The sequence below is a fragment of the Sturnira hondurensis genome, unplaced genomic scaffold, assembly GCF_014824575.4.
Source record: "Sturnira hondurensis isolate 20B ecotype Veracruz unplaced genomic scaffold, ASM1482457v3 Scaffold0015262, whole genome shotgun sequence".
Classification (NCBI taxonomy): domain Eukaryota; kingdom Metazoa; phylum Chordata; class Mammalia; order Chiroptera; family Phyllostomidae; genus Sturnira; species Sturnira hondurensis.
Window position 1 is genome coordinate 767,458 of NW_028087893.1, and position 139,544 is coordinate 907,001.

Consider the following 139,544-nt stretch of genomic DNA (forward strand, 5'->3'; position numbering starts at 1 on the left):
GCCGAGTCAAGAATGCACCTGTGCAGAAGATGCTGCATGACCCCTACTTCGTTATAATAAATTCACATTGTGCGACCCCCCTTCTCCAATGGCCAATCAAGGAAAATCACGGGAGACCACATGCCCAGCAGCTTTAAAGTAGTAACAACCACTTGTACCTGCACAACAAAAGCCCACCAAAACTACCCGGGAAGGATCCGCCCTGTAAGAATAGAATCCCTCCAGCCTCGGAGGTCAGTCTCAGCTTGGAGTCTGCCTGCTCCCATGTTCTGTGGATGCACTGCCGCTTAGTAAGTCTGCTCTCTCTCTCTCTCTCTCTGCTATAAATTCTCCAGGTGTTCAGTTCAACTCTTTGTCTGCAATCACTAAGAACCTGGTTGCCTGTGCCCACCTATGACGCTTGTGTGAGTAGTGAAAAAGAAATCTTCAGAATGTCCTAGAAAGGCACATCCACTATGTACAGTATCCATACGTGTCAACTGAGTACTTGATACGTGGTTAGTCCAAATAGAGATGTGGCGTAAGTGTAAAACACACAGCAGATTTTGAAGACTTATAAGTAGCTAGCAAGTGAAGGTCATTGTCAGTGCGAGTTCAACACCAATTTGAGTTGTTAATTGGGGCACAGTGAAGGGGGAGACTCTCCATTCAGTGAAAACAGCTCCGCTCTTTTCTAGTGTTATGGGCTCCAGGTGCTATGGCTCTGGCAACTAGGATTGGCTGGAGACTGGGGTCAGACCGCTTGGGGCAGAGGGGAAGCTGGCTTACACACAGAAGAGCACGTGCCCTGGCTGGCATGGCTCCGAGGGTTGGGTGCCGGCCTGCGAAACAGAAGGTCCCCAACTGGGAGCATGCTAGAGGCAACCAACTGACATATCTCTCCCTCTCTGTCCCCTCCCTTCTCCTCTCTCTAAAAATAAATAAGTACAATCTTTAAAAAATAAAAAAAAAAGGACAGCGCCCAACCCCAGGCCTTGGTTCCTGGGAACACAGTCCCTGAGATTGGGTGATAAACATGCAAATGAAGCTCTAGCTGCCCAGCCTGGATTGCTGGGGCGGGTCTCCAGCCTGCTGGCTGATTACAAGCCCCAAATCTTTACTGTTTCTCCCAGGATTGTTTCCTGCTGTCTGTTCCAGGCAGCAGGAAACAATCCAGGGGGCAGGTGGCTCCATGGAGAGAGCATGAGAGATTTAGCAAAGGCTCCTAGACTCTGGAAACTTGAGCCCAGTGAGCCACTAGGAGTCCTTTTAAACTGGTGTGTTCATTTTGGAGCTCAACAGCACACAAAATTTTTTTTGGATGTAATATATTACTAAAATTAATTTCCCCTGTGTTGAATGCAGCTACTTGAGTAATTTACAATTACTTGTGGCTCACATTCTAGTTTGGTTGGATAGTGCCAATCTAAAAGGCAAAATAAAAGTCAGGGGAAAAAACTGAAAGAAGAGGGCAAGCCAAGAACTGATGACATTTTCTACACGCTTCATTTTGAATTTATCAAATATATCTTAGGTTTCTTCCAGGACTGGCTTCTTCCATGACACAGGAGGCCATGGGGACTCTGCCTAGCCTAGAGGGGCAGACTGGCAGCTGCTCTAGGGGCTGAAAAGTGGCTTGGAGCAATGGCCGAATGACAGAGGAGTTCTCCTAAAAACGTAAGTGGTCACTCTTTTAAAATGGGGAGATTTCACATGCAGATCCAGATTTGTAGGGGCTCTCTAAAGATGAGAAGTTCTGACAATACCGGTCTTCCTCAGCAACCATTGGTTGCAGCTAAAAGCAGAAACCATCTTTCCACAGGAAAGGGACTTTCAAGTTTGCCATTATGTACGCCTCGCAGTGAGGAAAATTCCTATGGCGGAGTGGAAAAAAGTAAAATATTTCTTGGAATTATGTCTGTACTCAAAGAAGAAAACAGAAATGTAGACCAAGAAAGCTCATCTTTGCAGACGTGAAGAACATCCAGTGGTGTTCGCCATCACAAGGTAGGTCTGTTGAAGGAGCACACCTTACATCAGCCTTAGGCAACCTCTCCGGAGGGCATCTGATGGTCATGCCTCACCAAGTTTGTCCGAATCTGCGTTATTGGAGATGTTGGACAGTACCACATCTCCCCTGAACTTTGAGTTGATGTAATAAGGTTTTTTAAAAAGATTTTAATTTATTTTTTAGAGACAGGGAAAGGAAGGGAGAAAGAGGGAGAGAAACATCAATGTGTGGTTGCCTGCGCCCCCTACTGGGGACCTGGTTTGTAACCCAGGCATTGCCCTGACTGGGAATCAAACTGGTGACCCTTTGGTTTTAAGGCTGGCACTCAATCCACTGAGCCACAACAGCCCGGGCTGATATAATAAATTCTTCGAAGTCATAGTTATTTACTTCCAATTTTACCTTAAATGTGTAAGAACAATTCTGAGACATTGTGAAGTTTGTGCAGACCCGGTAAGACCTGATCCAGGCCTGAAAGGAAGAAGTAGGCCAAATGGAGGTCCTTCCCTCCCTTAACGTGCTTATCCCAGGATATGGTCTTTCACAGCACCTTGTCCTGTCTCACCTGGTCAACCCTGTTACGTGGGCAGTGGTGGGGCAGAACACGGGGGTCTGCGGAAAAGTGTGCACCCAGTCCCAATCCCTCTGCCTCGCCAAGGCCTTCTGGACAGTGGCCAGAGGAGACAGATGGCAGAAGGGAAGACGTGGAAACGCAAAAAAGGGAGTTCTAAAGAGAGGTGGCAGGTTGGAAGGCACAAGGGCAGTGCAGCGGAAGGTCTGCATTGAAGGGCGGGTTAGGGCCTTGCAAAGGGTGAGGGTCTGCACTGAGGCGGCCTGTCAGGGCTACTGGGGAACCTGAGTCCACCAACGGCAAAACGCAGCCCAGAGAGAAGATGGTTTGCCCAGAGATGTCCACTTTGCAGGGTGGACACTAGCCCTGAACCCAAGTCTCTTGATCTCAGTCCAGAGACCTTCCTTCGGTCCGTCACAGGAAAGCCCCACTCATGGGCCATTGGGACGAGAGGCAGCAGTAGGAGCAGAGTCTCACGGCGTTGGACGGAAAGCTTTGCCAAAGGCTGGTAGCACCATTAAACATCAAAGATCCTGGCAGCCAAACCCAAACAGTCCTAGCGAGCGACCTCAAAGCTGAGATTTTCCCGCGATCACGGCCTCCGGCCGCTTCGGGCTGGAAGGCGGTGTCGGAAATGCCCGACTAGTATACGGATACTTCCGGAACCTCCTGAGAGGTGGCTGGAACTTTCGGAACTGTCAGAGCAGGAATCAAACCTCAAACCGCCAATATGTCGTAAATGCCACCATTTCCTAAGAAACATTCAGGAATATCGGAGCTCACCGGCGTACGGTTAGAGAACAGCGGAAAACAGCGGGGAGGCTTTCGGGGATTTCCGGAGCTTCTCGATGGAATTCGGGACTGCTCGGCTCTTGGCGATCTCTTCAGTAGTCTTCGCTCCCTAGCGATCCAGTCTTCGCCAAATTCTCAAGGCGACTGGTACCGACAGACCTTCGGCAATTTCCGACCGAGTTCGCGATCTTCCCGAGAGAGGCGCCCCCTGGCGGCGCAAGTAACCACCACCGCTACTCTAACCAACCGCCCCCGGCAGGGTCAGCACGCGCAGACGCAGTCGCGCGCCGGCGGCCGCTCCGCGACCGGACGTGGTTGCCGCTGAGATCAGTTCCGGCGGGTGACGGTGCGGACGGGTCAGAAGCGTAGAGGCGGCGGCAAAATGGCGGCGCCGGAGGAACGGGATCTAACCCAGGAGCAGACAGAGAAGCTGCTGCAGTTTCAGGTAGCAGCGAGTGGTCGGTTCAGCAAGGGCCGCCGTGGGCTGGGGAGTGGACGGTTCGGCAAGGGCAGTCCACTTGAGGACCCCCGAACTCTTCTGAGAGTGGGCCCGGGGTTCTTCTCAGACCATCCGGCGGCCCCTCCCCCCCAGACGCCAACTGCCCTGCTGCCCCGGAGTCTGTCTGTCCCCTGCTTTTCGGCGGTGGCTGCTGCCAGAGCCACCTCCCTCTCTTCCCTCGGCGGTTCGGCTTCTCTGGTGTCCCCATGGCGCCGGTCTTCAGCCATGCTTCCCAGGTTGGACCCTCTCCGCCCAGCGACTCTGGATGCTTAATCCCAACCATGGAGTGGGCTCGTTTCAGGTCTCTGGAAAACCTACCGACTTCCCTTGCCATTTCCATAAACATTTACTCGGGGCATCTTGGATGCAAGGGGATCTGCGCGGGGGGGTGGGGGGCGGCGGGGCAGGCCCGGCTCCCGCCCTAAAGGTGTGGGAGGACACTACGTGAGGAAACAGATGCAACATAAAAGTCATCAGTGGCTTCTGGCACGGTTTATGACCCTGGGCTCATTCCAGGACTCACGTGCTTGACCGTGCTTGTGGGCGGTAACTTGCAGGAATCTCCAAGTGTGGTTAAAAACTTTAGTGATAATTAGGTGGAGGCGTCCACTAGGGTGGGTAACCTCATTGACTTTGTTGCCCTGATGGGTACCAATTTCCTTGTTTTTAAAATACGTATTTTTAAAATGTTTACCCGCCCCCGTAAAGATATTGTGGAGATCAAGTGTGTTTATGAATGCCCGAAGGGTTTTGTGATGTGTAAAATGCTCCCAAACAGCGTTGTTGCTTATTAATTGTTATTTAACTTAGGAATTAAAGTTAGTGATACTTATTTCCTAATATAACGTGGTAAATGTTCATTAATGTCAGCAATTATTTACTAAGAATCTTAGTGCTCAGGCACTCCGAGTTAGAATACCATTTTTTATTGAGTATAATGTGAGTACTTTGCTAAATAGCATACATGATCACATTTAATACGACGTTGTGAAATTCATGTTAACAATCCCTATGTTACAGATAATGGTTATGAGGCTTAAGAAGGAAGGTGCGCAAGTCGCACAGTAAGTGGTGGTGTCCCTTTTGTCTGTCTTTTCAGAACCTTCCCAGAGCCCTTGACTTGTGTGCTGTGCAGCCCGAGTATGACTGAGTGGGATGGAGATACTGTGATGTGTGCCTTTTTTATTTAGCAAGTTCTCACTTTTCTGTAATTGCCTTGGTTAGATTTCAGTGTAATTAATTTTGGAGGTTTTTTTCCCCTATTAAATTGAGCAGTGGCACCTGAAATTAATAGGATCTTTTTTTTTTAAAGATTTTATTTGTTTTTCAGAGCGGGGGAAGAGAAGGAGAAAGAGGGAAAGAAACATGCGTAGTTGCGCATGTTGCCTCTAGCCCGCCCGTCCCCTACTGGGGACCTGACCTGTGACCCAAGCTCGTGCCCTGACTGGGAATCAAACTGGCAACGCTTTGGTTTGCAGCCCATGGTCAAATCACTGAGCTACACCAGCCAGGGCAAGATCTTCCGTGTTAATTATACAGCAACGTGAAAAATGGAGTGGTGGGTTAGAAGTGTATAAAATGGAAAAACGCTATTATAGAAGTTAGTTGACCTTGGGAGTTTTTGAGTAGAGAGTTTGAGGTTAACAGCAAATCAGAATCAGAATGAATCAACAGCTTCCACTGGTAGATCACTAATTTCAGAGTTTTATTTAAGACCATTGTACCCCCACAACTCTTCAGGGTTGTCCCCTGTCGTTTAATGTGAGGTGCAATGAGGTGGTGTGGATTGTGCGTCATGATGAACTCAGTCTGGCCCTGGAAGAGCATGAATATGTTACATTTCTTGAGTCAAATGCTAGGAACCTCCATTCTTGTCTTCATCAGACAGCTGTATCTGTAAGAGGGGAGTGACAGATTGAAGTTATAGTAAGATCACTTTATGAAATTGGATCTAATAAGGCAGGTGAGTTTTACATTTTTGTGTTCTTTTTAAAAATATATTTATTTATTTTTAGATAGAGGGGAAGGGAAGGAGAAAGAGTAGGAGAGAAACATCAATATGTGGTTGCCTCTCATGTGTCCCCTACTGGGGACCTGACATACAACCCAGGCATGTGCCCTGACTGGGAATCGAACCAGAGACCCTTTGCCCCACAGGCCTGTGCTCAGTCCACTGAGCCACACCAGCCAGGGCACATTTTTGTGTTCTTTAAGCAGTTTCTGGGTCAGGTTCATCATCTAGATGGTCATTACACATTCTTCGAAACTTACTAGGTGCCAGGCAGTGTGCCAGGGATTTGATGTACGTGAACTCTTTTAAACCTCTTAATTATACTGTGAGGTGCTTATCTCCATTTAATTTATTGATGGAGAAACAGGTTCTGAGAGGTCAAGGAAGTTGCACAAGTTAGTGGCCGAGATTTAGAAAGCCACACCTGTATCCATCTTGTCTACAATCTAATGGAGAGGCCAGATACACATCTGAATGAGTGTCCTGAAGTTTTGTTAGTGCTCACAGTGTGCCGTGGTATAAACTAAGTGCTGTGGGAATTCAGGGAAGAGGCAGGGGGTGAGGAAGGATGGTTCAGTAGTTACCATGGAGTATCTGGTGTGCCTTCAGTGTGATGCTAGACAGGTCACAGCCATTTTGCTTAAGCCACAGCAGTAGCCTTACAGGGAGCCCTAGGCAGTGTGCATGCTCCAAGGTGAACAAACAGACATGTTGAAGTGTTTGCTTAAGTTCTTAAGCTAGTAAGGAGTGGAGTTAGAGTTAGAAATCTAGTTGGTCGGCATCTGGATGTCCAGGCCGGGCTCTTTCCACTGTACTTTGCTACGTTCAAGGAGGAATAGGACTTTTAACAGGTGGTGGAAGCCCAGGAGACAGCTCAAGCAAGAGATGGAGGGCGGAGTGTGTTTGTTGTGGCAGCCTTAGGGAATTGGAAATGGAAGACAAGACTGGAGAGATACATTGGATCTGGGGCCTCCCAAAGCCTTCGAAAGCTGTGCACAGCATTTTAAATTTTGGTCTGTAGGTGCAGGAAGCCGTCAAAATTTTTCTCAGGTGGGGGGTGATATAAACACTAGGTTTCAGGTTTGCTTCACTAACAAACAGCTCGGAGCATATGCTTGGAACCTCCACAGGGGTCAGGACAGAATAGGGAGCTAGTATTGCTGGAGCTAGTTTTTTGTGTTTTTGTGTTTTTTTCCCATCTTAGGTTTATCTGTACAAATAGAACAGGAGGACACCAGCTCCATGCAGACAGCAGCCCAGGGGTCACACCAGTCCTTATGTCTTCACTTGGGCAGACAGAGGCCTCGATCGTGGAGCTTTTGTGGGGGCCTGGGCACCTCTGGGAGGCTGAGGCTGAGCCTGAGCTGCAGCCACAACTGCAGCCTGAAACTTGGTTTGAGCCTTGGCCTCGGACTTTGGCCAGCAGAGCCTGAGATCCTTGGTGATGAAGGCCAGAGAGAGGAGAGTGTTTCCCAAGCTTGGGGAGAGCGATGCAGGCAAGTTGATTGGGATCTGCAGCTGCCGCCCTTTGGGGTCTGGGGCTTTATGAGGGCCTGAGAGCCTCAGCACGTGCACTCGTGGCTTGGTGTGGTCGGCCCGCATCTCCTGCAGGCTCTTGTGCTTCTTGGCAAAGCACGTGTTCTTAGGGGCATGGGGTCTACCCCCTAAGAGATTCATGTCTTTGTGATTGGGGTTTCTGGATGCCATTTCTGTTCCATTTTTGCCACTCGTTGGTGTGTGTTGTGGTTCTTAGACGTGGCCATATCTGCACCAAGGCCCGATGCTCCCAAGGAGCCTGGGACTGGAGGAGAAAATGAGTGGGAGCATTTGCTGTGTTGAAATCAGCAAAAGTAAAATATTTTAGAATTTCTTCTACTTTGTGACATGTGATTTGATTAGAATTCCCTAGGGTATATTTATCATGCTTAGTCTGTTCCTTGCCTTTTATGATTTTTGTAGTTACCCTTTTCTCCTATTTATTTTGGAACTGATTCAGTTTTGAATAACTAATGCATACATTTGTTTTAAGCTGTTTCAAATGAGTTAGAATAGGTTGTGGGTTTTTAAAAAGATTTATTTATTTATTGTTAGAGGGGAAGAGAAGGAGAAAGGGAAATGTCAATGTATGGTTGCCTCTTGTGTGTCCCCTGCTGGGAACTAGCCTGCAACCCAGGCATGTGCCCTGACTGGGAATCAAAACTCAGTCCTCTGGTTTGCAGGCCTGCGCTCAATCCACTGAGCTACACCAGCCAGGGCTAGAATAGGTTTTAAGGAGAGCTGATGAGGGTGTGGGGGGAGGTTTCTTTTCTTGAAGTCCATTTCCCAAATTTCCAAGTACAGCGGGCTGCTCTGGGGCCTTGGTTCGCTGCCTTCAGGTTGCTGTTTAAACAGCTGGAGACGGGTGGCATGACAGAGAGAAGGGATGAAGGAGCTCTGTGCGTGGCCAGGGGAGGCTTATACAGGAGTAAGGAATTTCTTTCCTCTTTTTAAAATATTTTATTTATTTTCAGAGAGAGGGGAAGGGAGGGAGAAAGAGGTAGAGAAACATCAATGTGTGGTTGCCTCTTCTGCAGCCCCTACTGGGGACCTGGCCTGGCAACCCCGGCATGTGCCCTGACTGGGAATCGAACAGGTGACCCTTTGGTTCTCAGACCCATGCTCAATCCACTGAGCTACACCAGCCAGGGCACATTTCTTTCCTCTTGAATGGATATTAGGGTCTGACCTTTGGTCTCTTAAATTATAGAAAATTAAGCCTCAATTCCAGGCTGTATAATCAAACTCATTTTGAAGATCTTCCCTCTTGGTTTCATCAGTTTTTATTACCTAGAGGAGAAAATATATGATGCTTTCTGTTCATGTGTTTTAAAAAATATTTTTTTTTATTTATTTTTAGAGAGGAGGGAAAGGAAGGAGAAAGAGAGGAAGAGAAACATTGATGCACAAGAGATACATCAGTTGGGTTGCCTGTTGCACGCCTCTGACTGGGGACCTGGCCCACAACCCAGGCATGTTCCCTGATCAGGAATCGAACTGGCAACCTTTCAGTTCACAGACCAGCACTCAGTCCACTGAGCCACACCAGCCAGAGAGAGCTGTTCATGTATTTTTTTCCTTTTTTAAAAAAAATTAAAAAAATTATATTTTAGTGATTATGCTATTACATTTGTCCTAATTTTTCCCCCCTTAACCCCTCACTCTCCCCAGCATGCCCACTCCCTCAGGCTATATGCACACCATGGTTCATGTCCACGGGTCATGCATAATGCTAACTTGGCTACTGCATTTGCTATCCTGCACTTCACATCCCCATGCCCATTGTTTGTACTTCTTAATTCCCTCACCTGTTCACCCGTTCTCTCCCTCCATCCTCCCATATGGTAACCCTCAGAACGCTCTCCACATCCACGATTCTGTCTCTGTTCTTGTTTGCTTAGCTTGTTTTTTAGATTCAATTGTTGATAACGTATTTATTGCTATTGTTCATAGTTTTGATCTTCTTTTTCTTAAATAAGTCCTTCTAACATTTCATATAAAATGGTTTGGTGATCTTATTATGTGAAATGTTAAAGGGACTTATCTAAGAAAAAGAAGATAAAAAATATGAACAGTGAAAGGACAGCAAACTCACAGTTATTAACAACCACACCTAAAACAAAAGCAAACTAAGAGGACAGCTAGACCAGGAGTGGAACCATAGAAATGGAGATCACATGGAGGGTTAGCAACAGGGGAGTGGGAGGAGGAGAAGTGGGGGGGAAGGTACAGAGAATAAGTAGCATAGACGGTAGGTAGAAAATAGACGGGGGAGGGCAAGAATAGTATGGGAAATACAGAATCTAAAGAACTTGAGACACCGACCTAAACTAAAGGGGAAGAATGGTGGGGGAGGGGTGTGCAAGGTGGAGGAGAATGAAGGGGGGAATTAGAACAACTGTAATGGCATAATCAATAAAGCATATTAAATAAAATGGTTTGGTGATGATGAATTCCTTTAGGTTTTTTCTTGTCTGGGAGGCTCTTTACTGGTCATTCAATTTTAAATGAAAGCTTTGCTGGATAGAATGATCTTGGCTATAGGTCCTTGTCTTTTATGACTTTGCTTTATTCTCCTCATATGTATGTACATACATATGTGTGTATGTATGTATGTATGTGTTTAATTATTCAGGCACAGTTGTTTCCACTCTCTCCCTACCACTCCCAGCCGACTCCAGCCACCTCTACTTTCATGACTTTGAATATTTCTTGTCAGTCCCTTCTAGCTGGCAAAGTTTCTTTTGAGAAATCAGCTGGCAGTTTTCTGGGAACTCCCCTGTAGGTAACTAACTGCTTCTCTGTTGCTGCTTTTAAGAGTCTCTCTTTTATCTTTAACCTTTGGCATATTAATTATGACGTGTCTTGGAGAGGGAGTCTTTGCATCTGTCTTGTGCCAGACTCTCTGTGCTTCCTGACTTGCATGTCTGTTCCCTTCAACACATTAGGTTAAGTTTTCTTTCATTATTTTTTCAAATAGATTTCCAGTTTCTTGCTGTCTTCTCCTTCTGGCGCCCCTATGTTTTGAATGTTGGAATGGTTGAAGTTGTCCCAGAGACTGCTTACACTACTCTCAGGGGTTTTTTGGATTCTTTTTTCTTCTGCTTGTTCTGATTGGTTGTTTTTTGCTTTGTTATGTTCCAAATCATTGCTTTGATTCTCAGCTTCATCTACTCTACTGTTATTTCCCTGTAAATTGTTCTTTATTTTACCTAGTGTCTCCTTCATTTCTGACTGCATCTTTTCTATGCTGCTGAGGTCCTCACTAAGTTCCTTGAGCATCCTTATAACCAGTGTTTTGAACTCTGCATCTAATAGATTGTTTATCTCCATTTTGTTCCTCTTCTGGAGTTTTGAGCTTTCATTTGAGCCGTGTTTGTCTCCTCATTTTGGCAGCCTCCCTGGGTTTGTTTCTATGTCTTTGGTAGAACTGCTCTGACTCCATGTCTTGGACGCATGGCCTAATGTAGTAGGTGTCCTGTAGGGTCCAGTGGCACAGCCTCCTCTATCACCCAAGCTGGGTACTCGAGATGCACCTTTTGTGTGGGCTGAGCACTCCCTCCTCTTGTAGTAGTTGAGCCTTGGTTGCTGTTGACAGATCAATGGGAGGGATTTACCCAAACCAGTTATCTGTAAGGACTGGCTCTGACCACTGGCCACACCAGCTTCCACCCTCCATGGAGGATCAGCTGTGCAGGGGCAGGGTAGAGGTGCTCCAACATGGCCTGTAGCTGTCCACTGGGTGGGCAGGCTCTGGAGTTTGCTGGGTGGTGCAGGCCAAGGTCAGCCCCACCTGTGTTCTGTCTGAGGCCACCCTGGATGAGCTATAAAGCAATCTGCAGGTAACTGCTACTTGTGCTGGGCTTGGAGATTCCCAGGTGAAGCCAAGCTGTGAATCTAGGCTGGTTGCTGCTAGTGCCAGGCCTGGGACCACTTAGCAAGAGGTATTGGAGCTGGGAGCTTACTGAGGTCAGCTGTTGCTTGTTTGACAGGATTTAGGAACTTGTGAAACAAGAGCTAAGACCAGCCCTTCATACGGAAAAGTCATAGGTAACAGTTTGGGGTGGGCCACGCAAGTCGGGTGGGATGGAGTTTCTAATAACCAATGAATCCACAGTTAGTGGGACAGCAAATTGATGTGTCTGTCTCTCTCTGTCCCCTCCCTCCGCCTCTCTCCTGTCCCACTCCTCCTCCCTCTCTCTCTCTCTCTCCGTAAATTCAAAAAATAAAGGTTTTTTAAAAAGATATCTTTGGGGAAAATTATTGAGATGAGGGTTGTGCACTTAGTGCTCAGCAAGTGTTTGCGGTTGCACTCCACTTTAAGAAATCAGATCTTGTCTTAGGGGTGTGATTTGTGCTAGAAGACTTTGAAGAATGTCAGTGGACCAATTTACATGGGTGTGGGTATTATTGGTGACCTTGACCAGAAGTTTTGTTGGAATGTTAGGGAGCTGAAGGCTTGATTGAAGTGAGTTAAAGAGAGAATAGCATGAGAAATTGGAGATTTCTGCCAGTTTTGCTCTATAAAGAGGAAAGAGATTGCTTTTTTCTTTTAATTTGGAGGAATTATCAGCATGTTTGTATGCTGATGAGGAGCACACATAAGCAAGAGAAAATCCGACGCAGAGGAAGGAGAATTGCTATTGAGGTATCCTTAAGTCAGTGAGAGGGGACAGGACCGGGTGTACCGGACAAGAGGAGGAGCTAGCCTATGCCAGGAGCACAGATGAGTTTGTCCGTAGTGAAAGAAAAGGTGAGTGGATGGCACAGATGCAGGTAGATCGGTTGATGTGAGGGTTGGAACTTTAGATCATTTTTTTCTGTGAAATAAGAAACAAGATCATGACCTAAGAAGAGTGTGAGAGCCCTGGCTGGTGTAGCTTAGTGGATTGAGCGCGGTTCTGTGAACCAAACAACCATGGTTTGATTCCTAGTCAGGGCACACGCCTGAGTTGCAGGCCAGTTCCCAGCAGGGGAGACAACGAGAGACAACCACACATTGTTTTTCTCCCTCCTTCCCTTCCCCTCTAAAGATAAATAAGTAAAATCTTAAAAAAAAAAAGGTAGTGCGAGGATGGAGGAGGTGTTGGAAGTTTGAGGAAGGAGAAGGTATGGTCATCTAGGAGAGCAGGAGCGAATGGACTTGGCATCTAGTGTGAAGGCCAGGCAGTGTTACACATCCACCTGAGGTTGGTGATCATACATTATATGAAGGAAGACCAAGCCTCCTTCGGCTGCGAGAGTGCAGATGCACAGTAGGCAGAGATTTGGAATTCTCAAAGATTGTGGTTCAGCCAGTGGGATATGATTATGATAGAGTGGCAAAAGAATTGAGGATGTGTGCAAGGAGTGGTGCTGATCTTTGTGGAATTGATGATGAGTCAGATGGGGGTGAGGACAGGAGGAGAGCTTAGGCTCGGTGGAAAGGCGGCAGGGTCGGTGGGTTGTAGGACCTGGCAGCGCTGAAGAATTGAGAGACAGGGCGTTAGACGGAGGATGTTGAAAAGAGAAGGGTGTTGAGGGCGAGTGTGCAGGGGCAGTTACTAACAGTGAGGTCCAGGGTTTGACCCTCAGAGTGAATGGGGGAGCAGTAGATAGGGAATTGAGAGACCAAAGTATCGGAACACCTGGAAATAGTGAGGTCACCAGGACACTAACAGTCGGAGAGAATGACAGGAGTCCCGGAGCCACACTCGAGTGTGGAAGGCAGAGAGGTTCGAAGTGAGCAGATGATCCCATCAAGGAAAGGTGCTGATGAGATTTTGAGATTTGAGGGTGCTTTTGGTTTTGATGTCATTTAAACATTTATTGGGCATTTACTTTTTTTGAAAATGCTCTAGATACACTGTATTGATTCCTCCCAATAAACAAATGGTGTAGGTCTCATATTGGTGAGTAAACTAGGATCAGTTAGGTAATTTACCCATGGTTAATAGTGATGAGCTTTGATTTGAACACAGAACTCAGGTTCATTCCCGCCACCTTCTGACTCTTAAGTGTTGATTTGCTTTCAACTACAGATCAGTGAGTGGGGCCAACAGCAAAGCTATGTGGCAGGGTTTGCTTGTTTGTTTGTTTGTTGATTTTTAGAGAGGAAAAGGGACTGGTGAGAAAGAAACATTGATTTTTTTTGTTCCATTTATTCATGCATTTATTGGTTAATCCTTGTATGTGCTCTCACCAGGGATTGAACCTGCAACTTTGGCATATCAGGAAGATGCTCTAACCAACTGAGTTACCTGGCCAGCATCAGCAGGTTTTTTTTTTTGTCTGTTTTTGGTTTTTAATCATTTTCTAATTACTGTTGACATACACTGTTATGTGACTAGACATTATATAACTTTCGAAGGGATCACTCTGATAAATCTAGTACCCGTCTGATACCATACATGGTTGTTACAATGTTCCATGGCAGTTTTAAGGAAGAGAACACAGCACAGGAAGCCCAGAGGTGTGATTCTACTTCTGGACATCATCTCTCGTGGTACTTCTCCTTACTCTCGCTACGGAAGGTCGACTTCTTGAAGGAAGGTCTTCATCTGAGATGAAGACCCAGAAGTGGGAATGATCAGGGAGGGCAGTTCTCTCACTCCAAACCCACAGATGAGAAAGAGGAGGATGGAGAGCGAGGCCTTGGGGGAGAAGCGTCTTCAGGGAGAAGCTAGGTTTCGGTTAGAACTGGACGGCGAGGGTGTTCAGAGAATCCGAGGACACAGCCGGGTTTGTTTCTGTCCAACAGAGTCCCTAAAGCGCAGTGTAACTGGGTCAAAGAACATGTACTTGTGCATTTTTGTAGCTACTGCTAGACTACCTTCCAGGGACTTTTGGCAGCTCTCAAGGGGATGTTTCCCCACTCTCTTTCAGTGCTGGATGGTGTCCTTTTCAGTTTTTGTCAATCTGATTAAATTTTAGAAGTTCTCATTTTGATTTGCATCTCCACTGGCAGTGGCAGTTTTTGGCTTTGGTTTGCAGTCAGTTGAATTCAAACAGCTAATGCAAACACTCATTTTAAGCTATTCCAGATAGGAAAGATTACAGACATAAGAGTGAGAGGGTTGGCTTATCAGTCTCTATTTTTAAAAAAATAATGCAAGTATTCCATGGTGTATGGAAAGTTTGCTTTCTGGCCAGGTTGGTTGTAGAGTCAATGCTGATTTTGTTCCATACACTGGTTACAGAGGAGATGGAGCTTTTGTCTAAGGTATTGTATAAATTACGTACCATTTTTTGTTTTCTGTTGGATTATTTGACATCTTATCAAATTTTAGGAGTTCTTTATATGTTTATATGTAAAAAATAAATGTTTATTGATTTTTAAAGAGAGAAAGGTGAGGGTCGGGGAGAGACATTGATTGGTTGACTCCCAAGGGCTCCCAACTGGAACTCGAACCCCCAACCTGTTGGTGTACGATGATGCTGTTACCAACTGAGCCAGTCACACTGGCCAGGGTGTATTTATATATTTTTTAAGAGAATTTTTAAATTTTTATTTATTGACAAAAGAGGGGGGAAAAGGTCAATTTATTTATTCCATTTATTTTTGCATTCATTGGTTGATTCTCGTATGTGTCCTGACCATGGATCCAACTTAAAATCTTGGTGTATTGAGACAGTGCTCTAACTGATTGAGCTACCCAGCCAGGACCCTATATATTTTTTACATGTTTTAGAAAGAAGTATTGGTAATGTATAGCAGATATATCAATTTCATTAATTGTTATCTGTCTGTTCAGAGTCTCTGATTCTTCCTGATTCCGTTTTTGGAAGATTGTATACTTCTAGGAATTTAACCATTTTGTCCAAATTTTCCAGTTTTTTCGCATGTATTTGTTCATGTTTTCTTAACAATCCTTTGTATTTCTTTGATGTCATTTGTTAATTGTCCTGTCTCCATTGATCTTTTTTTGAGATTCTATTTCATTTATTTCTGCTCTGATCTTACTTCCTTTCTTCTCACTTTTGTCTTTGTTGTCCCTTTTCAAGTTCCTTTAAATGTAAAGTTATATTGTTTCAGATTTTTTGTACTTTTTGACATGGGCCTATCATGCTATGAATTTCCCTCCTAGGACTGCTTCCTCTGTGTCCCACAGATTTTGGATTGTTGTGTGCTCATTTTCATTTGTGTCAAAGTATCTTTTGATTTCTTCTTTGATCTCATTGTTGACCCATTCATTGTTTAAAACCATGTCATTTAGCTTCCATGTCTTTGTGTATTTTTCGGTTTTCTTCTTGTGATTGATTTCTAGTTTCATACCATTTTGATCAGAGAAGATGCTTGATATGATTTCAGCCTTCTTAAATTTATTGAGACTTGTTTTGTGTCCCAACAAGTGGTCTGTCCTAGCAAATATTCCATGTGCACTTGAAAAGAATGCATATACTGCTACTTTGGGTTGGAATGCTCTGTAGGTACCAATTAAATCCGTGTGATACAGTCTATCATTTAAGGCCTCTATCTCCTTGTTGGTTTGTCTGGGCGATCTATCCGTTGACGTCTTTGGGGCATTAAAATCCCCTACTGTGCCTGTATTTTGTCAGTCTTTCCCTTTATGTCCATGAAGAGTTGCTTTACGTATTTAGGTTCTCCTGCCTGGGTGCAAAAGTCTTTACTCAGTTTACATTCTCTTGTTGGATTGTTCCCTTCATCATCATGTCGTGTCTGTCTTGGTCTCTTACTATATAGCCTTGGTTGTAAAGTCTATTTTGTCAGATACAAGTATTGCCACCCCAGCTTTAGTTTTTCTTTCCATTTGCATGAAATCTTTTTCTATCCCTTTACTTTAGTCTGTGTGTATCTTTTCATTCTGAGGTGGGTCTCTTTGAAGACAGCATATATCAGGTCTTGTTTTCTTATCTATTTAGCTACCCTGTGTCTTTTGACTGGAGCATTTAAGCCATTTACATTTTAAGTGGTTATTAATAGATATGTATTAATTGCCATTTTATTTTTTAACTATGTTCCTAATTGTTGTCTCCTTCCTTCCTTCCTCCCTCCCTACCACCTCCCTCCCTTCCTCCTCCTCTGCCATCCCATTATCAGCCACTCCCCATTCTTTCATTCTAACCACTGGCAACCACTACTTTTTATTCTGTGTTTTGGCATTATAAAAGGAATCATATACTATAGCCTTTTGTGTTTTGCTTCTTTCACTTAGCACAGTGTTTTCAATGTTCATCTGTGTTGTAGCCTATATTAGTACTTCATTCCTGTTTGTGGTTGAATAATATTCTGTCATGTGTATAAAACCACAATTCTGTCTATGCATTCATCAACTAATGGCCATTTGGATTGTTTCCATGTTTTGGCTTTAATTAATTTGGCTATAAATGATTTTTTAAGATTTCATTTGTTTTTAGAAAGAGGAGAAGGGAGGAGAGAGAGAGAGAGAAACATCCATCAGTTGCCTCTCACATGCCCCCAGCTGGGGACCTGGCCCGCAGCCTAGGCGTGTGCCCAGAGAATTGAACCAGTGACCTTTTGGTTCATAGGCTGGCACTCAGTCCACTGACCCAGACCAGTATGGGCACATTTTCCCAGTAACATCTATTGAAAAGATTATTTCCTATCGAATGACCTTGGAACCATTGTTACAAGTTGACTCGCTCTAACTGAGGGTTTCTGTCTGCACCCGCACTGCTCCACATCGGTCTGTGGCTATCCTCGTACTAGCCCCACGCTCTCTGACAGTTGCAGCTGTGGAGTAATTGCAAAGTCAGGAAGCACAGAGTCCTCCAGCTTTGTGCTTCTACAGAATAGTTTTGGCTGTTCTGCGTCCTTTGGATTTCCAAGTGAATTTCAGGGTCCCCTTGTAAATTTTCGTAGGAAGACAGCTGGGATATTGCTAGGGACTGTTGTTTATTCTGGGTCACCACAGGGTGTGTGGTCATCTTTTTTTAAAAATATATTTTATTGATTATACCATTATAGTTGTTCTAATTCCCCCCTTCATTCCCCTCTACCCACACACTCCCTCCCCCACCATTCTCCCCCCCTTAGTTTATAACCACGTGTCTCAAGTTCTTTAGATTCTATATTTCCCCCACTATTCTCGCCCTCCCCCTATCTATTTTCTACCTACTGTCTATGCTATTTTGTGTACCTTCTCCCCCCTTCTCCTCCTCCCACTCCCCTGTTGCTAACCCTCCATGTGTTCTTCATTTCTATGGTTCCACTCCTGATCTAGCTGTCCTCTTAGTTTGCTTTTGTTTTAGGTGTGGTTGTTAATAACTGTGAGTTTGCTGTCCTTTCACTGTTCATATTTTTTATCTTCTTTTTCTTTTATAAGTCCTTATAACATTTCATGTAATAAGGGCTTGGTGATGATGAACTCCTTGAATATGACCTTATCTAAGAAGGACTTTATCTGCCCTTCCATTCTAAATGAAAGTTTTGCTGGATAAAGTAATCTGGGCTGTAGGTCTTTGGATTTCATGACTTGGAATACTTATTTCCAGCCCCTTCTTGCCTGTAAAGTCTCTTTTGAGAAATCCGCTGACAGTCTGATGGGTACTCCGTTGTAGGTGACTATCCCCTTATCTCTTGCTGTTTCTAGGATTCTCTCCTTCATTTTAATCTTGGCTAATGTAATTCTGATGTGCCTTGGTGTGTTCCTTCTTGGGTCCAACTTCTTTGGAACTCTCTGAGCTTCCTGGATTTCCTGGAAGTCTATTGCCTTTGCCAGACTGGGGAAGTTCTCCTTTATTAGTTGTTCAAATGAGTTTTCCACTTGTTGCTCTTCCTCTTCAGGTACCCCTATAATCCAGATGTTGACACGTTTAAGGATGTCCTGGAGGTTCCTAAGCCTCTCCTCATTTTTTTGAATTCTCATTTCTTCATTCCTTTCTGGTTGGATGTTTCGTTCTTCCTTCTGGTCCATTCCATTGATTTGAGTCCCAGTTTCCTTTCCATCCCTATCGGTTTCCTGTGCATCTTCTTTCATTTCGATTAGTTTAGCCTTCATATGTTCCTCTAATTTGTGACTATAATCAACCAGTTCTGTGAGCATCCTGATAAACAGTGTCTTGAATTGTGCATCTGAGGGGCTGGCAATCTCTTGGTCGCTGAGAGTTATCGGCTCTGGGACTTTGAGTTCTTCTTGCGCCATCTTTTGGGCTGTTCGTGCCTGTTAGGTAGCAGGATCGGAGCCCTAGGTGTTCAGAGCAGGGCAACTCAGTGGCTAGGTTGTGACGCTGTACGTGGGGGCGGGGTCAAAGAGGAGCAATGGTGTCCCGTCTGCCGCCTCCCGCCGTGGCCCCCACAGGTGCCGCAGCTGCCACCGTCACCAGGGCCCGCACGTTTAGTCCCAGTGCTCGGGACTAAACCCACTGCATGGGTCAGCCCTCCACCACTGGGTTTGCCCCCCTGGGGCCTGCGTGGTCCGTCTCACTGTGTGAGAATGTGCAACTGAGGCCAGTCTGCCCCGCCCCCTGACTGGGTCCGGGCTACTTGCACGCATAGGTCTGGGGATCTTTCCTGCCGGACCCTGCTCCGCTGCTGGCTCCGCCCCTCTTACCGTCCTGGTTGAACAGTTAGTTGTTGTTGGACTTCCATATAATTCAATTTTCTGTTCTTTGGCCGTGTCTTTGTTCTCCAGATCTTTGTTGTATTCAAACTTGGTTGTGGGAGAAGGCACAGTGTTTCCACCTATGCCTCCATCTTGGCGGAAGTCCATGTGTGGTCATCTTAATACTAAATGTTCTGATCCATGAACATAGGAAGTTTTTCCATTTTTGTAAGTCGTCTTTCATTTCTCTCAGTGTTTTGTATTTTGTAGTTTTTGTATACAAGTCTCTCACATTTCTTTTGTTAAACTTATTCCTGAATATTTTCTTTTGGATGATAATGTAAAGGAAATGTTTTTTAATTTAGATTCAGATTGTTCATTGTTAGTGTGTAGATATGTAACTGACTTTTGTATATTGACCCTGTTATTCTGCAACCTTGTTCAACTCATTCAGGGTTTTTTGTAGATTTTTAAGTATTTTTTCTCTGTGCAAGATCATATCATCTGATCATGTCATCAGATTATTTTTAATCTGATTTCCCTTTTCTTTTTTGCATAAATGTTCTATTATTATGCGAGGTAGAAGTGGCAAGAACAAACACCCTTATCTTTTCCTGATCTTATGGGGAAAACATTCAGTTTTTCTCCATTATTATGTTAGCTCTGTTTTAGATGCCCTTTTTCAGGGTGGAGAAGGTCCCTTGTGTTCCTAGTTTAAATATTTATTATGAAAGAGTATCTTGGGTTTTTAAGAGGATTAAATGAGGCAATGCATGTAAAATGCTTTATACATACTACCACTCTACCAGTTCACATATCCCCTTGTATTTCTCTTTATTTTCCTGGGGAACATTTAATAAAGTTGGAATTGAGATTTTTGTAAAAATGTTGCTGTCTTTTTTTTTTTAATTGGAGGTTAGCAGATAAGAAATACCAAGTGTTCTAAAATATACTTGAAGAATTGTGAGTTCTTTTCAAAAAGGATATAGAAAAGATTTTACATGCAGAGAACTTGTCTGATATTATTCAGATGTACAGAATTAAACCTGTGGTTTGGTAATTAAAAGTGTTGACAATTAAAATTTATAGTTTTCTTACTTAAAAATTCAAATTTAGCTTGCAGGTTCAGTAGTGTCCTTAAACATGCTTTCCACCAGCTTAGTATAATACATTATGTTTCGTTAGCCTTTTCCTAGCGTTTTCACATATAAAATGATGGCTTTCTTTCTCTTTTAGTTTGTCTTTTTCTTTTTTAAACATTTCCTCTTTTAAAAAAGATTGTATTTATTTATTTTTTAAGATTTTACTTATATATTTTTAGAGGGGGGGGAGGGAGAGAAACATCAATGGGCAGTTGCCTCTTGCACAGCCCCAACCGGGGAGCTGGTCCGCAACCCAGGCATATGCCCTGACTAGGAAGCAAGCCAGCGACCCTTTGGTTCGTAGGCTGGCACTCAGTCTACCGAGCCACACCAGCAAGGGCTCTTTATTTACTAATACAGATTCCTTTATAAAGATATATGTTCCCTCACCTGTTAAGTTACACTGAATTATAGTTTGTGTAGTAAAGGCAGGATAAACATTTGATACTTTCAATGACTAGTTTTTTAAACAGTGAGTTGGTTTCCTAGAGTCCTCCATAACTAACCAGTTAAGTTCTTAAAATCTCAAGTATTGCTGTGATCGCATGAACTTGCACACCTTTCATGGGTGTGTTGGAATTCGTTGCTGTGGTTCTCACTGAGCCTCAGACCGACAGTCTGGTTCTCTCTAGGTCGGTTCCCCATGACCTTGTTCATTCCTTTGTTTTCAGACACCCTAATAGTTACACAGTTTATTCTTCCTGATACGAAAGATTTGTCTTTCGAATCTGTAAGAGCCTCGTATCACCTCTCCCAGGGGTTTTGCCTGTGTTCATGGCGCCAGCAGACTCGCACAGTGCTTTTGCTTCTGGCGTGATATCAGACTCGTCCTGTGCATTTTCCCCTGAGCTCTGGAGTCAGCGTGGCTCCATGAAGCCTCACTTCTTTTTTATGAGAAATGGTATTTATTGACTTAATTAAAAATTACAGTTTTTAATTAAGTTTCTTGGGGTAACACTGGTTACTAAGATCATACAGGTTTCAAGTGTACATTTCTGCAGTACATGATCTGTATCATTGCATTGTGTGCCCACCACAATTTGTTTGTTTGTTTGTTTGTTGAGAGAGGGGAAGCGGTGGGGGGGAGAGAAACATTGATGTGCCAGACATAGATCAGTGGGCTGCCTCTTCCATGCCCCCTACTGGGGGACCTGGTCTGCAACCCGGGCATGTGCCCTGACTGGGATTCGAACAGGCAACCCTTTGGTTCGCAGCCCATGCTCAACCCACTGAACCACACCAGCCAGGGTGTCACAACTCTTTATGAGTTATTTGAGCTAAACTGATTTGTTTGGTATATGGAGAAGTTGCTGTGACTGATAGAACATGTCCAAAGTGATTTGTGAAGTTTCTATTGACATTTTGACTGAATAATTCTTTGTTGTAGGGCAATGTATAGGTCTTATACATTGGAAGATGTTTAGCAGCATCCCTGGCTCTACTCACTAGACGCCAATGGCAGGAAATAGCCAACGTACTCAAAATATTCAAATCAGTAAAGTTATTGGTGAAAATGAAAAATGTGTCTTCTATTTCATGGAAAATAAAACTAAATGGACTTTTTGGCCAACCCAGTAAATAGTGTTCTTTCTTAAAAGACCTCCTTCTGTGTGAAGTTGTGAACTTGAATTAACTTTTGTTTTTAGCTGAAGCCAGGACCTTTCCAAAGGTCCAAACATTAAAACAGCAATTTTTAAACCAGTGCGCCACAAGAATTTTTAAATTGTGCAACACCTGACTTGTTCAGTCAGGGGCACAGCCTGCTTTCCTTTAGATTGTCCAGTTGAAAAACAGCCATTGCCAGCACAACAGTAGCCATCTAGTGTGAGTGATTCAAAGTTACACATTTTTTTTCTCAGATCAGTCAAAATAAATTTTTTGGTATTCCCAGAATTTTAGTAATTCTGTGCTTCTTAGACTTACATGTGTATTTCCTTAACCAAATTGGGAAAGTTTTCTTTCATTATTTTAAAAAATAGATTTCTAATTTCTTGTTCTCTCTCTCCTCCTTCTGGCACCCCTACGATGTGAATGTTGGAGTGCTGGAAGTTCTTCAGAGGCTCCTTACACTACCCTTGTTTTTTCAAATTTTTTTCCTGTTGTTCTGATTGGTTGTTTTTTATGTTCCACATCATTGCTTTGATTCTCAGCTTCATCCACTCTACTGTTATTTCTCTGTAAATTCTTCTTTATTTTACTTAGTGTCTCCTTCATTTCTGACTGCATCTTTTCTATGCTGCTGAGGTCCTCATTAAGTTCCTTGAGCATCCTTATAACAAGTGTTTTGAACTCTGCATTTGATAGATTGCTTATCTCCATTTTGTCTAGTTCTTTTTCTGGAGTTTTGATCGTTCATTTGAACCATGTTTCTTTGTCTCCTCATTTTGGCAGCCTCCCTGCGTTTGTTTCTATGTCTTTGGTAGAACTGCTCTGACTCCATGTCTTGGACGCATGACCTAATGTAGTAGGTGTCCTGTAGGGTCCAGTGGCACAGCCTCCTCTATCACCCAGGCTGGGTACTCAAGATGCACCTTTTGTGTGGGCTGAGTACTCCCTCCTCTACTAGTACTTGAACCTTGGTTTCTGTTGGCAAATCAATGGGGTGGATTTGCCCAGGCCAGTCAGCTGCAAGGACTGATTGTGACTACTGACCACCAACCCCCATTCTCCATGGAGGATCAGCTGTGCAGGGGCAGGGTAGAGGTGCTCCAACATGGCCTGTAGCTGTCCACTGAGTGGGCAGGCTCTGGAGTTTGCTGGGTGGTGCAGGCCAAGGTCAGCCCCCACCTGTGTTCTGTCTGAGGCCACCCTGGGTGAGCTATAAAGCAATCTGCAGGTAGCTGCTACTTGTGCTGGGCTTGGAGGTTCTCAGCAAAAGCCAAGCTGTGCATCTAGGATGGCTGCTGCTAGTGCCGGTCCTGGGGCTCCCTGAGGCCAGCTGTTGCTTGTTTGAAAGGATTTAGGAAGTTATGAAGCAAGAGTCCAGACCAGCCATTCATTTGGAAAAGGCACTCAGGTGGGCCTGTAAGTTGGGTGGGGCAGAGTCTCTGGGGCTCTCCAGGGTGGTTCAAACAGTGTTAGCCAGGTTGATGGAGTCTCAGATGCGGCACCTGTCTACTGGCTCTGTGTGGGGAGGGTTTAGAAAAGGGACAGTGGCTTCTGCTTCCCCTGATACACTTCAATTTCTTCCTCTATACCCACTGGTGCCTTTCATGCTGTTACCCCAGTGCTGGAGCTCAGAGGGAGTGAGTCTGAGTAGGGGAGTCTGTGTGGGTTATTTAGGAGGAACTGCTTTGGGCTCTAGCAGTTTTCTTCCACAGACTGAATCCCCCCTGGTTTTTGCAGCCAGAAGTTGTGGGGGCTTGTCTTCCTGGCACTGGAACCCGCAGCTGGGGGTCCTGATGTGGGGCTGGGACCCCTCGCTCCCGACATCCTTCCTGAATTTTTACCCATCACACCTGGGTGTGGGACCAGCCTGGTCCATGTCTGCACCCCTCCAACAGTCTGAATAGATGTAGTTTCTTTAATTGTGTAGTTGTCAGACCTATGTTCAACTCGATTTCTGACGGTTCTGAGTGATAATTCTATATTTTAGTTGTAATTTTGATGTGGTGAGCCCTGTCTTCCTTTGCCACCATCTTGACCAAGAGTCCTTTGAAATTTTCTTTATTGAAAATCTATTGAAAACTTTCTGTTTTCTAATGTGAACTAACCAAATAATAACATAAAGCAGTGTGGCAGTGGAGACAGCCTGGACTTTAGAGGTGGTTGTTGGAGGTTTCGGTCTCCATTCTACCACTTACTATTCTGGACAGAGATATTCTTATACAAGGCGCAAAACATCCCGAATCCTTGGCTTTCTAAGTTGTGGGCATAAAGGCTGTATTATTTACTGTGTCTGTTACATAGTGATGGGTACTTAATGAATGGGAGCTGTTAGTATTTGATTTGGTAAATCAGTAATTAAATGTGAATAGTAAAGATCTGAGTGTAAGAGTTTTAATTACAGATCAGAGCCCAGGTGTGATTACTTTCCTTCTTGAAGGGACATCAGCTTTCATTCCTCTGGCACTACCAGAGAGGGCGCGCCACTTACTGCATTAGGCAAAACTGTGTGGCAGGAAGGAGAGAACAGAGATCCCTGACTTTGCCAGCTGTCCCTCTGGGAGTGACTGAAAACAGGTGAAAATGGGCGTTCTCAACAGGCTGGAGTCCACAGAGCAACCAAATGTAGGGAGTGCTCAGACCTCAGCCGAGACCTCACACCGGACTCCTGCAGTGCTGGTGTGAACCAGTGAGGCCTGGGAAGGCAAGCACTCCTAGGGAAGCAGTCTGGTGATCCCTCTGCTCACCCATCCCTGTCCCAAGAGTCAACTGAGACATCCGGTTACAGCACCGTAGCATCTGTGATGCCGTCCGTGGACCATACGCTAGCAAAGGAGATTAATGGTGAGTGGCCGCGTGGTTTGACGTCCTCATCTCTAAGTTGGGAGAGGAGGAAAGGAGACCAAGGCTGGAGGAAGAGAAGGGCATGGAGACATTCACGCACTTCCTCTAGTCCCCTCCGTGTGCATCTCACCCGTTCAAGGTCGATTGGGGTTCGGGGTACTTTTTCCCTAAAGATAAGTACTGCCCACTACTAATGCTGGCAGTTGCCCTTTGTGTAAATTGCTGTAACTGAGGCCGTATTACCTGATCCCCTGGGAGAGAAGTTCAGGGGAGAGGAGAGGTCGGGTCATTGTGAAGCAGGCGATATTTCTCAGTGAGACCGTGCTGGACACACCCGCCTGGAAGGAGGCCAACACCGCTGTTTTGCCTGGTACCATCTCAGAGGACCTCAGTGTGGCAGCCCCGCCTGTAAGGAGAGCTTCGGATCAACTAGCCGCCATTGAATACTCGCCGTGTATGCCTGAGTGGGCGTGGGCGCTCCCACAGAACCCCTGTTCAGAGTGGCAGTACTCTGAACTGATAACGGGCATGTTGGCCCATCTCAGCGTCGTTGAGGAGCATCCTCCCTGGCGATGAGCAGCATCGTCCCTGACACCAAACAGGAGGGCTTGAGCGATGGTGAGAGCAATGTTGAGGAACTAGAGAGTTAAACACACTGGCGGTTGGTGTGAGGCAGGGCGGACTCATCTATTGAGAAATCTTTGTGCTGTGTGCTGAGGCACTGCGCTGGGTCCTGGGGGTATGGGGTGAACTGGCCCTGTCAGAAGAGATGCCCTTTTAGAAGAGGCTGACGGCCTCTTGTGTCCTGGAGAAATGCATTTGGGAGGAGCTTGAAACCAGCACTGGGGCGCCAGAGGGAACATCTCATCTTGCCTGTTCTGTGCTCTTCCCTCGTGCAGTGTGTGACTACTGAGGACAGTGGGCAGCGACTCGAGGCAGCGTCTCCAGCCAGCAGAGTGCTGTGTCCTTTCCGAACAGAGCCAGCATCGCAAAACCCGTTGACACTGATGTGGGGCAGAGTATTGAGACGTGTAGCTTCTGACTCCCATCCAAACCAGCCCTGTCCCGTGTAAAATGGAATAGGCTTCTGAAGTACATTTTGTCAATATGTATCAAGAACTTTAAAAATATGTATATTCCTTGGCCCATAGTTTTAACTGAATCCTGAGGAGGATAATCCTAAATGTAGAGAAACTATAAACAGAAATGTTCATCAAAGTGTAATTTTAATATGGGAAAATCAGAAGCAGTGGCAACATTTATATATACACACATTGTTTTAGCCGACTGGAATGTTATAGAGCCAGCAGATGCTTATAAAAACCAGTGCATAAAGGAGCACTTGATATACTAAGTGCTCGAAACTGTACGCATCCAGGAGAGGGGAGCCTCCTGGAGGAAATGAAGCTCCCCACCCCTTCCTTCACTGTGTGGTGGTGTGGAGCCAGGCCAGAGAACACGGGAGGTCCCACGGAGAGCGAAAAGCAGAGGCGAATGGAATCTTACAGTCTAGAAAGGAGAAGCTTACAGTCTAGAAAGGAGAAGCTGAGACTAATATCCAGTTCCCCTTATAATTAAAAAAGAAAAAGAAAGGTTTGGAGCCCTGACCAGTGTTGCTCAGTGGGTTTGGCATCGCCCCACAGACCTTTGCAAACCAACAGGTCCCAGGTTCCATTCCCTGTCAGGGCATGTGCCTAGTAGGTCCCCAGTGCGGGGCATGTGAGAGGCAATGGATGGATGTTTCTCTCCCTCTCTTCTCTCTCTAAAAGTAAATAACATGTTTCCTAAAAAATCAAAGATAAAAATGTTGAGAGGAAAAAAAAATGTTGCAAAGGAGGTTGAATCAACAACCTAAATCCCTTTCTTGGACTTCCCTTGGAGTGCGGGGGGCCAGAAAGAGACACACTGAGGTGTGAACTAGTTGTCCTGGGCTGGCCAGAAAGTCTGTCTGGTGTTTTCTGTGAAATAGAAGACACAGTCTTCATTTTCACTGGTAATATTGATTTGGGTCTTCTGCACGTGGCGGCGTCTTCCCCATAGTGCAGCGTGAGTTGTCCTCAGTGTCTCGGTCTGATCGCCCTCTGCAGCTGGTCTGCCCGACTGGAGCACCGTCTGGCAAGAACTCTCCAGCAGGACCCTCGCAGTCCACTCCCACACGCTTGAGGAGTCCCAGCACCTCCACACACTGCACAGATCTTTTTGCATTTTTACCTTTCTTGAAATAAGAAAGCATAATGTGCCAAAAATGTTGCTTATTTTCTTCCATTAGTATTAAAATAGCTGCACAAAAATTGCCCGATTTTGGTAAGTTTTTTGATGCACACGGATATGACGGCGATCAGAGCACCATCTAACAAAGTTGTTTTGGGTGAAGCTGAAGCCAGCTAAGCGCTGGCAGAGCCGTCGGTGGGAGAAAACAGATGGAATCTTAGCCGACCCTGTTTGAGATTGCAAGGAAACCTCCCCCTTCTCTGCTCTTTCTCTGTATTCGAACTTTCTTTACCTATTTTACACTAGGTTTTTAAAAAACACAAAAATTAAAGAAAACCTGGGTAGCCAACCCTATCAGAGTTAAGACTACATCTGTTTTGGATGTGAGGGCGATCAGGCTGCAAAATCTGTCACCCCACTGATTGCCAGGCTGATCCGGCCGGCTAGGTGGATGTCCCCTTCCTCACACATTCATGTGCGCCCCTCTCGAAGGTGCGCTCGGTCGAAGAGGACAGCCTTCGGTTAGGGGTACAGAGCAACTGCGCTCCCCTGCTAGGACCTCCGAACAAGTTCTCAAGAGTACAGCTGTTTGAGACAGTGCGGGATGGGCCGCATATTTTCCATTTGACCATTTGGATGGATCACTGGCCATCCTGCTGGCCAGCATTGAGGTTAGGCCACTCATTCCCGCTCGGTGCATTCAGCATTGTGACATAATAAATAAGCATGCACTCATCTCACCCCCACTTTTTACAGTACTTTACCAGAAACAAAGTTTTCCCACAGAGATAAGCAAAGTTATTTCAGTGGGTTTTCTCATTCCATTTGCTCAAGCCAATGAATCCATCTTCATTATTTCTCTTCCACCCCTGTGTGTTTAAATTGCCGTCTGATCCTGTTGGCCCTGCCTTCAGAGTGCACCCCAGATCTACGCTGGTCGTCCCTGCTTCACTGCTCCCATCCTGTTCCCAACCACCACTCTTTTCCCCTTGCTCTTTCCCACACTCTCCTTGCTGATGTCTTGGTCTTTTTCATGCTAATTCCTCACAAAGGAACCAGACTGACTTAAAAAAAAAAAAAAAGAAAGAAAACCTCATGGTCATGCCCTGGCTGGTGTAGCTCAGTGGGTTGAGCGCGGGCCTGCGAACCAGAGGATCGAGGTTCGATTCCCAGTCAGGGCACATGCCTGGGTTGCAGGCTGGTTCCTTGCAGGCCAACTACCAGCAGGGGACGCACGAAAGGCAACCATACATTGATGTTTCTCTCCCTCTCTCCTTCCCCTCTAAATATAAATAAATAAATAAAATCTTGAAAAAAATAAATAAANGGCCAGCATTGAGGTTAGGCCACTCGTTCCCGCTCGGTGCATTCAGCATTGTGACATAATAAATAAGCATGCACTCATCTCACCCCCACTTTTTATAGTACTTTACCAGAAACAAAGTTTTCCCACAGAGATAAGCAGAGTTATTTCAGTGGGTTTTCTCATTCCATTTGCTCAAGCCAATGAATCCATCTTCATTATTTCTCTTCCACCCCTGTGTATTTAAATTGCCGTCTGATCCTGTTGGCCCTGCCTTCAGAGTGCACCCCAGATCTACGCTGGTCTTCCCTGCTTCACTGCTCCCATCCTGTTCCCAACCACCACTCTTTTCCCCTTGCTCTTTCCCATACTCTCCTTGCTGATGTCTTGGTCTTTTTCATGCTAATTCCTCACAAAGGAACCAGACCGACTTAAAAAAAAAAAAAAGAAAGAAAACCTCATGGTCATGCCCTGGCTGGTGTAGCTCAGCGGATTGAACGCGGGCCTGCGAACCAGAGGATCGAGGTTCGATTCCCAGTCAGGGCACATGCCTGGGTTGCAGGCTGGTTCCTTGCAGGCCAACTACCAGCAGGGGACGCACGAAAGGCAACCATACATTGATGTTTCTCTCCCTCTCTCCTTCCCCTCTAAATATAAATAAATAAATAAAATCTTGAAAAAAAATAAACACTTAAAAAAAAAAGAAAACCTCATGGTCATGATATCCATCATAGCAGCAAGGATAAAAATAAGGTAAAAAAAGGTCAAATAAAAGTGAGACTTGTACCCCCCCCAAAAAAAAACCCCACAAAAAAACAAAAACAATGGTGTCACTTCCTGTCCCCCAGGAGGAAATTTGCCTGGGCCTGGGCTGCACATTCAGAGAACTTGATTTAACTTCAGGGGAGCAGGGAGGGTGGGGTGGTGTCTGGGTGGACAGTGGCATGTTCCCTGCAGGCGGTAGGTTTTTCTCCCCGCCCACTTCTCAGACCTTGTCTGACAGCGCGCCAGGCTTGTTGTGTCTCAGAAGTAGTTCCCCTCCCTTGTGGTTTTTTTTTGGGGGGGGGGGTGTTTTGTTTTCACTTTTTAAATAAAATCCTTTATGTTAGAATAGATTCAGATTTACAGGGAAGCTGCAGAAGTAGTGCACAGACTCCCCATGTACCCTACAGCCAGTCGTCCTTACTAACATTTTGCATTTTTAGTCAGTGCATTTGCCGCAGTTCATGAGCCGATATCGATGTGTTAATATTAACTCAAGTCCATGCTTTGTTCAGCTTTCCTTTGTGTCGTCTAGTGTCCTTCCTCTGTTTCGGGACACCACGTCCCATTTAGTGGTCAAGGCTCCTCAGGCTCCCTTCTTCCTGCCAGCCTGGACAGCTTTTGGGGGTGCCAGTCGGGTGTTTTGTAGAAGGCCCCGTGGTTGGGGTTTTTGCAGTGTTTTTCCCGTGGTTAGGCCCGGCGATGGCTTCGGGGAGGAGGGCCACAGAGATGACATGCTTTTACCTCTTGCTGAAGAGGGGCCCTGCCATCAGTGTGATGTGTGCCTGTGGTGGTTGCTGATCGCTTGGCTGAGCTAGTCCGTCAGGTCTCCGCACTGTCAAGTCGTACCAGTGTGACCCACAGGTGTTTCTTTGTGCTCCGATTATAATTCACCACTGCCCTGATCCTATGGGGGTCCTGGCACTACAAGGTTCTCCACGCACATCTCGTGTGGTTTGTGCCCCAGTCCTAGAAGTGGCCACTTCTCCCAGTAACCTGGTTCCTTGTTTCCGGCAGTGGTATTAAAAACCGAGGTCTGGGTATTACATGTGTTTGCTGCGGGTTTATGTTGTTTTATAAGCCCTCTCAGCTGACAGGACATATGTGTGTTACTGAGCTCACTAGTTCTGTATGTAACCATTTATGTTAAGCTAACATGTGTCGATCTAGATGTCTCCAGCCCTAATCCATCATCACCACATGCATCATTCTAGCCTTCTCCCCTTAGTTACCTGTAACTTCCCACAGCGAGAAAACTGGCCGCTATCGTCTGCCTACTTAATTGCTCAGTTCCTGTAGGTAGATGGGTGGGTGGGTGGGTGGATGGATGGATGATAGAGTGGCTTGCAGTTTAACTTACTAGAAACAAACTCACAGCTAGAGAACAGTGCTTTTGTGCATACCTTTGGCTTGCACTCTTGTGAACCCCACCAACACCTTCGGTGCTGTTCCCTCATATATTTGTGATACAATTAGGTTCCTTTGTAATGGTCTGCCTGGGATCATATGAATTTCTGGAAGATTTTTAAAATTTGTAGACTTTAAGGTTCGTTCTGCTGTAAAGTTCAGTGGGTTTTAACAAAGGCGAGGTGTTGTATATTCGTTTATCTAGCGAGTTTGCGTCTTTGTCCTTCTGTTTCAGACACTCTCCCTGCATGTTTTCCAGTGTCCAGACCTGTGTCTTTCATCTCCAAAACATTTTCTCCTCAGAGAGGCCTTCCTTGAGCACCCAGTTCAAAGGAATCCCTTAGCCTCCAACTGTGTTCATCTGTCTGCTCCTGGGTGTGTGGTTTATTTGGTCAGTCTCTCCCCAGTAGGATGCAAACTGAATGAGCACAGGGACTGTATCTGTATCCTGGGTATGCGGGATACCGGGTCAGCGAGCATTCCCAGTGCGTGTTTGGAACACTCCTCAGCGGTGACTGGAAGCAGGCTTGTTCAGTCGGGCTTCCAGCTCACCCTGACTCACGGCTCACACAAGGGTTTTGCTTTCCAATTTGGTTAAGTATTTCAGTATATTGAAGATGTGCAATTACCCTGATCTCTCCTACAGTGTTTATAACCTCTTTTTAAAAAAGTTTTCTTTTAACTATGCCTGGTGTAGCTCAGTGGATTCAGCACTAGACTGCAAACCAAAGGGTCACTGGTTCAATTCCAAGTCAGGACGCATGGCTGGGTTGCGGACCAGGTCCCCAGTAGGGGGCGTGTGAGAGGCAGCTAATGGATATATCTCTCCCTTGCTTTCTCCATCTCCTTTTCTCTGTCTAAAAATAAATAAGTAAAAGTCTTCAAAAAAAGAAAAAGGATGGTAGTTGTGGAAATGGAATGTGGTTACAGGTATACTACAAAAAAGGTCAGAACTTGATCACTGCCGAAGTGTGGAGTTTGAGGGATGGCACTCAGAGATGAGGCTGGGACCTCAGGTGTCGTCTCAGCCTGTGTATTCGGGGAGGTGGCTGTGTGTTAACACACAGTGATTTTAATGATACGCCTGAGGTACTGACGCCACAGTTGGTGGAAATATTGAATAGGAAGGCTATTGGAAGAGTGCCCCTAAACTTCAGAAGAGATGATGGGTCCAGGAATTAAATGAGGGCTCATCTAAGTAGAAAGGGTGGCTGAAGGCTGAGGATTAAGTGAGATGCTGAGGACAGAGGTGGAGAGAGTCAGAAACCAAGGACAGTCCTTTTGGGAACTTCCTGGGTTGTCGGGGACGTCTGAAGAGCCAGAGAAAGAGCTTGGGTCAGACACAAAGTGAAAGCTGAGAACAGTCCAAGGAGAAGAGTGGAGAAGATATTTATTGTAGGGAAATACCTGAATTACAGACTAAACTTTTGTGCCTCTGGGCCACACTGGAAGAAGAGTTGTTTTGGGCATTAAATACACAAACACTAACGAAAACTGATGAGCAAAGAAAAGGTTTAAAGTAAATTTATTATTTTGTGTTGGGCCGCATTCATAGCCATCCTGGGCCGCATGCAGCCTTGGGTCGGACACCCCAAGGTCAAGTTAATGAAAGTCACTCTGTTTTTTGCAGGAAACCGGCATTGTTATATCATTATGTATTATAAACAGAACAGTTGCTTAGCATTGAAGAATATTTTGCTGGACTTGGAGGTTGAAGAAATCTATAATTTTAAACATGAATTTGAGAGGAGAATATTAATTTTAATCAGCCTTCTTAATTGACAGACTTGAAATTTCAAAAGAGAAGGAATTTTAGACAAGGGCTTTTCGTGTTTTTGTTCTGTGGGATGCCCTCTTCTGGAACTGGGCAGAGGAGCTCTGGACAGCGGGGCTTTACCGCCCTTGGCCCTTCTCAGTGTCATTCCCAGGGGTCCTCGTGAGCTCTCCTTGGGTAAAGCACCTGCAGGGCACCGCCGGCTTCTCCCCCAGTGACCCTCTGTCCATCCTTTGCAGGACCTGACGGGCATCGAGTCCATGGACCAGTGCCGCCGCACCCTGGAGCAGCACAGCTGGAACATCGAGGTGAGGCGGGGCGCTCGGGCGCGCTCCCTCTGGGGCTGGTGCGGCTGCCAGACACGCGTTTTCTGCACCAGGGGTCTCTTCTCCCGGTGGGTTCATTTTTCAGATTTACAGCTAAGTCTTTAAAAATTAAAACGTGTGAGAGGTGAAGGTTTATGATCAGAATTCATGCAATAAAATCATGGGAAAGGTAAGGACCAAATTCCTCAATATAGTGCTGCTCTCTGTTGTGGGTTTTTTGTTTTTTGTTTTTTGTTTTTTAAACATGGCTCTTTAAGGAAACATATGCACGCACACACAGACACACACAAATATTTGGTTGTAACCACATACCTTAATGTAAACCTGTTCTTAAACATATTTTTCAGTGTGTTTTGGATTTTCTCAGTAACTATGTCATCTGAAACAGTGATTTTTTTCCAGCATATGGATCTTTTGTTTCTTTTATTTGAATATTGACTGACTAGATCTTCAGAGCAATGTCAGTCAATAAGGATGATAACAAACATCTTACCTTCACTGTAACGTCTTGTGTGTCTCATTGTCACTGTGCTGGAGATTGTTCTGAGGTAGACCCACTGGAGAGCAAGCGTCCTGGGGGCAGAGGCCTTCCTTTCCGTGTTTGCTAACTGGTGTAAGGCCTACGTCTAAATTATCCAGTCCTGGTACCTTGGAAGTGCCCAGTAAATATCTGTGCGCTGTTCATTCATTGGTGGCGTATCAATGGTTTCTATCGAGTGGATGTTGAATTTTACCAGACACCCTTTGATCTTTATTGAAGTTACTGTTTCAGTTATGGTATATTGCTTGAATAGGGTGCTGGATTTATGGAAATATATAAATTCCTAAGTGACATTTAGTTATTTGGCACCTGATTTGAGCAATTAAATTTTAGGCTCTGGTCGAGTCCTTACTCAAGTGGAACTGAACACTGAACCCTAGATCATTTCAGTTTGTAACAAATGCTGTGAGTGAGATGGTGTAGGACATGTAACAGGGTCTGGGAAGTTGTTTTAAATAGGGTAGTCAATTACAGGACTTCATGAGGTTATATTTGAGCTGATGCTTGAATGCAAAAATTTGGGGTGAAATAAGTTTCGGGCAGAGGGAATGATGTTGCTCTGTATGATACTTTCCTGTTAGATTTTCATTTCAAGCATATGCTGGCTTTATAAAGTGACTTGGTAAAATGAGTTGAGATGTGTAAATAGCATAGATTTGGAAGAAAGCATTCGAGCACTTGTTTCTGCCATTTCTCTTGCTAACTTTTTCATGTTTCCTTCATCATGCATAATCTGTTTCCTCCATCTTCTTGATAAGCTTTCATGGAAAATACTTTCTTTTTGGAGGTTTTCAAGGTCTTAGCATCGACTCCACATCCTAGCATGTCTCTTATTCCTGCTGTCACCCCCTCCTCTGTGTTTTAATGTTCATTTAACTTTTTAAAAATGAGTCTTGCTGGAGACTGGTTTATTTTTTTTTTGTTTACTTATTTTTATATGGAAAAAACCTCATATTTATCAGTTCCTTTTTTGTATTTTTACTTATTAAGAAAAATCTGTCTAATATAGTTTCATGTTTATGTTCTTTTTTTTAGCGTCTTGATTTTTTTACAGCTTGGTTAATTACTCTCTTACATTTAAGACTATTTTTTCTGAAAATACATTTTTTTACAATATATATATCATGATTTCTTTATTTTTGTGTGTATTTATTTATTTTTTAAATTGTTCAAATACAGTTTCTTGTCTTTTACTCCCATCACTCAAAATACATTTTAAAAGTTGATTTTTGCTCTGGCTGGGTGACGGGCTTGGTTGGTGTGCCATCCCGTACACCAGAGCGTGGTGGGTGTGATCCCTGGTTAGGGTGCATATGAGAAACAACCAGTCGGTGTTCCTCATGTTTATATATGTAAAATATTTTATTTATTTATTTTTAGAGAGAAGGGAAGGGAAGAAGAGTGGGAGAGAACCATCAGTGTATGGTTGCATCTCATGTGTCCCCCACTGGGGACCTGGCCTGCAACCCAGGCATGTGTCCTGACTGGGAATCGAACCAGCGACCCTTTGGTTTACAGGCTGGTGCTCAGTCCACTGAGTCATACCAGCCAGGGCAAGATACAACTTGTACATGGAGTCAGAGAATATCTGTCCTTTTGTGTCTGGTTTATTTCACTTGGCATACTGTTTTCAAGATGTATCAAAAAACATAAGTAAAAGACTTATTCATGTCCTAGTATGTATTAGTACTTAATATCTTTTTATTGCCAAGTAATATTCCCTTGTATGAATATATCTGTGTTCTTTCATCAGTGGATAGACATTTGATTATTCCCCCTTTAAGCCATTATCAACAGTGTTGCAGTGAGCGTCAAGTTGCAAGTTTCTGTGCTGGCATTTTGCTTCACAGAAACATATGCTTTCATTTCTCGTGGGTACGTGGGTACGTAGCTGGTGTGGGAGTTATGGTAACTGTGTTTAAGCTTTTGAAGAACTGCCAGACGGTTCCCGAACAGGCCACACTATTTTACATTCCTAACAGTAGTGCGTGAGGATTCCAGTTTTTTTCACAGCCTCACAAATATTTGTGGAGGGTGTTAAAGTATATTTTCTGGCTTGAATTTACATTTTTCTGATGGCTGACAATGTAGAGCATCTTTTCATGTTTCTTGTTGGTCATTTGTTTATTTGCAGAAATGACTGTTCAGGTTCTTCTCCCATTTTATTTTATTATTTTTTAAAAAATTTATTTTATTTTTATTTTTTTATTTTATTTATTTATTTATCTTTAGAGGGGAAGGAGAGAAACATTAATGTATGGTTGCCTTTTGTGCGCCCCCTGCTGGGAGTTGGCCTGCAGGGAACTGGCCTGCAACCCAGGCATGTGCCCTGACTGGGAATTGAACTTCGATCCTCTGGTTTGCAGGCCTGTGCTCAATCCACTGAGCTACGCCAGCCAGGGCCATTTTATTTTATTTAAGATTTTATTTATTTATCTTTAGAGGGGAAGGGAAGGAGAGAAATATCAATGTATGATTGCCTCTCGTGCGTCCCCTGCCAGGAACCAGGAACTGGCTGCCAACCCAGGCATGTGCCCTGACTGGGAATCGAACCGCAATCGTGTGGTTCGCAGACCCGTGTTCAATCCACTGAGCTACACCAGCCAGGGCAGTTCTCCCATTTTAAAATTGGGTTGTCTTTGATGATCAGTTGTGGAGAGTTCTTTATGGATAGCAGACCCATATCAGATTCATGATCTGTAAATATTTTCTCCCATTTTCTGGGTTATTTTTGACTGTCTTGACAGTGTCCTTTGGTGCATGACAGTATTTGCCTCTGAGGTCCAGTTTGTTTCTCCCTCTGTTGGCCGTCTTTTTGGGGTGACATCTAAGAAAACATCACCTAATCAAAGGTCATGAAGATTTTCACCTATATTTTCTTTTAAGAGTTTAGTTTCTGCCCTTAAATTTAGGTCTTTGATATATTTTGAGTTAATTTCTTATACAGTCGTACTTTGAGCTTCAGAATTCATCAACCCTTTACGGGTCACATTTTGACGAGAAAAATACGTACCAGCACTCGGCACCCTTCTCGCGATGAAACAGGCCTGCTCGCCAGTCCCACGCAGCCTGCGGACAGTCCGGTGCCTCTCGGTTTGGGTGCTCGTCGTGAGCTCCAGAACAAATTAACAACAAGTACCGAGGTACCGCTGTAGTGCCATTTAGGGCTTCAACTTGATTCCTTTTCATGTAGATATACATTTGTCCCAGTACCATTTATCAAAAGACTGTTTTTTCACCACTGGATTGTTCCTTAATACTCGAAAACAAAACTATAGGACTACTTGGAGTTAGCCACACTGGAAGTTGAAAGCCAAGGTCAGAGGACACAGAAGTCCTCCGAAAGACCACCCTCACTCAGACGGCGTCTGCAAGTTCAGGAAGCCCCAGACCCTCTCCGGTTGGTGACTCACTAGAAGAGCTCGACAAAAGTTGTCACACCTGCAGTTACGGTTTATTACAGGGAACAGAGGTGGCTTAGAGTTGGCTGAAGAAAGGGACACATGGCAGAGCCTTGACTTCTGCACACAGTCTCTTGCTCCTCTCTCATGGCATGAGGACACGTTGCCCTCCTGGTACAAATGTGTGAAGTGCGCATTAAGTGCTGGCAGCCAGGGAAGCTCACCTCGGCTCCAGTGTCCGGAGTTTGCACTGGGGCGCGATCACATCGGCATTGCTGATTTTCTCAGGTGCCTGTGTGATTCAGCTCCGGGTCCAGGTTGGCTGGTACTGCATATCCAAAGTCCCCACCCTAAGATTCAGTATCAGAGTCAGTCCCGCCAGGTAGGACATAGATTACCTTCCAAAAGCCAAAAGCAGAGGCCAGACTTGTCTTTGGTGCACTGGGACAGTGTTCATTTTCTGGGGTAGAATTAAGAAGGGAGACTTTTCTCCTGTCACCTGGCAGCCAGGAATTGCATTAGGATCTTTGTGTATGGTCATCTCGTTAAATTTTCAGATCAACCCTGAAAAATACCGTTTTGTTTTGTTTTGTTTTGTTTTCGTTTTGCGCCTGAGCAAATGGGCCCAGAAACCAGGTTGTGGAGCTGGGGTCCAGCCGTTTCCCTGCCCCAAAGCCAAGCCCTGCACCAGACAGTACCAGGCAGCCGTTCCAGGCAAAGCCCCAGGCACAAGGTCTGCCTCGTGTTCTCGGGGGCGGCTCTCTGCAAGCGCCCCAGTGCAGCACGCATGTCCCAGCCACCCGCAGAACATGTGCTGTCTGAACAGACAGTGTGCATGCCGCATCCATGAGGCCTCCAGACAGTCCCTTGCATTCTTGTTGGGCGTGAGTTCTGGAGCCGGGGCCACACATTGCCTCCCTCCAGAGCAAGTTAAAGGCCCAAGAAGATGCCCTTCCTGAATCCCCTGTTTTATAACACCGGGCACATTTGCTTCATCTCCTCGTCTTAGTGTATTGGAGCATCACCGGAATTCTTCCTGCTATTTTTTGCCTTCGCAGGCTGCTGTGCAGGACAGACTGAACGAGCAAGAGGGCGTACCCAGTGTTTTCAACCCCCCTCCATCTCGACCCCTGCAGGTGAACACCGCTGACCACAGGATCTACAGCTACGTGGTCTCAAGACCACAGCCAAGGGCAAGTTGTTTCCTGATGGGAACTTCCCCTTTTATTCTTAAGTCCATTCACTTGGCTACACTGACCTGTGTGTGATGGAGTGAAAGAAATATTCAGAATGTATAGCTAGATCTGGTGCCTTGGTAGATTCATTGGGTTATTTTCCTCCATTCTTCAATGAATTGATACAGTAACTACCCATTTTGGGGGAGGGAGGCAGCCTTTGCCAGTTGGAAGCATTTTCTGCACCTTCATCATGATACCTTTTTGTGGAATAATTGACAGGGTTTTTAAATGGTGTCTCTAAGGAGTTGTTGGGGGTATTCTGAAGTGTAAGGGCAGACTGCTGTAGCGGTTGTGTGCGCCCTATATGCCTGGGGGCTCCCAGTTTTTTTTAGGCCAGACTCAGTGTTTGGAGCCCTGAGGTGGGCCCTGAGGCTCCAGAGCTCCCTGCCTGACACTGGGAAGGCCCAGGTTAACACTGTGTGATGTTTGAGGAAGGCTCTGTGTGCTGGACAGAGCTCTCTTCACATACACAAGTTAATAGCAGCAATAGTCAGCGTTGTTAAAACAATAGTTAGCAGTATTACTAAGATTAGTGGCTATACGGAGATTTAAAATTGTGGTAAATGTAATTTTCAATTGTACACGGATATCCAGGGTGGTAATAATAGTGGTGATCTTCCTTGCTGTTTCTGTGTGCTGCATTTGCGTGTGTAAGCCTAAAAAGGGGAGACTATGATTCAGGAGGAGAACTGCAGTTGAGCCTGACCACTGGTACAAGAAGCTGCAGGAAAAATGTTGAAGCAGATTTAATGCAAAAACTGTAATAAAAATATGACAGTGTCAGATGAAATGAGAGGAAAGGTGGCAGGTCGTTGGCCGGGAAGAGGAAACGGCGTTGCAGAGGGAGATGTCGCGGGAAGGACAGAACGGGGTGAAAAGTGGAACTGGCCATTTTGTGAGGCGATAGGGAATGAGTGAATCGTGTTTACCTTTGCTCTTCAATTTCAGGGGCTGCTCGGATGGGGTTATTACTTGATAATGCTGCCATTCCGGTTCACCTATTACACGATACTGGATATATTTAGGTACGTACCTTCGAGCTTCTGTGGTGGCAGCAGCAGGTAGATGTGCAGCTGAAGCGCAGCAGAGCAGGGCGGGTGCTCTCAGCGTGACTTGCCAGTCTGTCGCCGGGCCGAGGACTCGTCCTCACTAGCCTTTTTAAATAGCATGGACATGGTTTAAATTATTCAGACAAAGCTACAAATGTGGTGAAATTGGATTGTTTTAAAGTAGTCTTGCATGTCATTTTCAAGAGTCAGTTTACCTGCATTTTCTTGTCCCTTCCCACCATGCTTGTTACCTCAGCATCCCCTAGTTGATCCTCACACCCTTTGCTTTCTAACCACCATTGTCTGCCAGCTTCCCCCTCCTCGTAACCTGGATCCTGAACTGTCTGTAGCTCCACCTGACTGCTGATAATCTCAGCAGAATCTCTGTTCTAGCATTATTCTCTTTCCCCAGATTCTTTCACAAACTTCACCACTCGTATAGAGGGACGTTCCTATACCACCCTCTCTGTCCAGGCGACCCACAGCTGCTGATGGTGGAGCCCTTCCATATGCACAGATACCCCTGCTTTACACCTTTACCTTCCTTCCCGCTTCCTTCAGCACTGGGTGCTACAGAGGGCTCAATTGTCCAGGGGTTCTAGATTGCTGGCATGTCAGGTTTGGGATGTCTGGTCTAGAGCTGTGTAGTAGATGATCCCTTTTTCGGAGGACCTAAAATGTTTGTGAGAATCCAGGCCAACAGATACAGCAAAAATCTGTGGTCTGGGCCGGGCCCACAGGGCAGCCTGCACTGCCCTAATGAGGGACGGCCTTTGCCTCACTGTAGGGAGCAGAGGCCTGAGGCCAGGGCCCAGCAGCTGCAGAAGCCCAGGGTAAGACGGCACCCTGTGCCTTGGCCACTGGGTATGGCTGGAGCTACTTGCTCAACAGCTTCTTGCTTCAGCAGAGAGCTGACCTGCCTGCAGTTAACCAGTAGGTCCTCTCTCCCTCCCTGTTTCATTTAAGAATGGGCACATAAAAACCTTCAAAATCGCCATGAAGCCCTGGCTGGTGTGGCTCAGTGGATTGAGCGTGGGCCTGCGAACCAGAGGATCGCGATTCGATTCCCAGTTAGGGCATGTGCCTAGGTTGCAGGCCCGGTCCCCAGTGGGGGCCATGTGAGAGACAACCACACATTGATATTCTCTCCCTCTCCCCTTCCCTTCCCCTCCCCTCTAAAGATAAATAAAAAAAATTTAAATCACCGTGAAGACTGAGTTGACATGTCATTCCCCACCCCTATCCCCTAACTTTTTTTAAAAAGCTGATTGTCCTGAATTATGTATGCCAGGGAATACATTGTAGTGAGAAACAAAAAAGTTAAAGCATTAACCATTCATTCATCAAAATGAAACTTAAAGGCTATGAAGATAATTCTTAAAATGCCTAATTTCAAAGAAGGTAATCAAACATTCATCTTGCAAAGGGTTTCTACCCACACATACAACTTCTTTTGTAATTAGAGTTATTGGGGTGACAGTGCTTAACAAGACTGTGTAAATTTCAGGTGTACCATTCTGTGACACACTATCTGTGTACTGCACTGTGTACTCACCACCCACAGTTTAGTCTCCGTTCCTCACCGTTCATTTGCCCCTACACCACTTCTTCCATTTGCTTTTCATTTGCTCTGGAATGTTTGTGCCAACCAGTTTGATTTGGTTGGTCAGGAGAAATTCCAGGTGAAGTCGAATGCACGCAGGGAGCTGGAGGGCACATGAGTCGGGATTGGCTCAAGATTTGATAAGGCCGATGTCGCAGTGCAGTCGCCTCAGGTGTGTGGGTTGTTCTCCTGGGGGGAAAGTAAGCACTGTGTGCGCTGCTAATTCTAGTGCAGCTGCCCTCCAGGTGCGTGTTCAGTGCACGCAGCACAGGGACGTGACAGTGGCTGCCAGGCCGCAGGCTGCCAGCCGTGCAGCCCCAAGCAGAACTTACTTGCCTTTTGGAAGAGCAAGTAAGTCATGGCTGCAAGTTGGGTCTCAGGTTACCACCCATAATTGGAACAGCTTGGGCGAGTGCCCTAAAAATTCAAAATTCCAGGAGGATGGAGGGGGAGAGGCAAGTAGGAAAACCAAAAGAGACAGCTCTGTCCTGGCCACCACTGTGCAGCAGGACTTACGCAATGGAGGAAACGTTTTGTCACTCCACCCCCCAGTGTGGCAGTCAGCAACCACGTGTGGCTGCTGGGCACTTAGTGTGGCTGCAGTGACTGACTGCTTCATTGTGCCCTATTTGATTAATCTAAATGCATGCAGCCCCACGTCTCCCGTATTAGACAGCGCCATTCCAGAGTCTGGAACACAGCTTGGCCTTGGAGCGTTTCCGATACTGTGTCTAACCTTCCCGAGTNTTTGTCACTCCACCCCCCAGTGTGGCAGTCAGCAACCACGTGTGGCTGCTGGGCACTTAGTGTGGCTGCAGTGACTGACTTCTTCATTGTGCCCTATTTGATTAATCTAAATGCATGCAGCCCCACGTCTCCCGTATTAGACAGCGCCATTCCAGAGTCTGGAACACAGCTTGGCCTTGGAGCGTTTCCGATACTGTGTCTAACCTTCCCGAGTCTGCTGACCTAAGTGTTTGTGCAGAAAGCGCTCAGGACTGGTCTAGGCCAGTGTCGAAACTGATAACCCTCGTAGTTCGCATTCTTCTTGAATAGGAGATGGAGCAACACTTGCTGCTGGGCAGCTCCGAGCCGGGCTGTCCTCACAGGTGTGATGGTCCGCCCCCAGACCGCCCGCCCCCCTGCCGCCGTGCCGGGACGGGGATCTCTGCAGACGGGCCCACTCCGTGTGCACTACAGTAAGCCAATTCACGTGACCTTTATTCCTTCCTCCCCAGGTTTGCTCTTCGTTTTATTCGGCCTGACCCTCGCAGCCGGGTCACTGACCCCGTTGGGGACATTGTTTCATTTATGCACTCTTTTGAAGAGAAATATGGGAGGGCACACCCTGTCTTCTACCAGGGAACGTACAGCCAGGTCAGTGACGCAAACGACGGAGAAGCCTTTTGTTGACACGACTCTGTCCACAAGGAGAGGGTAACCCCTCCCTGTTCGCGCCATTCTTGCCCGAGAAACCCTCAGTGGCTCTTCCCTGCCTGCACAGAGGCCCTCCTTTCTGCACGTCCCCTTTTGAGATCTGCCCTGCGTCACTCGTCTCCCCAGTGCCTGGTGTGCCCGCCAAGCCATTTCCTGAACAGATCTCTACTTCCCCCTCTGCCTTTGCTTTGGCTGTGCCCTCCACCTGCAGTGCTGCCCTCCCAGTTCTGTTCATTGGAGTCTTGCCTGTCCTTCAGCAAGCTCACATCGCTCCCTCCATACACTCTTTCCTAACTGTTGTGCCCGCCCTGGCCTGCCTTGCAGTTCACAACAGCAGTCTTTCCCTTTTGTGCTCTCAGAGCATTGACTTTACTCTTACAGTAACGTCCCATTCTTCTCCGTGTATCAGTCATTTGTGTCTTCTCCCCTGCACCAGGTGGAAGACCCTTGAAGGCAGAGCCTGAAGTCTCCTTCGACCCTCACAGCTGACTGAGGGCGTCATGGGCCGTAGACTCAGGGCAGCATGTCTCACTAGCCTGAGCCACCCAACCTTTCACTTGTCGTCTCGGGGTGAAAGTGAAGGTTCTTTAGGTGTTGAGCACATGTCCAGTTTATCAGAGAAAATGCAGGAGTAACGCTGAGGGCACAGGCCAAGGGGTGGTTGTATGCTGCAGCCGCCAAGGTTCCCTACTCTAACGAGAGAGAGAAAAATGCTGACTCTCGCTTCCTGCTTTGATTCTCTCCCATCTGCTTTGTCTCGCAGGCACTCTCCCCCACTGGGTGCTCCCACACCACTCAACAAGCATGACGCACCTACTGTGTGCCAGACACTGTGCTCAGGGTCAGGGAAGCTGAATGGGACAGGCGCCTCTCATGCCCTCTCTTGCTGCAATGCTGAGGGCATGCTACCGTTGGCCATTCAAGAAGTCTTAATTGAGTGGAGTTGGGCTCAGGATTACGCAGGCGCACACACAGAGTCTTGGACACTATAGCCTTGACTTTGGAGATCTTCCAAACCCCACACTTTTTAGAACGCCTTTGGGCTCCATGATCCCTCCACCCTGCTTGGTGTGTGGCCTGGGGTCATCTTCACAGCATTTCCTTTCCTTTACGAGGCTGTCAAAGCTGTAAAGTGGCAGAACTCTGCCTCCTTTTTCACGCGGTCCGTTTCTGTCTTTCTTTACACTGGGAACAGCTGACTCTGTGGTCTGTCAGGACCTTTGTCAGCCTGTCTGCTCTCAGGTTCCTCTACGATTTAAACCCTAACAACACTAAATTGTTCTCATTAAAGTATGCTACTCTGGGCTTTAACAGGGAGGTGAGCCCCATGGGTATGAAGGTGGAACCCAACTCCGGTGTCTGGCTCACCATTTTTCCTCTGTTCCTAAATGTGCCCGTTAGGCCCCTTAGCCTAGTTAAACACTCAGTCATCACCATTATGGTCTTGTGTGTCCCACAGGCACTTAACGACGCCAAGCGGGAGCTCCGCTTTCTCTTGGTTTACCTTCACGGGGACGACCACCAGGACTCCGATGGCTTCTGTCGGTGAGTGGACCGGCTGCGCTCTGCCTCATTCCTGCCCTTGCTGGCCGGGGGTTCACCGTCAGCAGGCCCTGCTCACGGCCTTTCCATCCCTCCCCGCAGCAACACCCTCTGTGCCCCCGAAGTGATCTCTCTCATCAACACCAGGATGCTCTTCTGGGCATGCTCCACGAACAAGCCCGAGGGGTACAGGGGTAAGTGGCGGCTCTTTCTCCTTGTGGTTGTTGGGTGTCTTTGGAATGATCTGGAAGGACTTTCCATTTACCGCATGATGAGTCTATGACAGACACAGTGTTGGCTGCTGTCTACACCTTGTCTCATTTCGCCCTCCACAGTCCCGAGCCACCCAGTGGTCCTGCCTCCACGTGGTGGCATGGGAAACAGGCTCAGAGAGTTCAGGCCTGGCCCCAGGTCACCGCTTAGCAGGTGTTGTGGCCAGCTCGGGTCTTTCAGACTCTGGCCCATTCTGTGTCTGTCTGTCTATTTATTTGTAATTAAAAATGTTTTTTCACTTAGAGTTGACATTGAATATTACATTAGTTTTAGGTATGCAGCACAGTGGTTAGACATGCACGTGACTTGTGATCCCCAATCAGTCTGGTCCCACTGGCGCCATACAGTTACTCAAATTGGCTGTATTCCCTGTGCTGTGCTCTACACCCCGTGAGTGCTGTACGGCTGCCGACTCGGACCTCGTGATGCCCTCACTTTGTTCACGCAGCCCCAGCCTAGCTCATCCCTTACAGTTAACCACTGCCACAGCCTGTTTTATTCTCAGAAACACCCCTTCCTGGCCAGCAGCTTGCCTTTCATCTTAATGGGCTTCTTGCTGAAGGTTGATTCTCACCACCGGTAATTTTGATGGAGCTTCTTGTACGAGTTAGTTGTTTGAGATCTTGATAGGAATTCAGAAAGTTCGGCTCTTTGCCGACAATAACTCTACCTGGAGGTGCGTGGTGTGAGAGTCAGTATGCAACACAAAGGCTTCCCAGGAAGGAAATGCAGTCACTTTGCAGCTGCTTCTGCTCAGCAGCTTCCAAGCGTATATACCAGCCCACCAGTCGCTGGGCTGGGTCCCGAGAACCAAAGCTGCAGCAGAGGTTCTGCCTGGTGATGAGTTAGTCCCTGCAGCGCTGCTCTTGCCATTCCGATACAGCTTTGGGGTGGTGGATGGAAGATACAAGGAGACTAAGGATATTTTTTACAGAAATCTGTAAAATCTCTTCTTTCAAACTTCAGGAAAATCATAGGTAAAAGTTTGTTGTGGTAAAGTCTTAGTTATTTAGAAGGCCTGCTTTTTAAAAAATTTTTAAATTTATTTTTAAAGAAGGGAAGGGAGGGAGAAAGAGAGGGAAACATCAGGGTGTTGTTGCCTCTCGTGCACCCCCTACTGAGGACCTGGCCCGCAACCCACGCATGTGCCCTGACTGGGAAGCGAACCGATGATAGGCTGGCGCTCAGTCCACTGAGCCACACCAGCCAGGGAAAACACCTACTTTCTAAATAAATGCCTTTGAAACAGAAAAGCTAGCTCTTTATTTTTGTTGTTGGCTAAAAGAAGACTTGGTGTAAGGAGGGGACTGGATGAGAGTGGGAGAACATGGGGAGGAGGTGGCACTGGAGGTTGGCACCAGTGGCATAAGGCCTTGCACCCTGCGCCAGGTCCCTTACACAGTGAAGGGTTTTGCTGAGCGGTGACTATAGTGTGCCGAGCCTTTCCTACCCATCAAATAGACGTTATCCTTGGACTCTGTGGCCTTCCCTAGCACCATCATGACAACAGCACCCCCACCGGAGAAGCCCCTTCTGTTCTAATGTCATTACCTGGGAGTACGGACACAGATGTGTAAGGGGTCAGCAGCAATGACAGAAGATTAAAAGACTAATCAGAAAAGAGGCAGAGGATGAATGACACCTCCCTCTGTCCCAGCTGGGATTAAAGCAGTTCTTGCTTGCTTGTGGTGGAAAGTCAGACTTGACTTGTTTTTCCGAAAGTCCTGCCCTTGACTGGTCGGTCTTTTCCTGACAGTTTCACAGGCTTTACGGGAGAACACCTACCCGTTCCTGGCCATGATCATGCTGAAGGACCGAAGGATGACTGTGGTGGGGCGGCTGGAAGGCCTCATTCAGCCCGACGACCTCATTAACCAGCTGACGTTTATCATGGATGCAAACCAGACCTACCTGGTGTCCGAGCGCCTGGAAAGGTATGGGACGTCCTCTCTGGCCCTGAGAGACCAGCTGACCTGGGGCTCCACAGTCATGGCTTTTCTCTCTTGGGCAACTTTAAAAGCCCTTGTCCATTTAGTGTTAAAATATTTATATATTTTGACATAAATAACTGCATCAGATCCTCATTCTTAGCAATATGAATCAAAATACAGAGAGGGTTCTGTGCTCAAGAATGAATATGTGTGTGTGTGTGTGTGTGTTTACGTGTGGGGGTGTGGGTGTGTATGTGTAGTCATTTAGAATAGCAGAGCCTTGATCAAAAGAGCTGAAATGTAAAAACTGAGGAATGATCGTAACTCGTCTCCCCAGTACGTAAGTAATGTCATTAATGGTGGAAAATTTCATAAAAAATAAATTTAAAATCACCCATAATCCTACCACCACTTTTAACATTCTGTTATCTTTTCTTTTAACTTACATAGACATGCCTGGGTCATGTGACTCAGTTGATTAGAGCATCGTCCGATAAACTGAAAGGTTGGGGGTTCAATTCCCAGTCAGGGCACGTGCCTGGGTTGTAGACCAGGTTCCCAGTTGGGGGTGTGTAAGAGGCAACCAATAAATGTCTCTCTTCCACATTGATGTCTCCTCCCCCCCCAAAAAAAAATAAATAGAAAAAATTTTAAAGGATTGTTCTTAATTTTATTTATTTATTTTTAGAGAGAGGGGAAGGGAGGGGAAAAGAGAGGGAGAGAAACATCAGTGTGTGGTTGCCTCTCATTTGTTCCCTACTGAGGACCTGGCCTGCAGCTCAGGCATAGGCATGTGCCCTGACTGGGAATCGAACCAGCAACCTATAGGTTTACAGGCTGGCATGCAATTCACTGAGCCACACCAGCCAGGGCTAAATAAATAGAAATTTTAAAAATGCAAGCTATTTTAAAAATAATAATATTAATTATATAGGTGCATACACTCCTATGTACGTACAAATTTTTTTAAATATTTTATTTTTAGAGGGGAGGAGAGGGAGAAAGAGGGAGAGAGGAACATTGCTGTGTGAGAAACATCTGTTGGTTGCCTCTCACACGACCCCAACAGAGGGCCTGGTACACAACCCAGGCATGTGCCCTGATTGGGAATAGAACTAGCGACCTTTCAGTTTGTAGAACACCCAATCCACTGAGCCAGCCAGGGCTGTACACAGGTTTTTTTTTTTTGGAAAGAAAGTAGGAAATACAACAAAATGTTAGTGTTTTCTCTTTGGTCGGTAGAACTCTGAATAAGAAGTTTCTGCATTTTTCAAATCTTCTAAGGTGTGGGGTGGGGTTTGGTTTTGTTAAAGCAACATACACAAAAGTGTAGTAGCCTCAAGGGTTATTTTTCTGTAAAATATGATCTGATGATCATGGAATAACAATAATATTGTTTCTTTTGTTAGAGTTGGAATTTGGGGAAAGTTTGATTTCAACAACGAAGTTAGAAGGGAAAGGAAAACCTTACCATTTCCTTTTCTGTCACTTAACCTGGGAGAAGAGAGGACCGGCTCCAATTCTGCTGCACTCTGCTCCGGAGACTTCCCAGGGCATGGGGGCCGGTCCTCTGCCGGGGCCGCTGACCTCCTGACCCCCAAACCCCACGCAAGGAACCCAGAGCTCGCTCAGACCGCCCTTCTTCCCTGTGCTTCCCGTCTGTCCGCAGGGAGGAGCGGAACCAGACCCAGGTGCTGCGGCAGCAGCAGGACGAGGCCTACCTGGCCTCTCTCAGGGCCGACCAGGAGAAAGAGAGGAAGAAGCGGGAGGAGCGCGAGCAGAAGCGGCGGGAGGAGGAGGAGGTGAAGCAGCAGAAGCTGGCAGAGGAGAGGCGGCGCCGGGTAATGCGCCTGTCTCTACTCCTGACCACTCCCAGACTGCTCCTTTCGTTCCCCCCTTTTTTAAAATCCTCACCCAAGAGTATGTTTTTTGGGGGCAGGCGGGAACCGTGATGTTAGAAACACAAATTGGCTGTCTTCCATATGTGCCCCTACTGGGGACTGAACCTGCAGCCCAGGTGTGTGCCCCACCCCAGAACTGAACTGGTCTGGTGACCTTTCAGTTTATAGGATGGTGCCCGAGCCACACCAGCCGGGGCTGTATTTACTACATTTTCATTAAAATATTTTTAAGTTTTAATTTAAAAATTACAACAGTGAGTAAAAGGCAAGACAGGTCCGTTCTGTGAAAAGTAAGGGTAAGTAATAAACAGTTCACAGCACTGTTTGTTCACAGCAGTGGTTTCTAACTCTTCGTTCTTAGTAGCAGTGTTGGCCCACTTGGCGTCGCGTTCACGGTCTCCTCCGTTACGCGTTACCACTCGGTTACAGCAGTGTCCTGCCGCTCCCTTTGTTCCCAGCAGACAGCTACCCGGACGCAGCCGATGAGTAGTGCATGTGACGCAGTAATAGTGCTTTGAACTCGCTTGTTCCCGACTTTGCCAACACGTTTCTCTCAAGAGTGTTAGTGTCTTAGTTACTAATGTTTTTGGACCACGCGGTGACCTGCAGGGTGATTGTGTGTCCTGTTTCCCTCTCAGAACCACAGCCTCACCTTTGCTTTATGTTTCTACAGAATTTGCAGGAGGAAAAGGAAAGGAAGTTGGAGTGCCTGCCCCCTGAGCCTTCCCCTGACGACCCTGACAGTGTCAAGATCATTTTCAAATTACCTAATGATTCTCGAGTAGAGAGGCGGTTCCACTTCTCACAGTCGTTAACAGTAAGGACCGCTGTGGTGGCGTGGCCATGGGTGTGAAGTCTGCCCTGTAGGCTTGGAGGCTTCCAAGGAGTTGCTGATGTGTGGTTGGTGTGCCTGCTGCTCTGAGGTGCCAGGGAGGAAGGGGGTGTGGACGGAGAAGAGGGCAGGAGGACTGCAGCGAACTGCCACAGGTGTCCTCTGTTCAGCTGCTGACTCCGAACAGTGTCCAGGGCTCCTTTCATCATGTTTGAGCTCAGCTAAGGGAAAACGGTGCCTCACCAAGAAGTCCCACAAAGACAGTATGTCGGAGGTGACAGGCTCCCAGCAGAGCCCACCGCTGTGAGTGTGAGCTCTGTCTCTGACCCAGGCGCCGGGCTTGTGGGTCTGAGCACGAAAGTACACGCAGTAGGCACGCTGCTGTCGCCCTCCTTTTCTGCTCATGGCGGCCGTGGGAAGCCCCACTCTGGGGGCCTCCCTTGTAAATCTGGCATCCACAGCTAAATAGAGCTTGTTCCACGAGGAAGGGTTCGGAGCAGGCACCCTTCCTGTTAATAATTATCTCACGGAACAGGGGTGGAATTCTCATTCTCCCGGAGCCCCTGGACGTGCTGCTTCGCTTGTCCGTCTGATCTGTAAGCCCCGGTGTCCTGTCTGTGACACAGGTGTGATGAGCGCTCTGTAATGGGATCGATGTTGGGAGGAAGTTTGTGTGTAAGATGTTCAGCATATGCCTAGCTCATCATAACTCAAATGCTAACTTATTTTTGGTACTTATAACTGAAGAGAAGTTCCTGTCTATATTAAGAGTTGATTTTCCAGATTTATAGCTGTAGTAGATTCTGCCATTTCCCTGATCACTAGAAAAGGTCAGGAGTCAATCACGTACTGGGCACGAGAATGCACGGTAGAGTGAGGCTTACTGCCACACTCGGTACATCTCCGTGCGGAACTGGAGAGGCCTGGGCAAGCTGCACAGTCTTCCCCAGGGTGACGGACAGCCCATCTGTAGAACAGACGTCTAATCGGTCCTCTGATAACATGGAACGAAGGATGGCCGATTAGAGAGCAGTGGAGACGTGTCAGAAAGCCACAGAAGTTGGCTTAAGTGGGCCTCTTCCGACCTCATCTGGAATAATCTGAACATTAAAACAATGAGTGCGACGTCACAGCCTACCTGACACAACGGGAAACCATGACTCAGTTGTACCAGAAGTAACTAGGAAGTTGGAGGAGCGGTCTGCATGGTGTCAAAGTGCCTCCCTGCAAAGTCCTCATCAGTGACAAAGGGGAAGAGTAGCCTCCAGTGCTCAAAGTTGTCAGGGTAGATCAAGGACCCAGGTGACCAGTCCCCTGTGACCCCTGCATAGGGTGCAGTGAGGGAGCGCATGCCACTTCGTAACACCCCCGCCGAAGACGTGCCACTGAGGCTGAAACGTGGCACAATAGCGGCTGCAGCCTTCACAAGTGTGTCAAGGTCAGAAAGTCGGGAAAGACTGCGGGTCTGCAGCAGCCTGAAGCAGAGAGATGTGGCAACTCAGTGCAACGCTCTAAACTGCATTGCTTTGCTATGAGAGGCAGCTGGCAAGACTCAAACCGGGCCTGAGTGGCTACTGAATCTGTTACAGAGCCTGCCTCTCAGGGCTGGGGCACAGCCATGTGGGACAGCGCCCCGAGTGTGAGGCCCACCACTTGCGGGGTGGAGGGGCAGCGGGCAGCGAGCCTGGCTGGGTGGAAGAAAGGGAAAGCCCCTGCATCCTGTGCTTCTCTGTAACTGGTTATTTCCGAGGGCAGGTTTTTAGCTTTGTACCAGACAGGTTATGGGCGGGGAAACAGATGCATCCATTCAGGGCAGGACTGAATAAATCTCTGAAAAGAGCTGCCCTGAGAGTCTCCTCCGTGGCGTGGCAGAACCCTGAAGTCCCGTCCGGTGTTGTGCGACCGCTGCTTGTCTGCAGGGTGTCCGGTTGCGTGGTGTTGCATGCATGTCTGTCTAGCATTTTCTCACTGCCCTTTGTTTTCTGCATGACCTCTGCAGGTAATCCATGACTTCTTATTCTCCTTGAAAGAAAGCCCTGAAAAGTTTCAGATTGAAGCCAACTTTCCGCGGCGGGTGCTGCCCTGCACCCCTTCGGAGGAGCGACCCAACCCCCCCACGCTGCAGGAGGCCGGACTCAGCCACACAGAAGTCCTCTTTGTTCAGGACCTCACAGACGAGTGACACTTTCTCTTCCTGTCCCTCCCACCTCAACTCCTAAAAGAATGGGGGGGACGAGAGAGATTATTATTATTAAATACAATATTTTTTTTAATGACTGCTGCATTCTAAAGGAAGGATCAGAAACCGCGAGGGCAGCGATGAGCGCTCCAGCCGGCGCCCGCCTCCCCCTCCTGCCTCTGCACCGCACACCTTCCCCTGGGAGGAGGCTCCGCCACTAGCCCCGCCGGCACCCCAGCGGGGAAGGGGACGTTCCACTGGTTCTCACTCATTCTTGCTTTTATGGAAAATAAAAGTGACAGACCTCCATCAACCAGCTACTGCAGCATCTCCTAAGGACTTGCTTCTCCGGGCTCCAGGGAAGAGAAGGCACAGAGCAGAGGTGTTCCTTGAACTTCCCACAATTTATGAATAACTTTTACATTGTTTTCTGTTGCTTTGTAATGACCAAAGGAATGAGGCTGACATAGGTGTATTTTCTTCCTTTACTTGATAAAGAGCCAATTCTTAAACCCACGACATCATTTCATGCCCTTGGCTCCTTAGCCTGCAAGAGTGTGATAAAGGTGCCCAGGCTGGTGTGTTTATTTCTGCCATTGCCCCCCTAGAGTTCTCGGAGAGGGTGTTCTTTTTGGTCCAAATCGTGCTGTCCCTCCTTGTCACCCGTGCACCACCCCACTTGGAGCGTTGGGGAGGAAGTCTGGGTTTGCAGCCTGGCAAAGGCTGTGTGCAGATGCACCCACATGTACAGTGTGAACATGCGCGTACTCACTGTACACGCGACTGCGGCTGTTCCTCGGAATCTGTGCTGAGTGGTCACACAGGGTCTGAACCAAAGGGTGGCAGCTCTTCCTTCCTCTTGTGACGTGTACGTGCCGTGCTGGCCAGCCCTGGGCTCCCCCGAATTGCCGAGTTTGGGGCCGGGGTGTAACGAGCACCCCACCCCAACCCCGTGTGAGTGCCTGCCCATCTCGGCAGGCGAGCGTTGCGGTGTGGGCAGTGTGTTCAGGGTAGAGAGAGTAGAGCCCTGGAGCAGGGCCCAGCAGAACTCTCAGGCTCAGGAACGGCCAGATGGCAGATTGCAGTTTTTGGGGTCGCCCCCTGCTGGAGGCGGTCTCACTCTCTTCCTCTTGCTGTGCTGCAGCGACAGGGTTTTTTGAATCTGGGTGTCCTATTCGCAATTGAGTTTATGGTGATGGGCACGTGGGCCAGGCCATGTGTTAACGGATGCCAGTGTGAGCTGACAGGTGTCCCAAAGTGCCCTGTGGCTGGACTGCTGCAGACTCGTGGCGCTCAAACCCACCGAAGTTGCTGGTCCGAGCACGCCACGAGGCTGAGCGGTGCATGTGGAGAAGAAGCATAACTTCCTGGACTCACGGCGTCCCAAGGCTTTCTCTGTTGCTCAGCTAAAACCTGAGGCCCGCTCCCAGGTGGCAGCGCCTTGGCCGCTGTTCTGGCTGCCTCGGTGAGTGGGGACACTCCCAGGGTCATGAGCTTGGTGGGTGTCACCTGAGGAGCCTCAGAATTTCTCAGTGGCTTTGGCATGGGTTTCTGGAACACTGGGTCTAGAAAAATTGAATTCTCCTGGGAGCCGGTTATTCCACTTTGTTTCTTGCTGTCTCGAGGCCACAGGAGCGGATCTCCCTGTCTGCTATCCTAACGTGTGTCGAGTGAGTGCCAGGGTCACTGCGTTCTCCACTATGCAAAGCGGAATGTTTCCCTAGCTTGTAGAGCCCCCGCCCCAGCCCCCCCTGCTCCCCCTGCCGTGGCCTCACATGTGCTCAGCAGTCCCGGGAGGGGAGGCAGGATCCCCGCTCCTCTGGGAGTGCTGTCTTGCCCATACCCATCTGGGAAGCTGTAAGTTGTTTTCCCGAATAGTCAGCCTGCATCCTGCTCCACAATGTGCACTTTACGCCTCTTGCCTTTTGCTAACTTGTTCAGTGAAGGAAGTCAGACACCAGAATATTAAAAACATTCTGTTTTTGTCGGTACAATTCTTGGTACAACTCCTGGGACAACCTACACCTTCAGGTTTCCAGAGGCTTCTGAAGCACACGCTCCTTCCCTGGCCCATGCAGAACAGCCCAGACCCAGTCCTGTCTCCCTGCTGACCCCAGCGCTGCTGCAGGGGCCAGCTCCCCGCCCCAGAGGTGCACGTACTGCCAGTGCCAGTACCGTCTGTGGGTTGCTCCCGGAGCCTCTGGGCCCCGGAGGCACCTGCCAGGGAGGGCATGCTGGGGGGCAGTGGTCTTCGAGCATTGTTTCCAAGTTGCCTCTGGATGACACCAGCTGTTGTTTCCAAATGAAAGTCATCGGCTAAGGGGAAACACTTGTGCGTCTCCGTCCGCACTCCCGAGACCGAAGTTGTAGGTTCAGCTGCATGACTGGGAAACGACCAAGCAGAGTCCCAGGCGGGCTGGTTGGATTTTTGCAGCTTCAGTGGGGGCCCTTGTGTTTTCTGCTTCCGCAGGATCTCCTGCAGCAAATGCTTTTTCCCCTGTGCTTGCCTCCAGTGTGCAATTTGGGTAAGAGGGGACCAGGGGAGACTGTTTTTCTCTTTAAAAAAACAGCAGTTAGCATGAAAATTGCTAATGGTGCCAAGGCCAAGGAAAGAATTTCGGAACGTGACAAAGGGGAGCAGTGGTAACCACCAGGGTGCAGTTGGGGGGGGGGGCGTGTCTGGTGCTTGAACAAGAAGCTCGACTGCAGGGCCGCGGGTTGGATCTGTGCGGAGCGCAGCAGCAGGCAGTCCGCCCGCTGAGGACGCCGTGCCCCGGCTTGGGCCACACCGGGACAGTCCCTTGTAAACTGACTGAAGAAATCCAGTGTACTTTAAATTTTTTTCATAAAAGTTTACATTGTATTGTAGGTTAACATTAAATGTTTTATAACAAAGTTTTATAACAAGTTGTGGGTCCTTCTGTCAGTGGGGTGGCGGGGGAGGTACTTGGCTACATGTGAAGGAATGGTTGGAGAGCACTGGGGAGGGCCCGGGCCGGTGTGGCTCGGGGTCGAGCCTGTGAACCAGAGTCACCGGTTCGATTCCCAGTCAGCACATGCCTGGGTGGTGGGCCAGGTCCCTGGAGGGGGTGCATGAGAGGTAACCACACATTGATGTTTCTCTCCAAAAATAAGTAAATAAACTATTTTTAAAAAAAGATTGGGGAGGGATCAGGGCATGGCTTGGCCAAGAAGCAAGGGAGAACCGGGGCGGCTTGGCCTTTAAGGGGACCTGTGCATCCCTATGAAAGACAGCTGCTCGGCAGTGTGTTGTACTAGAAAAGACGGATCTGAGTTCAACCTCAGGCCCTGTCATGTGTCCGCTCATGACCCCAGACAAGGTGTCCACATCAGTGAAGGTAATACCGTCTTGCTCAGTGAAGGTTTGTAGGATTGAAGAACTCTGCGTGAGCACCTGTCCACCGTGTCACTGGGGAAGAGTTCCTTTCTCCCTGCAGGTGTATCCCAAAGGAAGGTTTTTCTTCCAGTGATAACAGTTTTGTAAGGAGCATCACTTCTGCCCAAGCAGACCTCTGTCCTCACGGAGGAGTGACTAGAGTCTCATTAGAGCTAACAGATTCTGGACCAGTGGTGGAAGACGCCTGGTAAGGTGTTTGTACAAATACTGTCTTTTCTGAGAGGAGATTGAAGCCTCAGGTCTTTGCCTTTTCTTTTCCCCATTGTCTGTCCTGTGAGTTAGAATCTCGTCACTGTCACCGTCTCCTGGTGCTGTCACTGGCATATCCTCAGGGGTGAGGCCCTCATTTTTTAATGCACATCTGAAGTGTCAACTGCAATGTCTCCTCACTCTCCAAAGTCTGCAAGAGTTTATTCATCTTCAGTCAGAGTCCACTAAAGAGTCACATTTCACAATTAATTTTGAAGCTTACATATAAAAATTTGGCCAAGATAACAGGAAAGATTCAAACTCTAATGCCAGATACACTTGCTCCCAAATCCTGCCTGTGGCTCTGATGTTAGCCAAGTGACCTCAGCCCTGGGCTCAGTGTCACCTGTGAGACAGGGCTGAGGGCAGTACTGCTGGTGACCGGTGGCTGCTGCGGAGCCTGGCCAGAGCCTCGCTACGTGGAGGAGCAAGGAAGGTGAGGGGCTTCAGCAGAGGCTGTGCTTAGGGGCTGTTGTGTGACACTTCTCGACAGGCCTCGTGCAGCTCAGTGGGGGCCCGATAGCGCCCGCCCTTCCTCAGCCTGTGAGCTCAGCCATGGGCACTGAGCCTCTGCCCAGCCTCCCCTGTCCGCCCGCCCTTGCTGACTCTCAGAACGGGTCACCCCCTGAAACTGAAACTGGTTTCCCTGAAGACACCACTTCGAGAAACACTTGAGCAGTGGCTACTCATTTTCCCACGTGTCTTGGCACCAGGAGGCAGGACCTGGATTTCTCTCCTGCCACCTCCATGCGCTGTCTCCCAGAAGCCCATGCCGTCTGCTGGGACTGTCCTGTTTGCTACCGGCCACTGCCCAGAGGTGGGCAACCGACACTCTCCACCACGACCGAGATGACTCGGCCCCACGTGTGGATGCTCTGCACGGGGCCCCTTTGGCTTCCGAGGGGTGTGCCCACTGAGTGCGGCAGGAAGAGGCTCTGGGGTCAAATCTGGCTTGGAAACTGGCAAGCTTCATCTGGTCAGCGCCATGGCGACACATCCTTGCTGGCTTGGGTGGCCCTGAGCCAGTGGCGTCAGTGAAGCGCCTCGGGGTGAAGTGCCTCCCAGCAGGGCTAGGCGCTGAGCATGGCCTAGGCTTGAAACAGCCTCGCCCTCAGGACCTGAGAACCAACCCCTTGCCCACAACAGCCCTGATCTGCTGTGCCATCTCCACTGTCCCTTCTCCGCCCTCCAAAGGCCTTGCTGTCCCTTCCCGAGAGGCTTTGTTCTCTGCTAGGATTGTCTTGGCTTCACACCGCTCTCTGCTACAGCTGGTGCTCAGTTACAGTTCCCGACATCAACCCGGCTGCTAAGGTGCAGACAGACTCCTAGAATCTCAGTGTGAACAAGGGGCCACGGGTGGCACCCACCTGCACCCTCGATCCAGCTCCAGGGGCCTCGCAGGGCGTTTCTGCCACGTGGGCACTGCTCCCCGTGTCCCCCTTTCTCAGGTCTGGGCCACCTGTATCCTTTCTGCTCCGAGCCGTTACCAGAACAGCCTGCTTCCTGAGAAACCTGAGGTCTTGTCACAGAACTTCCTTTTTCACCCCAATTATTCTGTGATACCACCTGCTTCCTCTTTCCCTTGTGGGTCCATTTTCTTTTAAAAGGAGAACTTACACACAGTGAAATGCCCAGATCTTAAATCTACTGCTTGATAAAGTTTTACGTGTACCCCAAAGCCAAGATGTGGAATACTGCCTCACCCCAGGTGGTTCCCGCGCACGTCTGGCCATCCAGCGGCCCCTTGGAGAGCCACTAGTCTGACCCTCACCGCAGTTCTTCTGCCTGTTCTCGAACTTCACACCAATAGACTCGCGCGTATGTGACTTTACACATTGTTTTTCTGATTCAAGTATTTTCCTATTCATGACAGGAAAATTAAATGTCATCATACCAGGCTCTGGCTGGGTAGCTTGGTTGGTCATGGCATTGTCCTGATACACCAAGGCCGTGGGTTCCATCCCCGGTCAGGGCACATACGACAAATGCATAAATAAACGCAACAACCAATCGTCGTTTCATCCATGGTCTGCCTCTCTCCAAAATTGGTAAATTTGAGAAATTCATAGAAATAAAAAAGATTTTTAAAAATTCATAATGCCACACTGTCCAGAGATGTCAATTGTTAATATTCTTCCCAGACTTTGCATATAAAAACTTTTTTTACAGACGTGGGATAATGTTGTAAATACTGTGTTTTTTCTTTCACAAATTTCTTTTACATCTTTTTAATGACTATGCAGCATTTCACTGAATGGATATACCATAAATTTATAATTTAGGTTATCCATTATCTTGTGGTATTCAGGTTGTTAAACTTTTTTTTTCACTTTTCTATACAGCAAGTCAATAACCTTGTAGTTAAATGCACATGTCCCTGCTTATTTTTTCAGGGGGGGGGGAATCCTGGATGTGAAGTTATTGAGTCAAAATAGAAGGGAAATTTTTATTTTTTAGACTTATTTTTTAAAAGATTTTATTTATTTATTTTTAGAAAGGGGAAGAGAGGAACACCAATGTGCGTGAGAACCAGTCAAGTTGCCCCTCACACTCCCTCAGCTGCGGACCTCACCTGCAACCCAGGCATGTGCCCTGACTGGGAATTGAAATGGTGACCTTTTGGCTGGCAGGCCAGAACTCAGTCCACTGAGCCACACCAGCCAGGGCAGAAATCTGCTTTTGCAAATGTTTTATCTCCAAATTGTATAGAAAATCATACTCCTACCAGCAGGGAGGGCTCAGTCTCCCATCGGTGTCTCCATCACCAAAATCTTTACCAGCAACTGTCAGCCCCCTTTCGGTTGCTTGGACCTCTTATCTTCCACCTGAAAAGGTGTGGCGCCTCCTCCCTTGCGAACCTTAATCTTGCTGTGCCCACAGGCAGCCCAGCACCCTGTCTCCTTCCCGGACAAGGTAGTTTGCACAACCAACTCCCACTTCCCTCTGGTTAATTTGATCTCCACGGACCATCTCAGGGTTGAGATGGTCGCCTATGACCTCATTCTTATTTTCCTTGGCCTCTTTCAAGACCTTTAGGAAAGTAGTTCCTTAGCTGGCACCTGACACAGGGTCACCCTGTTTCTGTTCCCACAGGTCGGGGGTCAAGCTATGTGAACTAGGTTAAGAAATGAACACCTTATCCTGCAGGCCATTGGAGGCTTTAATCGAGGGAGACATCGGATTTGGGTTTCCGAAAGCTGATTCTGTCACCATGGAGAGAAGATGGGAGAGGGCAAGGCAGTAAACGAGACTGAGGTGACATGTTGGGGTCCTGGATGAGGGGTCACAGGGAAGGCGAGAAGCTAGTGGTGGACATGAGCACATGACCCAGACTTGGAGGCGGGCCAGGTGTGGACTGGGGAGGTAGACGAGATTGGATGATGCCCAGTTCCCAACAGCTGGATTTAGGAACAGAGGCAGTGACAGGTGACCTCAGCAGGTGCATTTCAGTGGAGTGCAGTGTCAGAAGGCAGAGGGAGGCGGAGGGAGGGGACGTGGAAAGACGGAGTACACGCAGCTCTCATTTGGTCTGTTAGGGAAAGGTGCGAGGGCACGTAGGACAAGGAGCCCAGCCTGAGGAAGTGTCCTTATTCATTCACTTAAGGTAGGAGAAGCTTCATTATGTTTACAGGCTAACAGCAACGCCATTTTAGAGGCAGAAGTTGAAGGGGCGCAGAGAAGGTTGCCGCTGCCGTGGTGGGAGGGGTGAGGCGGGGTGGGAGTAGAGGTCAGTGCTTTTGCAGGTCGAAGGCAAAAGTAGAGAGTGCCCCACGAGACGGCCTCCATTCTCTCCATCGGGTTCCGGGGAGAGGGTGGGGTTGGAGGTCCAAGAAGACTGAGGGAGAACAAGCAGGTTTGAAGCTGTTTAATCAGGAGAGAGTGCAGGAAACCCTAGGTTTTCTGAGCAAATGGAGGGCCCTGGCGATTGACCAGAACACATGGTGGGAGTTGTCACCCACTTGTCCACCACTGGTCACCAGTCGACTTTCCTCACGACTGACAGTTTCCTTCTGAAAACTGGTCACCCATGGTGGGCGCTCGGGTTCTCAGGGCCTCCTGTGCCCAGCCCCAGGTCCCTCAGGGACATCACAGCTTCATTTCTCTCTGCTCCTCTGCGTGGTCTCAGTCATGACCCACGGTGATCACCTGGCCGTGCCCTAGACATCCGTGCGTTCTCCCACTTCACGCGAAGCTGAGACAACTGGGACTCGAAGAAATAGTTTAGAGGGTGTGCTCTCAGTTTTTCGAACTCTGACGGCCAGAGAGACACGCTCCTGGGCAGCGCAATCCTAGTCTCCAGAATCCCAGGTAAGAAAGACCTGGCCCTGGCTGGTGTGGCTCAGCGGATCGAGTGCAGGCCTGTGAGGTGAAGCGTCGCAGGCCGAGGCACCTGCCTGGGTGGCGGGCCTGGTCCCCCGCTGTGGGCGTGTAAGACTCGATGATGCTTCCCTCACACACTGGCCTTTCTCTACCTCTCTTTCTCTCTCCCTCCCCCTCCCTCGAAAAGCAAGTAAATAAAATCTTTAAAAGAACAAAAACCTGTGGCAGTTCATTAAAACCCACACCTCTGGTTCGGGTCTGACTGCGTGACAACCCAGGTCCCAGCGGGGAGAGCAGTACTGTTGCTGCTGGAGGCATGCCCACACCCAGGTCTGCACACCCCGTGTTCTCCCGGCACACCCCCACGTTTGGTGCCTTGACCCGAGGGCTCTGGTTGGCAAGCAACAAGCCGAAACCCACTCCCGCTAATGCAAGTGGGAAAACGGATGTGTTGGAAGAGGGGGCAGGTCCTAGAACTGAAAGCCAAACCTGGCAAAGGGTGGTTTGAAGGCAGTTGTGGGCAGGGGTGTCAGAGGTGGAGGACATCTTGGGGTCATCGGGGTCCCCACCTTCAGGGTGGGGGAGCACAACTGGCAAGCAAGTTGGAGCTTCTGTGTTGGGTTGCACCACATTCCACGAGGCAGAGCCTTTTCTATTAAAAAATTGCAGAAAAGCCCTGGCTGGTGTAGCTCAGTGGATTGAGCGCAGGCCTGTGACTCAGACGATCAACGGTTCGATTCTCAATCAGGGCACATGCCTGGGTTGCAGGCCAGTTCCCTGCAGGCCAACTCCCAGCAGGGGACGCAGGAAAGGCAACCATACATTGATGTTTCTCTCTCTCTCTCCTTCCCTTCCCCTCTAAAGATAAATAAATAAAATCTTTTTTAAAAATTGCAGAAAAATATAAAGAAAAAAAACCATCATTCACATTTCTACTACCCAAATGATTACTATTTTACAGTAATCCAGTTTCTTTCCTCTGGACTCACTTTGGTTAAATCACATACAATGACTATACATTGGCTAAAGTAATGCCATTCAGGCTTCAGCGCATGTGGCTGACCTCTGGCTGAGCTGGGGGCTCAGTGCCAGCCCTCGGGGGACCTGCCTCCCGGGGCGCCGCGCTCTCTGCTGTGGCGGGGAGGGTGTTCCCAGCATGTTTTCCCCCGTTTGTCCCCGCTCACGGGACCTGCGGAGGCTGGGGACCGGGACGTCAGCGTCACACGAATGAATGACTGGAAATGAGACCCGCGGCGCCGTGTGTTGCACCATGCTGGACCCTGAAAGAGCGGGTAGGGCCCGGCCCGGCCCCCACGCGCTCCCCTCCCTGCAGCTCCCTCACGGGACCACCTGCTGGTCCGCTCAGAACGCGCTCGCGACACCTCCCTGTGCTTGTCCCGCGGGGAGGGTCTGGGGGCGTGGACAGCGCGATGACCGCGCTCTGGGGAAGCGGAGACCCGGGGGGCCCGCCGCCCCGAGCCCGACGGGGAGACGCGGGGAGAAGAGCAGCGCAGGGCGCGCGTGGGAGCCCCGTGGCGGTGGGGCGGCTCCGGCTTGCGGGTGGGGGCTGGGGAAGTTCCCTGCGTGGGGCGGGGGCGCTCCCGCCGGCCTTGGGGACGGAGCCCGCGGACCAGGAGGAGAGACACTGAAGCCTTCGAGGGCGCGCAGTGCGGTGCGAGGGCACAGGGTGCGGGCAGCGCGCGGGGGTGGAAGCCGGAGAAGCCGACTCGCCGCTCCGCGCCCCAGGACGCCGCCCGCAGCCAGAGGACAGGCGGCTGCGCCGGGGAGGGCGCGGAGCGGACAGCACGCACGACACGCGTGGGAGCCGCGAGAACGCGCCGGGGCCCGCGGGGCGGCACCAGCTCGGGATCCTGCTTCTCGCCGCGCTCCGGGAAGCCCAAGGAAACGCGCGCAGGAGGGAGAGACAGGCGCGGAAACCGGTCTCCGACAGCACAACTTTCCTCGGGAACCACCACGGACCGAGGGCTCGAGCCGGAGCCGCGCTCGGTGCGGTTTTGGGCTCCCGGATCATGAAAAAGGAAGAGAAAAAGTGGACAAACCTCTTGTGGCTGCCAGCACCCCAAGAACCCTTGCAAGGGACGGCGGCCTTCCATTGCCTCCTGTGCCCAGGAAGTCGGTGGGCGCGGGGCGGGGTGGGGCGGGGGGCGGACCTGGAAGACTGGGAAGAAGAGACTAAAGGGGTCTCGTTAGGACTTTTGTTTGGTTAAAGTACCATTTCCATTGTATTTGTTCCCAGGGAGCTTTTCTCTCGTCCTTCAGGGCTCCTTCCAGGGGCCGTGGTGGGGGTCGCGGGCGGCACCCGCGGGTCTGGGCCCGGGTGGAGGGGCTCCGTCCTCCCGCGCACCGCCCCCCCCAACGGCTCCTGCCCACCTCGCGGCGAACCGCACAACTCCCGCAGTGACGCGGTTCCGCATTCAGCTCGGGAAGCGCACAGGCGAGGAAGACACACGCTTCCGAAATGTCCCCGACTGCTGCGGCCTGTCCTGTGATCCGAAGGACCAACTTCTTAACGGCCTGGTCGCTGGGCACACGTCGGGCACAGTCGGTGCAGCAAATAGGCTGCACATGGATGCGGCCTTTTTTTTTTTTCTTCGTACGACCATTGTTCCTTCTTTTCTTCGTCATCTTGGAAGCGAGGAACCGAGAAAGCAGGAGTTTTCCAAAGTACAGTTGCCCCTGACCCAGGCAGGCTCAGTGGGCTGGGCGCCTTCGATTCCCCCGCAGAGCACAGGCCTGGGTTAGGGGTTCAGTCCCTGCCTGGACGCAGATCAGAGGCAACCTATGAATGTTTCTCTCCCTTTCTCCTCCCTTTCTCCTTCCCTTCCCTCCCTGTAAGAAGTGGACTCGCTGACTTGGAGAATGCAGGAGCCGAGAGGCTACAGGGCTGCCCTGATTCTCCCATTTTCCACCTGGGCTGGACTGGGTCTTCTTCCGGCCTCGTCCCTCCAAATGGAGACTGAAGGCGCGTCTGCACCTCCACTCAGGGTGTTGAGGAGCAAGGGAAACACTGGCATGTAAGGCCCCCTGGGACCTGGGCTCTGCCCTGCAGCTTCACCCTGTGCTCTTGCTCAAACTCATCCTATTATTATTATTATTATTATTATTATTATTGATTTGAGAGAGAGAGAGAAAGATTGTTGTTTTATTTCCTGTGCACTCACTGGGTGATTCTTGTGTATGCCCTGATGGGAGATCAAACCCACAACCTTTGCATGTTAGGACGACTCTAACCAACTGAGCACTCCATCAGGGCCTCAGACTCGTCCTTGCCTCTGGGTTTTTGCACATTCTGTGCCCTCCATTGGGAATGCGTTTCTCCCAGCTAGCTCCTCATCATCAGGTCTCCCGAACCTCAGTGTGGCCTCCCCGGAGGGGCCCCAGCGCTTGCTGTAGATTGAAAGTGCCATTCATCTGTATCTCTCTCTCCCTCCCAGATGGCAACTTCCGGGAGGCAGAAATTCCATCTCACTCACCGGAGTTGCCCCAGGGCCCAGAGCAGTGTCTGGCTTTGGGCAGAGGCCCTCGGCCAGCATTGCTGAATGAATGATTTAACACAAATGACATGTCAAGCCCCTGACCAGACTCAAGGGTCAGTGGCACCTACACAGAGAGCTGTTACACCTTCTGTGCAGAGAACAGCTCAGGGTCCCCCCTGGCAGTGCCCAGGCTGAGCCTGAAGGACGCTGAGATTGGACAGGGTGAGAAAGCACCTGGCCCCGGAACTCTGCCTTCCATCCTCCAAAGAAAACTTGAGGTGTACACCTTTTGGAAAGACATTGAGCAGACCACCTGACAGTAATAAAGGCACTCCACTTCACTGCCAATTAATTCGTCCTTCAAAGAACATACCACCGTGAGCCAGGCACCTGCAGACGCTGGCGGGCAGAGCTTCTGACAGAAGGAGGTAGGAGAATGACCACCCTCCACCCCTCCACCCCTGAGGTTAACAGAATGTCGGCCTGCACAGGGTAGGGTTTTAATGTGATTCATAAAGCTCGGATTTCATGCAATTTCCCATGGACTTTTTTACTTTAAAATAAATACAGATTGCCCTGGCTGGTGTAGCTCAGTGGATTGAGCATGGGCCTGTGAAGTAGGGGGTCGCTGGTTTGGTTCCCGGTCAGGGCACATGCCTGGGTTGCAGGCCAGTTCCCAGTAGGGGACACATGAGAGGCACAACCACACATTGATGTTTCTCTTCCTCTCTTTCTCCTTCCCTTCCCCTCTCTCTAAAAAAAAATAAATAAATATTAAAAAATAAAAAATAAATACAGATTGATAGGAAGTTGCAAAAATATTACAAAACAAGTATTAGGAATGCTTTCCCTCAGTGAGAAGACCTTTTCTCAAACCAGAAACTTGACAGTGGCATGGATTTCATTAGTTTTACATGCATCCATCTGTGTGTGTGTACATGTAAAACTCTGTCCATGTCATCACATGTGTGACTCTGTGTGGCCACCCCCTAATCCAGATGCAGAATGGCTCCATTGCCACCAAGACTCTCCTCCTGTCGCCCCTGACCTTTCGTTCCCTCATCTCTAACCCCAGCACCCACAGTGTTGTCATTGTGGTGGTTGTATAATGGAATTATTTGTTACCCTCGTGCTGGCTTTTTTCGTTCAGCGTAGTTCCCTTGAGATCTGCCCAAGCTGTCGCACCTGTCAGTGGCTGGTTCCTTTTCACTGCCGAGCAGCGTTCCAGGGCGTGGATGCACTGCGTTGGTTTGGCGATTTCCTCCCTGCGGATGTTTGGGCTGTTCCCCGTTTGGGGTCATTGTGAAACCAGCAGCTTGTGCACATCAGGGTTTCTGGGTTTGTGTGGGCAGGTTCATTTTCTGGGATCAATACCGGGAGTGAGGTTGCCGCGTTACAGGTGGCTGCCTGGCCAAGAGCTGGGGACTTGGGATTTAAGGGGAGTGCCAAACCGAATGCCTTCTCCAGCCGTGTTGAACTGACCTTAGGTATAAAGGACGATCCGGGCATCCGGACTTGGCAGCAATCAAAGGACAGGAACAGCATGGAAGCGGTGCGTTCCTGCTGGGTGCGCAGAGCGGGGACAGTGCTCTGACAGCTGCCAGGTGAATGGCACAGGGCTCTGACTTCACAGGTGCATGTGTGGCCTGCGTATAGAGTGGCCATCGTTTTAATCGCTTCTCCGCCTTTTGGCTAAGATCAAGGGTAGTATCTGCTTATCAGAATAACCACGGACTTATTTCTTTTTTTCTTTTTAAAAAAATTTTATTTATTTATCTTTAGAGGGGAAGAGAAGGAGAGAAGTATCGATGTATGGTTGCCTCTCATGTGTCCCCTGCTGGGAACTGGCCTGCAACCCAGGCATGTGCCCTGACTGGGAATCGAACCGCGATCGTGTGGTTCGCAGGCCCGCGCTCAATCCACTGAGCTACGCCAGCCAGGGTGACTTATTTCTTATAGACTGTATCAAAATACATGTTTTTAACAACATTTAAAAAGTTAAAAAAAAAACCCTCCAACTTATATTGCACTGTGGTGGTGCCATTCACCGTTCTCATCAGAAATGTGTGAGAAATCCAATTTCTCTGCAACCTTGCCAGCACTGGATAATGTCACTACTTTGGATTTTAGTTGTTTTAGTAGATATGTAATACTCTTAATGTGGTTTAATCTGCATTTGCTTTGTGGTTAATTATATTGAACACAAGAAATATTCTCTTTCCTAAAATGTATGCTGATGCCTTTTGCTCATATTCTGAGAGATTTTATTTTTAATTTTTTAAAATATATTTTACTGATTATGCTATTACAGTTGTCCCATTCCCTCCCCCACCCTGCACACCCTGTCCTACCCCATTCCCCCTTTAGTTCATGTCCATGGGTCATACATATAAGTTCTTTGGCTTCTCCTTTTCCCATACTATACTTAACTGTCTATTTTGTACCTACCTATTCTGCTTCTTATTCCTTATACCTTCTCCCCCTCTCTTCCCCCTCCCCTGCAGATAACCCTCCACGTGATCTCCATTTCTGTGATTCTGTTCCTGTTCTAGTTCTTTGCTTGGTTCATTTTTGTTTTTGTTTTAGGTTCGGTTGTTAATAACTGTGTTCATTGTCATTTTACTGTTCATATTTTTTGACTTCCTCTTTTTCTTAGATAAGACCCTTTAACATTTTACACAATAAGGGCTTGGTGATGACGAACTCCTTTTACCTGACCTTATCTGAGAAGCACTTTATCTGCCCTTCCATTCTAAATGAGAGCTTTGCTGGATAGAGCAATCTTGGGTGTTGGTCCTTGCCTTTCATGACTTGGAATACTTCTTTCCAGCCCCTTCTTGCCTGGAAGGTCTCTTTTGAGAAATCTGCTGACAGTCTGATGGGCACTCCTTTGTAGGTGACTGTCCCCTTATCTCTTGCTTTTACGATTCTCTCCTTATCTTTAATCTTGGCTAATGTAATTATTAGGTGGCTGGGTGTGTGCTTCCTTGGGTCCAGCTTCTTTGGGACTCTGTGAGCTTCCTGGATTCCCTGGAAGTCTGTTTCCTTTGCCAGACTGGGGAAGTTCTCCTTCATTATGTTTTCAAATAGGTTTTCAATTTCTTGCTCTTCCTCTTCTCCTTCTGGCACCCCTACGATTCAGATATTGGAGCATTTAAAGTTGTCCCAGTGGTTCCTAAGCCTCTGCTCATTTTTTTGAATTCTTGTTTCTTCATTCTGTTCTGGTTGAATGTTTCTTTTTTCCTTCTGGTCCAAACCGTTGATTTGAGTCCCGGTTTATTTCCTGTCACTGTTGGTTTCCTGTACATTTTCCTGTATTTCACTTAGCATAGCCTTCATTTTTTCTTCTATTTTGTGACCATACTCAACCAATTCTGTGGGCATCCTGATTATCAGTATTTTGAACTCTGCATCTGATAGGTTGGCTATCTCTTTGTCGCTTAGTTGTATTTTTCCTGGAGCTTTGATCTGTTCTTTCATTTGGGCCATTTTTTGTCTCAGCACACCTGTTACATATAAAGGGCAGAGCCTTAAGTGTTCACGGCGGGGGGGGTGGCAGCAACTCACATGGCTGCGTTGTGATGCTGCATGTGGGGGAAGAGTTAGGGAGGGAACAATGGTGCTTGTTCCACTCTCTGCCAGGTTTCAGTCACTTCCCCCGCTTCCCACAAGCAAACTGGGCCCTTCTGGTGCTGATTCCCAAGTGGGTGGGCTTGTGTACATTCTAGGACCCTGTGGGTTTCTCCAACGAGCTCTGTGAGGCTGGGAGTTTCTCCCGCTGCTGCCTCAACCCCCACAGGTGTTTTCAGTCAGAGGTTTGAGGCTTTATTTCCCACTGGGGCCCTGAGTTGTGGGTCTGTCTCCTCAGTTGTCCCTCCCGATTTATCTGCATGTGAACAGTGAACGTGCAGATAAACCGTCCTCCAGCTGCTGCCCAGTCCTCCAGCTGCTGCCTCATTGGGAGTCCTCTCGGTCCGGCTGCCGCTCCACCCCTCCTACTGTCTGGGTTGAGTGTTTCTACTTTAACTCCTTGATTGTTAGACTTCCATACAGTTCATTTTCTGTCAGTTCTGGTTGTTTTTGTTTTTGCATTTGTTGTTGGCCTTCTTTTGGTTGTGCGAGGAGGCACAGTGTGTCTACCTACACCTCCATCTTGGCCTGAAGTCTATTCTAAGAGATTTTCAACCAGGGTACTGCAAGAATTTTTAAAACATGTAATGCCTGACTATTTAGTCCAGGGCACTGATCTCTGTTCCTTTAGATTCTCAAATTAAAAAATGACAACAGCAAAAACAACAGCAGTTGTCTGGTGTGAATGAATTGAAATTGTATTAATTTTTTTGTCAGGTTGGCAAAAAGTATGTTTTTGGTGTTCCACAGAATTTTATTAATTACTTTATGTGTGCCATGAAATTAAAAAGGTAGAAAATCACTGTTTTAACTAGATTGTTTTTTGCTAAATTTTCAAAGTTCTTTTTTTTAAAGATTTTATTTATTTATCTTTAGAGGGGAAGGGAAGGAGAGAGGGAGAGAAATATCAATGTATGGTTGCTTCTGGTGTGTCCCCTGCTGGGAACTGGCCTGCAACCCAGGCATGTGCCCTCACTGGGAATTGAACCATGATTTTTTGGTTTGCAGGCCTGTGCTCAATCCACTGAGCTATACCAGCCAGGGTGTGTTTTTAATTTTTTAAAAGACTATTTATTTTCAGAGAGAGGAGAAGGGAGGGAGAAAGAGAGGGAGCAAAACATTGATGTGAGAAAGAAACATCAATCAGTTGCCTCTCTCTTGCCCCCAGCTGGGCACCCAGCCCGCAACCCAGGCATGTGCCTTGACCAGGAATTGAACCTGTGTCTTTTCAGTTAGCAGGCCAGTGCTCAACCCGCTGAGCACACCAGCCAGGCAATGGTGCTTTTTTTTTTTTTTTAAAGTTTTAAACTTTTCATTGAATTTATTGGGGATGACATTGGCTAATAAAATTACATAGGTTTCAGGTGTACCATCCTTTATCATCTGTATATTGTATTGTGTGTTCACCCCCAAGGTGAGGCCCCTCCAACACCATTTGTCCCTCCGTTACCCTCTTCTACCTCCTCCAACTTCCTTCCCTTCTGTATGGTCCACGTTGCGTTCATTTTTGTACAAAATGTGATTTAGGTCAATTCCTTTTTTTTTCCTTATTGAAGTCCAATGACTCCAGTATTATTTGTCAAAAAGAAAGAAGACTTCGCAGCTGTCCCAAAGCAGGCAGCCGTTCTTCCGTGGGTCCGTTTCTGGTCTCTCCACCCCGTTGCCCTGCTCGCCTGCTCCTCCGCCCACATGTGGGTTAAGGCAGCGCTACGGGAAGTCTGAAGTCAAGGAGAGTGATTTGTGTACTTTTTTCTTTTCAAAATCGTCTTAGCTACTCTGGGATCTTTGCCTTTTTATATAAATTTGCCATCATCTCAGAAAGAAACCCCACTTTGCTGGAATTTTGATAGGAATTGCATCAAACCTGCAGGCCCATGTGGGAAGAAATGACATCTTTGCTATGCTGAGTCATGCCTTCCTGTCAAAGAATATGAAACGTTTCTTCATTTATGTAGGTGCACGAGAGGCAGCCACACATGGATGTTTCTCTCACTCTTTCTCCCTTCCCCTCTCCATAAAAATAAATAAAATCTTTAAAACAAAACCAAACCCCCACAGCCTATATAAGGTTCAGTACTGTCACTTCAGCCGTCTACTGGGGGACCTAGGGCGTATTTCCTGTAGGTAAGAGGGAACTACTGTGCAAGTCTCGTAGCGTTGGGTTAGGTGTGTTTACACGCTTCATGTCTCTTTTAAGTGACTCCAAATGGTGGTCTTGTTTTTCATTTCAATTTCCTCGTGTTCATTGTTAGTATACAGGAATACGGTTAATTTTGGTTAGTGTACAAGAATATGATTAATTTAAGTTGACCTTGTATCCTATGACCTGATGAACTCATGGAGTCCCAGGAATGTTTTTTCTGTAGATTTCCTTGGGATTTTCTCCATAGATTTTCATCAAATCATCTGCAAATAGGGAGTTTCATGTCTTCCTTTTCTGTCTGTAGGCCTGGCTTTATTTCCCTTTTCTTGCTTTATTGTGCTGGACAGGACTGGGGAGAGCGGACGCCCTTGGTTGTCCTGATCTTCGCGGGGAGCATCGTCTTTCACCCCATGAAGTGCAATGTTAGCACCTGGGTTTTTTGTAGATGCTCTGTATCAAGTTGAGGAAGTCACCCTCTCCTGCTGGCTTGTTGAGTTTTTATCACGAATGCATTTGGACAATCTTATTTTGCATCCGTTGATATGATCCTGTGATTTTCCTTTCCCAGGATTCCTTTCAGTATTCCTTGAAATACTGTAAAAAGCTTAGGAGTCCCTCACCAGTCCCTCACCCTGGTCAGTTTTCTCAGACCAGGGCCCACTGGTCTGGTCCCCGTCTCCCAGTGTGCTCCACAGAATGGGACTTGAGCCCTACATGTGGTCCAAGGGACATGCTGCCCACAGTGTGTACCCGCTCCCAGAGACTCACCTCACGTGTCGACAGAGCCAAAGCTCAGAAAAGCCTGCCACTCAGGCTCATGTTGCCTTCCACATGGGGTCCCCAAACTTGGTTGATCGGAGAGCACTTTTGTTTGCACAAACCCCGCCATGCTCCCACAGGACTGTGTTGGAATCATGCTTAGGGACTCACATATCAATTCTGTTCCCAAAGCCTGGAAGAGAAGGACCCCGGCCAGGGTTAGAGAGGAGCGACACAGACACCAGACACCAGGCCCCGCGTTTTGCTCCCCGCCCACGCGGCTTCCTGTGGCACTCCAGGCGGCCTGGGCAAGGGGAACCCAGCATGGCCATCAGGGCCCCTTGGTGGTTCTCAGGCCCTTTGTTTCCACTGAGCCTGGGGACGAGGGCCCCAGGCCACGCATGCTCGGCCACGCATGCAGGCCAGGTCCAGGCAGGGGTGTCTCACGCAGGCCAACAGTCATGCGTTGCGGCTCCTTGAGGGTTGCACGGGCAGGCACACAACTCAAGTTGCCGTGACCAGACTCCACCCCAGAAATTGCTAGAATTCCCAGGATAAACTGGTCTCCCAGGGAGGTCCTAAGAAACGACAGAAAGCTGAGCTAGAGCAAGAAGCACGACGCAGAAACGGCTTTGAAGCGAAGTTGTAAGACGAAAGGACCTTGCTCCCGTCACATTGGAAGAACCTACTTCCAGAATTTAAATGACAGAACCCCAATAGGTGACCCTTTCCTCAAACCAGTTAAAAGGAATCCTGTCACTTGGTAACAGACGCCCACCTCATTTGTAGGAGAGGCAGTTACCATTAAACCCCCTGCGCAGACCGTCTCCATCAGGGACCCACCAGGTTCCACCACAGAGGACCTCTGCCGTCTCTCCATCCAGCTCACCCCTCCGGGGGATGCCCACCCACATTCAGATGGACACCCCGCCCCCACACCCCACCAAAAGAACACAGGCAGCTTTGGCAATACTCGATATACATCATACATTTATTAGTGAATATCCCTCTGAAATCAGCAACAATATTAAAAAAAATAATGATTGCACTACTTGGTCAAGCAGAACTAGCAACTTTCATTTTAAAAAAAGTACAAATCTGTTAAAAATTTCAATCAGTATACACATATATATATAATACAACATACTAGTCATGTTAAATGCTACAAACCAATGTGAATCCAATGGAATGGAAAAAACCACACATTTAAGCTTTAAGAACAATTTTTTCTCTATATATTAGCATTTTTCTCAAATACATACATGGGAAGAATGAGGTAACTGTAAAATGTGCAAGGAACAGGGCCCCCAAAGTACACATATTTCTATATATATATGCAGTTCATATATATAGAACGCCTCTCTAACACAGAACACAGGTGCCAGGCCCAGCCAGGCTGGGGATGCTGCCCACGGCCATGCCCAGGCCAGAAGCTGGGAAGTGAGAGTAAACATCAGCAAGCCCCCACCATAGGAAATCATGGGTAACATGGCATCTATAGCAAGGTCGGCAAATCACAAACATCCTAAATAATTGTTTTATAAATCTTTTTTTAAATGATTTTTTTAAATGTTGTGCCCCTCCCCCCCCCGCCCCTGCCACAGCTGCTTGTGGGACCCTGTGGCAGCCAGCACAATCTGAGAGCCTGCCTGGCCCACCCCCAGGACTGGAGGGTCTTGAAACCTTTTGCCAGGGTGAGGAAGGGTGGGTCAGAGAGGGTGGTTCTGTGTAAAACACATGGGGTTTCGACACTGCTATAAATATAGAAACATCACCTGGAGTTATATACAGTAAGACTTTGGGTTCTCCACGGGGGTGGGGCCAGGCTGATGAGGCCCAATGGCAGGCTTGGGGGAGGGGGGAGGGGGGAGGCGGGAGCAGGGGCCGCTGCAGGGGAACGAGGGTGGTTGGAGCATCCCTGAGGCAGCAGGCGCCAGGGGCTGCCTGCTAGGATGTGCCGGCCCCACACGCAGTTCGTTCGGGGCAGCAACCCCAGCGGGGAGTAGGGCAGGGGAGAGACCAGGAGAGCAAGGGAAGGGAGCTCAGCCAGACCCTGCTGGGGCCTACTCCAGACCTTGGGGGGCAGGGCTCAGGCTGGGAGGGGGCCCTGTCCCCCTGGGACTTCCCTGGAGGAGATGTGCCCAGGTGGGGATGGGCCCTGGCTGGAGGGAGAAATGCCCTGAAAAGCACACGGTCCCGGTGGGCTCGGGGGACAGACGTGCGCAGTACAGTGCATGGCAGTTATCAGCTGAGCACAGACCGCCCCCGCCCCCTGCCTGTGACCGCCAGCCGCTGGCCCGGCCCCAGCCGCACATGCGCATGTGGACTGGGCAGCACCAGCGGGCCATTCCCTGCCCCCTGGGCACTCAGTCCTGGGTGGTCCCTAAGATGCCCATTTAACAAAGAGGAAACATTGTTTAAAAACCCACACCCCCAAATCCTACACGTGATTCTGGGCCAAATGAATAAAGGAAAGCTGCTACTCCTCACATTCATGCAAAATGACAGAAAGGAGACACTGGACGTAGGGTCTGGCCCCTGTCACTGCCAGGGAGGAGTGGCCACCAGGACACAGGTCACTCTCCCTGGTCTGGCCCAGGCCCCTCAGGATACCTGCCGCCCATGCTCAGGGCCCTCCAGCCTGGGGGTGGGGCTGGAATGTTGTGCCTGGGGCAAGGGGCCTCTAGGGAGCCCAGTCCACCCCTCCCCGCAGGCTGGGTGTGACTGTCTGATAGGATCAAGGCCAGAGGGCCAAGGCCTGCAGGTCAGGAACAGGCTCATGCCACTCTGCCTTTGCCTGTCAGTGCCACCTGGTAAGAGGGCACGTGATTTCAGTGCGAGACTGCGTAACCCAGGATGGTGCCTCTGTGCCCATCCTGGGGCCAGGGGTTTCCCCAAACTGGACAGGGGGAACAGACCCCTGGCTCCCCGAGCTGTCAGGAAGAGGAGCTGAACCCGAGGGCAAATGGGAGGGAGACTGAGTTAGGGACCCTCAGGTGGCTCCATGGCGGGCAGACCGGCAGGCAGACTGGGGATGGGGTCTTTGGAGCTTGGCAAACACAGGGGCTTATTGCAGAGCTGACCCAGGCACCAGCTCTGGAGATACAGTCGGAACAACGAGACAGGCCCAGGCCACTCCCGCCCCACCCTCCCTGGGTTTCCCGAGTTTCCAGAGCTTCAGGCAGGGTTCTCACGGGCAGCTGTGGGCTTCACTCGGCCTCCCTGGGCACTTCAGAGGCGTCGGCCCGGCAAATGGGACACGTCCGGTTGGCCTGGGGTGGGGTAAGCAGCTACACATCAGACCCCACTCACGCCTGCCCCGTATCCCACCAGGGTCTTTTCTGCTGCCTGGCAGGAACGTGGCCCCCAGTCCAGGCAGCCCTCCCCTCTCAGGACAGAAAGAGTGCCCAGGAGTGCCTGGGGCTGCATCACCTTCAGCCACTTGTCGACACACTTGGTGTGGAACTCGTGGTTGCAGGGGAGCACGCGGAGCAGCTGCCGTGCCTCGAAGTCACTGAAGCAGACCACACACCTGGGGGAGAGCAGAGAGCATCACCCGCACGCTGCCCTGCTGGCTGGCAAGGGAAAGCTCTAGGCAGACCACGAGGTCCCACCCCCCAGGAGGGGCCCGCGGCACTTACAGCGTCTGCTCAGACTGCCGGCTGTCTGGGTTAAAGCGGTAGGCCGGGAGCTGCTCTATGTCCGCTTTGGCGAGTCCTCGAGGCTTAGCGTCCCCCAGCCGCTCTGCCAGGCTCAGGAGGGCCTGCGTATGGGCAGGAGGGGGCAGGGTCAGCAGTGGCCTGGGCTGGAGGTCCCCAAGACCTCACCTCCCAGAACAGGGTTCCGTGGCACCTCATAGTTCTCCATCTCCACGTCATCCACATCAAGATCCAGGCTGATGGTGGGTCCCACTGCTGTTGGTGACATTGGCAGCATCGAGCTAGGGGACAAAGACACAGGGGTCCCTAGTCAAGTTCAGCAGGCATTGGGGTGCAGTGTTTGCCCCAGGACATGGCAGGAGGGGAGAGCCCAGCTGGTGCTTGCGCGTGCGTGCAGGTGCACAGTCTGCTGGAGTGCCAGATGGCCTGAGAGGCCCAGATGCCACCAGCTATGCAGGGGTCTCACCACTGGAGGCCCCAGGAGAACACAGCACCATGGTCTGGGACAGATGTGTCGGTACTCACAGGAAGTAGGGCAGGAAGCTGGGGTAATACGGCGGTGGGGGGGGTGGTGGTGGCGGCGGCGGCGGCAGCGGCTGTTGCAGGCGATACCTCTGGGTGCTCAGTCTCCGTGGCACCATGTGAGAATAGGGCTGTGACAAGGGCAGCGGTGAGCCGGTGGGCCCGGCTCCCACCACCCTCGAACCCAGGAGGCAGCACTCACCACTCCAAAGGACAGCTCTTGGTGCAGCGGGTCGTGGGGCAGGTAGTGCAGGGGCACAGACGGGGACAGGGCTGGGCCCGGGGCGGAGGTGGAGTAGGCGAAGCTCCCCAGGGGGTACTGATCCCCCCGCAGGTCCACGTCACTATCCAGCCGCTGCAGGGGCTGGGAGAGGCGGGTGTGGGTCAATGGGAGTCAGTCACAGGGAAGGCCCTGCCCCCCAGGCTGCCTCCTCTGGTGTCGGCCCCGTCACCCAGACTCACCATCCGAGGGTGCTGGGTCTGCAGCGATATGAACTGCCCCAGTGGCGCCATGTGGGTGGGCTGGGGGTGTGGGGCTGGCGGTGGGGGGTGCAGGATGTAGTGGTCACTGGAGATGAGGTGGGGGTAGGCCTGATAGGGCACGGGCAGCTGCTGCATGGTGCACGCCTGAATCAGCTGCCGAGAAAGGGGCAGGGGCTGGAGAAGGTTCTTCTGGGCTGGACCTCTGCTTGTGACCAGGGCCAGGGCCGCCAGCCCATCCAGCAACAGACCCCACCGAGGCCCCCTGGAACCCTAACCCCACCCCTAGCCTAGGCCACCCAGGCAGGACGCTGCACTCTGCAAGGCCTGCAGGTGCCACCCCAAACGGGCCATCGGGAGGTGGGGTGCAGCACACTGGTGCTCTGCCAGCATGGACAGACGTGGTGAGCTTGGTGGCTGGGCCACCACCCATGCTGGGTCTTCTCGTGGGGACAGAGGGGGTGGGGGTGGGGCAGAGGCCCTCACTCACCGGGGGTGGGAGGCAGCAGAGCGGGTAGTGCTGCCCGCTGAACATCACGGAGCATGCTGGGAGCTGTTGGGCACTGCAGCCAGGGATGTGCTGGCCTGAAGGCAAGGGGAAGCCTTGGGTAGTCACTGTGGTGACTGTGTAGGACAGGGGGACAGCTCCCTGGTGCACCTGTGGGCGGAGAAGGGCCGCAATTGCAGGTGGAAGCATAGCTGTGAGAAAGTCCCGCCAGGCCACCTCCCTCCCTGCTCTAGCTGGGGCCTACCTGGGTGCAGACCTGGCCATCCCTCTGCCCCACTCCCCAAAGGGCAGGGGACCCTCGGGGAACCTGAGTGGGCTGCCACCTCTACCACTTATCCACTGTGTGGCCCCAGGGCGGCCCTTCCCTTCTCTGGGCCTCAGTTTACCAACCTGTAAAGCAGGGCTGATCACGGCTCCCTGAACACACGAGCTAAGCGAGGAGAAATCAAGGACCGGCCACCTCTGTTCCACAGGCAGGTGGGCCGGGGGGGCAGGGGTGTGCTGCCTACCTGCTCGTGGATGTCGACCATGAATGGGGGGCTCTGCTGAGAGGCTGGGTGCAGCATTCGGGGGCTCCCGCCGGCAGGAGCCGAGGCTCGGTGCTCTTCTACGGGGAAGAGTGGTGGCCGGGGTGGCGGCTGCTGGGAGGGTGAGCGCTCATCCTGGGCAGGCGGGCGGCCCTCACGGCCAGGGCTGCACCACAGAGAGGAGGCCCAGGTAGGACTAAGGGGGGCCACTCACTCACAGGCATGGAGGGAGGCCGAGGTCACCACCCACTGCGGAGGGAAGAAGGCTCAGGGCCCTGTGCCCCGCCACCCCGGCCCCTGAACCCCGGCCCCAGGAGCCCTAGGAGGTTCCTTCCTACCTTCCCCAGAGCCAGGCCGGGGTGCTGCCAGGTCCCGCAGACAACCGCCGCTGACCCACAGGCGTGGAGGGGGGCCACCTAGTCACTGCCAGAGCCCATGGTCGCATCAGGGGTGGCAGAGAGGTGGAGGGGCTGGGCTGGGGCTCACAACCCTGTAAGTCAAAATGACACAGAAACTTAGGCACAGAGAAATCCAGTCACTTGCCCCATTGGGGTCTGAGAGACAACCAAACCCTGCAGTCTGATTCCTGGGTCACTGGTCCAACCCGTGCTCCCCAGGTCTGCACACAGGCTCGCTGGGTCCAGCCCTCTTCCTGGCACTGGTCTCGGGACTGAGCTCAGGGACAGGCTTGGCCTGCAGGGGGCCCAGGCCGCAGTCTTCCCCTCTGCAGAACAGGAGCAAGTTTCTGAAGGCTGTGGTAGTTCCAGAGGGCTGGCCTGCACACTTCTGGGCCAGGTGGCCCAGGTAAGGCTCCCCCAGTGTGGGTACCCAGGGCACGCTCAGGGGTGGGGTCTCAGTGCTGGCCTCCAGGCAGGAGGGGGACTCTAGCTTCCTCCCTCCCATTTGGTTGGCTCAGGGGATTCCAATCAGGTTTGAGGCTTGGTTTTCCTTCTTCCTCTGTTGCCAGGTAAGAGATTCTGACCCAGTTCCTGCCCTTGGGAACGCCTAGTCCAAGGCAAAGCTGCCCCTTATGAGAAAGTCCTGCTGGGCTGGCCACCTCCCTCCCTTCTCTGGCTCAGGGCCTGCCCAGGTACGGACCTAGCTGTCCCTTTGTTCCTTTCCGTAACCTAGTCCCACGGTGCCTGTCCACATGGGATTTCACCTAGTCTTCAGAGGCACTATTGGCTCCATTTTACAGGTGAGAAACTGAGGTTCAGACAGAGGAGGGGACTTGCACAAGGGCCAAAACTGGGAGGGGGGCTATCCACAAGCCTCTGGCTGCATCCTGGCCCAGGGGAGGGGTCTAGCCCAAGGGCTTCCCAGGAGATGATGTAGGAAGCCAGCCACCCTGGTTGGTCCGGTGAGTCTGGAAGGAGGCCAGGCCTTTGCCCTGGGGGCTGCACACAGCCCCCAAGTGGGAGGTGGAGCTTGCTGGGGGCGGGGAGGGGAAGCCAGGACCTAAGGGAGAAAGCTGAGTGGGAATGGGGTGTGGCAGGTCTTCTCCCTCCCTGGGAGCTGGGGGCTGGGGGCGGGGGGCAAGTTGGAGGTGGCACACATCACCATAAGTCGGGGGGAGGCCCCTGCACAGCCCATGCTGTTCCCACCAGAGGGAGGCCCCCACTGCCCCTTCCCCTCTGATGAAACTCCTGTGCGTCCCTGCCCGCAGGCTGTGGGTGTCACCCGCCTCTCTGGGGACACAGCCTGGAGGCAGCTGCACTGCCCCCTTGGCATTTTGTTCCTTCCTGCCTAACGAGGCAAAGACACTTCCTTTGCCCTCTGCATTCAAGCCTGGGCCCCGACTCTCCAAGTGAGCCTCCAAGGAAGGCGCTTCTCCAGCTGTCAGGGAGGCCCAGCCAGAAGTGGGGGCTGGGGGCACACCTCACCCGCCCAGCCTGCCTGTCAGAGGGGCGGGGGGCCCAGTGACCAGCTTGTGTCTAGCGCAGGGCATGCCTGGTGTGGAGATGCACGTCACACAGGGCCAAGGCCAGTCTGGTACAGTGGAGCTAGTGCCAGCGATTCAAACCTGGGAGACCACATACAGACCTGTCCTTGGAGGGGTGGGGGGCAGGGGATCTGGTTCCATGGGCCCTCATTTCTGCTTGGAGTCCCCCTGCTTGAAGCATAAGCCCCCCCCCCCAGGATCATTTCCCACCTGCCCACCACAGGTGTGTGATCCCTTGTGTGGGCCAGTGCACATCCTTACACATGCATGTACACACACAGCCTCCCTGATGCCTGCTGACAATTCAGCCTAGCAAACAAAGGCCAAGAGAGACTCAGAGGTGACACCTGAGGCCCCTGGCCAACCCCAGACCTCCTGGATCAGAATCTTTACAGTTGGGAAACAAGGGCACCTAGACTTTTACCAAATTCTCCAGCATTTTCTACAGTTGGGCTAGGCTTGGGAATCTGCACTCTGACCCCTGAGATCCTGGGAACCCAGTCCCACTGATGAGGAGTATTAACAATAGCTGTGACACTTCCCACGAGCCGTCTCGATGAGACCTCACATAGCCATGCTCAGAAGCAGGGACAGTGTGGCTCAGAGCCAGGCAGCTGGAGGTGTGAGTGCACTGGGACGCGACCCAGGCAGTGGCCTCGACTGCTCCTTGAGCCAGACTGTCTTGCTGAAGCCTGGGCAGCATTAAGACACAGGTGTGCAAACCCCACAGAGGCCCAGGCCCATGGGAATCTGCTTCGAGGCCAGCCCCTCAAAGACACTCACCCTCAGGAAAGGGAAGAAGCAAGTTGCTGAGAACCCAAACCAGCAGAGAGAAGAGGCTCCAGCTCTGACAACAGTTCCAGAGAAGGCAGTGTTGGTCCCTGCGTTCTCACACAGGACACCCTGATCTCTGGCCAGAGTCTCAGGCACAGCACTGCCCCTCCCTGAGCCTCCGCTTCTTCACCGCAGAGTGGGAGCAGCGTGGTGGCCACTCCCAGTGCACTGGCAAGGGCTGCTCACAGGCCCCGGGAGGAACGGTCTGCAAGACTTAGGTGTAAGCAGCCACCGTCAGGTAGTGAGAGAGGCTCACCTTCATCCCCGCCCTCCAAGCAGAAATCAGGGGCTGCTTCAAGCTCTGCAAGCAGTCGCTGGGATGCATGCCTCCCTAGGGGAACACCCCAGCTGGCAAGGAGGAGGCCCCTGGTTGCTGAACTCCTACTAGGGACAGAGGTAGCAGAGGGGACACACCCACTTCACAGCCGAGGAAACTGAGACCCAAAGAAAGCAAATCACCTTCTCTAGACCACAAACCCAGAGAGGGACTGCACTGGCCCTGGCTGGCCGCCTGGGCCCAGATTCCCCCAACCCCTGCTTCACTCACTAGCATCAGGAACCCTAAGAACCGCCTGATCCCAGCTCTATTCCAGGCCCTAAAGGAGATCAGGGGAGTGCTCCTGAAGGTGCCTGCAACTCACCCTACCGTGGAGAGAAACAAGCAAGGGAGGCTCCAAGTTAGAGCTGGTAGCTGGCTCAAGGTCAAACAGCAAGGATGGACACCCCCTAACCACTCTGCCTTTCCATGCTCCTGTGTGCTGTGCTCTCTCCCTTAAGTCCCAACCCTAAATCCCATCCTGCCTGAAAGCAGGCACTGGCCCTTGCACCCATGCCCTCCTCCCAGGAGGCAGCCAACTCCCTACTTCAAGTGCCCCAGCAGCCACCCCCGTCTGCATCTAGGGAACCCCTTTCAAGTCATGTCAGGTGGCCCCAGGTGCTGTTTTGCAGATAAGCAAAGCCAGTCTGAAAGCACGAACAGAGCAAACAGGATGAGAAGCCCCTTCCTTCCCTCCCCTCACCCCCCGAAAAAGACAGGCCAGTACAGCCACACTTGGGACTAGGAGTTCTTGCTTGGCCAGCCCGGACTCCCTGGGTGACCTTGCTCAAGGAAATCTCTTCAGTTCTTAGTCTCAGTTGCCACAACTGTAAAATGGGGATGGAAATCTCTCCTTCCCAGAATACCCGAGTCAAGCCAGAGGACCAGAGATGTAAGACCCCCAAGAGGCTGCACTAGTGGGGCGGCGAACCAGTGTGCCTGAGGGGGTCCCTCAATGCGGGCCAGGTACAGGTTGCAGGCCTCTGGGAAGCTTCCTCAGCTACCACTCCCAGGGAATGGAATGCCAGGGTGTGGACACGCCTGGAGAGGGGCCTCTCTCATCCCCATCTCACTCCTTTGTGCCGCGTTTGGAGGGACAAGGGGGCGGGAGGCCAGACTGCGGCGTCTGAGCATGAGCGCTGTGACTTTAAGAGTCGAGGATCCCGGACCATGTGCTCGGCGTGAGACAAAAGCAACAACAAAGGAAGTGGCGGCGGCAGGGGGAGGGGGGCGGCTCCTTCCTCTCCAACCGCAGCACCCAGACTCTGGAGCAGGAAGACTCGTGGAGGCCTCGGGGGTCGCTAGGACGGGGGTGTCTCTGATCCTAGACATCTCGCCGCCCCCGCCGGACTTCCTGTGATTAACCCCTGCGGAGCCAGCTCTATCACAGCCCCCAGTCCCAAGGGAAGGGGGACAGCAGTTTCCAGGGATGCGGAAATAGGGAGTTGGGGGCTCTGGCCCCGACTCACCTTCAGCCGCCTGGACACACGTTGATTCCTTTGTTCCCGATCTAGGGCGGCCAAGCTGGGCAAGGGGGCGGCGGTGGTGCTGCGGGGCTGCCCGGACCCTTTAAGAGCCCCCGCCCTGCGGAACAATATGCTCCCCTCCCCACCCCCCAGTCCGCGGGCAGTCCTGCTCCTTCCGGGGCCCTCTCTCTTTGTTGTCGGTCCGCTGGCGTCCGCCTCCCGAGGCCCACGCGCGCTAAGCCTGCCTCGGCCCAGACTCTCCGGGAGCCGGAGGCGGCGCAGGACGCGGACTGGTTTGCGCAGCTGCCCGCGGCTGGCCCTTTAAGAACTGTCCGCCGCGCCAGCGGAATGTAACAAACCCGACATTTGATTCACAACATTGGGAGCAACGGGGTCGCGCGTCGGGTGGGAGGGGGCCTCGCGGGAGCGCGCTAGGAGGTTCCGACAAACAGTAGCAGACAGCTGCCCGCGACAGCCCCGCCCCATTGGGGCCCCAAGAGCCAATCATTCGCTGCAGCTAGGCACGTGATGAGTGAGCGGACATTTTGGGAGGCAGATTGAAAAAAAACTCGCCCCCACTTTCGCACTTAAAGTGACCGCAGCAATCACAGGCAAGGGGCGGGGCCACACGGCCAGACCTAAAGATGGGAGACTCGGAGGGGGGAAAGACCAATCAGCTGCAATTCAAACTCGTTAAGCAACTCAAGACCCACTCGCCCCTCTGAGGCTCAGTTTCTCTGCCGGAAACATGGGTCCTGCCGAGAGAACCGCAGCCCGGACTTACTGTATCATGGTTTCCTCCTGGAGGCAGGGCGCCACCTGGGACACTGAACTGCGATGGGGCCAATCTTCGCTTAGGATGGTGGGGGGGTGGTCGTCTTAGGCCAGCCCGAGTGGTTAGGAAAGCTCTAACAGCCCTGTACCGGCAAGCCCCCCAGAGATGACGTCAGCCCCAAAAGCTACTGCACTCGATGACATCAGGGTCTGGATGCTCCACATCTGCAAGTTTATACTGCGCGGCAGCTTTAAAAAGCTGGGACGGCCCTCACTGCCTAAGGAACCAATAGTGGGCTATCCATGTAAATAAGCTAACGCCTAACCGGCAGGAGGATTGGCCCTGCGCATGCTGACGTCACAGATATTTTTAACTGCCCCGCCCCCAACATGGCCAGGAGAAGGGGCGGGTAACCACTTGAAGCTAGAGAAGCAGGTGTCGGGGCACTTCAGTTGCTTCTTGACTAAGGGGGATTGGGGAAGTAAGCTAGCCAAGTTTTTAGTTTTCTACTGTACTCCCAGCACCTATGTGACAGAAGGATTAGTACAACCTGCCCATTTTACAGACGGGTAAAAAGGATTCAAGACAGGCATCACTGCCCCCAGGTCACATAGCCACGGAAGTGTGGCTGATCATGTGTTTGGACATAAGACAAAGCTGAGGTTCCCCCTTTGTCTGGATGCTCTCCCTGGGCATATATACAAAGTCGAAAATTAAAGCCATATTGATTATTTAAGCAAAAAGATGAGTAATACCTGAAATATTCAAGAGCTGGGAACCGGCCCAATCAAGAATGGTGTATGAGCCCTGCTTGGCTGGTGTGGCTCACTGGACTGAGTGGCCTGTGAACCAATGGGTTGCCACTGAGATTCCCAGTCTGGGCACGTGCCTGTTCCCACTTAGGAGGTGCAAGAGGCACAACCTATCGCTGTACCTTTCACACATCGGTGCTTCTCTCCCTCTCTAAAGATAAATCTTTTTTAAAAATACTGAAAGCAAGATGCTCAACATAATATGACAGTATGTATCTATTTTTTAAAAATTAGATACATACAAAAATATCTGCAGAATATTTGTGGAAGGATATAGAAGAAACTGACAATTGTTCTCAGGGAGAACTAAGAGACTACTGGGTCAGGAGGGTAGACTTTTTTTAAAAAAATATTTTATTTATTTATCTTTAGAGGGGAAGGGAAGGAGAGAGGGAGAGAAATATCAATGTATGGTTGCCTCTGCCGAGGACACACAATGTACTGTGTGTCCCCTGCCGGGAACTGGCTTGCAACCCAGGCATGTGCCCTGACTGGGAATCGAACCGTGATCGTCTGGTTTGCAGGCCCGTGCTCAATCCACTGAGCTACACCAGCCAGGGCAGGAGGGTAGACTTTTTATTGTACATGCTTTTGTACATTTGCTCTTAAAAAACAACCCTGTACAGTATATAACCTACTGAAAAGTCTAAAGAAAATTCCTGTCAAAGAGTATGTTTTTCATTTTTTAAGCCATAAAAACTCCTTTAGTCATAAATCCCCCTTCAGGAAAGGTATCCAGTGGAAAAACCTGTAAGTTTGGGGAATAGACACGCTTACTGAAGGCTTGTGTAGCACTGTGTATGCACAGCCAGCAACACAAAGACTGAACTCTAGGCACAGATCAAGCTCATGATGTGTCACTACAGATGGTACCTGGAAAGCTGGGCTCGTTCTCTCCACCGCAGTTAGCACCGTGTGTGTATGAGAATAGATGGGGATGATACAGGGGATGGATGGCTTTTTCTAGTCACCTTATCAATTCTCTTCTCCTATAACCCTGCAACCCACCATGTGAACACAATTAGAAAGTCCTCTCCATATTTTAAGATGCCTACATGTCAAGACAACCCCCCGATTGCCTGTGTAGGCACAGAACATGCTGCCTGGCCTTCAGCTACATGCCCCTACCAAGCTTCCCCCCAACAAAACTTCTCAGACCCCTCTCTGCCCAGCCCTCCCCCACAACCGTGCTGGCCCTCCACCTGGCCTTCCCTGCTGCCACTTTCCTGTCCAGGATGCCCTCTCCTCCTTTCTACCAATCCCATCCCTCTTCTCTGCCCTTTGAGGTTCAGCTCCCATGTTACCTCTTAAAGGAAGCTGCAAAGTCAGCTTCAAATGGCATGACCTTCACCTCATGCCATATAACTTGCACACAGCTCTGTCACAATCCATCACTGTATACTCCACTGGCCTGAGGGGACCCAGAATTTTTAAGGGCACAACATCCAGCCTTCACTGGGAGGGTGAAGTAGCAGAACCAGCCTTATTTTATGGGTGATGATGTAAGGCTCCAGGAGGTGAACTGACTCGCCCCAGGCCACCTTCCCATTCCCCAAGGAACCTTCCCATTCCCCAAGTCAGAAAGTGATCCGCCACAATCCAGGTCTGTACTTTCAATCCTCGAAGCCTCTGACTGTACCATTCACTCTGCCCAGAACACTCTCAACAACCTCTACTCACCTCACGCGAACACCTGCCTTTGGGACTCAGCTTAAAGACCACCTGGTCTCCAGCAGTCGGCTGCTCTGACTTCCTCCACACACAGCGCAACTGTCCGCACACTGCGTCAGGTGGGACTCCACCAGCCTGGTTCACAGGCCATGGGTGGATGGCCACAGAAGGGGCTCTGGGTTGAACTCTCAGCCCTAGGCTACAGGACCAGGAAAGCCCTGCCCTGCCTCCTCTCATGCACAGCCCCCTGGGGCCCTCAGGAAACCCCCACACCACCTCTGGCTTCTCCCCAGGGCCAGAAACACATCTCCCTTAACCTGAAAAACCTTCCCGAGTGCACATAGAATCACTCTGGAGTAAGTGGGAAGGAGGCTCAATTTTCCAGAGAGGCCATGAAATCCCCTTTCAGGTTCCCTGCTGACTCTTGTGCTTTGGAACTCCACTGTGGGGATGTGGCCTGCACACTTCCTGCAAGCCACATTCTCAAAGACACCTGCCCCCTAGGCCAGTTCTGCTACTTTCATCATACAGATAAGGAAGGTGGCTCAGGAAGTAACACCCCTTGCCACAGATCCCGGAAGTGTGGTCCAGTGGGTTCTAGAAACCACAGGTAATAGGGGGTTTACCCTTGCCTGGACATCTGCCATGAGGTTCTGTGCAGAAATTGGGGTCCCAGGGCCTCCTGCATGGTCTGGATAAGTCCCATCCTGATCACTGGTTCTTCGAATGACAAGTATTTGCTCCATTTTATAGATGAGGTAACTTAGGGGAGAAGGGGTGTGACTCACCCACCATCATACAGCCATTAAGGGGTAAACCTGGGATCACATCCTGATTTCACATTAAGTCTGGTTCATGCCATGCAAATGTCAACCTTGTGGTCCAAACAGCCCCAAGGGCTGTTTAATGAAAGCACAGAAGTCCTGGGACAGGAGAGAGACCACGGAGGATCAGAGACTAGTGGTGGCTCCAGGTGACAGGGTAAACAAGTGGCAGAGGGATCCGAATCCTGATAGCTCCAAGTGCAAAAACAATGGCTGCTCTGCTCCAGCCCCCACCCCTGGGTCTCCTGTGCAGGAGATGGGACTCCCTTGAACAGGAAGAAGGCAGGGACGTTGGTTCCTGCTGGGGCCCTGCCCTGCTGCACTGGCCCATCCAAGGACCTGGACAGCTGGCTGCCACCCTCCCTTCTTCAGGTCAGAAAATGCTGCACTCCCTTCTCCTAAGAATCCTTGAGCTCTCCAAAGAAGCAGGGCCCTGCAGGCTTCTAGGCAGACCACCCAGGGACACCTGCCCTGCCCCACAGAGCCAGCCCAAGACAGGCTTGAGCAAACTGCCCTCACATCTGAGCCTCAAGCTCTGACTCCCCTAGAAAGAGCAGATGGGGGTAGGGTGGGGTACCTATAAAGGTGTTCCCAGATTTGGGGCTCAGGTCTGCAGCACTCTGGCCCCAGCTCTGAAACTCTGGGCCAGTTGTTTGGCCTCTCTCTGTCTCATAGTCTCTCCTTTGTAAAATCAGGACACTGATAACAACACTAGTGACAGGTGACATTTACTGAGCACTCAGTATGTGCCAACAAGGCAGGAATACACTGATGATTAAAAAGAGAACCGCTGAAACAAGCGTGTGTGACCTTCAGAAGTCACCCTCTCTGAGGCTCAGTTTGGCCAAATGTAAAATGGGGCAACAGCACCTCAGAGAGTCAACAGTGGCTCTCTCTCTTTCCTTATGTGTGCACCTTTGGGGGTACCTGCCTGACTCTCCAGGCCTGGGTCTGTGCTGGGACGTGGAAACTTTGAGAGTATGGCGCCAGGAGGGGTTGTCCTTTCTGACTTCCTCTTCCCTGCAGCTATCACCACTGGCACCCCCAGGTCGAGCAGGTAGCAGGTACCGTCACCACATCATCCACAGATGAAAACCGAGGGCTACAGGACTGCGGCGCCCAGAAGATCCAGGATAAGTCCGACCAAATACCCCATTTCCTCTCCATCTTAACTGTCTCTCCTACTCGAAAGCCAGCTTCCCACCACCCCCTTCCTGCCCACACCGCCTTCCCAACCTCCAACACCCACTACACTTAGCCATAGTGGCCCTCAGGCAACGGAAGTTGAGTGACCTTGGACAAGACCAGACCCTCTCTGGCTGCCCCGCCCCGCTCCCCCCACCCTAGGCGACCCGACATCCTGAAAGCAGTTAACGACGGCTCTGGGGTGCAGTGATCTGGTTCCGGACCGCAACCACTCCACAGCAGGGGCCAGGACGTTCTGGATCCCCAGGGGTTGGCACAGGAGCCCCGGTAAAATGGAACGGAGGCGACGAGGCCAAATGCCCGCAGCTCTCTATCCCAGACGCCAGGGCCCCGGCTGAAGCGGGGACCCGCCGGGGGTTACAATCGGGGCATGCGCAGTGCTCAGGGCAAGCTGAGACTTGTAGTTCCCAGGGGCTCCGCGAATGGGGCACTTGAGCCTAGTGGACGGACTTAAGCGGAGCGGCTCTGGCTCCAGGTCCCGGGACAGCGAGCTTCGGCCTTGCGGACGCAGGGAAAGGTCCCGCTGAAAGTCCTGCGCTACTCTGCCACCCCGTGGCGCCCCCAATCGCTCCATTTTTGCTGTCCCTGCGGCGCGGGCGCACGGCGCTAGAGCCAGGTTGGGCGTTACCTGGGGCCGCGGCGGGGCTCCAGCCCCACCGGGCGGCCGGCGCGTCGCTCCCGCTGCAGCCCCGGGTCCCGGTCCTGCTGCGGCCCGAGCGTCACCGGCCGCGGCACCCCCTCTGGCCCCACGCAGTGGAACCGTCCGCGGACTTCACCACTGGGCGCAAGCGCGGGGCCCACGCCGGCTGCGTAGCTTTCACCCCTGCTCCCGCGCGCATGGAACTACCTGGACTACACCAAGCGCGCAGGAGCGGGAGGGGGAAGAGGGCGTGGTATAGCCCGACCGTGCCTACTCGTCCCACCGGAAAGGGCTGGCGAGGGGCGAAGACCCTAGAGTTGGGCATCATGGCTGCTTGGCTGCTGTCCGCGTAACCATGGACTGGTGGCTGACATAGTCTCTCATCTGTACAATTAATACGAGTCTGTGACCATTCAAAGAGCCTTTGCCTCACAGAAGTTTGACTCTCGCTCCCAGCCGCGGATGGAGAATCAAGGATCCGTGTACAAAGCGCACTCTGGAGTCAGCCGATCTTGGTTCTCCCGTTTGGGCCCTTTTGTGAGCCTCAGTTTCCTCATCTGGGAAATGGTAGCAATTATACCTCCTTGGGGAGGTTGGGATCCTGCAATGACAAGAGAGGGCGTATGCCCATCGTTACAGCCAGCCTGGATAGAGACTGGTGGAAACCTGCTTAAGGGGGGCGGCCAACCCAAACCCCCAAGGGCATCCTGGATGCCTCGCATCCGTGGGCGTCCTAATCCGGCGAGGACTACAACTCCCAGTGTGCCCTACTCTGGCCGATCCTGCCCGGAGTCGTAGTCCCCCGAAGACCTTGTCTCCCAGAGGCTGCCCATGAGGCCCTCCTTTCTCAGCCTAGGACCTGGCCCCTCTCCACTGGCCCGAGACTTTGAGGCCAACTTAAAAAAATTATATGTAATATTTATTTATTTTAGCGAGGCCAATTGTTTTTTTAAGTTTTTGTTGAGCTTTGACCATGAGCCAAATAATATTCTAAGTGCTTAACATGAATTGCCTTAGTTATCCCTAACATCTGAACAGTGTGGGAATACTGTTATCATCTCTGTGTTACAAATCTGTGTTACAGATTTCAAAATGGACACAACCTGAGGGGAGGAAGTTTTGCTGGACAGTGACAGGGCCCTGGCTCTTCCCAGGGCTGCAAAGGGACCTGGACCGCCTTGAACTCCCCCCTCGTGTGCAACCTCTGGGGTGGGCTCTGCTGTAATGTCCATTTTGCAGACGGAGAGGTGCCTGCTTTCTACCTCACTCTGGTTCATTCTTCAACAAACATGTTGAAGAATGTATTGTTCTACATGTATTGTTCTTTTTTTCCTTTTTAGATGAGAACGATATTAAGGCCGAATTTAGGGCATACTTTATGGATCTACAGCAATATGCGCAAACTGTATGTGGGTAGCTTCCCGCATTTTCCGTAAGCATACACCTCTGTCTAACTAAAACCCTGATTGGGATCTGGGCCGTTTTCATCACTCCAGAAAGTTCCCTCTCACCCGCTCCAAGTCAGGTCCCTGGAGAAGTAACAGCTGGTCTGGTTCCTATCACTGTAGTTGGTGTTCTGTGTTTAGAACTTCGTGTCGGGAGTGGCTGGCTGTGTGATGCCGCCTCCTCTTGTGCAGCATCATGCTTTTGAGATCCTGCCTGCTGTGTTAGCAGCTGGTCTTTCTCCCCCGAAACTTACTAATATGTAATTGACACGAAACATTGTGTAAGTTCAGTCTGTACACTGTGAGGATTTGATACATGTCTGCATTGCAAAATGTTACAGTTAACACACCCTTCAGCGACATAAGCACCATTTGTGGTTGTGGTGAGAACAAGGAAGCTCCATGCTCGTAGCAACTTTCAAGGATTGGAACAATGTTGTTAAATAAGCCACCTTGCTGTACATTAGACTCCTGAACTTACTCATCTTTTTAAAAGATATCTTAAAGATTTTATTTATTTTTAGATAGAAGGGAAGGGAGGGAAAGAGAGGGAGAGAAACATTGACATCAGAGAGAAACATCAATCAGAGTTACCTCTCACACATGCCCCAACTGGGACTGAACCCACAACCCAGCCATGTGCCCGGACCAGGAATCGAACCAGCGACCTCTTGCTTTGTGTGATGATGCCCCACTCTTTGAGCCACTCTGGTCAGGGCTGAACTTACTCATCTTACAACTGGAAATTTGTACCCTGTGACCAACATCTCCGCACCTCCCCCTAACTCAAGCCCCTGGCAACCGCCATTCCACAGTCTGTTTCTACAATCTGTATTCAGCCCTGGCTGGTGTGGCTCAGTGGATTGAGCGCTGGCCTGCGAGCCAAAGGGTCACCAATTTGATCCCCAGTTCAGGCACATGCTTGGGTTGCAGGCCAGGTCCCCAGTAGGGGGCACATGAGGAGCAACCACACATTGATGTTTTTCTCCCTCTTTCTCCCTCCCTTTACTTTGGTCTAAGAAGAAATAAATAAAGCCTTACAAAATACGCATTGAACTTTTTGTTTTTTACAGATTGCACATATAAGTGAGATCATGAAACGTTTGTCTTTCTTTGGCTCATTTCACTTAGCGTGATGCCTTCCAGGTCCACCATGTTGTCACCAAAGACAGCATAATTGAATGCAGGTCTGGCTGCCAGCCACTGCAAAAGTCAGCACTTGAGGGGCAGGTGCTGATGTAAAGGAAAGTGGTTTATTTGGGTGCTGGCCACCTGGAGGATGGGGTACCCACGTCTCGAAGCCCATCTCGCCCTCTCCGTGGAGGCAGAGGTGTTTGTAAGGAGGGAGAGGGGAACCAAACAAGGAGATTAGGGAGGGGGCTGAAAATCGCTCTACGTGCAGAAGAGCATAGGCCCCACTGATAAGACGAGCCGAGGTCCGGTGCGTGCCTTCCCGGCTTAGTCCTACGGGCTCCAGGTCATCGGGCTCCATGGACGAAGGTCAGCGAATCTCCCGGAGCTGGGATGGCTGAAGGTCGGGGTCTGTATGTTTTGAAACTAGTTCCTAGGATTCTTACACAAACATTCTGTGCATCTATCAGCTACACGTGAGTCAGAGTCAGAAACAACATCCAAAGAACGGTGGGTGGGTAACACTTTCCCACCCTTACAATTTTCCTGTTAGATTTCCAGATAAGGAGTGAGGATTGGTTTCCTGGGAAGATGGCAAGGAACGAACCTCAAGATGTTTTGGGGACACCGAGAACTTGAGGGATCCAGCCACATCTGCAGGTATTGTGGGCACAGCCTAATGGCAACTGTATGGCTTGGCTTCTGTACCCTGCAGGCTAATTGAAGTTCAATGTAAAATTTCCTTGTAACAACAGGACTGCCTTCTCTTTTTATGGCTGAATCATATCCCACCGCATCTCACCTTTGCTTTGTCCATTCATTTGCTAATGACACTTAGGTTGTTTCCATGTCTTGCCTAGTGTGAATAACGACGCTGCAATGAACATGAAGGTGTCTGTGTTTTAAAGATTTTGTTTATTTTTAAAAATATTTTATTTATCTTTAGAGGGGAAGGGAAGGAGAGAGGAAGGAAACATCAATGTATGGTTGCCTCTCGTGCATCCCCTGCAGGGAACTGGCCCCTGCCAGAAACTGGCCTGGAACCCAAGCATGTGCCCTGACTGGGAATCGAACCACGATAGTCTGGTTCGCAGGCCCATGCTCAATCCACTGAGCTACACCAGCCAGGGCAGATTTTGTTTATTTTTAGAGAAGGGAAAAGGAGGGAGAGAGAGAGAGAGAGAGAAACATAGATCGGGTGCTTCTCATTCGAGCCCCGACTGGGGACCAAACCCACAACCCAGGCGCGTCTCCTGACCAGGAATCAAACTGGTGACCTTTCACTTCTTGAGACAATGCCCAGCCAACTGAGCCATGCAGGTCAGGGCTAGGGGTGTCTTTTTAAAAAAAAATTACTGAATAGTAGTCCATCATATGAATGTACAGAGTTTTTGAAACTCGATCCTCTGAACAAGTGAGTTCCTGCCACCTCAGTCTCTCAGGGCTCCCAAGGGCCGGGCTCGTTTCAGAATGGGGTTTTGGACACACTCTTCCCTCTCACTGGTCTTCCCTTTCCTTCCACTCGGCCTGGCCTGCTCTGCTCTCACACAGAGTCTCCCTGTGTGGGGGCAGGGATGCACACCCCACCCCACCCCTTGCCCTACCAGGGCCCAGCCCAGGGCCTGAATGGAGCTGATGTGCAGACCGTTGAATGACAGAGAGCGGCGGGAGCTCAGGTGGTCATGTTCCACCTCAGGGCTCCACTGACGGAAGAAAGAAACAGCCACATGATTATTTTACTTCCCCATATTTTCCTGATGTGGAAGCTGAGGTTCAGAGGTGGAAAGTGGCTTGCCCGTCCAGGAAGGCACAGAGCTGGAGCATGGACCCTGGTCTGCCCGGCTGCTGTGCCTGCCTGTGATGGAGGTGGGGAGTGACTGTCAGAGCCCGAGGGAGGGCTCTGGGGCAGGGGCTGTCCCAGTGAGAGGCCCGAACTGGGACTGGTGCTCCTAGCATGCCAGCCCAGTGGAAGTGGCCAAGGCAGCTCTCAACTCCATAAAACACGTACCCTCGGGGACATGGAGTGGTGGCCGTGGGAGAAGGCGAGGCCCCATCACTGGAAGTGTGCAAACTGTGGCAGAACCGCCGCTTGGAAGGGGCTGCTTTCAAGAGAATGTGAGCCCTGGAAAGGGCTCAGGGTCTGAGCAGTGGGGAGGGGTTGGTCTCTTGGGTCCCCAAGTTCTTTCTAGGGTGGGAGGCCGTGAATCTCTGACACCAAAGCCCTGCTCTCAGACTGGCCCCTTGACTGCAGAACAGAGCTGTGAAGGAAGTTTGCACTCTGCAAAGCTCTGTGCAACACGGAGGGTGACCTTGAGGTTGAGGAGGGACTGGACGCATGCACTCTAGAGCCACCCTCAGTGTGGCTCTCTCGGTGGCCTCTGAGGCCGGACACGGTGTGTGTGGGGAGGTCTCCAGGGTGCTGACGAAGAAGTGGTGGCTCAGAGAGGAAGGGCTTAGCTCCATGTGACGCAGCTGGGGACAATACAAGACTTGACTTCAGCATCGTCAATTTCTGAACACAGTGGCTCCACATGGTAGGTTGTCAGCAAAAAAGGAAATGAGAAAATTTTCTCTTCAAAATTTTAAGAACCACATACCTGGGGGAGGTGGGAGGGGGGAAGGGAAAAGGAATTTGTCAAAGAACACAGATGAATGGCCTGTGGCCATGGACCATGGAGAGGGGAGTGACTGGGGGAGAAGGGTGGGCTGGGTGGAGGGGGGGCAAAAGGGAAAAAACTGGGACAACTGTAATAGACTAAACAATAAAAACATCCACAAACTCTACACATCTAAAAGGGCAGCACAGGTAAACACAGCTTGCTCCCTTGCACAATCACATCAAAACTACAACTCAAGTATAGAGGAGCCATCACTCAGAACCACCCAAAATCGAGCTGAATGGAAGTCTGACAACTACAGAATTAAAGGGACCACATGCATCGTCCTGGCTGGCGTGGCTCAGTGGACTGAGTGCTGGCCTGCCGTTCCCAGTCAGGGCACAGGCCTGGGTTGCGGGCCAGGTCCCCAGTAGGGGGCGCTTGCGGGGCAACCACACATTGATGTTTCTCTCCCTCCCTTTCTCCTTCCCTTCCCCTCTCTCTAAAAATAAATAAATAACATCTTTAAAAAAATACAGAAACCACATCTATCCAGACTGGTAGGAGAGGCGCCAACTCGGAACTGGCTAGTGTCTCACCCATGTGTGCTGGATAAAAATTCAGGAGGGATATCTCAGGAGCAAACACTCTCAGCCCCACAGGAGCCCCTACAGCCCCAGGTTCTCGGGCCAGGAAGATAAGTCCCCACAACTCCTGGCTGCAAAAATCAGCAGGGATTGAGTTGGCGGGAGAAACTTCTAGAGCCCCAAACAGTTTCTCGTAAGGAACTCATACGTGGGCCTGATCAGACTCACTCCCTCAGAGACCCAACACCAGGGTGGCAGCTTGACGGTCCACCAGTGGCACAGGAGAAACTGATGTGTCTGGCGTCAAGGCAAGGGCTGGGGGACAGCTTTCTCCCAGGAAGAAAGGTGGGCAGAGTTTCTAAACCCTCCATCCACAGAGCCAGCAGACAGGTGCCATATCTGAGAGTCCATCAACCTGACTCACTATTTGCCCCACCCTGGCAATACCCTGAGACTCCGTCCCACCCAACTTTCAGGCCCACCCAAACTGTTAACAGGACTTTCCCAGATGAATGGCTGGTCTGGGCTCATGCTTCACAACTTCCTAAATCCCATCAAACAAGCAACAGCTGGTCTCAGTGAGCTCCCAAACCCCACACCTCTTGCTAAGTGGCTCCAGGCCTGGCACTAGTAGCAACCAGCCTAGATTCACAGCTTGGCTTTACCTTGGAATCTCCAAGCTCAGCACAAGTAGCAGCCACCTCAGATTGCTTTATAGCTCAGGCAGGGTAGGCCCATGTCGGAAGCCCACCAGCAGCCGTCCCTTGACTCAGTCGGGATGAACGAGATGCGTGTGCACAGCAGACGTAGCTGTGGCTGGACTTCCTGTCTCTCTCTCCCTGCACGTCTGTCTTTGTGATTAATAGGTGGTGGGATTTTTAGACGCCTGTATTTCAGGGTTAATGATTCGCAGAATTCCAATGAGGTTGTACAAAGTGATTGCTTGGCTAGAGAACAGAGTCCCCCCTTATGAGGTAGCCCCTGAATGTCTAAAAGTTGATGGAGTAACAGGCCCTCCTCTACCTTGGACATAAAAAATATATATCAAGTAGAATTAGGCAGATAAAAAGGCAGGACAAGCTAATTAACTATTACAAACTAAGCACATAGAAATAATTGCCTCATGCCTAACTATAAGAACTTTAATAAAGAATAAGACATCTAAAGCTCTGTTCATACAGCTAGTTCTAGTTGTCTAATTAATGACTCTTCTGGTCAGAATAACCTTTGTTTAACATGACTTGATCTATGGAATTTCCTGTACTTTTCCTAGTTACCTCTGCATTAATCTTTTCTGCTTAATTGATCACACCATTCACCTGTTCCTTTAATGTTATGGTACAATCTGTATAAAAATAAAGATTAAATCAAACTCTGTGAGTTCGGTCAGTCCCACAGAGGCTGGCTGTTCTCTGGCATCCAACTGGGTGTCTGACCCTTCATTCGTCGCCTGTGCCGTCCATCCTTTGGGGACTCTGAACCCTGCCGAGGCTGGACCCCAGCAGGCCTGGGCAAAACACAGATGGGAGCCAACATTGGGCTGCACCACCTGGGAAACCCCAGATTCTGTGTACCCGGTGAACAGCTACAACCCACATCAGGGCACCATCCCCTGCTCCTGCACAGCTGATCCTCCACAGAGGGTGGAGGTTGGCGGTTAGTGGTCACAGCCAGTCCTTGCAGCTGACTGGCCTGGATAAATCCCTCCCATTGATCCGCCAACAGCAACCAAGGCTCAACTACAATACGAGGGTACTCAGCCCACACAAAGGGTGCACTTTGAGTACCCAGCTTGGGTGATAGGGGAGGCTGTGCCACTGGACCCTACAGGACACCTACTACATTAGGCCACACTACCAAGATAGGGAGTCAAAGCAGCTCTACCTAATACAAAGAAACAAACACGGGGCAGAGGGAGGCTGCCAAAATGAGGAGACAAAGAAACATGGCCCAAATGAAAGAGCAGATCAAAACTTCAGAAAAAGAACTAAACAAAATGGAGACAAGCAATCTATCACATGCAGAGTTCAAAACACTGGTTATAAGGATGCTCAAGGAACTCAGTGAGGACCTCAGCAGCATAGAAAAGATGCAGTCAGAAATGAAGGATACACTAGGTAAAATGAAGAAGAATTTACAGGGAAACAATGGTAGAGTGGAACAAGCTGAGAATCAAAATCAGATCAATGACCAGGAACATAAGGAAGCAAAAAACAACCAATCAGAACAACAAGAAGAAAAAAATTTGAAAAAACAAGGGTAGTGTAAGGAGCCTCTGAAGAACTTCAAGCACTCCAACATTCACATCGTAGGGGTGCCAGAAGGAGAAGAGAGAGAACAAGAAATTGGAAATGTGTTTTAAAAATAATGAAAGAAAACTTCCCTTATTTGGTGAAGGAAATAGCTGTGCAAGCCCAGGAAACACAGAGAGTCCCAAACAAGATGGATACAAAGAGACCCACTCTAAGATACATCATAATTAAAATGTCAAAGGTTAAAGAGAAAAAATTTTAAAAGCAGCAAGAGAAAAGAATTTAGTTACCTACAGGGGAGTTCCCAAAAGACTGTCAGCTGATTTCTCGAAATAAACTTTGAAGGGTAGAAGGGATTAGCAAGAAATATTCAAAGTCATGAAAAGCAAGGACATATGGCCAAGATTGCTCTACCCAGCAAAGCTATCATTTAGAATTGAAGGGCAGATAAAGAACCTCCCAGATAAGAAAAAACTAAAGGAGTTCATCATCACCAAACCATTACTAAATGAAATGTTAAAGGGGCTTATTTAAGAAAAAGAAGCTCAAAACTATGAAAAATAAAATGGTAATAACACATATCTATCAACAATTTATTTTGTTTAGGATTTCATTTATTTATTTTCAGAAAGAGGAGAAGGGAGGGAGAAATAGTGGAAGAGAACCACTGATGTGTAAGAGAAACGTTCATTCGTTGCCCCTTGTTCACCCCCAAATTGGGACACGCCCTGCAACCCAGGCATGCGCCCTAACAGGGAATCGAATTGGGGACCTTTTGGTTTGCAGTCTGGCGCTCAATCCACTGAGCTACACCAGCCAGGGCTGTATCTATCAACAACTGAATCTAAAAACCAAATAAGCAAACAAGTACAGAGACAGACTCATGGACACAGAGAGTGTTTCAATAGTTTCCAGATGGGAGGGAGGTGGGGGGAACAGGTGAAGAGATGAGGGGATTAAGAAGTACAAATAGATTGTTCCAGAATAGCCATGGGGATGTGAAGTACAGAACAGGAAATGGAGTAGTGAAGGAAGTTACACGCGTGACCCATGGACATGGACAATGGTGGGGAGATTGCCTGAGGGATTTGGGGGTGCTGGGTGGAAGGGCACAAAGGGGGGAAAATTGGGACAACTGTAATAACATAATCAATAAAATATAATTAAGAACAGTAAGAACCACACACCTGAGACGGTGGCTGTGAGTCAAGGCTGGCGTGCACCTGACTGGTGCCCTCACATGCCCTTCTCCCTGTCACTCGCCCTGCGCTGAGTACCTGACTGCATTACCTGGATAATCTTCATGAATTGAGCTGGGCTCTGCTGTTATGCCCATTCTACAGAGGAGAACACTGAGGCTCAGGGAGATGAGCTGCCTTGCCCAAGGCTGCTATCTGGCAAGGGGTGGGGAGGGAATTAGGACCCAGGTCATCTGCATCTACACCCTGGCCTTAGCCCCACCACTTAGCTTTTGCCCGGCCACACACTGCTCGCTGAAGCTGACCCTGGACCTGGGCCCAAGCTTCTAGGGTGCCTGTGGCATGCAGACACGTCCCCCCTGAGATGGGCAAGGCACCACCTGACCACACCTGGCTCTTCCAGACGCTGTCCAAAGGTCTGGACAGGCCAGGACGCACCCCTCTGGGGGCTGGAGCAGTGACTCAGTTGTCCTCCCCAGCCACCAGCCCTGGGACAGATCGGGGAGAGCAGGGGCGGGCATAGAGGCAGGCTGATTCTCTTGGTCTCGGATCATCCCGGGAGCCTGGAGTGGAGTCACCTACTTGTCCTAGCTACCAGTTAGGCCACCGGCCATCCCACCACCCACTCCAAACACGGACATTTGCTGAGATTTTACTCTGGGTGGGGCACTGTGCTTGGGACTTAAATGTGTGACTTCCTCCCCCGCCCCACCCCCAGCAAAGGTGAGCTTCACACACACGACCCACGACTTCGCTTCACCCATGTCTGACCATCTCTTTTAAATTTGGGAGGTTGGGGAACAAACATCCCTATTAAAATTGGTGTCTGGCAGCCACGTCTACTGAGGGTGTGTTTGGCGTGGCCCCTGCCCCAGAGGAGAGGGTCACCCAGGGTGAGGGCGGGACAGTGGGCTTGTGCCCCAGAAGCCCCACATTCAGTGTCCTGGGGGCCCCGGCCAATGGTGGGAGTAGGCTCCCTGCTACGTGCCGGGCCTGCACCTTGAACGGTGTCCCTCGGGGAGGGTCCCACCTGCCGAGCCCTCAGCAGGGCACAACAGCGACAATGCCCGAGTCAGGCCTCCTTCCTCTGCGGAAGTTGGATTGTTCCACTTCTATTTACCAGTGCCCTCTCCCGACCTCACCCACCTTCTGCACAGGTCCCCCGTCACTGAGGACTCTCGTCCCGAGGAGGGGACCAAGGGCCAGGACTGTCACCCTCCCCTCCTCCCACCTGCCCCAGGGCTGGGCCTGGCTGGCCACTGCCGCAGGTGTGGGCTCTGCAGGCCCTCTCCGCTGGGACAGGGCGCACTGTGACTCAGGTTCTGCCTGCCCTCCTGCTTGCTCCCCAGCCGTGGCCGCGCCCCGAGGAGCCTTCCCCGTCCCTGGAGGAGAGGCCCCGTCAGGGTTAATGATTGCTTGGGGAGGAGGGGACGGGGACTAAGTCTCTGAGCTGCACCGGAGGCCCCAGAAGTGGCCACTCCTGCCTGCCGGTGGACATCGTTAACTTCCACGGCCCCTTTGGGGCACAGGTAGGGACCACTCAGCTTCGCTGCGGCAGGACTCGGGGTCTCCTGGCAGATGTGGGGGCTCAGGGGGAGTCGTTGGAGCCAAGCTTTGTGGGTCTCAGTGCAGCTGGGCGAGGGCACTGGGCAGGAGAGAGCACAGGCCCTGGGACAGATGGCCCGTAGTAAGTCCCAGCCTGGCCACCAGGCCTCAGTGTCCCCAGCAGTGTGGGGCCTCTTCCCAGCACTTGGGGGTTCCCTTTCTCCCCTCCCAAGGCCTTGGGTCATTTGGACCTACTGAGAATCCCTTACAAGATGGGGGAAGGCTGGGCCCCCAGGAAAGTGAGTGAACCCGCCTGGGCCCCTTCACAGGAAGCTTGAGGGGATGACATCATGGTGGCTGAGCCTGGGCCCTGACCTGCCTGTCTGGGTTCAGACCCCAGCTCCATCCTGACTGTGGCGGCCCGTGCCTCTGCTGGCCTCAGGCTCCTTATTTGTGGAACGGGGATGGTGACAGTGTGGGAAGGAAGGTGGAGAGACACCGGCGCAGAGCTGGGCCTGGGGTCAGTTGACCGGTGGAGGCGGCCTCGGTTAGCACTAGCGGGTGTCTGCCTGGGACTGCAGCAGGCTGGCCCCCAGCTCAAGCCCATTCCCGGGCCGACATGTGTCTTTGCCTCAGTGCACCAGGGGGATGCTCGGCTGTGCACCGTCCAGGCCCGGAGCTCTCCCCTGAGGCGGGGTCTGCTGGGCCGGGCACCAGGCACAAAGGTCAGGGCACAGCGGGGTCTGACCGATGGGGACAGGCCCTGACTAACTCGTGAACTCTGTGGCCCTTATCCTCGCCCCATTCCTCAGTAGGGACACAGGGTCAGAGCTCGCCCAGGGCGGCACATCAAGTAAGTCAAATGACAGAGTATGAACCCAGGACTGCTGCTGGTGAAGTGTCCTGGGTCATGGGCACTGGAGGCGCTCCTGGCAGGCGGCCCAGTGCCCTGGGGTGCACATCCTGGGGCCATGCTGGCTGGGCCGGTGTCTGCCCTGTGGGCACGGGCATGGCCTCTGTGGAGTCCACTAGAGCCCGGACCAAGACTTGCCCAGGGACACCTGGTTTTGGAGCCAGTCTGGGTCTAACCCTCTGTGCTTACTCTGGGCATTGCTCTCTGAGCTTCTCTGAGCCTCAGTTTCCTCACTTGGACCCTGGAATGACCATTCCTACAACTGGGGGACAACTGTGGGAGGGACACAAGGAGGCGGAAGTGAAAGTGTTCCGTGCGCTGCAGGTGTCAGCGGCAATGGTGGTGGCACCTGCCTGCTGGGGGCCTGTGTGGGGGAAGGTGACCTCCCCCTCCAGCCCTTCTCAGAGCCCTGGGGAAGGCTGCGGCTCGCGGGGCTTCCCTAGCCTGGCCGAGGAAGTAGGGTGGGAAGGCCTGGGGGCCCCACTTCCTGTGCCTCCCAATTCTAGAAAGCCTTAGAGCCCTGGGCTGTTGAGGGCTGTGGGGATGCCCCCTCCTGTGGAGGTGGAGTCGCTTCTGTGTGCTTTCTGATCTTTCTCCAAGCACTTTAATTAAAGACATTATTGGGGATTCCCACCAAGACGGAGGTGTGGGTAGACGCACTGTGCCTCCTCGCACAATCAAAAGAAGGACAACAACAATTTAAAAACAAAAAAACAGCCAGCACTGCCAGAAAGTTGAGCTGTGTGGAAGTCTGACGACCAAGGAGTTAAAGAAGAAACACTCATCTAGACCTGTAGGAGGGGCGGAGATGGGCAGCCGGGGTGGAGAGGACTCATGGCGAGGCGGGCGGCTGCTGGACCAGGCGGTTCCACATCTGCATGCAGCTAAACCAGGGGGAACAAATGGGGAGCAAGACAGACAGTACAACCCGGGGTTCCAGAGCAGGGAGATAAAGCCTCAAAACCTCTGGCTGTAGAGACCTGTGGGGGTTGTGGCACCAGGAGAAACTTCCAGCCTCAGAGAAGAGTTTGTTGGAGAAACCCACACGGTCCTAGAATGTACACAAACCCACCCACCTGGGAATTCGCACTGGACGGGCCCAGTTTGCTTGTGGGAAGTGGAGGAAGTGACTGGAAGCTGGCAGAGAGCAGAACAAGTGACACTGTTCCCTCTCGGACCCTCCCCCACATACGGCGCCGCTGCCCTAGCTTACACCTAAGGTTCTGCCCCTCACTACGTAACAGGTGCACCAAGACAAAAAAAAATATGGCCTAAATGAATGAACAGATCAAAGCTCCAGAAAATACAACTTAGCAATGAAAAGACAGACAACCTATCAGAGGGACAGTTCAGAACACTGGTGATGAAGATGCTCACAGAATTGGCTGAATACAGACTCAAACTAGAGGAAAAAGTGAAGGCTATGAAAAGTGAAATAAAGGAAAATATATAAGGAACCAATAGCGAAGGGAAGGAAACCAGGACTCCAATCAATGATTTGGAACAGAAGGAAGAAACAAGAATTCAAAAAAAACGAGGAGAGGCTTAGGAAGCTCCAGGACAACTTTAAACGTTCCAAAATCCGAATTATAGAGGTACCAGAAGGAGAAGAGGAAGAGTGAGAAGATGAAAACTTATTTGAAAACATAATAAAGGAGAACTTCCCCAATCTGGCAAAGGAACTAGACTCCCAGGAAGTCCAGGAAGCTCAGAGAGTCCCAAAGAAGTTGGACCCAGGGCAATACACACCAAGGCACATCATAATTATATTAGCCAAGATTAAAGACAAGGAGAGAATTTTAAAAGCAGCCAGAGAAAAGGAGACAGTTACCTACAAAGGAGTTCCCGTAAGCTGACTGTCAGCTGATTTCTCAAAAGAAATCTTATAGGGCCCTGGCTGGTGTAGCTCAGTGGATTGAGCGCGGTTCAATTCCCACTCAGGGCACATGCCTGGGCTGCAGGCCAGTTCCTAGCAGGGGACAAGGAGAGGCAATCATACCTTGATATTTCTCCCCCACTTCTTCCCTTCCCCTCTAAAGATAAATAAAAAAATTTAAAAAACCAAGAAATCTTATAGGGAAGAAAGGGCTGGAAAGAAGTATTCCAGGTTATGAAAGGCAAGGACCTACATCTAAGATTACTCTGTCTAGTAGAGTTATCATTTAGAATGAAAGGGCAAGTAAACTGCTTCCCAGATAAGATCAAGTTCAAGGAGCTTATCATCACCAAGCCCTTATTATAGGAAAATGTTAAAGGGACTTACCTAAGGAAAAGGAGATAAAAACTATGAACGGTAAAATGACAACAAACTCACAACTATCAACAACTGAACCTAAAAAACAAAAGCAAACTAAGCAAAGAACTAGAACAGAACAGAATTACAGAAATAGAGATCACGTGGAGGGTTATCAGTGGGGAGGGGGAGGGGAGAGAATGGGGGAAAAGTTACAGGAAATAAGAAGCATAAATGGTAGGTAGAAGATAGACAGGGGGAGGGTAAGCATAGCATAGGAAATGGAGAAGCCAAAGAACTTATATGTATGACCCATGGACATGAACTAAAGCGGGGGAGGATGCTGGAGAGAGCGGGTGTGCAGGGCAGAGTGGAATAAAAGGGAGAAAAAATGGGAGAACTGTAATAGCATAACCAATAAAATATACTTTAAAATCATTTACCTATTTTTTCAAGGGGTAAATGCAGACAAGTGTACTTGAACAACAATAAAATAATTTTAAAAATTATTTACCTATTTTTAGAGAGATGGAAGGGAGGGAGAAAGAGAGGGAGAGAAACATTAATGTATGGTTACCTCCTGCACACCCCCAACTGGGGACCTGGCCTGCAACCCAGGCATGTGCCCTGCTTGGGACTCAGGAGTCTCACTGGGAGGGGGCCTAACCCATCGAGCCCCATGGCACTATGTGACAGCAGGGACAGAGTTTGTGGGGAGGGAGCTGTGACTTCTAGAATGTAGACGGTCTCATGTTGTTAGAAGGGAAACTGAGGGGCAGAGCAGAGGACACAGGAGCTGGTGTGTCTGTGCATTGATAGGGGCCAGAGGACGACAAGCGTCCTTCGCTGCCAGGCCTGGGGCCGCCCGGGCTCGGCACGGCCTGGGGGATGCACTGGCTGGGGCGCTGTGAAGGGCCACTCCGTTGTCCACGTAAGAAGTGCCAGAGCTGTAGGGAACTGTCATGGGTCGGTCTGAGCCACACTGACAATGGCTGCCAGGAAGCAAGAGCTCCACGGACTGGGAAAGGCCCTGGAAAACAGCGGTTTTACCACATGTGTTATACATCAGAACCAAAGGGGGAGACGTGAGGGGGGTCACAGGGAATCCACTGGCAGCAGGCTAGGGAGGCTGGAGAAAGCCAGGTGGGGGGTCTCTGGGACCAGAGCGAGCGTGAAATGGAGAGATGCTGTCTGTCTTACACAGGGGAGGGGAGGGCGCAGGACAGTTCACATTCACAGCGCACGGAGGCCCTGTGCGGGGAACAAGTTAACGACGAGGGCTTGTGGTCTCGTGGTCTGGTGGGCATCTGCGCCCCCGGGGGTCTGGGAAGTGGGGGTCACTCTGACATTCCAGAGGTCTGTGGTCACAGATGCAAAAAGACAACAGAGAGGCTCAGTCAAGGTGAATGAAAGACTGACCTTTGTCAGGGAAGATACTGCCCCGGACCTGACTGCCCACCTGACTCCTCTGTAGTTAGGAAGGTTCAATGCAGACCATCCCCCGTGGTTACTTTGAGCTCTGAGACTGAAGCCACCACACAGACCTGCCCGAATTGTCAGGCCCAGTGCGTGGCCCCTCTTTGTTCCCACCATTCACTTCTTGTTCATCGCACCTGCTCTGTCCACCACCCCTGCTGGGGTGCCAGGAGCTTAGGGGCCAGAGGAGGGGTCACTGAGGCCGACCTGCCCCGAGAGGACGGGGATCCTCTGCATAGCAGAGGGCGAGGGGACAGTAGGGGGCCACAGGCAGATGCTGGGAGGGAGGACAGCAGAGGGTGTGGACCTGGCCTGGAGCATTCGATACCGTCCGCTGGGATGGCTTGTGTGGGAAGAGAGACCAGAGCCTGTGAGGACCTGGCCTGCCAGGCCACGGCGCAGGAACTGTGTCGGGCTGCCGGTGGCCACTGGTGGGAGCCTGGGGGAGGTGGGAACGCTCGCAGGCGGCCAGGGTCTGCCTGTGCCTTCCCCAGCTCACAGGTTCCGCTGTTTCCCCGGTGACAGATCCAGAGGGCGATGCTCTGACTGGAGAAATTGGGCCTCATCGGCATCAGAGGAGCGTGTGCTAAAGTCTCTGCAAGGAGGGGGGGTGTGCGGGCAGAGCAGGAAGGAGGGCAGAAAGGAGCCCTGGGCTGGGGGTCGGAGGGCTGGGGTCCCAGCTCGGCCCCTCGCCCTGGCTTGGGGCTTTGGGCAGAAGCATTAGCTTCTCTGGGACCCAGGCCTATGTGTGTGTGGGGGGGGTTGACACCCATCTCTTCCTTCCAGGGGGATGGTGAGGACAGATACAGGGAGAGACTGTGCCCATGCAAGTGTACAGGGTCACAATGCTGTCCCCAGTAAGGCTTCTTGAGGCCCCGTGGGAGGGGGAGGAGGGCAGTTGGAAGAAACTGTGGGGAGCTGCGTGAAGGAAGGGCCCTGGGCACTGTGGAATGAAGCTCCCGGTGGAGGTTATTCCTGGAGAGTTCCCCCCTGCGGGCCTGGGGGCACATCTGGCACTGAGGGAGGGAAACCAGAGCACAGGCTTCCACAGGCTGTGGGTTCTGACCCCAGTGCTGACTGAGTCCTGTCCCTTCCCCACCTGGACCTTGGTATGCTGAGGACTGAATGGTATGGGACAAAGTCCCAGACACAGCAAGCGATGCGCCAGAGCCCTGCCCCTTGGGGCTGGACCCCAGGGCAGGAGTTTCCTGTGTCCCTGGCCGCACTGAGGCGAACTTTGTCACCTCGAGGGGCACACCTTGCATACCCTGCTGCATACTTTGTAGCTGATTGTCCTGTGGCTGCTGATGCACCTCTAAAGCAAGGGACAAAAGAGGTGGCAGGTCAGTCCCAAGGTTACACCACAGGAGGCAGCCAGCCAGCCATCGGTCAAGTGCCCTGGAGTTTACTCACAGGGCGGACGCCAGCACCAACGCCCGACTTTGTCGCATCTTCACTGCCAGCCCCCACCGCCACCTCCACCACCATCGCCACTGTCAGCGCCATCAGCCTCCCCACCCTTGTCACCACAAACATCACCAACGTGTCCCTCCTTACCTCGTCACCGCCACCATCGCCCTCCCCAACGCCATCCCTACCCCAAGTCTGGGCTGCTGCCCACGTCCCAGGCCCACCCCCTTACCCTGGAGTACCCTGGAGTACCCCCATGGCCAGCTGGAGGACTGCCTCAGTCACCACACTTGACCCTGACTCCGCAGTAACCCCAGCACCTGCCACAGCCTTGGCTCCGTCTCAGGGAGACTGCGGCTCGGCACACAGATTGTGGGGATGGACGGCCTGTTAACTTCGCCTGAGCAGCTGGGGCCATCTGCATTTTCCAACCTGGCTGAGTGCAGCCCTACTGTCCAGCATGTGGGCTGTCCCCAGCTGTCATCTCTGGGGACCTTGGCAGGCCAGCAGTTTTCACAGCCACTTCCCATGGGGCACTGGTTAGAGCCCCACAGCAGGGAGTGATCGGAAGCACAGTCCTTGGTTTCATCCACGCACAGCCCACTCTGTCCCTGACCTCTGACTCGTCTCAGGACATGGGCGTGGGGATGGGTGTGGGGTGAGACCAGAGTGGTTTCTAAGGTGACCTCCCTGGCAGCAGCAGAGGTCAAGTGAAGATGACCCTGCGGGATGCAGATGCACCTGCCGCAGGCCAGATGCTGAGCGGGCGCCTTCTGTTCTCACTCACCCCAGGCTCCCCGGCCACCCACCAGAGTCACCCTTCCCACCTGACCTGTGTGGAAATGGGCAGAGAAGGGCCGGCAGTGCCCAGCACGGCTCTGCGACATCTCAGGTGTGAACTCACGCACTTCAAACAGGGAGAACAGTGCGGTGGCTGCGAGAGTGACTTCTGTGTCCAAAGGACCTGTGTTCAGAGCCTGGTCTTGTCACCGACTCTCTGTGTGGTCCAAGGCTGGCCCCTTACTCTGCCAGCCTTGGTTTCTCAGCACCCGCCTCATAGTTGTGGGACTAACACGATTTTGCTTCCAATGTGTGCAGATCAGCGCCTACTACCCAGTGGGCTCTGAACTCTGGGGTCAAGTTCAAGGCCAGTCTCAGGCTGGGGCTCTGGACCAGGCTCAACTATCCTGCTCTCCCCCTGGTTCCCTTCGACACCCCCTTACCCTGGAGTACCCGGCAAACAGGTGGAGGATGACAGTGACTGGGGAGGACTGCTGAATGGTGGTGATGGGTGGGCCTGGGCCCGACCCACACCGATGGGTGTCTGCTGAGGGGGAAGGCCTGGGATGGGTGCCCCTTCCCCAATGCCTCTCTCTCCCCAGGTCCCTAAGGACGTGATGGCGAGGTTGTGGCTGTCCTGCCTGTTTCTTCCCGCCCTTGTCATGTCTGGTGCGTGCCTCCCCTCCCCCACCAGAGCAGTACTAATCTGGGGTCCCTAGGCAGAACCTTCCAGAAGGGAGGGCCTCCCTCATCTTCAAACACCCGCTTCCCATATCCAGCCCCCTGGTTGGCGGCCCTGGGGAGGAATCCAGACCCAGGCGGGTGTGCTGGACGGAATGTTGGCTGTTGGGGCCAGTGTGGGCTCCCACGGGCCAGGTGAGGGTCGGGCTTCACAGCGGTGTTCGCATATCTGAGCTTGTATCCCTGCAGTGGCAGCCAATGTGGCCCCTAAGTTCCTGCGCAACATGACGAAAGCAACCCTGCCCGAGGACCTGCCCGTGGGTGAGTAACTGTCCCTGTGCCCAGACGGTGCCAAGCCCTCACCCGCAGCTCCGGGGCATGCTGTGGGGCAGAGGCGGTCTGAACGGCGGTTGTTCCAGAGCTTGGTTTCAGCCCTGCCGGCATTCGCGTCCAGGCCCTCACACAGCCTAGGCCTCCAACCCCCAGCCCTGCCCGCCCCCCCCCCCCCCNCCGCCCCCCCCCCCCCCCCCCCCCTAGCGCACCTGGCCTTCCCAGCCCCTCCCGCCTTCCCAGCCCCTCCCGTCCTTCTGGCTTCCCCAAGGAGAACGAATGCACTGGTCCCACCATTTCTCTCACGCGCCTCTCGTACTGGCTGATGTCCCTCCAACCCGCCTTTTGCTTAAGCGAAGGGAGAGCAGGCTGCAGGCGCAGAGCCCCTCACCCCATCTTCAGAACTTAACGCCTTTGCTTTGCTCTTACCCACCTTTGTTGAGTCACCTGGCGTCTGTGGGGAGTGAGACGGGTTTTCCCTCGACCGAGGATCTATTGCTTGTTTTCGGAATGAAGGCACATACGGGAGGTAGTAAATTGTTTAAAGCGAGACCATGAATAATGAGGTGTGGGCGTGGTCTAGATCGCGGGAGTGCACCTGCCTGGACGTTCGGGAAACGTGTTTCAGACCAAGGCACGGGGCTGGACACCACATTCCCAGCCGGTAGGCGGGGGCGCGGCCAGCAGAAACGGTGGAGGACTGTAGGCAGGGGGCGCAGGGTCAGCTGTGCCGGGCGGATCCCCGAAAACAGAGTGTAGGCAAGGTTAGGGTTTAGTTTGCTCTGGCAGTGCGGTGCGGAGCTGCAGGTCCGGGGCAGTCGGAGGTGCGCTCCATCAGGGGATTCCCTGCTCCGCCTTCCTGGGGTGTGGCCTCCTCCACGTGGTCTCCGACTGGGTTGCTGGCCAAACCCCACTGCAGCGGGCGGGGAGAAACCGCCAGGGGCCTCCTCCCTTCCTCACGGGACCAGCTGCAGGCTTTACGCTGTGACTTCTGCTCCCACGTTGATGGCCACGCCTTAGTCACATGCCACACCTAGTTGCAAAGGAACTTGAGAAACGTGGACTTTATTCTGATCGGCCCTGTGCTCTGCTCAACATCAAGGGCTCTGTTAGTCCAAGAGAAAGGGGGCGTGGCTACTGAGGGAACGATTTCTGTCAACTGGAGTCAGAATTAGGATCTCAGGCAGCTGAAGCTATCGGATGAAACGAGAGACCAAAAGCCTGGGTGTGGATCCAGGAGGAAAAGATGAGGGGTGGGCATCGCAACCACAAAGGCCACATCCATTCGGCTGTGGTTCCCAGGACAGCAAAGTCTATTAAGGGTTGTATTAGTGAAGGTTGAGAGCCAGGGCGAGGGAGGTGAGAGTCTCACCCATCACACTCTGGGACCGCACAGGTGTGCTGGACGGATGGCTGAGGTCAACTACTGGACATTTGTGAATGTTCTTTGTAGAACAGAGAAGTAACCTATACATGGTAATGATATTTACATATATTTTCATAGCTGTTTGGTCGTGTATAAACCCCTCCCCACACACACACCTGCCTCCTGCAAACAAATGTCCCAAACACAGAGAACCCACATGCCCTCACCCTATCTGTTCTCCAGGGTAACCCTTTCCTGTGTAAATCAAACAGCTCGAGTCCCTGTCCCAGCTTCAGAGGCTGTTCTTGAGGGTGTTCTGTTTGGAAGTCGTGGGGTAACCAGGGTCTCTTCCTCTCCTCCTTGGTCAGCCCAGGCTTCAGGGAAGGTGCAGGGAGAAGGGAGAGGGTTGTGGCACTCTGTCGTACAGGCAGTGTTCCCCCCAGGTCAGGTTCCCTGCCCCTGGCCTGCCTCCTCCCTGCCCCGCCCCCCCACCTGGTCTGGGGCTCCTACCCAATACTCTGCCCTCTGCAGCCTCCAGGAAGCTAATCGCTTTATTGTTCAGAGCAAGGTGACTCCCTCCCTCTCAGCCAGACAGATAGAGAGTCTTTGGCTCTTAAAACTCGATGGCCCCTCTAAACGAAGAGCAATGTTCTCCTTCCTGAGACGAAGCCTGCAGCTCTCTTGCAACGTGAAAGCATTTCCGATGAGATTCCCCACTCTCCAAATCAGAGTGCTCCTACAAAGCCTTTCCTACGTCCAAGTGGCGTTTAAGCAAAGAAGCCATCATCGTTAGTTTCCACAGAATATTTTTTGAGCATTCCCAGACCCGAAATTTAACGCACACAGTGTTTCTATTTTATTATCACAATCAAAATGTTTAATTGTGTCCAGTTTTACACGAGCTCAACGCCCTTAGGAGCTCTCTTAGAGCTCCCGCAATGCCTCAGGACAGCCCGTGCTAACAGGCGCTCACAGACACGGTTGGGGGCCTGATGCTGCGGTGCTGATGTGGGTCCCAGGGAAGAGTTCGGGGGCGGGCCGCTCTGGCTGCCTCTGTAAAAAGAGGGTGCAGAACAGATGCTGAACCCTATTTTTGCTTTTCACCTATTTTCTTTTCTCTTTTTAAACGATTTTTATTTGTTTGTTTTTATTTAGAGAGAGGGGAAGGGAGGGAGAAAGGGAGAGAACCATCAATGTGTGGCTGCTTCCCACGTCACCCCCACTGGGGACCTGGCCCACCACCCAGGCATTTGCCCTGACTGGGAATTGAACCATTAACCCTCTGGTTCACAGCCTGTGCTCAATCCACTGAGCTACACCTGCCAGGGCTAATTTTCTTTCTTAGGTATATTTTATTGATTATGTTATTAAGGTTGTCCCATTTATTTCATCTTTATCCCCCCTCCATCCTGCACCTCCTCCCACCAGCATTCCCCCCACTTAGTTCATGTCTATGGGTTGTACATATTAGTTCTTTGGCTTCTCCATTTCCTACACTATTCTTACCCTCCCCGTCTGTTTCGTACCTACCATGTATGCTTCTTATTCCCTGTGTCTTTCCCCCCTTCTCCCCACTCCCCACTGCTAACCCTCCACATGATCTCCATTTCTGTGATTCTGTTCCTGTTCTGGTTCTTTGCTTAGTTTATTTCTTTTTACTTTTCTATTTAATGTATTTGGGTGCAATTGGTTAATAAAATGATATAGGTTTCAGGTGTACAATTCTATAATACATCACCTGCATATTGCATTGTGCGTTCACCACCCAAGTCGAGTCTCCTCCGTCACCATTTGCCCCCTGTACCGTCTTCTACTTACCCCACCACCCTTTCCCTCTGGTCACCACCCTACTATCGTCTGTGTCTAAGAGGGTTGCTTTTTAAAAAAATGTATTTTATTGATTATGCTATTAAAGTTGTCCCATCCCCCCCTCTCTATTCCCCTCCACCCTGCACACCCCCTCCCACTTGCATTCCTCTCCTTTAGTTCATGTCCATGGGTCGTACATATACGTTCTTTGGCTTCTGCATTTCTTGTACTATTCTTACCTTCCCCTGTCTGTTTTCTACCATTTATGCTACTTATTCTCTGTACCTTTTCCCCCTCCCACTCCCCCACTGATAACCCTCCATATGATCTCCATTTCTGTGGTTCTGTTCTTGTTTTAATTGTTTGCTTAGTTTTTTAAAACATATTTTATTTATTTATCTTTAGATGGGAATGGAAGGAGAGAGGGAGAGAAATATCAATGTATGGTTGCTTCTCATGTGTCCCCTGCTGGGACCTGGCCCGCAACTCAGGTATGTGGCCTGACTGGGAATCAAACCTCGATCCTCTGGTTTGCAGGCCCGTGCTCAATCCACTGAGCTATACCAGCCAGGGCTGTTTTGTTTTGTTTTTTAGGTTCAGTTGTTAATAACTGTGAGTTTGTTGTCATTTTATTGTTTATAGTTTTTATCTTCTTTTTCTTAGGTAAGTTCCTTTAACATTTCATATAATAAGGGCTTGGTGATGATGAATTCCTTTAACTTGACCTTATCTGGGAAGCACTTTATCTGTCCTTTTATTCTAAATGAAAGCTTTGCTGGATAGAGCAATCTTGGATGTAGGTCCCTGTCTTTCATGACTTTGAATATGTCTTTCCAGCCCCTTCTTGCCTGCAAGGTTTGTTTTAAGAAATGAGCTGACAGTCTATGGGAACTCCTTTGTAGGCAACTGTCTCCTTTTCTCTGGCTGCTTTTAAGATTCTCTCCTTGTCTTTAATCTTGGCTAATATAATTATGATGTGCCTTGGTGTGTATTGCCCTGGGTCCAACTTCTTTGGGACTCTCTGAGCTTCCTGGACTTCCTGGAAGTCTGTTTCCTTTGCCAGATTGGGGAAGTTCTCCTTCATTATTTGTTCAAATAAGTTTTCAATTTCTTGCTCTTCCTTTTCTCCTTCTGGCACCCCTATTATTCAGATGTTGGAATGTTTCAAGTTGTCTTGGAGGTTCCTAAGCCTGTCTTCATTTTCTTGAATTCTTGTTTCTTCGTTCTCTTCCTTCTGCTCCAAAATGTTGATCTGAATCCTGGTTTCCTTCCCTTCACTGTTGGTTCTCTGTATATATATTTTTATTTCACTTCATATAGCCTTCACGTCTTCCTTTATTTTGTATCTGTACTCAGTCATTTCTGTGCGCATCTTGATTACCACTGTTTTGAATTGTGCATATGATAGGTTGACTATCTCTTCACCACTTAGTTGTTTTTCTGGAGGTTTTTTTTAAAGATTTTATTTATTTATCTTTAGAGGGGAAGGGAAGGAGAGAGGGAGAGAAACATCAATGTATGGTTGCCTTTTGTGCGTCCCCTGCTGGGAGTTGGCCTGCAGGGAACTGGCCTGCAGCCCAGGCATGTGCTCTGACTGAGAATCGAACCGTGATCGTCTGAGTTGCAGGCCCGCGCTCAATCCACTGAGCTACACCAGCCAGGGCGTTTTTCTGGAGTTTTGACCTGTTCTTTTATTTGGGCTGCATTTTTAAAAGATTTTATTTATTTATCTTTAGAGAGGAAAGGAAGGAGAGAAGGAGAGAAACATCAATGTATGATGTTTCATCAATGAAACATCAGTGTATGCCTCTCGTGAGTCCACTGCTGGGAACTGGCCTGCAACCCAGGCATGTGCCCTGACTGGGAATCAAACGGTGATTGTGTGGTTCGCAGGCCCGCGCTCAATCCACTGAGCTACACCAGCCAGGTGTTTGGGCTGTATTTTTTACCCTGGTGCACCTGACAAGGGACAGGGCCCTAGGTGTTCGTCAGGGTGGGGCAACCCACCTCTCTGATGCACTGTGGAGCTGTATGTGGGGGAGGGGTCAAAGAGGGAACAATGCCGCTTGCTCTGCTCTCGGCTGGTTTCCAGTCACTTCCCTGATACCCAAAGTAAATTGGGTGGTGATTCCTCGGTGGGGGGGTTTGTTTCTCTCCAATGAACTCTCCTGTGAGACAGGCCATTTCTCCCACCGCCACAACCCCCATAGATTTTTACAGCCAGAGGTTTTGAAGCTTTATTTCCCTGCTGGAAACCTGGGTTGTGCTGTCTGTCTCGCTCCCCTGTTATTCCTCCCAGTTTCACTGCATGCAAATGGAGGATGGCTTGGTCTGCTAGCCACTGCCTCACCTGCCTGGTCTGCTGCTTTGTCATGTGTCTTTTCCTCCGGCTGCCTGTCTCTGTCCCCTCCTACCAGTCTGAATGAATGTTTCTTCTTTAACCCCTTGGTTTTCGGACTTCCCATACAGTTCAAAACCCTGGGAATTTTGGTGGATTTTTGTTTTTAAATTTGTTGTTGTTTTCATTTTGGTCGTGTGAGGAAGCAAAGTATATCTACCTATGCCTCCCTTTTGGCCGAAGTTGCTTTTTACCTATTTTTGTAGAAATGAAAACCCTCTTTGGATTTCTCTCAGTTGGCCAAAACTGGTACTAGTGTAGGTCTTTCGTGAAAGCGAAGTTGCATAGAGAAAACTTTAGGCCCTGGATGGTGTGGCTCAGTGGGTTGAGTGCCAGCCTGGGAACCAAACGGTCGCCAGTTCAGTTCCCAGTCGGGGCACATGTCTGGGTTCTGGGCCAGGTTCCCAATGGGGGGCACACGGGAGACACCTTGATGGTTCCCATTGATGGTTTTCTCCCTCTCTTTCTCCCTCCCTTCCTTCTCTCTATTAAGTGGCAATCCCTGTGTAACACACACACAGGAAGCACACTGGACTCACACGTAGCCACAATGGGAGCAGGACCCGGGACGCTGCCAACACCGCTGGTCGTCTCTCCCACCCCACCCTACACAAGACCTGTGTTCCTGACAGCAACACTGTGTGTATTTAGTGCTGTCACACAGACTTTAAAAAAACTGATTCTTGAGAAAGAGGAAGGGAGGGAGAGAGAGGGGGGATTGATTGCCTCTTGCACAACTGGTCAGGACTGGGGGCCAAGCCTGCAACCCAGGCATGTATCCTAACCAGGAATAGAACAGGGGATATTTTGCTTTGTGGGTGATGCTCCAGCCAAGCCACACTGGCCAGGGCATCAGGCAGAATTTTTTAAAAGTCTAGAATTATGGTGTTTTAAATGTCAGGTTGAGTGACAAACATTTATCATCCTTAATATACAAAGACCTCTCCTCTATGTATATTTTATTTTTGTAGCTCTGACTAATCTATTTGTTATACTTGATTTTTTAAACTTTTTAAAAACATTTTATTTATTTATCTTTGGAGGGATAGGGAAGGAGAGAGGGAGAGAAATATCAGTATGTGGTTGACTCTTGTGCGTCCCCTGCTGGGAACTGGCCTGCAACCCAGGCATGTGCCCTGACTGGGAATGTACCTGCGATCCTTTGGTTCATAGGCCCGTGCTCAATCCATCGAGCTACACCAGCCAGGTTCAGGTTGATTTTTCTAAAGTGCATTTCCTCTCTGATACATCATTCTGTGCCCACGGACGGACGTATACAGATGAGGATTCCCACACACCCACCACCACTCTTATGTCCTTGTGTGTGAGGGCCAGATCTGTGTGCATTTGGACACTCCTGAGTCAGGATATGCTGTAGAATTGAGGCGGCCACTTAGCACAGAGCCTCTTCGCCCACCAAAAGCACATTATGTTGACAGTGCGTCTTACCCCCAAGAAGTCATAGTGCAGACACCACCATCATTTTAGCAGAACACTGTCTCGGCGGTCTTCCTGGAGGAGGGGTGCTTGATGGGGGGAGACTGTGACCAGGCTTTCCAAGGAGCTGCCGAAGGGGCTAGGACTGTTTGATCAAAGGAAAGCAGGCCTGGGGCACGCTGCCAAGCCTGTCCCTGAGGCTTTCATGGGCCAGAGGAGGTGGGCTGGCTCCCTGAGACCCTCAGGCTGGGCCCCATGGCCGCATGTGACCATTATGGCATATGTGCCTTTGTGGACCCCTTTTCGAAGAAAGTATGTTAAAAGTATATCTCGTGATTGCATCGGTCTGAAAATAAATAGCATGCAGGCTGGATTATAATGTCTTCCTTCTGGATTTTCAAAAAAATTAAACTCTCTTGTGTGCCCCTAAAAGTGTCACAGACCCTGGGCACCACACCCCGGGGACCCGCACTGGGGAGCTCTGGGGGAATATGCATGAGGAAATGGAGAAAGCCCTTGCAAACGGACAGCTGTCTGACAATGAAAGGGGGTGGCTGAGGGGAGAGGAAGTTCAGGCTCCGAGGTGCCTGAGCAGAGGTCGGATGGGATAAAGGAGGTGAGGCTCTGGGAGCAGGTGTGGGTTGGAGGACTCTGTAAGTGCTTCTTTCAGTCTGGAGAGAAGGTAACTTTGGGATTTTCTAGCTGCCCCCCCGCCTCCCGCACTGCCACCCCTTCTCTGCCCCCGGGGTAGCAGGGTGTACTCTCTGGAGGCCCAGCAGAGAGCAGAGAGCAGGCGCTGGGAGGCCAGCAGCAGGTGCTCCCAAGAGTGGATTGTCCTGGGCAAGCTCCCAGGGTGGAGGAAGACTTAGAAGGGCCCCGGGCCCCTCCAGAGGGCCTTCAGCAGCCTTCTCACCCCTGACCCCGCCCTAAGGCTGTAGCTAGACACCTTAACTTCACCCCTCTTTGGTCTTCTCTCTAGGAATTCTAGGAGGGCAGGTCCTGGGGTTGGGCTAGGGCAGAGGGAGGACCCTGGGTAACTGCCCATCCCAGTGAGTCCATTGCGGTTGGGGTCATTCCCCCAAAGGAGAGCAGGGAACCATGACCAAAAGGCCTCTGAGTGCGTGCTGGGTAACAACACCCAAACCTGACACCCATGACCACAGAGGCTAGAGCCCTGGGGGCTGGGAGGGCTCAGATTTCTGGGCGCAGAGAAGTCAGGCCCCTGAGGCCAGCCTGTGGGGCGGCTCAGCCAGGCCATTCGTGAAGGAGGTAGCTGCAGACCCTGGGCGCTCCCTGTCCCATCCCAGGTGCTGAGGCCTTCTGGATGGCAGCTGAGGACCTGGACAACGACCCTCTGACCTATGGGATTAGTGGCCCCAATGCCTACTACTTCAAGGTCACCTCAGACACTGGGGAAGTGAAGCTGGACAGCCCGCTGGACTATGAGGTAAAGGGCAGTGGCCTGGGAAGGCCTGGGAGGAGGATGTGGGAACGAGGGGGCCCTGGGAGCCAGTGCTGGGGGCCAGGCTCCTGCCTGGGTCAGAGCTCACTGGGCCCCTTCTCTCCTCCTGCTGCAGACGAAGTCCTGGTTCTCAGTCAGCATCTCTGTGAACGACGGTCACAACAACCCAGTGAGTTGGCACAGGGTGTGGGGTGTGGCGGGGAGGGGTGTCCAGGGACCAGGGGTCGGGACTGGGCCGCTCCCGATGGCGCCCCTGCCTTAGACAAGCCGAGAGGGCTCCAGTGTACAACGACAACAAAAGAATTAAATGTTTAGTGTCATCAGAATTACACTTGTCCACTTTTTGTTGCACAGTATTACCAAGATCTTAATATTTATTATTCATGCATTTTCCTTATATAGGTATATTATTTATATTATAACTGGAGACAATTATATTGTTAATGTCTGTATTAAAAAAAACAAGTGGCCAACACTTCCCTACCCAACTCCCTTGAGACGGCCACCCTCCACGCCTGCGGCTGAATGTGTCAGTGCTGATGCTCACATTTGTGAGGGCCACTGTGTCCTGGGTCTGTGAGAGCTGGGGGTTTTGTCTTCAGAACATGTTCCCCAAACTCTGTCCAGTTAAAAAAGTCATTTCAGTGACTTGGATATTTGTGAATACGTTCTCTCCGTGAACATCTCAACTACAGATGAAAGGTCAAGCCCCTTCAGGCCACCCTGCCCCGCCGACCTCTGCCTGGAGTGTCCACTGCCACCGTGCTCTTCCCCCTCTCTCCCTAGTGTGCATGCATACACGCCCACAGCCACAGCAGGCAGGCTGTCCTGTTCCATGCATTTTCTGATATTCATGTGGGATCCTAGTGCATGTGTTGTGTGTGTGTGGTTTTTCTAAAGATTTTATCCATTTATCTTTAGAGGGGAAGGGAAGGAGAGGGGGAGAGAAATATCAATGTATGGTTGCCTCTCCTGCGTCCCCTGCTGGGAACTGGCCTGCAACCCAGGCATGTGCCCTGACTGGGAATCGAACCGCGATCCTTAGGTTCATAGGCCCGCGCTCAGTTCACTGAGCTACACCAGCCTGGGCCATATGCTGTGTTTTTTTAAAGCTTATATTTATTGATTTTAGAGAGAGAAAGAAAGGAGGGAAGAGAGAGAGAGAGATTTTTGTTCCACGTGTTGATGCATTCGTTGGTTGATTCTTGTATGTGCCCTGCCCAGGGATCGAACAGGCAACCTTGGCGTATTGGGACGACACTCTAACAGCCTGAGCTACCTGGTCAGGGTGCACATATTGTGTTGAACTGCCAGGTTTCCTCAGCTCTCAGCTCTGGAGCTCGTGCCGTGCCCGTGTCACTGTCTCTTTACTGTCTCAGTTCCAGCTGATCTGCTGTAATAGACATTTAGATTGTTTGCAGCTTTCCATGATGGCAAACAGAGCTAAAATGAATATGCGTGTCATAGGACAGGCACATTTTAGATTTTTAAAAGTGACCTAATGATGGCCCTGGCTGGTGTGGCTCAGTGGATTGAATGCCAGCCTGTGAGCCTCATGGTCACTGGTTCGATTCCAGTCAGGGCACAGGCCTGGGTTGTGGGCTGGGTCTCCAGTTGGGGGTGTGCAAGAGGCAACCGATTGATGTCTGTTGCACACAATCGATGTTTCTCTCCCTCTCTTTCTCCATCCCTTTCCCTTTCTCTAAAAAGAAATAAAATCTTTTAAAAAAGTGACCTAGTGATGCCTGCAATTTGCACTCAAATGGTTCAGAGACAATCTGTACTCAAACGTGAAGAGAGAGGGAGAGAAATCTAGATGAAGGGTATGGCGAGCTCTTTGTACTAGACTTGCAATTTTTCTGGCATCTGAAATTGTATCAAATAAAAGGTTGCCGAAAACATCACCGAACCATCTACCTGAGAAGCCGTGTCCACTTGCCAATCTGCCCTGATGCTTCTCACCTTGATTTCTCAGGAGCCCACCTTTTCCAGGCTTACCGGGCTTTCTCCCCACAGGTGCAGAAGGATTTTCAGGTGATCGTGGAGGACAGAAATGACAATGCACCTGTTTTCCAGAACACCGATTTCTCCGCCACCATCAGTGAGGTAAGACCTGCCTTCATGGTTATGTGGCAGGGGGTCGGGGGGTGGGGGGGAGACAAGTGCCCTAGAGGCTCTTCTCAGAGCGGGAGGGGCCAGACTGAGGCAGCAGGGGGCCTGGGGTCGAAAAAAGCACCTGCTAGAAGGGGCAGCTGCAGGCCCTGAGTCCCGGGGATATAACCCAGGAACCACAGGTAGAACAACATTGGGAACCAAGCAGACTGCTTCGGAATTCTTTCGATTTTAAAAGGGGGGGGGGGAGGATTTGATTTTCTTACGTATCTGAAAAATTTAGAGGTGTGTCTAGATTCAGGCATGGCTGGGTCCAGGTTACTCAGACCGCACCATCAAGAGGAGATTTCTCTCCACTGCTCAGCTCTGCTTCTCATGTCGCCCTCACCCTCGGGCAGGTGGGCGGTACTCCCTCCTGGTGACAGATGAACGTGTCCCCAGCAGCTCCAGGCTTGCTTGCCACCAGCTTCGCAACCTCAGCGTAGACTGCCTCTTTCTCAGTGGTCCCAGCCCAAACCCCAGGGCTGACTCTCATTGGCCCATTTTGAGTCATGTGGATATGGGGTGCTCTGATTGGCTAGGTCTGCATCAAGAGCCTTCCCCTTGTAGCAAGGGAAGGCAGCCTCGCTTGAACTTCACGGGTCGGGAGAGGTTTCCCAGCGGTCCCTGAGCGGTAAACAAGGGCACTCCCGAACCTTCGTGACTAAGTGGCTTTGAAGATCCCTGAGGTTAGGTCTCCACACAACATAGACACGAGGCTCTGCTGGAGCCCCTACTGGGTGCCAGGCGCTGTCCGCCATGCTGAGGACATCGGGTGAACAACACCGGCCTGGTTACCCACTCTCAGCGGCCCATATTATAGTCCAGAGCAGACACTAATCAAGGAAACATGAGATAAGCAGCAGCATCGCCAATGGTGTGAAGCTTCACAGCGCTCACAAAACAGGGCAAAGTTAGACAAGGTGCCGGAATACGGGCTGCTTCTCTGAACAAGTGACATCTGAGCAGAGACTGCACGGCGCGAAGAAGCTGGCTCCAGGCTGCTGCAGAACAGGGTGTTCCAGGCAGGGGAACAGCACATGCAAAGGCACTGCAACGGGGAAGCCAGGAAGCCCATGTGGATGGAGGGTGGAGAGCCAGGGGGCGGTGAGGTCAGAGAGGTGGGCAGTCGCAGTCCATGAAGGCAACGTGGGTCGTATTCTGAGAGGAATGGGGACCCCTGCGTTCGTAGCAGAAGGACACTGTGGTCCGGTTCGCGATGTCCGAGGACCTCTTTGCTGCCTCGTGGACGGGGGTGGGGGTGGGGGGTTGGGTCCGGGCAGCGGTTGCAGGGCCAGGTGGCGGGCGCCAAGGCCTTCTGGGAGAACCCTTAGCTCTGCGGGGCACTGCCTGCAGCCTGCAGCCTGCAGCCTGCAGCTGAAGGCTGCGGACTGTCCGGCCAACGGACGGGCCCATCTGGCTTCTGGAGTGACCACTGCAAATGAGAAGCCAGCTCGAGGGGTGGGGAGGCTGCGTGGGAATAGGAGGGGGCGGGGGGACGCTGCTCCCCTCCCCCCAACCCCATTGGCCTCCAGAAGCCCAGCCCATTTGGGAAGGAAAAGGGAATATGTGTGGAACTCGGGGTTTCAGGCCTTGGAAATGCTGTCATCACCCCTGAGGGGCCTCTGGGGCCTGGGGACACCAAAGCCCAGGGTGGGAGTGTGAAGCACTCAGGAGGAGGTGGATGGGGCTCTTAAGTGACAAGTCCCTCATTGCAGATCCTGCCGGTCGGCTCACTGGTGTTCTCGGTGCTGGCCACGGACAAAGACACGGGGTCTGCTGGTGTCGTGCAATACTACATAGAGCGGGTGAGTGCAGCGTGGGCCCACCTCCCCCTGCCCCTGGCCACCAGGGGGCAGCGTCTTCCACCGTGAGGGCTGGGCCTCCCCGCCCCCATCCTGCTCCCTTACCTCCCTTGTTGGCCCAGAGGCCTAAGTTGGTACCTGCTGCTGAACAGGGCCCTCTGCCCACCCTCTGGTGCTGGGCACTGTCTGGGCCTTTACTGAATCTGTGCCACACCACTTGGTGGAGGAAACTGAGGCCCAGAGAGGTCCAGGCTGTTGTCCAAGGTCACACAGACCATAGGGGCGCAGCCCCAGGTCTCATGAAGACAGATTTGCCAGCTATAGCTCCCTCTGCGAGCGCCCACTCCTTGCTTGTCACAGACCTCAGCTCGTTTGGCCCTCCTTTTTGACCCACGGGGCCCACTTCCCTGAGGAAACTGAGGCTCGGGGAGGTGAAGCGCCTGGTGAGGTTGGACCGCAGGTCTTGCAGAGCAGGTGCGGGAGCAGGGCCATTGGGAGCCTGCCCTGCCTGTGCCCTGCCTCAGGTCATCCCGAGCACAGGGGACAGCAAGGACCTCTTCGGGATCCTGTCTAATGGCTCCATCATCCTCAATGGCAGCCTCAGCTATAACAACAAGAGCGCTTTCTACCAGCTGCAGCTGAAAGCCTGTGTGAGTGGGGGTGGGGGTCCCCGCTCAGCTGGGCGCCTGGTAGGAGCCAAAGGCTTCCCTCACACTCACAGGGGCATCTCCCCCTCCCAACCCGCAGGACCTGGGCGGCATGTACAACAACAGCTTTGTCGTCCAGTGCTCCTCCCCCGTCTTCTTGTCCATCTCTGTGATCGATGAGCCGGACCTGGACCCCCAGTTTTTCAGGGAGTCCTACTCGGCCTCTGTGTCTGAGGACGCACCTCAGGTATGCTGGGGACCGGGGTGGGAGGTCTAGGCCGAGCGGAGGTGCAGGGAAGGCAGGGGCCACTGACCACGCCTCCTTGCAGGGAACCTCTGTGCTGAAGGTGGAGGCTATGGACAGGGACAGAGGTGTCAATGACAACGTGACCTATGTCATCTCCAGTGAGGACAAGGGTGGCCCCCGCAGGGGATGGGATGCAGAAGGGCAGGGGCTCCATCAGAGCTTCTGCAAGCGGCTGCTCCCGCTGTCTTTTGCCAGACTCCACAAGGCCTGGCTGGTTTGCCATCGGGCCAGACGGGGTGATCAGCGTCAGCGGTGCCCTGGACAGGGAACAGCTGCTGGAGGAGGATGAGGAGGTGCAGGTGCAGGTCACGGTGAGTGAGGCGCCCACAACCCCCTCCCACCCCCACCTCTGACCTTGGATCTCAGGTCTCTCTGAGCACTGGTTCTCTGGCCTCTGGCCTCTGGTCTCTGCCCTGCTCTCAGGCCACGGAGGTGCACCCCAACATCTACGGGCAGGAAGCCAAGGCGAGCGTATGGGTCACGCTGCGGGTGACAGATGTCAATGACCACAACCCTGAGTTTTTCAACTGCAGTCTTCCGACCTGCACCTTTTCCCCGCAAGAAGCCCAAGACAACTTCACCAGCTCCGTGGACGAGCACTCCTCCGCCCGCATCCCTGTGGACGGCCTCACCATGGCGGTCTACGACCCGGACAAGGCAGGCGCACCCCACGGAGGGGGCACGGCAGTGGGGCAGTGGGAGGTGCCTGGGCGAGGGAGGGCCCTCCATGCACAGCAGGGGGGTGAGCGGCGGGTGGCGGTGGTGCCAATCACGAGTACAGTGCTCTTTGGGAATGTTGGGGGGCGGTCTTGTGTCAGGGGGCAGGTGGTGAAAAGAAAGGGGGTTGAATGGAGGTTGGTGCTGGCGGCTGGTAATTTTGAGTGGAATGCAGCCTTTGGTGGTGTTGAGGGGAGGGAGGTGGTGGGGGCTGGTGAAGTTGAGGGGTGCTGGGAGAGGACTGGATATTGGGGTGGGGGATGTGGCAGTATGGAGCCCAGGGTGGCCTGAGTGAGGGTTAAGTTTTGGGGAGGGTGATGCTGGGTGGTGGGTGAATTGGATGATGCTGAATGACCAGGTATTGGTTGTGTTTGGGGATGCTGAGTTGGTACACGATGTGGAGGGGAGGGTGACGTTGGGTGGCGGCAGCTAGCTGGGTGAGTTGAGTTGGTGGTTGTCATTCAGTGGAATGGAGGGGTGTGAGTAATGGGGTGACGCTGGGTGTTGGTGGTGCTGGTGCTGGGATGGAATGGGTGGTGGACGGGGGTGAGTGGTGCCCGGAAAGGAAGGCTCATTCCGATGCTTCATGGGAGTGGTGTGTGTGTGTTGGGGCTCCGCCTCCGCAGACCTGGGGCCCACAGAACCCTAGAGACGGTCTTCTTATTATTTTTTTAAAGATTGTATGTATTTATTTTTAGAGAGGGGGAAGGGAGGGAGGAAGAGGGGGAGAGAAACATCAATGTGTGGTTGCCTCTCTCATGCCCCCCACTGGGGACCCGGCCCACAACCCAGGCATGTGCCCCAACCAGGAATTGAACTTTTGGTTCACAGTCCAGTATTCAATCCACTGAGCCACACCAGCCAGGGTGAGAAGTCTTCGGATGAGCCCCCATTCGCAGGGTCTCATGGCCAGCCCAGTCTCCGGGGGCCCCCTGTGCCTCAGTTTCCTGAGTCCCCCATTTGTGGGCCTCAGTGGGCCGGGTTCCCTAAGGCAGGAACCTGAGCCTGGGACTGGGGCAAAGGTGTGTGTGGGGCTGGGCGTGTTGCAGGGAGTGGGGTCCCTTGACTACACAATGCACCCTCACAGGGCATCAATGGCACCTTTCTGCTGTCCCTGACGGGCCCCGACCAGGCAGCCTTCACCGTCTCCCCCGGGAAGGCATCAGGCTCCACAGATGTGCAGGTGCTGGTGAGGTCTCCGGCGCTGGTGGACTATGAGGAGAAGACGGTGATGCTGGTGCAGGTGCGGGGCACCCTGGGACCCCTGGGAGTGCAGGCTATGGGGTGCTCTGGTCCCAAGGCCACTGCCTGCTTCCCTGTCCTCAGGTTGTGGCCACTGACTCCGCCAGTAAGAACCAGTCTGTCGCCTGGGTGACCATCTACCTCAGGGACATCAATGACCACAGGCCCACGTTTGCCCACAGCCAGTACAACGTCAGCGTCTTTGAGCACAGTGCTATCGGCACAGTGGTCACCAGCGACGTCCACGTGAGTGAGGGGGATGGGGTTGGGCCTGGCGGGGCACCCCTGGGAAGGGCTGACTGGGGACCGTGGCCCTGTCCGGGCCTCTGTGTCATCTGATGCCCCTGGGTCTCAGCAAGTGTGAGTGTGTGAGTGTGTATGGGCATGTTTGGGGGGGCATGTAGAGTGAATCCGTGTCAGGGTTCTCCCTCTGTGCCAGGAAGCAGACCAGCCTGCCCCATCAGCTGTGCAGCTGGCAGTGAGCGCTGCCTCTTGTGAGCAGTGGGCCATGATCTGTCTCTCTGCCCACAGGCCTCTGATCCTGACACGGGTGAGGGGGGCCGCATCACCTACAGCCTGCTCCCGGGGCCTGGGTAAGCGAGGCCCAGGGCAGGCGTGGCGGGCAGGGCAGGTGGGTGGAGCACAGCGTGATTTCAGACGAAAAACGAACCATGCTTTCTTTGGTGTAAGCAGGTTGCCACTCTTCGATGGGATGTGGCGCAGTATTTTTTGTTGCTTAGTTGAACTTCAGGCCTCAGTGGGCATCCTATCTCTCTCTTTGCTCCATCTGGGCTCCCTGCACAGGGTGGATATCTTCGCGGTGGACCCAGACTCGGGCACGGTGACGGTGAGAAACAGTGAGCTGCTGGACCGGGAGAAGCAGGCTGTGTTCTACCTCACGCTGCAGGCCACTGACGGTGGGGGCCTGTCGTCCTCCACCATGCTGAGGGTCAAACTGCTGGACATCAATGACAACGAGCCGGTGGTCATCGGCTCCTACAACATCTTCATCCAGGAGGAGACCGGCAATGTCTCTGTGATCATCCAGGTACATGCCAGCCTGGGCCTGGTGGGCAGGACAGGGAGCTGGAGCCAAGCCTGGCTCTGTAGTCAGGTTGGCCCTGGGCCAGCATCTGGGCTTTGCTGTGTGGCCCTGAGAAAATCACTCAGCCTCTCTGGGCCTCCGTTTCCTCTCTGGAAAATGAAGGCAATTATACTACTTATCCCCAAGGTCACTGGGGAATAATGAGACAATGTATGTAAAGTGCTTGGCACAAAGCCTAGCACAGAGCAAGCCCAAAAAGGATTTGAGGTGGCTTAGATTAAAGAGGAAGACAGCCCTGACTGGGGTGGCTCAGTGGATTGGGCATCGTACCACAATGTGAAAGGTTGCCGGTTCGATTCCTGGTCAGGTCTGGGTTGCAGGCCTGGTCCCCGACTGGGCAGCGTGCAAGGGGCAGCTGATCAATGTTTCTCTCACACATAGATGTTTCTCTCCCTTTCTTTCTCCCTCTCTTCCCTTTTTTCTTAAAATAAATAAATGCAATCTCAAAAAGTAAGATAAAAGTATGGAAGAAACAAATAAAGAGAAAAAATAAGGACGGCATTGGTAAAGGGCACGAAGGTAGATCTAGAACTCAAAGCCACACAATTGCTAGGAATGGGCAGAAAAATTCATTTGTGAGCTTCCTAATGGCCAAGGCAAGAACAGAAATGAGATCAATGGCTGGATTCACCAAGGCTGTGAGATACAGCCCACTGTTGGTTCCAGAGAAACACTGGGGGGAAAGCTTCCCCCAGGTCACCTTTCAGGGTTTCCTGAGAAGCGGGTGAGCAGGTCATTCCGTGGCCATGGGGCTCCCCCAACCCCTGACATCTCCCTGGGGCTGTGTGGTTTTCAGGGCTGGCTCCCATCCTGCTTGTGAAGCTAATGCTATCATGGCCCCCATTCTCAGAAGAAAACTGGGGCTCAGGGAGGTTAAGAGACTTTTCTGTTGTCGCACAGCCAGGAAAGGCGGTGTAGGGCTGGAGGTCAGACATCCTCGCCCTGAGACCTGGGCCTTGCCCGCCCCGCCCCCCCCCCCCCTCCTCGATGCTCCTCAGCCTGTGGGCTCCTGGGGCCCGAAAAGCACTTGGTGAAGTAGCTGGCCTGAGTTCAGAGCGCTGCGGGGTGAACAGAGTGGGTCAGGCTTTGGGAGAAACCGGCTCTGGCTGCCTACACAGGAGGCATTTGATAAACAAGATTCCAACAGAGCTGAAATGAAAGAGCTGAAGGTGGGGGCTGGGAAGGCAGGAAGGGGACAGACTTGGTTCCAAGTCAGAGTAGCTTGGCTCAGGATTCAAAACCACATTTGTTGAGCACCTACTATACACCAGGCCCTTTGCTGGACCCCAGGTGTCCTGAGATGATCCACCATAATTCTGTCCCTGGAGAGTAACCCAAGGGTGTCACCTGTGCTATGTGGAAGGAAACACAGGGATCCTGGAGGCCCAGGGGAGGTGCCAACCTGACCTGGGGTCAGGCAGAGGAGGTGTGAAGGGCATTCAGGGTACGGGGACAGCATGTGCAAAGGGCCCGGGGCAGGGAAGAGCCTGTGGTGTTTCTCATGCCGGGTCACCCAAAGGCAAGTCGAGCATGAGCTCAGGGCCCCGGCGCACACACAGAGGAACTCACGCAGTCACCTTGGGAAAATCAGTGTCGTCGGACTCCACTCTTACACTCTGCAGACTTTGAATGCCTATGATACACTGTCCCATGACCCCTCCCCAGGGGAATACCAGCTCTGTAAGGGAACGGTCTTGACCCGGCTCTGTCTCTGGCACCTAAAACACGACTGGCACGTTGTGGGCACACAGCAAATGCTTGTGGGCTGAGTGAACGGCCCTCCCAGAAGCTCTTGCAAGCTGTTGATGTGAGGCCCGTAGGTGGGAAACTGAAGCTGAGAGATTGGCCTGCCTCTCGCTGGCTTCAGGCCCAGTTGCTGCTCTTGGGGGCCAGCAAAGGAGGGGAGGCCGGGCTGCAGGGGTGTGCCTGGGGGCCAGGAGCACCTGCTGGCCCACACTCAGCCCTGCTGGTCTGCGCAGGCTCAGGATGCTGATGAGCCGGGCAGCAACAATAGCCTCCTGCACTTCAGCCTGCTGCCCAGCACCTACAGCCAGAACTTCTCGCTGGACCCTGACACAGGGCTCCTCCAAAACCTGGGGCCCCTGGACCGAGAGGCCATCAACCCCGCCCTGGAGGGTCGAATCGTGCTGACAGTGCGTGTGGCTGACCACGGTGTGCCCGTCCTCAGCACCGAGGTCAACGTCACCATCACCGTGGAGGTGAGGGCCGGCTCGGCCAGGGTGGGTGGTCAGGACAGGCTCTGTATTGGGGACTCCCGAGCCGGTGGCCAGCGTCCCCCTGCCCCCCAGCCTGAGTTACATTTCACTCTTTGCAGTAAGGTGGGTAAGAGTTCCAGAGACAGGGCCATGGGTGCGAATCAGCTCCCTGATTGCGTGGCTCTGGTCACTAGCTCGACCTCTCTGTGCCCTGGAGGTCCTCATCGGAAAATGAGTGGAAATGGCGTGAAGAGCACTAGTGGATGGGCAGTGTTTTGCAGAGTGCCTGACCCTGCAAGGGTCAAAAGAGAAGGGGCAAAGAGGTCAAGAACAAAGAGAAGGGGCGAAAAGCAGCGTTCACAGTGTCTGCTGCACCCCTGGCCCTGCCAGGGAGCTGTGGTCATCACTGTTTCGCTGATCAGGAAACTGAAGCACAGAGAGGCGGAGTCGCTAGCCTAGGGCCTGCGGATGGGGTTTTGAACCCCATCTGCCTGGTACTAAGGCTGCTGCCAGCCCATAGGTCGCCTTTCTCTACAAAAGTATTGTGACCAAGTGCATCTCTGCTGTGTCTGTGATGTGGATGGAGCCCTCCAGGGCCGTGCAGTGCGCAGGGTAGCCCATGGCCCATTGGGTGGGGAAGGGCTGTGTCCCCCCGCGGAGCAGGGTGACACCTCAGGGAAGATGGAGACACAGAGGCTGAATCAGGATGTGTCCACTGCCCTTGAATGGGAGTGAGCCACAGATGAGGAAGAAAGCAGCCCTGCATTTCGTGGCTTTCACAGCCACCACCTAGGCCTGACCATGGCTCTGTGAGTGGGGACTACCAACTGCAACCCCATTTTGCAGATGAAGACACTGAGGCACAGAGGGGTCAAAGGCACATGTGAGGCAGAGGCGGAGCAGGATATGACTCACAGCTGTGCTCTCAGCCAGGCCTCGAGTCGGGAAGGCCTCGAGAAGGCAGTGGCCAAGTGTGCAGAGCCTGTCACGCTGCTTCTGGGAAGTCACCAGGAGAAAATGCGTCCAGTTATGGGGGAGGGTGCTCTGTTTCTAAAGATGTGCATTCTCCCGTTACTTAGAAAATGCTGAAAGTAAAAGCGGGTGCCTGTGGGCTGCCTGTGGTGGGGGGCTGGAAAGGCCAGGGGCACCCCCAGCACCCCCCAGTGGCAGGGGAAAGTGGCAGGCAGCGCTGGCAGGGTGCTCTGATGACAGTGGCAATGCTTTGTGGGAGGGGAGGGGCAAGGGGAGGGAGAACAGAAAACGGTGGGGACCAGGCAGGCCAGGTCTCCGCCCTGGCGTGTGCTGGAGCACAGAGGATGTGTGCCTGGCATTGAGGGGTTGGCGGAGGGCAGGAGGGAAGGAGGGGACGAGGCAGAGCTCAGGCTGCAGGGTCTCTCTGGAAACAAAGTGCCATTGGTGCCAGCAGTCAGTCCGAGAGATGTGACTCCAGCTGGGCCTGGCAGAGGCACAGACGGGGACTTGGAGGCATCCTTAGACAGGGTCTAAGACAGCTCAGGGCCCTGACCAGGGAGGCAGGGAGGAGGTAGGGCGTCCTGCATGCGTATAGTGAACTTCGGGGGTCCTGCTGCAGGCCTCGGAGCCCCAGGGGTGGAACCTGGGCTAGCTCCGCCCTCCCCAAGGCCACTTCCTCACCTGTGAAGCAGGTAGCACTAAGATCTCGGTCTGGGCCTAGGTCTGGAGGAAGGGTTGGTTTCTCAGACTGGCTCTGAGGAGGCTGAGCCCTGGGGGCTCCTGAGGTTCCCGGACTCAGAACTGCCCCTGTCTGCAGGACATCAATGACAATCTGCCTATCTTCAACCAGTCTGACTACACCTTCTGGGTGAAGGAGAGGGACCCAGGTAAGTTTTCTCTGGGTCAGGTTGGGTACGGGGCCTGGGGGCCCGTGTGGCGTACGACCCCTCCCAGGGTGGGCTGAAGCACCTGTGGGAGGTGAGAGCAAAGGACGTCTGGGGGGGGCCAGGCCAGAGAACCCCCTGAGCTCTGGCCCTCATCCACAGGTGTGCTGGTGGGTGTGGTGAAGGCCCAAGACGCAGACCAGACGGAAGCCAACAACCGCATCAGCTTCAGCCTATCCGGGAGTGGTGCCAACAACTTCCTGCTCCGAGGCTCAGTGCTGGGGCCCGGGCAGGCGGAGGGCCACCTCCGCCTGCCCGCTGATGTCAGTCTGGACTATGAGACCCAGGCCTCCTTCAACCTGACCGTGACTGCCGAGAACCCGGACCCCCAGGGGGCCAAGACCACAGCAGCGGTCTTCGTGCGTGTGGAGGACGTGAATGATGAGCCCCCCACCTTGGACCCGGCCTCACTCCGGGGCATCCGGGTGGCTGAGAATGGCTCGCAGCATGGCCTGGTGGCCGAGGTGGTGGCCCATGATGTGGACACCAACGCACAGCTGGAGGTGCAGCTAGTGAACGTTGTCTGCACCAAGGCCGGGGCCGACGTGGGCAGCCTGTGCCAGGGCTGGTTCTCTGTGCTGGCCAACGGCTCTGTGCTCATCAACCAGAGCGAGGCCATCGACTACGAAGCCTGCAACCTGGTCACGCTGGTCGTGCGGGCCTATGACCTCATGACTGACCCCCGATTCCAGGCCTACAGTGACAACGGTGAGGTGGCCCAGCACGGAGGACTTGTTAAGCTGACCACAGGGGCCATGGGAAGGAACCCTGGGCTGGAACCTGTGAGGTCTGGGTTCAGATCCTAGCTCCAGCTCTCACCGGCTGTGGTGCTGGGAAACTGGTGACCCCTCCTCCAGCCTTGCTGTCCCCATCTGTCAGGCGGAGCTGGGGAGCAGGTTGGCTTGCAGATTGAATGAGAACCCACACGTAAAGCATATAGCCTGGTGCTCGGCACACAGCAAGAGCCTCTTAATGCTATCATTTTGTGAGGTCTGTCTCACCTTTGACCTGAGGTGCAAAATAACCATACTAACTAGTACCGAGTCCTTACTACAGCCTAGAGCCATGCCAGGCAGCAGGCAAGCGTGCCTTCATTTCACTCCCATGCAACCCAGGAAGCAGGCGACCCTTATATGAGTTTCCAGATGAGGAAACTGAGGCACAGAGTGGGCGGCGTGATAGCCTGCTCGTGCAGCTAGTGTTGGTATGTTGTTGTGGCTGGGCGAGACAGACCTGGGTCAGGCTCCATCCTGACCCACTGCTCTGGCTGTGTGACCTCAGATAAGTTGCTTACCCTCTCTGAAGTCTGGGAAGGAGACTCCTTCCCACAAAGGCCCCAGGAGACTGCGTGGGCGTCCCAGGTCGGGAACAGGGCGGGGGGACTAAGCATTGGAGGCGCGGGAGGGAGGCTGCTGGCGGAGGTCTAGGCTCTCTGGGCGAGGCCTTTGCCCAGGGACCGTAGCCAACCAAACTTGTTTCCTAGGGAGCCTTCCCATCACCATTGAGGACATCAATGACAACGTGCCCTATTTTCTGCCCGAGAGTAAGACTTTCGGTAAGCAGCAGCCCTCCCCACCCTCCACCGCCAAGACACCCTTTGGGCCACCCCATGGACCCTCCTCAGGTGCCACGTGGGCCCTTGGAAGGCAGGGGAGGTCTGCAGTCCTGCCTCTCCCCCAAGGTTCTGACAGGAGGGGACACTTGCGCGTTTACCCCGGCTCTGCCCCGGCTCACATCTGACCCCGGACCAGGCCCTCCCTGGCTGGACCTGTTTCCCCATCTGCACAGTGGGAGACGGCTGGCCTGCTAACTAATGGCTCAGGGGAGGTGGTTATGGGGGTCTCTGGTGGCAGAAAGCCTGAGGGCAGGTTTGGGGGGGTGAGCTAAGCTTGTGATCAGCACTAGGCCAGGGGGGCACTGGCCCTGACCCCACTGACCCTTTCCTATCCACGCTTGCAGTGATCATCCCAGAACTTGTGTTGCCCAACCAGCAGGTGGCGTCGGTCCGGGTGAGTCCTTGGCTTGAGCCTTTGTCAGTTACAGCAGGCGAAGGAGAAGCAGGGTCAAGGCTCTCAGGCTTTGAGTAGCGCCCCCTCCCAATATTTTATCACTGGAAAGGGGATTTATTGGATTTACCATATTAAAAAAAAACAGAATGGAAATGTACACCTGCCAATTGATACAACTTAACTTCATTCATCGTTAGATTTAGTGTTCATAAAAATTTCATGACCACAGAAACCACGGGCAGGCTAGATTTTTTCACTACACCAGGATTCTTGAGTATGACAGAGAAATCAGCTGTATGTTGAACAAGTTCCCTGCAATTAGATAATTCCCAGAGTAACAGCATAAAAAGACTTCCGGTTCTTCACAGTGCCGGATGCGGGTGGTGGCAACGCTTGGGGGTGAGGCCCCCCGCATGGCCCGGGGCCTGGGCCTGCGGCTCTCGCTGACCTGCGGAGCCTGCACGCCTCTCTGGAACTCGGTTTCCCTCCCAGACAAGGAGCTGGCTGCCCCTCCTTGGGCAGTAAGTCTCCCTCTCTAGGTTCTTATTAGCCTTCAACAGTCAGTTTTCCAGTCTCCAGCCAATTGCCTTCTAATATTATGAGCCTGTCCATGGCTTTGAATGATTTTCTTTACACTGAATTTTTTTGAAACATAAACACCAGCTTTGGCCCCATCCTGAATAGTGACATCAGTGGACTCGAGGTTCTGTGTGCTGGTTATATTCTATTTTTCTCTGAAAGGCACTGGAATGAATAAAAATGTCTGTGCCCTTTCCCCCAGCTATTTCACGGTCCATTAGGGGAATGGGTGCTCACGTCAGTAAGCACTGAGGTGAGGGCTCCAAGGGGAGGAGCCTGGCACACAGTAGGTGTTCAGGACAGCTGAGAGTCCCTGTGCTTGTGTATGAGTGTGGTGATGGGGGGGGCGGGGGGGCAGGGCAGGATTTACACATAAAAGGTGCTTTGGGCAGTCCCTTCCTGGGTCGGGGGGGGGGGGGGGGGGGGGNGGGGGGCGCGGCCAGAGGCTGGGGCTTGCCCAAACCTGGATTTGTCCTCAGCACTTGCTCTGTCGGGGTGGCCTGTGGACGGCTGATAGAGGCCATGCCCCAGCGTCTGGTCCCTGCTGGGGGCGGAGGGGTCCCCAGCCTGGCCCACAGATGCGTCTGCTTTTGCTGTCAGGCCAGAGACGACGACTCAGGGGACAACGGGGCCGTCCTGTTCTCCATCCTGCAAGTGGATTTTGTCACCAAGGATGGGGCCACGACCCCTTACCAGGGCTTCTTTCGGATTTCTACCTCTTCAGAGGCTGATGTGTTCATTGGCAACATTGAGTAATTGTGGGCAACCCCTGGGTGGGGTGGGGGGAGCCCAAAGGGGACCTCAAGGCAGTGAGTTTCCCCTCCTTGGAAGTGTACAGTGGGTTCCAGAGGACTCTGGCTTGGATTCCAAGGTGGAGCTGTGCCCTCTTATTTCCCACAGACTGGTGACCAGCCTTGATTCCACTCTCCAAGGCACCTACCAAGTGACAGTCCGGGCCCAGGACAGGCCATCAGCGGGTCCTGCCCTGGAAGCCCAGACCACCCTGAATGTGAGCACTGGGCCCCGCCTCCAGCCCCGGCATCATGTACCAGGCCTCAGGGTCCCGGGCCTCACCTCTCTCTGCCCATGCCCTCTGCCCACAGCTCTTCACAGTGGATCAGAGTTACCGTGTAAGGCTGCAGTTCTCCACAAGCAAAGAGGTCGTGGGTGCCAACACGAATGAGATTAAGGAGTAAGTCTAGGGAGCCTGGGGGGACCGTGGGGAAGAACAGTGCCTGGGAGCCTGGTCCCCCCATAAGACCTGGAGGGAACGTCCCTCAGCCCTGTCCCAGGCTCATATCACATCTGTGTCCGTCTGGGACCCTGTACATCCCAGGCACTTCCTCCCTGCACATCCCCAGAAGCCTGTGGTTAGCCAGGCAGAGAGAAACCTGAACAGGGCTGCCACGTGCGATTGCTCGAGGCACTTGGCTTGCTAAGCTGTGAACCTGCCCCCAGGGGAAGGGACTTCCTAGTCCCCGCACCCATGGGTGCCATCTGCTTGGCCGACGGGCTACGAGTAGCAGGGCCCCTTTTTGAGTCATGTGATTCTCAGTTCTGCTAGCAGAGCCCTGGCCACAGACCCGGTTTAGGGCCCCTCCCCCAGGCCTCTGTGACACCTGCCCCCTTTGTAGGGCTCTCATCCAGGCGACCAGGACCACTGTCTACATCGTGGACATTCAGGACATAGAATCCACAGCGCGGTGAGAGCCCGCAGGCCCAGCGGTTGGGGTGAGGATGAGGAGCAGCAGGAGGGCCCACTGGGTGGTTCGGGGCTGCCATTAACTCTCCGCCCCTGCCCCTGCCCCCTGCCAGGACCCGAGGCCGTTCCTACCTCGATGCCTACTTTGTCTTCTCCAACGGGTCAGCCCTGACACTTGAACAGCTGAATGTGTGAGTGGGCTGCCCTTGGGGTGGGCAGGAGGGTGATCCAGTAGCCCCGGGGGATGCCCATGAGCCTCAGGCCTGAGTCTCGCTCTGTGGGCAGGGTGATCCGGGCAGACCAGGACTCGCTGACACAGCTGCTGCAGCTGGGGCTTGTGATGCTGGTGAGTGACAGCAGGGCGGCAGTGGTGGGGGGCGGGGCAGGGCACGTCCTCCCCAGGGCTGCCTTCACACCCTTTCTGCAGGGCTCGCAGGACAGACAGAAGTTGGATGAGCCAATGTTGCTGCGTACTGTTGTCCTAGGACTGGGCGTGGCTTTGGTGCTGGTCATCGTGATCATGTCCACGGCCTTTGTGTGTACCCGAAAGAGGTGCTGTCCCCACCACCCCGTGTCCCCAGCCTCGCCTCTCCCACCTGACCCCCACCCAGGCATCAAGGGAGGGCGAAGAAGAGCTTGGGTTTAGTCTGTGGCAGGTGTGTCTGATTCAATCCCCAGCGACCTGTTGTGCCATCTCGAGGAGGTCGTCTCCCCTCCCTGAGCCTCAGTTTCCTCATCTGCACAATGGGCACAACACTAGATTCCTCAAAGCCCTCAAGGAAGCAGCATGCATCTCACATGTGGCGAGCTATCCTGGCACGTACAGTGCATTTAATAAATGCTGTTTCTTTTCCCTTTTCCAATACATTTGTAGTTAGCAGCCACATCTGGGTTTGATTCTAGGCCTTGCCTTGGGCCAACTGTGGGGCCTTTGGCAAATCCTTTCCCTTCTCTCGCTGTTACCTTTATTCCCTGCAAAATGGAGCTGATACTTTCATGTGCCAGGGTCATGGTGAACTCACACGCCAAGGGCCTGTACCAGGCACATGGTGGGTGACCAGGGAAAGTAGTGACCCCCACTTCCTGGCTCCCCACAGGTACCAGAGGGAGCTTCGGGCTGTAAAGGCTGCCAAGGAGGCCCGGAAAACAGCAGCAGGGGTGATTCCCCCAGCCTCTGCCATCCCCGGGACCAACATGTACACCACTGAGCGGTGAGTGGGGCTCCAAGGGTGGGCGAGAGGCCCTCCACAGGGCAGCTGAGGCCCACAGCCACTTGACTGGGCCTCCCCTCCAGGGCCAATCCCGTGCTGAACCTCTCCACCAAGGACCTGGGCTTCGAGTCCCAGTCTTCCTCCAGTGACGTGGACCATGTCAGGTGAGCAGCACCCCTCACGGCCATGCTGGTGGGTGGTGGTGGTGATGGTGATATAATGATGATGGTGATGGTGGTGGTGATGGTGTTGTTGTTGGTGATGGTGGTGTGATGGCTGTCGTAATGGTGGTGGTGATGGTGGTGGCTGTGGTGGTGGTGATGGTGTGATGGTGGTGGTGATGGTGGTAATGGTTGTGGTGGTGTGATGCTATGATGGTGGTGGTGGTGATGGTGGTGATGGTGGTGGTGAGGCAGAGAAGGTAGTAGAGGCAGTGGTGGTTCTTGGCCACAGACAGGAAGGACTGGGCCTGCCAACTGTCTGAACCCCACCATCTCCCCCACAGCCTCAACTCCCTGGATGACAACTCTGTGGATCTGGAAAAGAGCAAAGAGAAAATCAAGGCAAGAGGGGAGAGGAGTCGTTGCCCAGGGGTTCTGACTGGGGGTCCTTCTTGGAAGGACTGGACTCAGAACAGAGCTCAAGGGGTGGCTGCTGACTCGGGCATTCCTTGCTCCTGGCTGGGATGCCTTACGGCTTTGGAATGGGATTCGATCTTTGCTCCTCTACTGTTCGCAGTGACCCTGGGTGGGTGGCTTCTTCCTCTCTCTCTGCGCTGTCACCTGTAAATAGCGATTGGAACACAAGCCCCGCAGGGCTGTCGTGAGGGTGCAATAGAGTGGGAACAAAACCGGCAGGCACAAAGCAAAGCCTGAAATATCTGGTCCCTGCCTTTATGTCCCTTATAGAAAAGCAGCAGGGTAGGGGGCAAGAGATCTGGAGGTGACTATAACCTAGCAAAGGAGAGCAGGTAGGTGCAAATAAACAATAGCATCATCATTTGTTCACTAGCTTAGCTGGTTCTGTTAGCTCAAGAATTCACACAGCCGGGCCTGCTGATTGGACACACGTGGGGAGCTCTTTAGACCGAGCAGGTCACAGCCCAGGGACTTGGATTGATGGCTGAGGACATCCAGTGGGAGCGAGTTGTTAAAGCTCCAGGGTGTTCAGGTGCAGGCAGGATTGAGAAACCCAGGGAGAGCCGTAGGCAGGGTGGGAGGTGGGTCCTCCCCCTGGAGGGATGGGGCACCAGAGCCCAAAGGAACAACCTTCTCTATCCTTCCCATTTTGAAAACTGTCATCGGCGTAGAAGCTCTAAGGCCCCATGAACCTTAATGATCTGCGGTTCCATGTGCATCAGGAGAGGGGTTGGGTATCTCCTGCCGCCTGCATCCTGCCTTCAGCTGTGCTCTGCTCTCTGGGGCCTCGTCCTTCCTGCAGTACGTAATTGCCTTGCTGATGCCTTACACTGAAGGACCTGGCCCAGCAAAGCCTCTTGGGGGCCACAAAACACCAGAATGCCGCGCAGGGACCTGGCTGTCACATGGAGGCCTCCAAACGGGCCCCGGGATGTGGGCATTGGTGGCTGTCCCGGCCACCAGGCAGTGGTGGGGGTCTCTGGGGAAACGGCTCATTCTGGGTGAAGACGGTTTGAGGTGAAAGCTGCAGTGAACACACTTGCGGGGACTGCAGCAGAAGCGAATAGTATCGTGGCCACACAGGGGGCTCCCAATGAGGCCAAAGCTGACCCCCAGAGGGCCCCGGCAACGGGGCTAGGCAGGGCAGAGAGCTCTGGAGGGTCTGGAGAGGGAGGGGCCTGGCCACTGAGAGCCTCCGGAGCCAGGAGAGAGTCAAGCTGTCCTACCATGGCAAAGGATCCTTACATTTCCAGATGCTGCCTGAGGCTCCACCCACTCGCCTGTAGCAGTGGGCTGGCCCTCTCTCTTTCCTTTGGCTGAGTGGGGAACACAGTGAGGGGCATTTTTCCTTCCATCCCTGTTGCCCTGACTCACCCCAGACCTCTGTGTTTGTGTGGAAGGTGTGAGACACCTGAGGGGTCACTCAACCCTACCTTTCTAAGCAACCGAGGCCAGGGAGAGGTACTGCCTTGCCCACAGTCAGGATGCTTGGGGGGCAAGGGCAGGCCAGAACCGAGGGCTTCCGTCTCCCGAGCCCCCTCACCATTCCCTGGGCTGAATGGTGCCCACAGCCCCCACGGGGGTTCGTGGCGAGGGCTCCAGGGGGCACAAGGAGGGTGTTTAGCCTGAGCTGGGGCCCCTCAGATGGTCCCCTCTTCACCAGGGGCCAGAACAGCTCCAGTCTGAAAAAGCTCGAGTGCCCGCCCTAGGGAGGGGGTGGGGGGTCTGTCCCAGGAAGTGTCTGCTGTGGAGAGGCTGAGCCTGGAGGCTGAGGCAGGGGGCTGGCTGGCCCCCTGCAGGGGCCACCTGTGAGGTGTGCGTGACCGGCTGTGTGAGTGTGTGTGCAGCATGTCATGTGGCGTGATGTGCACCTGTGCCCCACAGTAAGCAGGGCGGGACCCTGGATGCAGCCTGGGGGCTCCCTCTGAGACTCCTGCTGAACCAGAGGCCATGTGGCGCTGCACAGGCACTCCATGGCCAGCAAGGCCAGCAGCTACCCCAGCCCTGCTCTGCCCCTGGCTGGCTGTGAGAGCCATCCAGGCCTTCCTTTCCACATCTGGAGAATGGGGCACATGACTCCTCCCTCCGGGGGTTCCTGTGGGTGGGTCAGGTAATGGATGGAAGGCACCCAGCACGGCACCCACGGTGGGGTGGGTGGCAGGACCTGTGCTGCACGGGCATTATTCAGGACCGGGCAAAGTGCCACCGTGGCCATGGGCGGGGCAAAGGCCAGAGGAGCCTCTGCCCCATTTCCAGCACTTTGCTTCAGCCCATCTGTACCTCCCATGGCCACGGGCACCTCCAGGATACGGCCAGGGAACTGAGGTCCCTAGAGGCGCAGGGTAGGACTCCAGCCATGGAGCCATCTGGTTGTGGGGCCTGGGGAGATCACCCCACCTTGCCCCAGCCTTCATGCTCCCCCTCTTTCCGTACAGAAGGAGCCCCTGCACAGTGCGGTGGAGCCGGAGCCAGAGCCAGAGCCCCTGAGCGTGGTACTGGCTGGAAGGCAGGCGGGCTTCACCAACGCTGGCCTGGATACCACAGACCTGTGATGGGGCCGTGCCTCAGAGCCCTGCATGGGCCCCCACCCTTCTGGTCTACCTCAGAAGAGACCCTGCTCCCCAATACTATACCTACCCTCCCCGAACACAGTAATATAACATAGTGATGTACCATGATTGCCTCCTTCTGCAGGTAGCTAATCACAGCTGACGAGTGTTGGGGGAAAATTTTATTACCAATGTATATTGTGACAGTTTGCAGCCAAAAACCAAGGCTGGAGGGGTGGGGACAGAGGCTCTGAGTGGTCCTCAGGGACTTGTGGGGCTCACAGCACAGGGGGTGTGGGGGGCTGGAGAGGGAGGCCTTTAATGGGCAGCTGTGGTTGTACAATGAGCTTGCCATTCTGCCCCCCGATACCTAAGACTGGGCTGCCGGTGGCCTGAGACCTTCCGTAACCTTGGCTGTTATCCCCAGGCCTGTCTGAGGCCCTCTGACCTTTCTGTGCCTCTCCTTTCAACTGTGGGGCCAGGGCACGCCTGCAGCTGCCACCCCTACCCCTCCTGCCCCCCGATCTGGAACCGTGTCCTGTGAGGCAGGACGTAGGGCTGGCTTGGGCATGGGGAGGGCAGGTGGGGATCGGTATGACCGACTACCAGCATGCAAGAGATGCCCGGGCCATGGGGGCCAGCCCGTGGTCAGCACACGCACTCACACTCATCCAGGGCCTCACATTCAGAGCCTTGCACACTCTGGGGCCTCATACACCAATCCTTGCACACTTGGAGGTTTTGCACACAGTCTCCCATTCTGGGAACCTGGCTGCCACCGGCGGCAGCCAGCAGCCTGGACATCCCAGGAGCCTGCCTCAGCTCTCAGGCCTGAGGGATATGGAGCAGGTCCCTCAGGGGTGACCCAGAGGGGAGTGGAGCTGAGAGTGGTGAGGGGACAGTCGGGTGTCAGGGTTGGACTTGTGGACTCCCGACCAGGAGTTGGGTGGAGCGGGTTCATTTGTGTAGGAGGGGGAGAGGAGAGGGTGGAGTGAGAAGGCCCCAGAGGCTGCCCCTACCTCGCAGAGGCCTGTCGTGTCGAGGGGATCCCTTCTCGAGGCCTGGGGTCAAGAAGGGAGCCTGAGGAGGTTGGAAACCCGGGCGTACAAAAGCGGGGCTTATCACTCGGCCGTGGGTCCTGCCCGGGAGCAGCACCGCGGCCGGCGCACGCTCTGCAGCAGCGCGCGGAACAGGCCAGGCGGGCGCTTGGCGTTGCCCTCCGGGGGCGCGGTGCGCACTGAGCCTGCACGGCCCGGGCCCGGACGGGCGGCGGGCGGCGGCGCGGGTGCCCCTTGGCGGCCGTGCTCCTCGATCTGTCGCTCCAGATGTTTCTGGATGGCCATGCCCAGCACCTCCACCTCCATGGCGGCGCCGTACACCTCCCACGTCATGCCCTTTTCGTCCCAGCTCACGTCGCGAACGGGCTCGGCCGCCTCCGGGGGCGCCACAGCAGCAGCCAGCACCGAGCCGGGCCGCACCCGCACCTCGGGGAAGGCGGGCGGCGCGGCGGGAGGCACGGCGGCCTGTGGCGTCATGGGCCCTGTGGCCACAGAGCGCGTCTCCGCGGCCCCTATCGACACCTGCAGGCCCGCGTCTCGGCGCGACGGCTGCCTAGGCGCGGGGCTGGGCTCGCGCGGCGCTGCCTGGAAGCTGAAGGCCGGGCCACCCGAGCCATCCTGTGGAGACATGGGGCTCACAGCCACCGACACGCAGGGCTGCGCGCCCGCCTGAGTGCCCGCGTCCTCGCGCGGTGGCGGGGCGCTGGCATCCCACGACGGCGCCTTAGTGAAGTTGTCACGAGTTCGCGGCCCAGGTGGGGGCGCTTCAGTCTCTGGGCTGGGGCTTCCCTGGGCCCCAGCCGTGACAGGTTCTTTCTGCCCCGGGCTGCGGGCCTCTGTGCTAGTCGCTGGCGCGGGTTCTACACGGTCCCCACCGCTGCTAGCACCCGAGGGAGAATAGGCGGAACTGCGGGCTTTACTATCTGACTGCCAGGGGAGAGAGGCCTCTGCTCCATCCAGAGTTAAGGGGGCCACATTCCCCAAGGAAGTGGGCTCTGCTTTCCCCCTCGGTGGTGCAGAGTCGGCCTTCCCCAGGGCCACAGGCTCCGCCTTCCCAGAGGCAACAGGGTCTGCTTTCCCTGAGGATCCGGGATCCCCCTTCTCCAAGGCCAGGGGCTCCTCTTGCTGAGTCGCAGCCTCTGCTTTTCCTGTTGAATCAGGACCCTCCTGCTCAGGGGGCTTTGTCACTGCTTTGCCCTGGGACTTGCATTCTGCATTCCCCGAGGCCCTGGGGTCCACCTTTGTGGAGTTCTCAGGGTCCCCCTTCTCTGGAGGCAGGGGACCCACTTTTTCCTCTGGGACAGCTCCTGCCTTTCCTGAGGGTGTGAGGACTGTTTTCCCTAAAGTCAGAGGAGCCACCTCTCCTGAAGACACAGAGTCTGTCGCCTTTCCTGGGGGCAGGATTTCTGCCCTCCCCCAGCTCACAGGGTCCACCTTGCCCCAAGTGGCCTTCCCTGAGGCCGTGGGATCCAGCTTCCCAGAGGTCACAGGACCTGCCTTCTCTGAGGACGGTGGAGCTGCTTCCCCCCCAGTTGCTGCCTCAGCTTCTACAGAAGACGAGGGTCCCACTGTTTCTGGGAGCTTGGGGTCCCCTGGAACTGAGGCCACAGGGTCTATCTTCCCTGAAGATTCAGGATTCACTTTTCCAGAACACGGTGTTTTTATACTTCCCACAGCACTGATGGGGCTCGCCTTTCTGGAGGAGCCTGGGTGCCCCTTCCCCGTGGACACAGTTTCTGTCCCTCCCACAGACGTCAGTTTGGCCTGCCCGGGAGACCAGGGCTCTGGCTTTCCCGAGGCTGCAGGGTCCACCTTTCCCAGAGAGACTGGACCCACCTTGCTTAAAGACACAGCCGCCGCCTGTCCAGCAGACCCGGTTTGGGTCATTCCCTCAGACGCAGGGTCTCCCTTTCCTGAGGCGGCAGCGTCCATTGCTCCCAGGGGCGGAGGGTCCTCTTTGGCAGGGGACGCGGTTTCCACATTTCCCGCAGGCACAGGGCCCCCCGTTGTCGGTCCCGGGGCCATTGTTCCGGCGGGGGATGCAGGCTCGATTTTGCCTGGTGACCCTGGAGTCAGCTTTCCAGCAGACCCAGGACCTGCCTTGCCTGCAGGTGCAGACTTGGTGTTTTCCGAGGACCTGGGATGCATCTTTCCTGAAGGTCCGGGGTCTCTCTTTCCCAAGGACCCAAGATCCGCCTTGCCTGCAGGTGCAGCACCTGCCTCTTCTGAGGACCCAGGAAGCTTTTGTCCAGAATACCTAGGCTCTTCCTGTCTCGGGCACGCAGGGTCCACTGTGGCTGAGGGTGCAGGATCCCTGCTCCTTGGGGACGCCCGGTCCACCTCGCTCAAGCATGCAGGGTCGACCTCTCCCCAGGATCCAGGATCCTCCTTTCTTGGGACCCCAGGATCCATCCTTCCAGAAGCCACAGGATCCCCCTTTCCCAAGACTGCAGACTCTGCCTTTCCCATGAACATGGGGCCTGCCTTTCTCAAGGGCCCGGCATCTTCCTGTCCTGTGGAAGTAGAATCTGCCTGCTCTGAAGACTTGGAGTCCATCTTCTCCAAAAACGTAGGCTTTCTGTTCTCCAAGGATGAGGGGTCAGTTTTCGCTGAGGCCACAGGCTCTGGCTTTCCAGAGAAGGTGACTTCTGGTGTCCCGGAGATGGAGGTTCCATGTGTTCCCACTGTCTCCTCAGTGGCTGCCTCCTGGGAAGGAACGCAGGTCAGGGGTGGACAGGCCAAGCTCCCACCGGGACCATCAGAGCAGGAGGCCCCTCCGCCGGCCCCACTGGGGCTGCTGTGTCTGGAGTCCATGCCAAGGCCGTGAGCAGGGCTATGCCCAGGTGCAACCACGCTGGCCTTCAGCGGGGAGGGGCGGTAATCCCTCATGGCCGGGAGCCCAGTCCCCTGGCGCCCATCCTGCGGGCAGCCGAGGGCTGAGGGCTGAGGGCTGAGGTCCTCTGGGACGAGTACTTTCAAAGCCCCTGGAACCAGGCTGGCTCTTCAGCGCCGCCCAACGGCCCGCATGATGGAGTTGCTCTGAAATGCAGAGAGAACAGGCTCAGACTCGGGCAGACCCAGAGGGCGGGGCCTCCTCTGGCTCGCTCTCTCTCTCTCTCTCTGTCTCTCTCTCTCCCTCCTCCTGGGGCCAGGCCTCCCCACCAGATTCTCCACCCCCATCTGGTCCCCTGGTGTCCAGAGGGTCTGGCCTGAAAACATGAGCCCATCCATGCCCTGCTTCACTGCTCCCAGGAACCCTGGATTTCCTAAGGTGGTCTTCAGGGCCCTCCACACCTGGCCAGTCTTTCTGACTTCATCTGCTGTCACCCTGCCCCTCCCTGGGCTGTCCAGCCCATGGAAGGCGCTACTAGAAATTATGCTTCTGTCCTCTAGCCCACAGGTGACAACGTCTGATGCTGTTGGGGACAGACAGGTAACTGAATCGAAGGAAGCAGGCTCAGTATAAAATGGTGGGGAGTGGTGAGGACTACAGCAAAAAGGGGAGCGTGCGCCTTGCTGAGGGGCCTTCTACCCTGCCTCCCAGACTCCTCTGGAGAAAGGCATCCTGGCAGTGCCAGTGAGAAGTGGGGAACCCAGCTCTTTAATGTAAAATATCCTAATTAATTCAAGACTAAAAAGAAGAAAACCACAACACTGGCGGCCAGACAAAATATGCCTGTGCAGGCCCTGGGGAGCTTTGAATAGTTTATGTTCAAAGGAGGGACACAGTCAACAATCTCTTTTCAGAGATCGCTCTGAAATGGTGTGGAGGCTGTGCCGGAGGAGAGGGGCTGGCTGAGACCTGCGCGGAGGCTGATCAGCCATTCGGGCAGCCCCTCACTCATCCAGTTCTCCACTCAGCTGCAGGCCCAGAGCAGCCGCAGCGGCCCAGGTGAGAGAGGGTCCAGGACGGGTCCCAGAGAACGGGGTCGGCAGCTGAGAGCTCTGAGGGGAAGCTGAGAGGAGCCAGCTGGCTGGAGGGGGTGATGGTGGGGGTGGACCACAGGAGTCTGGCTGGGGTGGGTGTGTTGCCAAGCAATGGTGCTGGGCGGGAGATGTGCGGGAGGGGGGGTTGTGTTTTGGACAAGCCAAGTGTGTGGTGTCTGGGGGACAGCCAGGGAGGGGGGCCGGGCAGGCTGCGGGGTCTGCAAGCCCCCCTGTTCCATCACACAGCCAGACCCCACAGCCCAAACCCACTCTTCCTGCCCTTGTCCCCAGATCCACCTCACCAGTGCTCAGGCCAAAGCCCCTAGCGTCGCCCTTGACTTTCTCTCATGGTCCACCCCCCATCCATCAGCAAAACAGAATGGATCTACTTTCACAGTGTGTCGAGAACCCCGCTCCCACCCTGAGCTCAACTCACACCGTCTGCCACCTGGGCCATTCATCCCTGCTTTTCCCTTCACCCCAAACAGCTCATTCTCCACACAGCAGCCAGAGGGACCGTACCAGGACCCAAGGCAGACTGGGTGCCTCCTGTGCTCAGAACCACGCAGGTGTCGCCCCATCTCACGCAGAGTAAAAGTAACCTCCTTAGAGTGGCCCGTGAGACTGCATGTTCTGGTGCCGGTACCTGTCCTTCCATTATGCTGCTTTGGCCACACTGGCCGCGTGGCTGAGCCTTGAACACCGGCTGCCTCCTCTGCCTGGAGTGCCCTCCCGCCCACCCCCTGCCTGGCCCGCCCCTGCCCGTCCTGTACAACGGTCTCTGCCCCAGCACTGCCTGGCGCCTCGTGTCTCCCTTGCCCGGCTCAGATCTGCTTCACAGAACCTGTCACCACACAACATGTCACATTGGTTTGTTGCTTACGACATGCCCTCCCCGAAGGACATCAGCTCCAGGAGGGGGCTTTGTGGTGTTTGCCGATGTCTCCTCAGGGTCTGGGACAGTGGCGGGCAGGTGGTTAGCTAGTAGCTCCCAATAAACGTGTGGAATGAATGAGTGACTGAAAGCTCTTTTCAGATGTTGGTGCAGCCATGCCATTCTGCGCGGTCTGCTTCCCCTGGCTCTTGCTGGGGAAGTACATTGGCTGTAGCCTTTTTGGAAGGACATTTATCAATTTCTATCAGGGTTTCCGGGGCACACAGTGTTTGGTCCAGCAGGCCCACCTCCAGGGACAGTCGTGCGTGGAGGGAGCGTGAGGACAGGGCTGGCAGTGAGGAGAAAACTGGCAAGTGGGCTCGGGAGGTGTGGGATAAGCACTGGGACCCCGCAGAGCTGTCAGAACGTGCGGAGTGATGAGGAAAGACGCCCGCCATGGAACAGGTGGAAAAAGCCGGGGATGGACAGGCACATGTCTATGGCTTAGTTACGGAGACGGCCTTTCCACATCGCCTGTGGGAGGGGAGGCTGATGGTTTGGCAGAAGAAGAGACTGTTGTGTGTGCCCCACCGTGAAGTTGCAGTTTGGGTTATGACGTATTTACAAAACAAGAAAGAAACCTTCAATGACTCCCTCGTACCTTTAGGGTCAAGTCCAACTCCATAATGTGCTTCCAAGCCCCTGCAACCGTACTGACCTGGCTGTGTCATTTAGTGTGTGCTCTCTCCTCCAAAGCATGTGCTTGCACTTGCACACGTGTACACACACCCATATGCACTCACACATGCACATATTCATGCACCCATAGCCATGCACACACAACCATATTCACACACACATACAAACACACCCATACCCACACATGCACACACCCATAGCCAAACAAACACACCCATATTCATGCACACCCCCCCATATCCACTCACATATCCACACACACACAACTATATTCATGCCCACACACACCCATATTCACATGCACACACACCCATATTCATGCACACGTGCACACACGCACCCCCTTTGGGCTTCCCTGTGGCCTCACGCCTTTCCCACCGCGGCCTCCCCACACCTTCCTGCCCCGCTCTCACCCCGCCGTCAGGGCTCAGGGTAGCCACCCCCTCCCCTGTGAGCCTTCTTTGCCCACTGGCTCCTCAGGTTCCCACAGCCTTTGTTGTCCCTGAACGAGGCTCATGTCACTGTGCACCTATCCCTTTATTCTGTTTTATTTATTTTAATTTTTTTCTTTTTATTTTAGAGAGAGAAAGCAAGGGAAAAAGAGAGGGAGAGAAACATCTATTGGTTGCTTTTTGCATGCCCCTGAGCCAGGGACCTGGCCTGCAACCCAGGCAATTGCCCCAACCGGGAATCAAACCAGTGACCTTTCAGTTTGTAGGCTGGTGCTCAACCCACTGAG

General features: G+C 52.1%; 4 protein-coding genes and 1 pseudogene across 11 annotated transcripts in view; 3 read left to right on the forward strand and 2 right to left on the reverse strand.

Moving 5' to 3' along the window:
* Positions 1 to 3,676: 3,676 nt before the first annotated feature.
* On the forward strand, positions 3,677 to 53,099 carry FAF2 (Fas associated factor family member 2). 2 transcript variants are annotated; one of them, XM_037064418.1, is made up of 11 exons: positions 3,677 to 3,798; positions 32,191 to 32,259; positions 37,278 to 37,412; positions 38,406 to 38,482; positions 41,348 to 41,486; positions 43,006 to 43,091; positions 43,191 to 43,282; positions 45,118 to 45,295; positions 46,962 to 47,133; positions 47,867 to 48,010; positions 50,025 to 53,099. In XM_037064418.1, the coding sequence occupies exons 1-11, from the start codon at positions 3,736 to 3,738 to the stop codon at positions 50,205 to 50,207; spliced, it is 1,338 nt and encodes a 445-aa protein (XP_036920313.1). In that variant the 5' UTR covers positions 3,677 to 3,735; the 3' UTR covers positions 50,208 to 53,099. The 2 variants fall into 2 exon arrangements, with proteins under 2 accessions (XP_036920313.1, XP_036920314.1); XM_037064419.1 differs by having other exon boundaries at positions 46,962 to 47,094.
* Positions 53,100 to 63,360: 10,261 nt separating this feature from the next.
* On the forward strand, positions 63,361 to 63,563 carry LOC118999772 (uncharacterized; annotated as a pseudogene).
* A 5,622-nt stretch (positions 63,564 to 69,185) lies between these two features.
* Positions 69,186 to 84,621, reverse strand: RNF44 (ring finger protein 44). Of its 7 annotated transcripts, none has more exons than XM_037064425.1 (11): positions 84,391 to 84,621; positions 74,255 to 74,406; positions 73,899 to 74,082; positions 73,372 to 73,539; positions 72,864 to 73,028; positions 72,604 to 72,765; positions 72,405 to 72,532; positions 72,073 to 72,160; positions 71,862 to 71,983; positions 71,653 to 71,752; positions 69,186 to 71,492 (listed from the first exon to the last, which is right to left on the reverse strand). In XM_037064425.1, exons 2-11 carry the CDS (start codon positions 74,359 to 74,361, stop codon positions 71,430 to 71,432), a joined length of 1,287 nt encoding a protein of 428 aa, XP_036920320.1. In that variant the 5' UTR covers positions 74,362 to 74,406; positions 84,391 to 84,621; the 3' UTR covers positions 69,186 to 71,429. The 7 variants fall into 7 exon arrangements, with proteins under 7 accessions (XP_036920320.1, XP_036920316.1, XP_036920319.1 ...); XM_037064421.1 differs by having other exon boundaries at positions 72,864 to 73,037; positions 84,391 to 84,619; XM_037064424.1 differs by lacking the exon at positions 84,391 to 84,621 and adding an exon at positions 79,259 to 80,166 and having other exon boundaries at positions 72,864 to 73,037.
* A 10,429-nt stretch (positions 84,622 to 95,050) lies between these two features.
* On the forward strand, positions 95,051 to 132,376 carry CDHR2 (cadherin related family member 2). The gene is made up of 32 exons (XM_037064428.1): positions 95,051 to 95,142; positions 102,573 to 102,639; positions 102,901 to 102,972; positions 111,299 to 111,438; positions 111,569 to 111,622; positions 113,470 to 113,559; positions 115,323 to 115,412; positions 115,934 to 116,059; positions 116,157 to 116,303; positions 116,386 to 116,461; positions 116,559 to 116,674; positions 116,787 to 117,020; positions 118,168 to 118,323; positions 118,407 to 118,568; positions 118,854 to 118,915; positions 119,127 to 119,370; positions 121,407 to 121,646; positions 123,433 to 123,502; positions 123,662 to 124,267; positions 125,043 to 125,114; positions 125,519 to 125,568; positions 126,748 to 126,899; positions 127,048 to 127,156; positions 127,251 to 127,339; positions 127,782 to 127,850; positions 127,963 to 128,040; positions 128,135 to 128,195; positions 128,277 to 128,401; positions 128,947 to 129,060; positions 129,144 to 129,224; positions 129,566 to 129,623; positions 132,134 to 132,376. Exons 2-32 carry the CDS (start codon positions 102,588 to 102,590, stop codon positions 132,248 to 132,250), a joined length of 3,912 nt encoding a protein of 1,303 aa, XP_036920323.1. The 5' UTR covers positions 95,051 to 95,142; positions 102,573 to 102,587; the 3' UTR covers positions 132,251 to 132,376.
* A 35-nt stretch (positions 132,377 to 132,411) lies between these two features.
* GPRIN1 (G protein regulated inducer of neurite outgrowth 1) overlaps positions 132,412 to 139,544 on the reverse strand; it is a 12,119-nt gene continuing 4,986 nt past the window's right edge. Inside the window, exon 2 of the mRNA XM_037064429.1 lies at positions 132,412 to 136,344. Coding sequence (XP_036920324.1) covers positions 133,369 to 136,194 — 2,826 coding nt within the window. The 5' untranslated portion in view covers positions 136,195 to 136,344 and the 3' untranslated portion in view covers positions 132,412 to 133,368. The remainder of the gene's footprint in view (positions 136,345 to 139,544) is intronic.

Excerpts from the sequence above, each read along its gene's own strand:
- CDHR2 (XM_037064428.1), top strand. The coding sequence starts at position 102,588 with ATGGCGAGGTTGTGGCTGTCCTGCCTGTTTCTTCCCGCCCTTGTCATG. Across the intron at positions 115,413-115,933 it reads TGCAATACTACATAGAGCGG|GTCATCCCGAGCACAGGGGA; the intron begins GTGAGTGCAGCG and ends GCCCTGCCTCAG. Across the intron at positions 125,569-126,747 it reads AGCAGGTGGCGTCGGTCCGG|GCCAGAGACGACGACTCAGG; the intron begins GTGAGTCCTTGG and ends TTTTGCTGTCAG.
- FAF2 (XM_037064418.1), top strand. The coding sequence starts at position 3,736 with ATGGCGGCGCCGGAGGAACGGGATCTAACCCAGGAGCAGACAGAGAAG. Across the intron at positions 3,799-32,190 it reads AGAAGCTGCTGCAGTTTCAG|GACCTGACGGGCATCGAGTC; the intron begins GTAGCAGCGAGT and ends CATCCTTTGCAG. Across the intron at positions 47,134-47,866 it reads CAGAGGAGAGGCGGCGCCGG|AATTTGCAGGAGGAAAAGGA; the intron begins GTAATGCGCCTG and ends ATGTTTCTACAG.
- RNF44 (XM_037064427.1), bottom strand. The coding sequence starts at position 74,361 with ATGCGACCATGGGCTCTGGCAGTGACTAGGTGGCCCCCCTCCACGCCT. Across the intron at positions 73,038-73,371 it reads TCTGCTGCCTCCCACCCCCG|CTGATTCAGGCGTGCACCAT; the intron begins GTGAGTGAGGGC and ends CTTTCTCGGCAG. Across the intron at positions 72,766-72,863 it reads AGACCCAGCACCCTCGGATG|CCCCTGCAGCGGCTGGATAG; the intron begins GTGAGTCTGGGT and ends CGCCTCTCCCAG.